Source organism: Polyodon spathula, chromosome 2 (genome assembly GCF_017654505.1).
Source record: "Polyodon spathula isolate WHYD16114869_AA chromosome 2, ASM1765450v1, whole genome shotgun sequence".
NCBI classification, from domain to species: domain Eukaryota; kingdom Metazoa; phylum Chordata; class Actinopteri; order Acipenseriformes; family Polyodontidae; genus Polyodon; species Polyodon spathula.
The window spans coordinates 70,653,656-70,766,906 of NC_054535.1; the positions used below are offsets into that span (position 1 = coordinate 70,653,656).

Sequence of the window (113,251 nt, forward strand, 5' to 3'; positions counted from 1 at the left end):
CCCTGCCAGAGCTGGGAATAAAGGCTGTGAAAAAGCAATTGTACAGAAATGCACTTACTGGTATTGGGTCATAAAAATAAAAGCATTTTTTGTTCTCTGAATGGTGTAATCCATGTACAGTACAACAGGTCCTATACCAAATGACATATCCAATAGCTAAAGTGAAAGTAGAGTGTGCACTGAGCTGTAGTTAAGAACACCATTCTCAACCAATTGCTATCATTTTTTAAAGACTAAAGAAAATGCAAATAAGTAATTGGAGAAACCTTAAGAATTCTGAATACATGTCAAAATCCCAGCTAAAAAAACAATGCAGTACATCCAACATTTCTATAGCCTCTCTTACTAAGTAACACTTTGGCTCAGGGCCCATAACTATTACTACATTGTATTTTCTGTCAGGTAAGGCTACTGGCTTTCTTGCATAATTAGTAAGATGTATTTGCTTTGCAAGTTCACATGGCATTTTCAGAGCATACAAGCTAAAAAAAACAACCCCCACCCACTACCCCAGGGAAATAGCTCATCATTTGAAGGGATGATATGACATGCCAAGCATGTGTTTAGTCATCATGTATGTGTTGCAATTGCTGGTATTGTGTCTGATCAGAATAAGCATCAGGGGGTTTTGACTGGAAAAAGTTTATAGCTAGGTTTAGGTGTGCTTAAAAAACAAGGGCCCCTCTTGCAATAGAGCATATGCACTTCAAAGACCTGCTTCTAAGAGTAGCTACCACAGATACGTGATGAAATCCTAGATAGACAGCCACAGATATGTGATGTGATTACAGACAGACAGGCCAGCATGATGTGTATGTTATAAACAAGTTTTAAAGCGCTAAAGTCCTCTTTATAAGCAATTGAGCAGAAGGAATTGATGAGAACAGTGCTGTTCACAGTGCTCACGATCCTGAGTGCCTGCATAGGCTAATCAATGATATAGGGAGGAGTGCAGTGTGTCCTGTGAATAAAGACACTTTGTAAACAATATCTTACTGTGAGGCGCACAGATGGGAATCATTGATCTTGGGGCACTCTGGTCAGAACTTGTCATCAACAGTGCAGGCTTTATAAAGACAACCCTGATAAACGCTTCCCATAGTAAAGGCACAGCAAAGTGTAATAAAGCAGACAGATAGAATGGTGAAGCAGAGGTGAGCATTGTCAAGAATAGTGCGCTATGGGAAAGCATGTTAATAAACAGGGCAAGCCAGGGTAAACTATGGTAAATGCAGAGTATAAAACTGCAAAAAATGAACGTAGAAAAATAAAGTGGTAAACTTTTACAAGGGAAATAAAAAACAGATAACCTGAACACATTAAAAGCCATGCACATCTATCCTTAAAAAGAACAAATTCATTTTAAAGTGAATGCTGCTGATGATATTCTAAATCTGGTTCTGTCACTTTAATTCAGGGGTATCAAACTCAAGTCCCGCGGACTGAATATGGCCGTGGGAGGTACTTATCCGGCCCCCCCACAAAGTTCATTCATTACAGTGTAATTTGGCCCGGCCCAGTTTGAGTCTATTGGGTTATTAAAAGTAAGAACTCCAAATCCCATCAGCCATCAGAAAAGTAGCGGGAAGCTCAGAGCTAAAGAGAAGACAGCGAGAGACAGCCAATCAAATTTGTGCTTGGTGCTTAAGGCATGTTTTCTGTTAGACACTGTAGCCAAAAAAAATGATAATATAACTCTCAAAATGTCCAAGAAAAGAAAGATCGATAAGGAAGGCAGATTGTTTCAGGAAAGGTGGGAGTTTGAATATTTATTTGTACAGCAGCAAGAAAACCTAATTTGCTTGGTATGTAAGGGAAGTACTGCGGTAATGAAATAATTCAATTTAAGGCGCCACTATGGAACTAAACAAGTATGGCGAGTTTGAGGAAAGCAAAGACAAGAAAAGCTGGCCGACTTGAAAAGAACCCTTGATTTACAGGGATCTCAGTAAATGGGATGCTCATTCTGAACTGCTGTATTTGGGCAGTGCCAGTGAATCCCACTTCTAACACCACATGTGGAAGTGTGTCGGTATTCACTGGCATGGGAGACAGAAAGATGTATTTGGAAACACCCCACAGGTCTCCAGTTTTATTTTTGTTTTGCTTTCTTCATGCTTCGGTGGTTTTCAATAGTTTTCTCTACCAACCTACAGAGTGGAACGACCGCATATCCTCAGTAATGCACTTTCTTACTGTCTTGCAGAGCTCAATGTATTCAATCTTTAACTTCAGAGCTGCAGTTTGTTTCCCTTCTTTTCTTCATGAGGTATTGTGTCTCTTGCATGATCGTCTGGATTAATTTTGTACTCTGTGTTCCAACGATGTTTTTTGCTTTTTCTGCAGTTATCTCGATTGCTTCATCTTTTTGATGATCTTGAAGAGCTCTGAATCTATTCTTCAGTTCCAGTTGAAACATCAGGCTTTGCTTCTGGAGCATTTATACATTAATTGTGTTGGATTTTGTCATCACGAGTTTCATTCTCTCTAGTGCTGTGTTTAGGTGTATTTTGCATCTTACAAGTCTGCCATGTTCAAATTTGCCGACCAATTTCTCATTTCATTGATGGGCTCCTATTTTGGAGTTGAAGTCACCGATGATGAACTTATAGTGGTTCTTCCCAATTTCATGTAGTTCTTCGACTTCTTCATCCGAATAGCTTGTTGTTGGTGCATATACCTGGATGACTTGAAGCACATACTTCTTTGAAATTTTCACTATCAGTCTTGCAGACCTCTGTTTCGCACTGTCAATCTCTATTACGTTAGTCTTGATTCTCTTGTGGACAATGAATCCAATGCCTTCTGTTCATCCATCTTTAGTGCCTCGGTAGAAGAGAAGATGTCCACTCTTGAGTTCTAGTTGTCCATCGTCTTTTCGCCATACTTCGCTTAGTCCTACGACGTCCCACTTTTTCTTCCAACTTTTGCTTCACCTGAAAAAGGTCTACAGTTGTACGTGACCAGGGTCAGTGTTCTAGATCGTGGTCCTACGAAGTACGGATCGATCGGCGACGTAACCAACCGCCGTTAGGTCGGAGGCCCTTTACTCCCAGTACAAAAACCGACAAAAGTATTTGAGATTGGGGGGGGGGGGGGGGGCTGTGGCCATAACTCACCACGCTGGCCAGGCGGGTTGATGAGTGTACCTTCCACTTTGGTAGAGAACCGAATAATTTGACGTGAGTTTGAACTTTAAAGTGTGAAACTGAGGTTGAAACTGTCGGATTAGTGTCAGCTTCATAGAAAGCAGCCTATAACACATTTAAACTGGTACTGTATGTTGATTAATGAATAGAACATTGATTGTTAGGTCTGTGCCTAAAACCCATGTGTACAATCGATGAAAACATTGAACACTGCTGCGTGCATATAGACAGCATACAGGTGCTGTTCTTTGAATGGTATATCATAAATAAAGCTGCAGGAGGCCTGCTTATTGTTGGTATCAATCTTCGTGAAATGCAATGCACATGGGTGTGGAATGCTGAAGCAGCAGTGTCAAATACTTTGTTTATACGAAAAACTGTTTTGGTGGTTCAAAGCAACAGTTTGATTTAACATCAACATTTTAGGTGGGATATTCTGCTTAATGCTGATGCTTCATTTTCTTCAGAAGTCACATTTTTACATAAAAAGATATTTGCTCAGTAAATAATCCAGTCTAGATACCCAGTATATCTCACCTGAAGAGATAAATAAATCAAAGCCACTCAATCACTGAGAAAAGACAACAGTAAAATGGTATCTAGCAATGCTACCAGGGCTCTGTGCTTTGCAATCACTCCCAATCAGAGAGGCATTTCTCACAGATCTCTGACACAGAGGGGAGAGCTGGGTATTATAGTATAGTCTGCACTTCAGATGGAAATGAAGAGTGCTGTTGGGGGGTTGTCACTCATTTTGATATGCAGTACTGAATTTTCGCATGGAGCCTGGGTGACATACACTAATGGCTCAGCTAGTGCAGCTGTGTTTCGAGAGTTGTTCATACTGAAACTGATCCCCACATAGTGTGGGCTGTAGTGTGGCAATGAAAACTGTTGCCAGAAGACGAGGATGACACCAGTTTTTTCCCCCCATGTACATACAATTAGCATTTGACTTGTGAAATAGTGTATCAAGCATGATGCAGTACAGACATATATACACTGCTGTGCAATAGTCTTAGACATTTTTGCATAGTTCTACTCTTTGCATTTTTCGTGTCTCAATCGTGCATTGTTTATCTGACCCTGCAGTGCCTTACATCAGTTTAAAGGATTTGTGATGGTCTTTCTATTGATAAATATATTTAAAAAGTTGCACTTTTTTTATGCTTCTTGTGCTTCTTGTGCCCCCCGTTGAGATGGATTAGCTGCTACATCACTTCATATTAGCTGCTTATGTACAGTTTACTTTGAGTTGTTGTGATTGCACGTTTTTGAAGATTCTGATCAATTTGAATGAAAGATTGCTAAATGACAAGCTTGATTTCTTCTCACCCAAACTAAGCTGTATTAATAACAGTCAAAGTTGTTATAATAGTGGAAAACACTAGTGGAGGCTTTGAGTAAATTGTTGAAGCTCATAACATCAATAGTACAGCAGTGCATATATTACACCGTTCCAAAGGAAGAATTCCAGCAAAACTGCTTGAGTTTGAGTTGTTCTGTGTTTCAGAAGACTTCATTGCTGCTGCTTGTCCTTGGAGTTCCCTTGAACAAATATATACAATTGTAGTTATTGTTGTTATTATTGCCTATTGTTTCTGAATTCTGATATTCAGTCTGTTAAAATTGGTAAAGAGATAAAGTTAACTCCAGATCCTGATCTTCTGAGCGCCCAACCTGCAAACACTATATTATCTGGAATTTAATTCAAGTGTGGCTCTGTTGCCCTCTTTTGGAGAAGGGAGAATTGCACCAAACTCTCTTATAAAAGCATTTAGACAATGTATGGTTGACTGTTTGGGTTTATAGCTGCGATTCTTATTTTCTGACAGCCTCACTCTCATGGTAGTGTTTTTTCTTTATTGTGTATGTCTATGAAATATAGGTCATCAGGTCCTCTCCTCCTCCCATCACTGAGAGAATCAGTCTTAGTGCAACCAAGACAGAGGTGAAAGCATTGCTTTTAGTATAAGGAGCCCCCATAAAGAACTGCTGCAATGGCAGGCAAGCCAGCACTTTCCAGCACACTGTTGTTTATAAATACAGTTCCTGACTTCAGTTAGATCTGAAAATGCTAACCTACGTGTTTGGGGTTCTTGATAAACCAGGCAGCTGGGACTCTCTTTGTAGACTGCTGTACACGAGACTTGTCATTGAAATAGATGGAGTTGGTAAGAAGTGTCCTGTTATTGCCAATAGGTGGCGCTGTGCCTCACAGCCCCTTGGTTTAGATCAGGGGTGGGTAAATCAGGCCTTTCCAGTCCATCCTGTAGAGTAGCTCATTCTTTCAATGTACCTGTTTAATCTGGAGTGTGACTAGGCACCCTTGAATAAGTCAAAATCATATCATAATTTAAATAGATTCAATAATTCCATGCACACAAGTCCTCTAAATTCACAACAACAACAAAAAAAAAACACACAAGCAATTTAAATGGGTGAAAATATGCAAACAAACGAAAATAACTGTCGGCAAATCCTGTAACTGTAATTAAGTACAAAACAGATACCAGACTGTTTTTTAAACTGTAGGTCATCACAGCGTAATGTAGCACATTACAGCTAATTGAATTAATAGGTTCATCTTATTGAAACATTAAATGAGCATTAAGTACATTTGTCAAGCCTACAAAAGCCCCACACAGACTCCAATAGAGAGCAGTGCTTTGGTTTTCTGACCCCCAGGATTGCAGTATTGACTGATTAATCATTCTGCCAATGAACTAACAAATACTGACCTCATGCAGTCGAGAAGCATTTATCCAAAAGTCAGTAATCCACATTGATCATTTAATGGAACATCAAGCCATCGCAAACCAGACAGTTTCATGTCACACAGCAGAGTTCAATGGGGCTTCAACACTTTGACCTTCCAGTAAACCCGGAAAAAAATAACAGGGAAAATACCTTTTAAACATAGAAAATCAACTTTATTGTGCTGTGTTTTGTAATTACAGCCCATTCTCCCACACTGCCTCCTTTTTACATCATTGTATTATGTTTGAAAGTTGTCATATTATGCATTAATCCCTACCAAAAAAAAAAAAAAGAATCATCATCTTATGGAGGGAATGCTGATCACGCCAGCCTCTTTCTCTAAAGACTAAACACTGCTGTCTGTCACATAAAACAAAGCTGTACATTACAGTTAGGAGTATGGATTTCTTGTGTACAGAATGCACCACTGCAATCCACAATATACAAAGAGGCATCCAGGGGAGTGAAAGTCACAATTCTATTTAAAACTTTTTTTTTGTTTTTGTTTCAGTTTAGTGATGTGTCACAAAGATGGCCAGAGTGGGTGACATCCGACCAGAAACAGGAAAAAAAACAGAGAGAGATGTAGAGTTTGGTGAAGCGGAGCAAATGCTTTCACTCAGCATTTAATAAACAAACAGAACAGAAAATAAATGGTGGTAACAAAAAAAAACACAAGGACACGGCACATTCGCCAAAACAAAAGAGATAAACAAAATGGACTATCACTAAACAAAACACGGTGAGCTTCTTTAACGATTATTATTTTATTATTTATTCTCATTACCTCCGTCTCCAATCCCGTTCTCCACTCACCGAACACACAACCCCGAGTATGTGAAAACATGCTGCTTTTATGCAGCTGTACCGCGACTCGACTGCTAATCAATCAATCAATTGGAGTCACGGTACAACTGCACGTGAATTAATAAAGTGCAATTCCCTGTGATCACATATTACATTTTACTTGCATGTGAAGTGCTGTGCAATCCTCGTGCCTAAATACAAATATACATTTTAAACACTTGTGTTACACAGACCCGTTTATATCCCATGTACCAATGACTATACACCAACATTTAACACACCACACGCAACATATAACAGAAAATACACACAGGGGCAGGCACTTTGTCACATGATGCTGTGACGGAAAGATGAGTTCTGGTGATGAATCTTCCTCCCGACCTGTGAGGGCGCTAAAGAACGAGAGGCGAAGTATCTGGAAGGGCTGGTCTGACAGTTCGTTTCCGGGTCAGGGAAGTGGGTCAGCCTGGAGGGAAGCGCGACTCTGTTGTAAGACCGTATTGATTTGAGAGGTAAACGAGAGGCAGCGGCAAGTAATAAGGCAGCTGCAACCGTTTATCTCGATATCATGCGGGATTACATATAGGGGCCAGGGTAACGCTGGTCTTCTCCTTCGTTTGGGTTAAACGCTTGGAGAGAGAAGGATCGAGAGAAGAGCTCTCGTTATAAAGAGGAATTGCGTGTTGTGTTTGTTTTGTAATTGTCTGCGTTTTGCACCACCAGACAGTTAACTCACCTATCCGGAGCTGTCGACCAGGGTCAGCACAATCCGGATCACCACTGCACAGAACAGTCACAAATTACCGTGTCTTCACGCACCACAAGCACGTCTGCACTCACCCAGGACTGGTGACCGTGGGTTCGTTTTTGTTCGGGACTGTGCCCTGCTTTGTTATCCCCGCACTTGACACATCGTTGTGTATAGCCGGGGATTTATTATTTGATGGTCACCAGACCTGGATTACAAATAAAAGCACTTTTTTTTCACTGAATCACTGTTGTCTGTTCATCACTCCTGCACCGCATCACCGCAACATCTGTTCCCCTTACCAACCACTTTGCCACACGTGGTGTCAGATCCGGGATGGACCGCAACGCACTGGCGGAGCTGCTGCAGGCACTGGAGATCAGACGGGATGCAGAGGAGAGACGGAGGGAGGAGCGCTATACGGCGCTCATTGAACGGGTAGGGCTGATCGTTGCTGCAGGAGCGACCCCTACCGGAACATCATTGATGTCGGCCCCGAAGGCACGGGCCATGAAAATGACGGCGGAGGATGATCCGGAGGCATTTTTGGTGGCGTTCGAGCGGCTGGCAACCGCGGCGGGATGGCCTCGGGAGTTCTGGGCAAGCCAGCTAGGACCTTGCCTGATCGGGGAAGCGGGCAGCTTACCAAGCCCTGAGCGACCAGTACGCCACTGACTATGACCTAGTCAAGCAGGCTATCCTCCGTCGTCTCAACATCACCGCGGAGACCCACCGGACGCGGTTCCGCGAATACCGGAGAGCCCCGGAGACACGCCCCAGGGTGGTGGCAGAGCGGTTGTGCGACCACATGGTCCATTGGCTGACCCCAGAGAAGAAGACCGCTCAACAAATGGGGGAAGCCATTGTGGTGGAACAATTCTGCCATGTGGTCGGCGCCGAAACTCAGGCGTGGGTACGGCGCCACAACCCTGACACCCTGGAGGAGGCGGTCAAATTGGCCGAAGATTTTGAGGACTCGGGATCCTGTCAGCCCCTGCCCTGCTCAGGAACCAACCTCTCCCTCCCTCTCCTCCAACACCACCACCATCACCCTCGGTCCCGGCACCCAGACCTCCCAGACCGCCGAACCCATTGGGCCCCCTTGCCTGCCCCCCCATGGAGACAGAGGTTGGCCCCCAGCTGGGGTAGAGGTGTTGCCCCTGCCCCGTTGCCCTACCAGCAGCGGGACAGATATTTAACCTATGCCCCCTCTGTCCCCCCACTCTGTTTTAGGTGTAACCAGCCAGGACATAGGGCCAGGTCATGCCCCGCTGCTATGGAGTGTGACGTGGCTGCATGCAACTGGACACCTGGAACGGGTAAGCAGGGGGAAAACGGTTGGGAGGGGCCCTGTCTGATTGACGTGGTTTTAGGGAATGTGAAAACCCACGCATTAGTGGACACAGGGTGTGAGCAAACCTTGATCAGGACAGCTCTCTTGGGCGGTGTGTCGTGGCGGCCACAAGGTCAGGTGGCCATCTCCTGTATCCATGGAGACACGGCGGCATACCCCACCCTAAAAGTATATTTATCGGTAGGACCGATAAAACGTCACCTTGTAGTCGGGGTGGCGGAAAGGTTGCCGCACCCAGTTATTCTGGGCCGAGACTGGCCAAAATTCAAAGAATTAGTGCAAATAATGGCAGTCTCAGCCACACACGTAAACGTGGCAGAAAAAAAAAAGGAATGGATTGGTGATATGTTTCCTTTTCATACTGAAATGTTTTCCCCTCTTTTCCGTCCTAGAAAAACAAATAAGGAGAGACGGACCGCGAAATGGGAGGGAGCGTCTTTGAGACAAGGCTGGGGTCTGGTGGGAGAGTGCTGTAATGGTAACAAACGCCAGTCGAAGGGAGTGGGAACGCAGTGTGACCGAGAGAGCGAGGTTACTGGGCCGACTAGGGCAGAGGTTATTCCAGCCCCTCTCAATATACCGGACCCGTGGTACTCAAGCGCGGACCTAGTGTGGGGCCAAAAGAACGACCCGTCACTGGTGCACGCTTGGGGGCAGGTCCGGTCCATTGAAGGTAAGGATGTTGATGGCGCTGGGCCGCTAGTATATCCACATTTCAGTATAAAGGGGCAATTACTATATAGGGTAAACCTAGCCACGGGCACAGGACAGCCTGTAACACAATTATTGGTTCCCCCGTCTTGTCGGACCGAGGTCATGAGGCTGGCGCATGATATCCCTTTTGCGGGGCACCTCGGAGCCGAGAAGACGAGGGAACGGATATTGGCTCGATTCTATTGGCTCGGTCTTCATACTGATGTGTCGAGATATGTAGCCACATGCCCAGACTGCCAGCGAGTAGCGCCGGGTCGAGTGCGCCCCGCCCCTTTGATCCCACTGCCGATTATTTCCACTCCGTTCGAGCGCATTGCAATGGACATAATGGGCCCTTTGCTACCTTCTGACTCTGGGTATACGCATATATTAGTAGTGGTGGATTATGCAACGCGATACCCGGAGGCAGTTCCATTGAGGTCCACTAGTGCAGCTGCAATAGCCACCGAGTTAGCGCAGATTATGGCTAGAGTAGGGATCCCCAAGGAGATTTTGACTGATCACGGAACCAATTTTTTGTCCAATACGTTACAGCAGGTGTACAAAATATTAAAAATACGTCCCATCAGGACGTCCGTTTATCATCCACAATCGGACGGTTTGGTTGAACGTTTTAATCAGACCTTAAAGTCGATGCTGAGGCGATTTGTAACACAGGAGCAGAAACATTGGGCATCGCTTCTTCCCTACCTCCTTTTTGCGGTGAGAGAAGTGCCGCAGAGTTCAACGGGGTTCTCCCCCTTTGAGCTCCTGTACGGCCGGCAGCCTCGCGGCATTCTCGACCTGCTGAGAGAGGGGTGGGAGGAGCACAAAGGCTCGTCTAAAAATGTAGTGAAGTATGTGCTCCTACTCAGAGATCACCTGGATTTGGTCGGTCGTTTGGCCCAAGACAACCTCAGATCGGCTCAGCACCGACAACAGCAGCATTACAACAAAAATGCACGGATTCGAACCTTTCGACCAGGGGACAAGGTAATGCTGCTACTTCCCTCATCTGAATCGAAACTGTGTGCTAAATGGCAGGGGCCGTATGAGGTGATTCGGGCTATAGGGAAAGTAAATTATGAAATTAGACAGCCCGATCGCCGAAATGAACGTGAAATTTATCATGTCAATTTGTTAAAGCCCTGGCAGGCAAGGGAGGTCTTATTTATAGCCCCAGGCAATATGGAGGATGATTTAGGTCCCTGTCCAGAGACCCCGAGCACAAGAGCGATTTCTATGGGGGAACAATTGGTTCCGGATCAGCAAAGAGAGCTGCGTAAGCTTATTGAGGAGTTCAGCGATGTTTTTTCTGACGTGCCCGGCAGGACAAACTTAGTTGAATATGACATTATCTCTCCACCAGGTGTCACAGTGCGAGAGAGACCGTACCGGATCCCAGAAAGTCGACGAAGTGGCGTTCGCAAAGAGGTATGGGATATGCTCGAGCTTGGGGTGATTGAACCTTCCAGGAGCGAGTGGTGCAGTCCGATCGTCATAGTGGCTAAGAAAGACGGCACCAACCGCTTCTGTGTGGATTTCAGAAAGGTGAACGCTATTGCAGAAAGGTAAGTTCGATGCATATCCCATGCCTCGGGTCGACGAACTTTTAGACAGACTGGGAAAAGCGAGGTTTATTTCCACTCTGGACCTGACGAAGGGATACTGGCAAATCCCTTTAACCCGCAGCTCCAGAGAGAAAACCGCATTTTCAACACCAGAAGGGCTGTTCCACTTTAAAACCATGCCATTTGGGCTACATGGTGCGCCCGCTGCCTTTCAGAGACTGATGGACCAGGTTTTACGCCCACATCATGAATATGCAGCAGCGTATATTGATGACGTGGTGATTTACAGCTCCACCTGGCGAGAGCATTTGGCTAGGGTTACAGCCGTTCTTCAGTCTCTAAGGGCAGCCCGGCTGACAGCTAACTTGAGGAAATGTGCGTTTGCCAAAACAGAGACTCAATATTTGGGATTTTTAATGGGGAATGGAAGGGTGAGACCTGTAGTCACCAAAATCCAGGCTTTGGTTGATGCAGCGATCCCCAAAACCAAGACTCAGGTGAGGTCACTACTGGGCTTAGCCGGTTATTACCGCCGCTTCATCCCCGAGTACGCCACAGTGGTTAACCCGTTAGTCGACCTCACCAAAAAGAGTGCTCCAAATTTAATTAAATGGTCAGCTGAGTGTCAGGGAGCGTTTGATACTATTAAGCGTACACTTTGCCAGGCCCCCACTCTTATCACACCGGATTTCACCAAGAGATTCATCCTCCACACCGACGCATCGGATGTAGGTTTGGGTGCAGTCTTGTCCCAAAAAGTAGCTGGAGTAGAACACCCGATATTGTACCTGAGTAAAAAAATGTTACCTCGGGAACGCAACTACTCCGTAGTCGAAAAAGAGTGTTTAGCCATTAAATGGGCTACTCACTCTTTACGATACTACCTGCTGGGACACTCATTTGATCTGGTCACAGACCACGCCCCACTCAAGTGGTTAAGCACAATGAAGGACAGCAATGCCCGGATAACTCGGTGGTATCTGGCATTGCAGCCCTTCATGTACCATATGGTACACCGTGCGGGGAAAGACCACCAAAATGCGGATTATTTTTCCCGGGAGGGGGGAGTAATGGGGAAGGTAGATTTAGCCGAGTGTTCCTTCGGCTCCACTCTGAGCGGTGGGATATGTGACGGAAAGATGAGTTCTGGTGATGAATCTTCCTCCCGACCTGTGAGGGCGCTAAAGAATGAGAGGAGAAGTATCTGGAAGGGCTGGCCTGACAGTTCGTTTCTGGGTCAGGGAAGTGGGTCAGCCTGGAAAGAAGCGCGACTCTGTTGTAAGACCGTATTGATTTGAAAGGTAAACGAGAGGCAGCTGCAAGTAATAAGGCAGCTGCAACCGTTTACCTAGATATCATGCGGGATTACATATAGGGGCCAGGGTAACGCTGATCTTTTCCTTCGTTTGGGTAAAAGCTCAGCAGAGAGAAGGACCGAGAGAGGAGCTCTCGTGCAGAAAGAGAAGAACGTATTGTGTATTGTGTTTTGGGTTTTGTCTGTTTTGTAATTGTCTGCGTTTTGCACCACCAGACAGTTAACTCACCTATCCGGAGCTGTCGACCAGGGTCAGCACAATCCGGATCACCACTGCACAGAACAGTCACAACATTCCCGTGTCTTCACGCACCACAAGCACGTCTGCACTCACCCAGGACTGGTGACCGTGGGTTCGTTTTTGTTCGGGACTGTGCCCTGCTTTGTTATCCCCGCACTTGACACATCGTTGTGTATAGCCGGGGATTTATTATTTGATGGTCACCAGACCTGGATTACAAATAAAAGCACTTTTTTTTCACTGAATCACTGTTGTCTGTTCATCACTCCTGCACCGCATCACCGCAACATCTGTTCCCCTTACCAACCACTTTGCCACAGATGCCAACAACATGACACGTACAGTTGCTTGTGGGAAGAAACAGACTGTGTAAAAAATATGACCCACTAGCAGCACAGTAATTTGGGAGTACTGAGCTAAAATGTAAGCTTTATATAGCCAGAACCGGGTGACAGGTTTATTTTTCTGTTAAAAGAAGGGGAAACTGTATCTGCCACACAGTCTACTGGGTTAAACTAGTCATTCTTACTGGTAGCCTGACTGATTTTAAATAACTCAGGCCAGATTCACTTACCAGTGATTTATCTGGTAGTCTTTAGCTGAGTAAGCAAACTGCAGATTGATGAGGGACTGATTAAGCACTGCCATGGGATTCCAGTTGAAATAATCCATAGGGGGCTTTATGTTTGTTTATTAGAAGAAACATGAAGGCAAATTGAAGAATGGGAGGAGACTCTTTAGACCTACAGCCTGGAAAAAGAGGGACTGAGGGATATGCAGAGACCAATACAAAAGAGAAGGATTGAGGGATACGCAGAGACCAGTTAAAAAGAGAGACTGAGGAATACGCAGAGACCAGTACAAAAGAGAAGGACTGAGGGATACGCAGAGACCAGTAAAAAAGGGAAGGACTGAGGGATACGCAGAGACCAGTACAAAAGAGAAGGATTGAAGGATACACAGCAGTTTTTCTTTTTCAAATAAATACTGAGCAGCAAAAGAAATGTATCACTTATATTTGAGCATCAAAAGAAACTTATCACTTACACTACCAGTCAAAAGTTTTAGAACACCTCCATTTATCCAGTTTTTATTGAAATTTACGCAGTTTAATGTCTCAATGTACTCTGAAATTAAAGCATAGAACAAATAAACAATTGGAGATAAAATAAATCATGGAATTGTTTTGTTTAACAAAATTTAATCTAAATTTTTGGCTCATCAAAGTAACCACCTTTTGCAGATATAACAGCTGAACACACTCGTGGCATTCTTTCTACAATGGAAATCAAATATTGTTCGGAAAGTTCTTCCCAACACTGTTGCAGAAGTTCCCTCAAATGTGTTGCACTTGTAGGTTGCACTGCTTTCACCCTTCTGCCAGTTCATCCCAAACCAGCTCAATGGGGTTTAAGTCTGGAGACTGTGCTGGCCATTCCATGATTTGAAGCCTACCGTTTTGTTCTTTTCTTTTAAGGTAGTTCTGACATTGCCTGGAGGTATGTTTTGGGTCATTATCTTACTGTAGGATGAACCCCTGACCAACTAGGCGTATACCAGAGGGTATTGCATGGGCCTGCAAAATGCTGTGGTAGCCGTTTTGTTTCAGGGTGCCACTCACTCTGTGGAAGTCGCCAACTCTGGATCCAGCAAAAGAGCCCCATACCATCACGCTTGTTAGGGTGTAGTAACACAATCTGTTCCAACACTGCTTTTATACAGACAGAGGGTTTGTAAGTAGTCAACAAAAGTTGGGACACCTGTAGGAATTGTTAACATCAACTTTCAAGGCTTAATTTACTTCCATTACATCAGAACACTTGTAAGTTGTTAACCCATTACTTGTTCCCTGAAAAAGGCCTTTTTGTATAACTCTGAAATGTACATTATTTTTCAGTTTTTGGTAACCTAAACCTAAAGCAGGGCTGGTCGGTGACATAATCATATACAATGACATAAGCCTGATATACGCTCCTTGCAAAGGTGCCGGCGCTTTTGTACAGCGGTATCGGTGTTATGCTTTAGTGCAAGAGGTACCGGGTTCACGTCTGCCCTCTGCCTGTGTGTGGATCGCCTTGTCCTGTGTGATGTGCCTGCCTGAGGGAACTGAGATCACTACGATAGATAGATAGAATTTTTGTTCTTCTGTTGTCAAGGTCCTGCAATCAAATCCAATTGCTCATTGTTGTTACCATGGAAACATTGCCTCTACTTGTGGCTCCTCAGTTTGAACTCCTCTGCCAGCTGCAGCAGGTTCTGAATAGATGGGTAATGAAAGATCCACATGAAAGTCAGTGTTTTAACAACTCATACAAATGTACATATCCTACAATGTGCTTTGTGTCCTCTAAAGTGTTCCCTTCATTGGAAAATACTTAAAGCTTTTGGTAAGTTGAAATATGTATTTATTGATTACTGTTTGTATTTTCAATTCAGTGACACTATTTTTCTAACAAATGAGCTAACCCACTTCTGGCATTTAACCATCCCATCAATATGGACAAGGACTCTATGGCAGAGCAGGGCTCTGCCCTTGGAAATACTGGCAGGGATGGAGTTAAATTCTCCTCCCTGCCCAGGTTGATTGCCCCAGGTGGGAGCAATCAACTAATGTAATTAATCAATTATCATTTAGCCACCTGACATAAAAGGAGGCCTCAGCCTCCCAGTAGAGAGGAGGGAGCTGAGGAAGCAGGTTGGTGTTTGTGGGGGTTTGTTGTGATTTGTGACTGCAACATCCAGTGAAGGCATTGCCCAGCCTGGAAACCTTTATTTTTGTAAGTTTGTTTTTTGTATTGGTCTTTTTTTTGTGTTTAAACATCTTTGTTTGGCCCTTGTGCCCTTTTATTTTTGTGTATTTATAATAAAATAATTATTTTTTTGAACTACAGACTGTCTCTGGGCCTCTATCCACTCGCCAGCCTGCCACAGACTCCTTTTCAAATCCCACTTGACATTAATCTCTGTAGCATGTTATGAAGATATTGCCTATACACATCAGAAATAATACTGAAGCTATCACATTGACAAGACATATAATCCTCCCTGTCTGGTCAGTTACCTAACATGCATATTCACTCTCTGCTTACTATCAGTGTTTTTTTTTTTCACTTGCAAAGTTAACCAATACATAGATGCAGTCAGTTCAGAGTTTGCCTAAAATTCCGTTATAAATTCTCAGCAATCTCTTCATTTAACCATTTTAAAATTAATCTGTAACCAATAATAAATGCTGGACAATGCACATAGAAGTATAAACATTTGGCCCCATTAAGACTCTGCTTGTCCTAAAAAGAAAAGTATAAAACATCCCACACAATGTTTTCTAAGGCACTGCTATTTTTGTTTAGCTAAGCTGCAGGCATATATTCAATGGAATTTAGGACAAAAGGACCCAATGCAGGCTTCTCTACTGTGTCCATGACATCTATAAGAGTGTACACCAAAGGATTACAGCTTTTCTCAATGCACATCATATGGATCTTCACTAATGGATTAAGACACAGAACATAATGCATCAACTAGATCCTGGACAGCATACAGTAACTGGATCATAAATTCTAACCCTCCAGCAAAAAACTGTCAAAACGCAGAAAGGCAAGAACCGCTAATGTTTTTCAACCATTTGCCTCCCAGCCAAAAGCCACAAACTGCACCACAGAGAGCTTCCACAACTTTTTACCCTATGGTGAAATGCAGCTACCCATGTTGAAAACCGTTTGCTTTTTAATGAGGCACGGCAATACAATAATCAAGCAACACACAGATTGAGTTCAAACCAGTGACACAAGCCTGAGCCAAAGTGCACAAAGCGCTTCCAGTCAGGGGATTGTCATGAGAGCATTGTGCTTCGGGGGGCGACTTCCGGACAGCACACTGTGCTGCAGCGAGAGGCCACCGCTCAGCTTATTGGTCTTGCTAGTTCAGTAGACTTTACAATTTAGCATCGCTGTCATTTTTCATAAGGCTCTCAGACTTAAAATGAACTATGATGGCTGATATGACCCAACTGCAGGACTAGGTCATTAATATTACATTTACTGGATCCGAGCACAACCCAAGCCCCAGTGCATTATTTGTCAGGAGGTTTTGTCAAACAAAACTCTTAAACGTGAAAAATTGAGACACCATTTATGTTAAACAGAAGAATCAGGAACTTTGCCATCAGCAACCGTCAGTGAACAAAATGACAGCATTCTTTGCTGACCTGGTAGTGAAGATGCAAGCCCAGCAAAGTTTAAGATTAAGTTAGGTATGTTATATAAATACTTTACTTCTTTTACATACAAATGTGTTTCAAAATGTGGTTGTGAAAAAATGTGTGGCAAGTGGTCTGGGAAAAATCCAAACATCAAGGTGGACCATGCATAGAAAAAGGTTGGGAGCCACTGTTCTAACCCTCGGTTCGCAGGTGGTTTGGATTTCAAAGTGACTACCCGGACCTTCCCAGTGAGTGTACAGAAACCATACAAACAGGTAAATAAAAAAAATTAAAAAAAAAGATTTCTTTATTACAGGAAATGATTCAATTGAATATAACTTACTTCATGAGACAATTTACAAAATACCCCCTTCAACACCTTTCAGTATATACCCTTATAAAAGCTATCCTAAAAACACCTAAAACTGCAAGTAAAACCACTAAAACCTTCCATAAAACATTGTTAGCAGGCTACTTGTGACTTCAGGTGGATATTATTTAAATAAAGATAAAATGTGCCTCCATAATGCACAGCCACTGTTGGCTTGCTGCAGTTTGAAGAAAGCTTGCCATTTGGCAGCGTGCCCTCCTGTTCAACAGTGATCATGGAACATTTCTCACAGACCCTGCAGAAACTGTTGTTGAAGGTCCTGTGGTAGTTCATGTATTGACCTGCTTCAGCTGAGCAGCCAGCGAGGATTGCTTTGAGTTTCCTTTTTCCAGTGCAACCGGATCCCTGTGCTGCGCAACAGGGATCGCTTGCAAACTGATCAATGCTGCAGGTGCTCCCGCAGTTTGATGGACTGTCTGAGACATGCTGGCCTGTGGGAGACTGCATCTCAACGTGTCTAATGTACAGTGTAGTAAATATAAAATGAAACACGCTTATCGCAGAATGAGCACATTCATAAAACACACACACCTTTAGTAAATATAAAATGATACATGTTTATCACAGAATGTAATGATTGTAGATGGAAACATCTGTCTGTTTGCAAAAAGTAAGTGTGAAGAATGTGGAATGTGATGTGCTACAGGAACATTTGTTATGTTTGGTATTAAGAAGTATCGTTACAACTAGCATTCTGACTTTGCTTATTTACTATTAATCAAAAGCAGTTTGTACATCAAGATGCATGATCTTCTAATGTTTTCTTTGCAAAAAAACAGTAACACTTTACATTGTGTCTTTAATTACTGTGTAAATCTTTTTGCATGCTATAACCCTATCCCTAACCCTTACCCTAACCTTAATCTCCTATCCCTAACTCTAAACCTAACCCTAACCCCCTACCCCTAACTCTAGCCCTAACCCTAATCATTTTCTGATACAATTGTGAACTTACATATATTGTGTTAAACGATGTACATATTAAGTACATTGTAACTATGCATAATAACATTGTAATTGAGTAAGTACACATTTATTTACTATGTAACTAGTATATGATTATACACAGTAATTAGACAATGTAAAGTGTTACCCAAAACTCTTATAAAAATCACCTGTTTTTCAAAAAGCCACTAGAACAAATATCAAGTTAAATGAAGACATGGGCATAGTATTCTACAGTGCATACACCATGAACAGGGTTAATACACAGTGATGGGAAAGGGCACCATTATTTCCACGAGAATTATTTATTCTGATATTCAGCTGCCTAACGTTCATTATCATGGATTCAAATGGATTTACAGGCACATATCTGGAACAGCAAGCTATGTTTAGCTTGAATCTACTCTACAACCGCTTATCTAAATGTAAAACCTGCAGTTGACTGTACACAGTGCTGCACTGAACAGTAAATATACTTATGGTATGTTTTTTGTAAATGCCTCCAAAGTACTTTGCAATGAGTATCGTGTGGAATTTCCCTAATAGAAACAGGTGCTATTCTTTTTCTCAGACAGCACATTTTGTGTATTGTACTGAGAACACTTAACCAAACCTAAAAGCCATGACTGATTGAAGAACCGAACAAAGCCTTCTGGAGAACAGGAATCCTGGCAGAATCTTCAATCAAGATAAGATTCTCTTCACCTGGCACAACCCATATACAGCATTGTTTGCTTGAATGCAATGGTAGATACTGGAGTCATTGCATCTTTACTTTTAGCAATTCACGACATGCCTAGACATTTTCACTTATGTCATACAGGTACAGTACCAGTACATACAGGTAGTTTGCATTGTGAATTAGGCAACGTTTTCTAAATGTATTTTATTTCATTTTATTAATCAACTGATTGCTATTGGACAGAGAGCACATCAAGATCTGTTCTGTTCATGATGTTTCTGCATTTCTGCACTGTAAATAATTATAGTAATTCTTATTATCAATTGAACAGTAGCTTTTTCATACAGAATGCTAAGAGTTGCATTTTAGTGTCCAGATGATTTATTATCTGGTGCAAATATTTGGAGACAACCATTATTTATATATATTAACTTTGGATTTATTGTGTAAAAAACCATTTCAGAGTAACTTCAAATACTAATGAAGAAACAGTAAAGTGCAAATATATTAGAACATTGAGATGTGTCATTTACATCCTTTATATACCTGCCTGCATGAAAATCGTAAGGTGAGTCATTAGTGATATAGAAACAATAGGCTCTCATGTCTGAAAATGTTAGACCACTTTGTGCTTAATAAGCATCTTAAACAACTTCTAAGAATTTTACCACATGCGGCCAAATTTCCTTTTCTTTGACTATTTTAAATTAATTGCATGTGTGGCTGTGGCAATGTTGTCCCGCTCCTGTGTGTATTTCTGTGTTGTATGTTGCGTGTATTGTGTTAATGCTGGTGTTTAAAATGCATATTTGTGTTTAGGCACAATGATTGCACAGCACTTCATGTGCAGGTAAAATGTAATAATACTGAGCACGGGGAATTGCACTTTTATTAATTCACGTGCAGTTGTACCGAGACTCCAATTGAATGATTGATTAGCAATCGATTCTCGGTACAGCTGCATAAAAGCAGCATGTTTTCACTCACTCGGGGTTGTGTGTTTGGTGAGTGGAGAATGGGTGTGGAGAGGAGAAAGTAAAAAAGTAATGTAAATAATTGATTTCAGCTCACCGTGTTTGTCTGTGTAGTCCATTTTTTTTCTCTCTATTTTGGCTAAAGTGCCGTGTCCTGTGTTTTGTTTGTCTTTCAACCTTTTATTTTCTGTTTGTTTAACCATTAAATGCTGAGCACAACCAAGCGCTCAGCTTCACCAAACTCCACGTCTCTGTGTCTCTTCTGTGTTGGTTCCTGGTTCTGGTCTGACGTTACCCACTACAGCCGTCTTTGTGACACGTGGTGTCATCATAGGATTACCAACACATCCTAGACACAGACCAGAGCAGGAACCTCAGTTTTTTGTTTAACAAAAAAAAAAAATGGCAGAAGACACTGTCAGGCTGTGGGAATGGATCCAGGAGAATGCGGAGCTGGAGGCCATGCCTATAGCCATCTGGGTCCTGTGGCTGATGGACAGGGAGCGATGGGAGGCCTGGGAGCAAGAAAGGTGTGGAGTTGGTCCTCTGCTACCTGGCAGTGATAAAGGGAACTGCAGCTCAAGTAGCAGGGTCTCCAGAGAGAAGTCATGGGCTGGTCTGGAGTCCGATTGAGGGTGACCGTCCATTGACTAATGATGGATCATCCGGGGGTGCCTTCCCACCTCCACCAGCAGAGGAAGAGTGCCATCTGGTTTCGCCTCCAGAGCCAGAGGGAGAGCTGCCACTGCTGTCTCCAGAGGGAGATGGAGAGCCGCACCAGTCCCATGTAAGTGAGGGAGAGCTGCACCAGTCCCCTGCAGCAAGGGGAGACTACCTGCTCTTCCCACCTTTGTCGCCATGCCTTCACGTCACCGCCCGGGAATGCCTTCCTCGCATTGCCCAAGGATGCCTGCCTCGCATTGCCCAAGATTGCCTGTTTCGCTTCGCTCAAGGATGCCTGCCTCGCTTCGCCCAAGGATGCCTGCCTCACTTCGCCCAAGGATGCCTGCCTGGCATCGCCTGGGGTTGCCTGCTGCTCCGCATCGCCTGGGGTTGCCTGCTGCTCCGCATCGCCTGTGGTTGCCTGCTGCACCACATCTCCTGGGGTTGCCTGTTGCTCCTCATCGCCTGGGGCTGCTGGCTCTGCTTCGCCTGGGGTCACCGGAGCTGCTTCACCAGGGGTCGCCATCAGCTCTGCTTGGCCGCAGGGGTCAATGTGGCTAGAGCCTCACCAGAGGTAGCTGCCAGCTATGAAGGGGGGAGAGGTCAGGAGACCACCTTTCCCTGCAGCAATTTCGCTCCAGGAGTTCTGGGGGCTGGAGTCCCACCAGAGGGAGCTGCTGGCTGTGAAGGGGGAGAGGGTCTGGAGACCACCAACCCCAGCAGCTTTTCCACTTCTGGAATTACCCCAGCTGAAAGAATCATTTCCGCAGCCAGTGGTACATTGGGAGCTGACAGCATTGCCCATAGCAGCCTGGCTGCAGGCAACATTGCCGCCCATAAACTCCTTAAAGTCCCTGTTCTTGGTGCGTGTCCTTAAACGAGACTGTTGAGATTTTAAGAGGGGAGGTGGCTATTAGGCCATGTGTGCTATGCACAAGGGGGGGGGGGTATATTTGTATTTAAGCACAAGGATTTCACAGCACTTCATGTGCAAGTAAAATGTAATAATAATTTCTCTTTGTTTAATCATTAAATGCTGAGTGCAACCAAGCACTCAGCTTTACCATTCTATAACAGTCTCTGTCTCTTCTGTGTTGGTCCCTGGTTCTGGTCTGACGTCACCCACTACAGCCGTCTTTGTGACAGTGGCCTATTAAAGTCATCAATTAAATTAGACAATCATGAATTTTCCTATTTTGACAATTTTCCAAGATTTTTCAGTTCCTGTGATTTGATTTCATATGCACAACAAATCTAAACTACAGAAGCAATGGGGTGTTCTACATTTGCACACTACTGTAAGTAAATGATTGAATAAACACTAAAACATGTGTTAACAGATACATTTGTAAGAACTTATAATCTGTTAAGTTATTTGTAATTTGTAAGGAAGTCTAAGATTCTGGCCGGTATATATATATATATATCTATATATATATAATATATATATATATATATATATATATATATGGCTATATAGATATCTATATATATATAATATCTGAAGAAGGTAGCAAGGGGCAGATAAGCACATGTTTGTTTTTTTTTACTCAGAAGAAGAGTGCCATGCCACTGTATAGTGCATTTTAAATATAGGGTTAATGTAACAGACGATTCTGTGATTTCAGAAGCCCTGCAATTTAAAACTGTGATTATACTGCAAGAATTAACTGAGATATAGAATCCTAATTATACACATATTCACGTGAATGTGGTGTTTCTAACATGGACTGTATTCAAACAAACTTTCTCAGTATATTCCGTCATGTTTTAATTGAGGTGATAACCTCCTTGTGCTCCGTTATTCGGGTGAGATGTTTTAAGTGGCTCTGCACCATAGTTCACACACCCTAGTCTCTGTAAGTCAACTGCTAAATAAACAAATAATAATAATGATGACTACAACAAGAGTTTTAATAGCGAATACAATGGCTTTTGTAGAGAAATACTCCCATCTTGTGGTGGAAGCACACACATACAGTACATAATTAACAGAAACATGAATACAACAGCTCCCTTGTGGCAGGTTAGCACTTCGGGCATATCAGATAACATCTGAGATCAGACATGCCGCTATTGGACTCATAAGGATATTGTATGTGTGCAGCATGTTCTTTCCTTCAGGCTGCTTACCCATTGCCTTGCCCTAGTATTGGTGACGTGAGTAGTTTCATTTCCTCTCCCAAGGTTTTTTTTTTTTCTCCCAAACTCTTCATTTTGTTCTAAGCATCCCTGAATTTATAATGTTGAGTTCATAAACATAAAAGTTCATTATTAGGTAATAGACAGAGCTCTCTGCTTGCTTGCCAACTTTTCTTTAAAAAGTACAATGAGCAATAATGCTTTAGTATACCAGGCCATCTGTGCACTTGGCGAAGTGCTGGGCTTAACACCTCTGCCTAACATGCACAAACTTTTGCACCTGTATAGTGCATGCGTGATAGTGAGGAGTTGGAAGAACTGGTGGGAAATCCACTGCAAAGGCTGTATTGTCAACCATCATGAAATATATGTAGCTGTCCACAAGGTGGCAGGCTAGCTGCCAGAAACAGAACATTTAAATCTAGCAGTCTTACAGATGTCCTTGTCACATGAATTGCGAGCTACTATAAAATGACCACACTATTAACCATTAACAAACAGCTTCATTTGGAGAGGTGGAAGCACACATAAACCCATTCATGAGCCACTGTACTGTCAGAAACAACATATACCCTTTCATAAACCATTGTACTGTCAGAAACAGCAGAGCCACTTCATTCCAAGGAATTCATTTTTGTATTGATTGAAAGTTATTTTACTATATTTCTATTTGAAGGAGCACACACTCAATTATTTCAAATATTTCATCAATAGAGATTTTGGGGGTTGTTTGCTCTATTTTAAAGAACATCCAGAAATATGTTGCACTTGGTTTCACTAGGACAGTCAGCATCATGTACAAATAAGACGTCCTTCACCAGTCAAGCTGTTAAAAACGTCTCTTATTTCTGCATTGCTGGTTTCTAACAGACACAAACAAGCAAAACACTCACGAATATATTTTAAACACAGTTTTCTCTGGGTCTCTCACGGTCCTTCCACAAAACACAAAACCAAGCGAACACAAAATCAAGCGAACACAAAACCAAATGAACACGAAACCAAGTGAAGGAGTAGATTGCGATTCTCCGGCCCCTTGTATGCTGTCCCGCATGACCCCTTGGTAAACGAGTGCAGCTGTCTCTACAATCTGCAGCTGCTACATCGTTTCCCTTCCAGGTCAATACATTCTTACAACGGAGCCTCGCCTTCTTCCACACTGAACCACTTCCCGACCCTGGAAAAGAACTGTCAGGCCCGCCTGTCCAAAGGACCCTACTTTTGCTGCTTAACGCCCTCACAGGTCGTGAGGGAGATTTACAACAAAGATTCATTTTATTTTTGTCACACCATTATATAAGTAAATATACCAGTAAACCTGACCAAACAAAATGCACAAACAAGACCAGCCAACAATATCTCCTGACCAAGACAACCTCTCATACTTTGGCAGAAGAGCTGAAAAAACCACTGGAGAAGATATCCTAATAAACGAATAACTTTTTTTGATTTGTTTAAACTTTTCTATCATCCTTGTCTTTCAAACATTAGTTTTTCTATGTGATGAATATGTTGTGGTTCAAATTCAGGTTTAGCATGGTCAGACTTCTCCTGGCACTTAACCTGTTGCTATATAATATATAATACAGAGTAAGATCATGAATGAGAGCCAGTCCTGATTGTATATAATACAGAATAAAATTGCAAGCTGATATATTGCAGAGTATCAAATTTTCATCTTGTCTGATTAATCATTAGAAATCTAATTAAATCCATATGAATCCTAAAATAAAATCTTGTTATTATTGAAACTAACTTCTCTGTCTTGGAAATTCAATTAGCAAGACAGTGGTCCTGGTATCTAGTAAGGTACTTCACAAATAATGTACAGACAGTCTACAGTACAGTTTATCCACTCAGATACTGGTGTTATTGTGTTTCCTGGTGCTGCGATGTTTGGCCTTAACATTGGACAACAAGCGTAACCTGACTAATAAGTTGCCACCAGTTCCATCAAAGCATTACACACAAAAGACAATATTCCTCATTCCAGGAGAGCAACCACCAAGAAAAGGTATTAAAATGATGACATATGTCGGTCAACGGCTTATTTTTCCACCTGAGATTGTTACCACTAAACTTCGACCAGACATTGTTTTGTGGTCTTGAACAGCACAGCACGCCTTGTTCATCTGGTAGAGTTAATAGTGCCATGTGAGGATGCTGTGGATGAGGCGTATGAGAGGAAGAAACCTCACTATACTCAACTAGCTGCTGAAGCGGAACAGCCAGGATGGAGAGTGCAGGTTTACCCAGTGGAGGTGGGTTGTCGAGGATTTGTGGCACACTATACAACCCAGTTTCTCAGAGATGTTGGATTCAGTGGCCAAGAGTTGCGTCGCACAGAGAAGAACTTATCTGAAGCAGCAGAAAGGAGCAGCAACTGGCTGTGGTTGAGACGGAAAAATTCTGGCTGGGGATCACAAGCACAATAGAAAGAAAGCAAAGCTGATGTACGGGTAAGTAAACTGGGCTACGTTGAGTGGGGGATGGAGGGGGATGATGGGACTCCAGAATCAATGTCGAGTCCGCTTGAGGTGTCGTGGGCTAGTCGACGAAACACAGAGGACAGAAGGTGCCCACCTGAAGATCCCAGAGATGTACCTTACTTAGCTCAATCCAGATGGTTGTCATGCTGATGCACTGGGGAGACCGCACTGTGGTTGATCCCCGGAGCCAGCATCGCAGACCATGTGTGTGCTGATGTGCTTGGGTTGCCTGCTGCTCCGCATCACCTGGGTAAGAGGCAAAATAAGCTGATCCCTGGAGCCAGCATTACACTTCAACTATCAACACCAAGCAACATCATCAGATGGAAAGAAACACAAATGGATGGAGCTGCAGATGGATCACATCAGTTTACTGTAAAGCTACATCTACTCTCATGTAATGGAAATCATAATCTGCAAACTATCTCATATTCCCTAGTCTCGATGTCTCTCACTGTATGTTGCATACCTTGTGCTACGATTCACGTAATGTGGCCATACGATTTTACTTGTGATTCATTTCGAAGTGTAGACAACAATGGATTAAATTTAGGCATTTATAGTATACGACTTTAACCGGCATAACAAACTCTTAAATCAGCACGAATCCACAGCGTTGTATGCATCTGTGAGTGCATTCAAATCCACAGTGTTGTGTGTATCTGTGAATGCATTCAAATCCACAGCATTGTGTGTAAATGCATTCAAATCCACAGCGTTGTGTGTTTGCAAATGCATTAAAATCCACAGCATTGTGTGTATCTGCGAATGCATTAAAATCCACAGCGTTGTATGTATCTGCGAATGCATTCAAATCCAGTGTTGTGTGTATGCAAATACTTTTATGTGACTATGCTCATAGGAAACAGGAATGTACTGTAGCTAACAAAAAACAGCTTTTAATTGTCAATTGTTGGTGCAGAGGCTTTAAACCTTCAGATTTAAACTAATTTGTTATATTAGCCTGTCACATTTGTTAATGTTTATAAGCTGTCTTAAGCCAAGAGCAAATTGACAACACTGTCCGTTACACAGGCAAATGATCTTTTTCACCAGTTTTTTTTATTTATTTATTTTCTTTCAGGAGGGTCCTATCATGTATTTTAGCCTGTCTTGCTGTGGAAGGGTAGTGGGTAATTCACTGACACAGGAGACAGACAGGTGGATTTGACAACACCGCACAGGTGCCCAGTTTTATTTTCGGGGTGCTGTTTTTCAGTTTATCCCGCAGATGGCGCTGTGGGTCCGTGGTCTGATTTACCAACGATGGTAAACAGAACCACGGGCATACCAAGCGATGGTACACAATACCGGCGCCTTGCAGGTGCTCAAAGAAATAACAATGAAAACAGAAGGCAAAAATAACAAGGGACAAAATAACACAATAACAAAATTACAAATAAAAGGTGCTGCACTCTGCAGCAATATCCCGGTCGCCGCTGCCCGTGCGACCCGGATCTCCGTCCTACGTTGCCGGCTACCTGGCCTGCTCTGTTATATTTTTAAGGGGTCTGTCTAAGGGTTCCCCGCTCTCACTGTCTCACTGTGACACTTTTGTGTCTTTTTCTCTCCCGGCTGGTTCTCGGTCCATGACCAGCGTTTCCGCACTCTCAGCAAGTCTATAAGGGCCGACCTGAGGAAACAGCAGAGCGTTATTTTATAGGACCAACAATCACCCAAGACTCGCCTCTCAGCCATTCAGAGAGGGGGAAAGTCCACACACCCACTTTCCCACCTCCCCGTGTCACTGCCATGACTCACAGGCGGTTGTTGGGCGACTGCCGCCCTCTTCCTGTAGCCCGTGAACACGCCAGCAGAGTCAGCACAGATCTCTCCCTGCTACGCTTGCATTCTCCCCACTATGAGCAATATTAATCGAAGATGAGGGTTCAGCTTGGCCTTGTCTGGAACTTGAGCAGTGCAGGCTGCATCTCTCTGTGGAGTGCTGACTCAAACCAATCCCAGCTCATTTGCTTTCCCTTTCTTTTTTTAGCTCAATCTCCACTTGGCTCTGTCAGCTGTTGGCTATAAAAGCAGGATTTTAGCTTGACAAAGTCATACAGCAGGATTTCATCTGTTTGAACACATCTGACTTTGCTGCTTTAGTGTCTACAGCTTGTGCCAGCTTCCTTTGAATTACGAATGGACTGGTGTTCTATATCAAAACATTATCCTTTTTAATATATCCAGTGGCTGTACATCATTTCAGTATACTGCTTGAGAATTTGGTAACACCCCCCCCCCCCATGCCCAAGCCTTGTTTTTCACTCATTTTCCATACAACATTGGCATAGAATAGTAAACTGTTAATGCTACAGTATGTTCCCATAATATAGCAGATGTTGGGGCCCATTATGTCAACTTCAAAAAGAAAAAGAAAAAAAAAAACAGTTCTGTGCTATTTTACCTCCCACACACCCTGGGACTGCTGTAATATACAGCACTGGTTCTCAGTTTGCCGAAGCAGAAGCCGTCCCTTTAAGGAGTGGTGTTTGTAACAGGGAAGTGTGTGCATTTGAATTTGGTTAATTGTCCCACGGTCCCATGATTTAATAGACACACATTTTAAGTGAGGACTATAGATACGGTATACTGTGTCTCAAACTGTGACATCCAGGCTTGTCTATATCATGGCTTTTATAGCAACCACAGTATTTTAGAATAATGTATTTACTGGTTACGGTTACTGGTTACCACTAATGGCTCACAGCTTCAAATAATAATTTTTCTTTTTATATAGCGCCTTTCATAGAGGACCACCATCACAAACCGCTTTACAAGATAAGAGACTAGGGAGTGGGAACTATGCATCAGTTGTAGAGTCACTTACAACAACGTCTCACCTGAAAGATGGAACACAAGGAGGTTAAGTGGCTTGCTCAGGGTCACACAATGAGTCAGTGGCTGAGCAGGGATTTGAACCAGGGACCTCCTGGTTACAAGCCTGTTTCTTTAACAACGTCAGCAGAATCACCAACAAAATTAGCAAAAGCACAGAAATGTTAATTACCAAAAATGACAGTGTTGGATTGTGCTGTTGACACTTCTGATGCTTTAGCGGTTCTGTTGATGTGCCTGATTGTGCTGTTGATGCTTCTGTAGCTGTGAACCAAACCAAACACAAAATGCGCTGTTCCATCCGGAAGGACAATCCACCCACAAATCAATGCATCACTTCAAAGTGCAGGCATAAAAACTCTGTTGTGTCGTTTCTTTTTGTTTTGGCCTCTCAATCACTAGGGACACATAGGTGTGCGGACTGGCCAAAATGGGGAAGACGACAATTTTAGAGCCTGGAAGAGCTACCCTCAACCATGTCAGGCTGGAGAGGCTGGGCTCGTCCTTTAGGGCAGTCATGCTTTGGGAGGCAGGCCTTGTGTTCAGTTGCTTTCCTTCATTATCATTTCATATTGGCAATGCGCTCTCAATCGTTGTTTATTTATTAATTTTAATACATTCTACCACTCATGGCTCGGCGGCTTTGTCTTTCGGCCCATAGCCACCCTCTATCTGCGGCACCGTGATTGTGTGATATCATTTGTTTATTCACCTCCAGCCAAATTTATTATCATCATTAAATCATGTTATATTGCATCAATCACTATTCAGTTGCATTCAATCATATCACAGATTCTCCTTACTGAAATTTCTTTTCTATCTGTTGTTCTCTGTTTTGTCTTGTTGCTTTTTAATACCACGCTCTTGACAAAGCATGCTATCCTAATATGATAGAAATGGTAGAAATCAAAGCAAAAACACTTGCCTTTTATGCAATAAAAGAAAATAAGTTTAGTAAGCGGCACAATAAGAAACTTGAACTGGCAACACACTGGTAATTATCAACTATTCGTACCAAATAAAACCCCTGAGCATGTTTCCTTCCTGCCCGTGCTATTGCTTCAATGGACAAAGGTCAAGCATGGTTATCACAACTCATTTACACAGCTGTGCACACTGAGTGTGTGCTGGGATGTTATATGATGCTGTAAGACAGGAACAAAGTTTCTGCTGCATTTAAAAATTCATAAAACATCATACTGTTTTTTAGGTTTCAGTTTCGTATGGTTTTAACTTATATATCAGTCTATGACGCAGACTCCTGCATATTCACATTGTAAATTGATATTTACTGCCCATCCACCACCTGCTGAGATAGTCCAATTGATCATATTTTAATATGCTAGCATTACCATCCAGAGATTATTCAGCAAGAAAATGAGCGCACGCCAGTAATCTCTACTTTCTGTTAATTATCTTGAGATGCATTGCAATTCTTCCAGGCTGTGCTGCTAAATCATGCCCTCAATGATTCTCTTGTTTTCTTGAGATGCATTGCAATTCCTTCAGGCTCTGCTGCTAAATCATGACTTCAATGATTCTTCCGTTTTCTTGAGATGCATTGCAAATCCTATCAGAGTACTGATATGAGATAAAGATTAAACTGGACTTTAAAAGCATTTCTTTTATTCAGGTATGGTTTTGTACAATATTTTAAAACAACAAATGAAGAATAAACTGTAAGGGGTTTAAAGTTTATTTAATTAAACTAAACATTGGCTAATCTAAATACCATCATCATTTATCTAGTTTGGAAAGCAATGTAGATATCTTTCCAGACAGAAATGCTCTATCTGTTCTGCACCCCCACACAACGTGTACAGGAAATAGTTATAATCATAGAAATTTGTAAAAAGAAAGGCTGCTGGGTAGTAGTGGTGATGGCTCCAAATATAAGCCTGGGACTATGATTCAGCTTCCACCAAGGTTTTACAATACCATGCATTGCCTCATATTGGCAATAGCAATATTATTATCACTCTCCCTTTTATTGTGTTGAACATCTTCTGGTTGTTTGATTCTATTGTACAATTAAAGTCACTGTAGCTAACAAAATCATTCCATAAATCTTACTTCATACTATAAAGGACTCAAGACTCAGGACTATAAAGGTCTCAAATGTGCAGTTTGAAAAGAAGCACATATTACGAGACATGTGGTGCGTTCCGCTCTGGGGTGCAATCAGGAAATGACTGTGCTTCGTAAGTAAAGGGTTTAAACCCTTGAGACATGCTATAGTAAATTGAACTGTGACTGGCCATTCTATCATGCCATTGCCAAAGAAACAAGCATGTAATCAGACAGGTCCAGCATTCCCAAGACATTTTTCAAACAGCACCATTAAAGCAATCTGTAAAACTCAATCTCATCCTGTTTCAATATTCTAATAAAATAGCCAGGGGTCCTAATCCTCTCTTAACTAATAAATCTGCTATTGCACCTCTTACCACTGTATTTAAAAGAGGTCAACGAGGGGTCCTAATCCTCTCTTAACTAGTAAACCTGATATTACACCTCTTACCACTGTATTTAAACGAGGGGTTAATAATACGGGCTGCCCATTGGTATTTAGATCTGTCACAGTGGAATAGACCACATGTAACACACTGCTGTATTTATAATACACAGGCCGCCCATAGTTACAATACCTGAAAAATAAAAAAATAAAAACACATAAGCAGAATACACCATACAAATTAATGCAAAAAGTAGAGTTAGATTGCTTATTGACCTGATTGTTTTATACAATTAAACCAGAATGCATGTACACAATAATAAGGAACAGGTGGATATTTCAAAAAGATATATGTTTCATGGTTTTGTGCATTCAACAAAGTTATTATCATTAAAAATGTACAAATTAAGTACATTGTGTGTAAGTACATGTGTATTTACTCAGTAACTATGATGTAAATACACAGTAATAAGAGAGTGTTACCCATTTATCTCATTGATTACTATGTAATTACCCATGACCCAGTGCACTTCAGTGAATAAAGCACTCCAAAAACCCTGTGCATGATATCAGATACTCATGAGAAATATTGAATGCAGCACTGGTATGTGAACAAGTACAGTATGTTGTCAATACTGCAGTTCTTCAAAAGCCCTTGTGTTAGGCTCTCTTGGAGTTGGTTCAACACAGTGTAGCACTTTAACCCAACTATCCATCTGTGTGTTTCCATTAAACAAGAGTAAAGGCATTACCATATAAGAGCAGCAGTTACTGGCTTGCAAGCTTTTTTTTGTTTTTTGTCCACTCCTACTTGACGTCCACAACTGCCTCTGAGTAAAATCAACACTTTGTTCCTGCGAGGGCTCTCTGTATCTGTTTCTCTCTCTCCCCAGACGCTCAATAAACTAGAGCTAAAGAGATACCGTCCTGTATTGAGGGCATCGTCTTTAACTGCTGCTAATTTAATGCTGCTGAAAAGAAGGATATGAAAAGTTAGGGCAGTACTCGTGGCAATTAGGATATTGTGGATGCAGATGTGTTTAAGACAACTACAACAGGAAATGCCTGCTGAATTCCCATAGTTCAAGCACTCCAGTGCTTCTGGAGATATTTATGAGAGTTTAGTTCAACAGAGAGCCTCAGCCTGAAAGAACAGAAGAAGCATATGGGTCCTGTTCTCATGGAGCTCAGCATGTTTCTCAGAGTGGAACATGTTAGCATGTGTATGCTACAAGGTAAGTTCATTTGCTGTCAAATCCTGTTTGCTTAATGACTTGTGAAATCTGAGCCGGCAGCCTTTTTACTATGAAGATGTGCTGTGATAACAGTGTTTAATTAAGTTTCAGTTTAACACATAAGTCTATCACCTGGCTGTCATAGTGAAAGATTGATGTATTAGAGTTTCAAAATTAGTATCGGAGTCAGTTAACAAGTGCAGCCATTACATTTAACAGCACATGTAGGATATTCTCTAGCAGTTCTAGTGTGTTGCAATACGAGTATCCTTTAAAAGTCTCTGTAGAGCAGCTTAAATGTGTCTTTGAGTTTTCTGTTTGCTTTTTCTGATTGACTAACTGCCACCGCTGTACAGTAAGTGTAGAGGAATGGCTGGACCCCTGGGACTGTTTGTCTGTCAGTATTTACGTCTTCCTGACAAGTCAGTTGTACGGCTGATTATAGCCTTTTTAAAGAAACGAATGACAGAAGAATAAATAACAATTTCAATGGAAATTCTAATTTGAAAAGACTACAAACATTATTACTACTTTTAATTAATTAATTTATTTTTTTGCAGTGCATTATGATACTGTATATGGCATCTCCCACAAACAATGTAAATTATTGACTTTGGAAAAATGCATGATTTAAATAACTCTATCTCTAAGTAAGTTTTTTTTTTTTTTTTTTTTTTTTTTTTTTTAAATACTAGCACTTAAAATAAATCTAGTGAATTTAGTTACCTCGGAATGGAATTAATTTTTGTGTTACTTCTAGCAGTGAATGCTGTTGATAAATGACTTATCCTTCTAGCTGGCTTGTCCTTCTAGCCTTACAGTGCATTGTAATAATGCAGACAACACAGAAAATATATGAACACTTCCCAGAAAGATCCAAGCAACTACAATGATCCCAATGACCTTATTGACTGCACTTGCCTTAAAGAAAGTCAGGCATGGCAGTTTGTGTATCTTGTAGATACTGTGGGTCGAGGGGCACGCTAATTGGAGGCATTTCATATTTCACAATGAACCCCATTGGCACCATACAGTAGTCTTGCTGTTAACATGTTTGCCTTGTACTGTGGTTTATAGTCCAGCTTTCAAGTCCAAGCTCGCCCTCCTGTCCTGTTTAACTCCTGGGTGACAGCTACTGACAAAGCCTGCCAGTTCACCTGCTGGGTTCAGATGCACGATGCCAGGGCTGCTTTTATTATAGTGCTGCAAATTGTAGCAGCGATAGGTAACTTTGTTACACTACTTACAGTAAGTATTTGTTTTCGGGATCTGTACTTAAGTACTTTATTTTTGGGATACTTTACTTTTACTTAAGTATGTTTGTTTAGAAAACATGATACTTTTTACTCCACTACATTTCCCAGAAGCATCTCATTACTTGTTCTTTCAGCACACTGACTCTTACGCTGGCCAGGATTCCGATTGGCTATAGCAGAGCCGCAATAGCAAAGTGTCTGCTCGCTTTGATGACATAGCGAGGATGGCGAACCTATGGCACGCGTGGCGTGCAGAGTCGTATTTGTTGGCACGCGAAGTCAGCAGCTGTTTGCTGGTTGTTGTTGTTTTGTCGTCCCCCCCCCCACCTGCAATCAGAGCTGAGTGGCACATCACTTGATTTGCAAGGACGGCCCCGTCCCGAGTAATTGAGCAGTGCTAACTGTATAGTTATTATCTGAATATTTCTGTTCAACTGTTTATGGCTGTTTTATATTGTTGTGCTGCACTCCGGGGCCAGGAGGAAGTAGACAAAAACAATAACTTACTAAGTCTGTCCACATGTAACTGTGGTCAGCTATGGATGTGTCAGCAGGACTTAGTTTCGGGGTCAGGGAGGAAGATTTTTACTTACTCTTCTCCTGTACTACTTGCACTGCACACTCTGACACAATTCAAAATTGTCAGAGTCGGGAAGCCTAAAAAACCTTGAATGACATAATCCGAGCAAAAATATGTTGACGGTCACATACAGTACTATCTCAGATGATGTTTTTTTAACGTAATCTTGACAATATGGGGGAAATGCAGGAGTCAAACTACGTTGAAAAAAACAAATGGCCTATCCACAAATGTACTCATATCAGAGGTATCATTTATTTTGATAGGTTTGTTGTTGTTTTTGTGAGAATTTTTACAATCAATACAGTGTGAAGACAACAACAGCTATCTTTTTACAAAAAAAAAAAAATGCCACAAAGTATATTATCTACTACTAGTTATTTTACAAAATGTAAAAGAGTAAATATGTTTAAGGAAGTAAATATATCACAGTTGAAAAAATTAAGGTACACGGGTAATGGTTGTGTGCAAATGCAAACAAAAAAACTAATCATATGGCCAGTGTTACCGATGCAGCCAAATGAACAAACTTTTTATATGTATTGCATTGTGATTGTTTCTTTTAATGTAGTTTAGCATTAAAATTCTGAAACGTGATGAAATGTGATTCATGCATTTCACTGAAGTGTAGCAATACTGCAATATTAAAACTTTGTTTTGTTGGCATGTGCTCAATAAAAACTTAATTACAAAAAAAAAATGAATGTAAATATTGTTATCATATAATGTTTTACATATATAAATCTGACTCTAGGCACTCCAGCTAAAATGGTTCATCATCCCTGACATAGTATGTTGATGCCCAACCAGAGATCGTTTTGATTTTTAAAATAACCAATCAACAAACACAACGAAACCCCCAACGAAGAAGAGGCTGCTTTTGAGTAATTTGACTCATGTGTGTTTATTGTGGTCCCGCTTGTTAAGCATTTAGTAGTTTAGAAGAATAACGGGAACCTACAAGCCGTTTAAAAACAGGATTTCACATTTTTTACATTTGATCATAGAATTGTTTCATGAATTGGGCTACATGTGATGTGGCTGACAAGAACAGGCCTTGCAACATATCTTTATTTTTTAAAGATATTCCAAGGGTTTGAACATGTTTGGGAGAATTATCTTTTGCATATCAACTCCCTAATTGTTTCCATCAGAGTATGAACATGGAATTTGATCATTTTCTTTCTCTGATTTAAAAGATTGTGTTTAGGAATTGCTTAGAACCTCCTGCCCATGCGTCTCCTTCAGTCCACATTAACAATGTCCTATTTATTATGTTCTTTGATCTATGTACGCTTCTGATTACATTTGAACCACACACGTTTTTTTACTGTGTTGCTTGTAATTGTTTTTTTTTATTGTTTCCCCATGTAAAATCAGGCCCCAGTCTCAATGGGTACATTTCCTGCTTAAATAAACAAATAAATAAATACATAAAATAAAAAATAAATGGTGCTGTGAGTGCAAATAAACATTAAGTTAAAATTGTAAAAAGGTTCAACTATTTTGTGAAAAGCATTAGCCTTTCTTCTCTAGAGACCTGGGTTCAAACCTTGTTAGTTCAAAAGGAACACAAAGAGGTCACAGTTTGACCAGGTTTTACAATGTGGTCACAACGTTCACCAGCAATCTGATTGGAAATACATAATCCTTTCTCGTACTTTGCTGCATCCATTTTGCCCTCTATCTTCACGAGCTTTCCAGGCCCTGACACAGAGAAGCATCCCCATAGCATGATGCTGCCACCACCATGCTTCACGGTAGGGATGGTGTTCTCAGGATGATGTGCGGTGTTAGGCTTGTGCCAAACATAGCGCTTAGTGTTGAGGCCAAAAAACTCTATTTTCGTCTCATCGGACCATAGAATCTTCTTCCACTTGGTCTCAGAGTCTCCCACATGCCTTCTGGCAAACTCTAGTTGAGATTTGACGTGAGTTTTTTTCAACAGTGGTTTTCTTTTTGCCACTCTCCAATAAAGGCCAGTTTTGTGAAGTACCCCGGCTATTGTTTCCATATAGTTGCCTGCCGTCTCCCAGCTCAGCCGTGGAAGACTGTAACTCCTTTAGAGTTGCCATAGGCCTCTTGGTGGCGTCCCTGACTAGTGCCCTTCTCGCCCGGATACTCAGTTTTTGAGGACGGCCTGTACTAGACAGATTCACAGTTGTGCAATATGCTCTCCATTTCTTAGGAATGGACTTTACTGTGCTCTGGGGGATATTCAATGCTTTGGAAATGTTCTTATATCCTACCCTTGATTGGTGCTTTTGACGAACCTTATTTTGGATTTGCTTTGAATTTTTCTTCGTCTTCATGATGTAGTTTTTGTTAGGAAATGTACTAACCAACTGTGGGACCTCCCAGAGACAGGTGTATTTAACCTGAAATCATGTGAAACACCTTAATTGCACACAGGTGGACTCCACTCAACTAATTATGTGACTTATAAAGACAATTGGTTGCACCAGAGCTTATTTAGGTGTGTCATAGCAAAGGGGGTGAATACTTATGCAATCAATTATTTTCTGTTTTATACTTGTAATTAATTTAGAACAATTTGTAGATTTTATTTTTCACTTTGATATTATGGACTTCTTTTGTGTTGATCAGTGACAAAAACTCCTAGTTAAATCCATTTTGATTCCATGTTGTAATACAATAAAATGTGGAAAAGTCCAAGGGGGGTGAATACTTTTGAAAGCCACTGTTACTTACAAGGCCCTGAATAGATTAGCACCTAGTTATTTGCAGGAGTTACTGACACCCTATCGTCCAAACCGCACTGTGATCTCAGAATGTGGGGCTGCTGATTATTCCTTGGGTCAACAAAGGCAACATGGGAGGGCTTTTTTCTAGTAAAGTGCCTAAATTATGAAATGCTCTGCCTTCGTTTGTCAGGGAAGCTGGGACCGTTACAGTTTTCAAGTCAAGACTAAAAATGCACTTTTATAAAATGGCTTTCTTATCTTAGTGGGTTTTAATGTAACTTTAAAATTGCTGCTTGTGTATTATTATTATCCTGTTATTTAAATGTTATTTAAATGGTTGCAGCTGTATGTGTGACATGCTATACAAATGTATTGTGGTTTGATGCTTTTGTATAAAAAGGACTGTATAAATGCAATACATAAATAAATAAATACCATATAAATACACAGTAATTAGAGACACTTCATGTAACGTGTTAACCAAAAAAAAATAAAAAATTTGTTACACGGTGTAATAGATCGAAGGTTAGCTATATTTCTCAAATGATAAAAAGATGATTTAGCAATTTTCCTAATATGGAACTCAAACAATAGAACAGGATCAAAAATGACCCCCAAATGTTTTGCTTCGTGTTTTGGTTCTGAGGAAAGGCTGCTAAGATCTATTTTATATAAATCAACATTGTTTTTATTGGTACTATGAACCCATAGCATTAATCTTCTTATGTTAAACATTGTATTCTGTTTGGCTGTCAAGGGGTAGAGGTGAGTTGAAATGCTGAACATGTGACTCAAATCAGATGTGTGTAACGAGCAGGAGTCACACTGTATGAATGTGAAAGAACATGTGACAGCTTTTTTAAGGAGTATAGCTAATATTACATTGTAATTTCTCTCATAGGTTGGGATTCTGTTTTTGATTTTGTTTTTTAATGTTTTTTGATTCACACATTTTTAAAACTGGTAACCACTTCTGAGCATCTGGTTCAAAAATATAACAAGTTTTACTTTTTAATGACTTCCATTTTATACACAAGTACAATACATATCTTGCCTACTGGTTTGGAAAATGGCCATGATCTATAATATTGTAGCCACACAAGATTAATGAAGGGACTAATAACGCTTTATCTATAAGGGTATAATTGTACTTGCACCTGTAGAATAAATCATACTTATAGTTATTGGAACAAGTTCCTGGAGACCTGCATGTCTGAAATTTAATTTATTTTTCACAAAGCTTTTTGCTTAATATGCTTGCACAGCACAAACACAAACCCACAGGGTACAACAAATGCTATTCGTAAACAAGATTTCCAGTTTCATTTCAGTGAAGACATGTGTTAGTTCTCTATTAGTTCTGCAGTAAGTTGAGGTTGATTAGCAGGGATATTTAGACTGTGACTTTCCACATCATGCTGTTAACATAAACATGTGCACTTTACTCAGACTAGTCTTAATACAGAGAGTCTCATTCCACGGCAATATGAATAGCGTTCATGCTAGCGGTTTTCCTATTCGGGTATCATTGTGAAACATCAATGCTGCGGTACTACAGCCTTATAAGGTTGTTTCCATTCACTCCTCTATAATATAAAACATGATTTTCAACATATGCAGCTGACTGCAGTGCAGATCACTTTCTTCAGCACTCAGGGCTACATCATGTGATGTGGCTGACAAGAACAGGCCTTGCAACATATCTTTATTTTTTAAAGATATTCCAAGGGTTTGAACACGTTTGGGAGAATTATCTTTTGCATATCAACTCCCTAATTGTTTCCATCAGAGTATGAACATGGAATTTGATCTTTTTTCTTTCTCTGATTTAAGATTGTGTTTGGGAATTGCTTAGAACCTCCTGCCCATGCGTCTCCTTCAGTCCACATTAACAATGTCCTATTTATTCTGTTCTTTGATCTATGTACGCTTCTGATTACATTTGAACCACACACGTTTTTTTACTGTGTTGCTTGTAATTGTTTTTTTTTATTGTTTTCCCCATGTAAAATTAGGCCCTGGTCTCAATGGGTACATTTCCTGCTTAAATAAACAAATAAATAAATACATAAAATAAAAAATAAATGGTGCTGTGAGTGCAAATGAACATTAAGTTAAAATTGTAAAAAGGTTCAGCTATTTTGTGAAAAGCATTAGCCTTTCTTCTCTAGAGACCTGGGTTCAAACCTTGTTAGTTCAAAAGGAACACGAAGAGGTCACAGCTTGACCAGGTTTCACAATGTGGTCACAACGTTCACCAGCAATCTGATTTGAAATACATAATCCTTCAACCTTTTTAAAATCGAACCTATATTAAAAACAGCAGCTGCAAAATTAGAACCCATTACATTTCTGTTACTTCCTCGAAGCAGTCCTACAAAGTACTAGTAATACAACGGAAATGCATTTACTACAGGACCTGCATAGCAGGACCCCAGGGGAAGGAAGTGGCAACTAAACATTGAATTTATCTTTTGCACAAGCTCCTAACATTGTAAACTGAAACATAAATCTTCATCTGTGAAGCAGGAGGTCTAGCTGCTATCATAATGCCCTTTTATAGAGGCAGGAAGTGTAGTCTACTTACTAAACTGCAATGCTATACAGCACACTGCTAGTCAGATTGCAGTGCAGTCTACTTAATAAACTGTAAAGCAATACAGCACACTGCTAGTCAAAGTGCAGTGTAGTCTACTGCTGACCAAACTGGAATGGAATACAGCACACTGCTAGTCGGATTGCAGTGCAGTCTACTGGTTACCAAACTGCTATGGAATAAAGCACACTGCTAGTCAGAGTGCAGTTTGTGCCTGAGCTCTTGTTTCTTCAGACAGCTGTAGGAACTAAACTGACTGACTTTGTCAAGTTTGTCCATGAAAATACAAACGCTCACATAATTTGTTTTGGTCAGAACTGAGTTTTGCAAAGAATAAAGAAAACTAAGAAAAATGGTGAAATAAAATATGCCCCAGGATATGAACCTAGCAATAGCCAATCAAATGTTTTTTAAGACATGCAGTGCCGCCTACTGATCTCCTCAGGAGAGAGTGATGAGAAAAGGACAATGTAATTTTAAATTAAAATAATACCATGCTTATTGCCTCTAGACAGGTTATAGTCGTACATGAATTTTTTGATTAGCCACATTGGTGTGTACTTACTAGGTTTCTCTTCATTTGTCCAGTGTGGCAGATAGACTAGTGTGTGAGTGTGATATGTTGCTTTTTTGGTTTGGTGCTGAAAGGATGAAAAGTACAGTTGGTTGTGCATTGCACAATGTTAAAACCTTAGTAGTAGTATTTATTGGTTGTGTGTGTTTCTTTTACTGACAGTCCCGTTTGCTGACAATCGTTGTGTACTGTGTGGGCAATTTATATTAACTATGACGTCACTTATTTACTATTTTGATAATCTCACGCATCGCAGTTTTAAGAATTTGAGATCTCTGTTGATTTGGGTTGGGTCGGATCGGGTCCATATGCTTGCTCGAGATCGGGTCGGTTTCGGGTTGAGTGTGGTCGGGTTGGGCTTAAAATTCAGGCCCAAGCAGACCTCTACTCCTCAGAAAATTGGAAGTAGAATGCATTGGACTGGAAGTGTTGCATTGAAACATTTATTGGACTAATAGCTTCAAAAAAATACCTTAATGTGTCTTTCACAGAGGAAAAATACTTGACTGTGAATTTGCACTGTTATTTAGTAGGATTCCCATGCATTTCCCATTTACAATGCTTTACACTATATTGTATTGCACTATGCAAGTATGAGAAACTTTTGTAGGATATTATGTAAGATTGTTTTTTATATCGCTCTTTGTACTTTAATGAGTAATATTCAGTGGCTCTCAAAAGTATTCACCCCCCTTGGACTTTTCCATGGAATCAAAATGGATTTAATTAGGAAAGTCTGCCACTAATCAACACAAAAAAGTCCATAATGTCAAAGTGAAAAATAAAATTTACAAATTGTTCTAAATTAATTACAAATATAAAACAGAAAATAATTGATTGCATAAGTATTCACCCCCTTTGCTATGACACACCTAAATAAGCTCTGGTGCAACCAATTGTCTTTATAAGTCACATAATTAGTTGAATGGAATCCACCTGTGTGCAGTTAAGGTGTTTTTAAATACACCTGTCTCTGGGAGGTCCCACAGTTGGTTAGTACATTTCCTAACAAAAACTACATCATGAAGACGAAGAAAAATTCAAAGCAAATCCAAAATAAGGTTCGTCAAAAGCACCAATCAAGGGTAGGATATAAGAACATTTCCAAAGCATTGAATATCCCCCGGAGCACAGTAAAGTCCATTATTAAGAAATGGAGAGAATATGACACAACTGTGAATCTGTCTAGAACAGGCCGTCCTCAAAAACTGAGTATCCAGGCGAGAAAGGCACTAGTCAGGAAGGCCACCAAGAGGCCTATGGCAACTCTAAAGGAGTTACAGACGGCTGAGCTGGGAGACAATGTGCAAATGGCAGCAATAGTCGGGGTGCTTCACAAAACTGGCCTTTATGGGAGAGTGGCAAAACGAAAGCCATTGTTGAAAAAAACTCACATCAAATCACGGCTAGTGTTTCCCAGAAGGCGTGTGGGAAACTCTGAGACCAAGTGGAAGAAGATTTTATAGTCTGATGAGACCAAAATAGAGCTTTTTGGCCTCAACTCTAAGCACTATGTTTGGTGCAAGTCTAACACCGCACATCATCCTGAGAACACCATCCCTACCGTGAAGCATGGTGGTGGCAGCATCATGCTATGGGGATGCTTCTCTGCATCAGGGCCTGGAAAGCTTGTGAAGATAGAGGGCAAAATGGATGCAGCAAAGTACAGATAAATCCTGGAGGAAAACCTGCTGAAGTCTGCAAGACACCTGGGACTTGGGAGAAGATTCATCTTCCAGCAGGACAATAACCCCAAACATACAGCCAAAGCCACACTGGAGTGGCTTAAAAACAAAAAGGTCAATGTCCTTTTCGTCAGGTGTAAGTGGTGCAGTGAATAAAAGTAATGTCCACGCTGTATTTCTCCCAAAAACAGTCTGTATTTTAATAATAAATAATAAAAATACTCCACCCCTTTACCAGCAATAGTACTGGGGGGTACACGGCGGGCTTACAGACCCAAAAATAATAATTATTAAACAATAGTCCAATGGTCGGTCCCGCGTCCTCCGTGCACAAAATAGTGCATGCTCCATTCCGGAGACCGTGGTGCAAGACTTGGTTTTGTGCAGTGAAGGTTTCTGGGGTGATTACTGGCTTAGCAACAACATAAATTCTCCTCTGCAACACTGAAAAACACACTTAACACAAAATAACAAACTACAGGCTCTGGCCGTCAGGTTACGTTTTTTCAGTGCAAAGCGGCGTACTAACATTGCTGCTTCCCCTTTGTACCTCCTCCCTGCAATCAACTCGTCGCCATGGTTTCTCCAATAGAGGGCTGTCCCTCAGCTGATCACAATGGAGTCGTTCCGGGTACATGCAACTATGTGCTCCCCCTAATATGGTCACCTTCCAGTTTCCACCTACCATCAAGGCGGTCCATCTAGGGGCCAGCGTACCACTGTCTTTACACAACGCCCTTTCTGATCTGGAGGGAGATTTACAACATTAATCCTTTCTCTCCTTATCAGAGTCCTGGAGAAGCCCAGTCAAAGCCCGGACCTCAATCCAATTGAGAATATGCAGAAAGAATTGAAAATTGCTGTTCACCAAAGGACCCCATCCACCTTGACGGAGCTTGAGCAATTTTGCAAAGAAGAATGGGCAAAAATTGTAGTGTCCAGATGTGCAAAGCTGGTAGAGATTTAAACAAACATAATCATGGCAGTAATTGCTGCCAAAGGTGCCTCTACCAAATATTGACTCAAGGAGGTGAATACTTATGCAATCAATTATTTTCTGTTTTGTATTTGTAATTAATTTAGAACAATTTGTAGATTTTATTTTTCACTTTGACATTATGGACTTTTTTTGGGTTGATCAGTGACAAAAACTCCAAATTTTGATTCCATGTTGTAACACAACAAAATGTGGAAAAGTCCAAGGAGGGGTGAATACTTTTGAGAGCCACTGTAAAAATGTATTTACTACTTTTCCAGGATGGGTGATCTATTTAGTAGTTATTTTACTTTCATTAATCCAGATTCAACTAAAATAAACAGCTCTCCAAAAAGAACAATGCATCCCTTTGTTTTGAGCCAAAAGACACAAGCATGAGGTTTGCACCTGCTTGTCATATTTAATGGGTTTGTTGGGTCTTCATTGGAACTGGAATGGAAATGGTTCTCATTGTTATTATTTAATGGTTGTTGATAAAAAAACGCAATACCATATATGTTTTTTTGTTTTTCTTGAATCAGATTTTAAGACAGCTCTGTTGCTACTTTACCTATAGTAGTGTACATAAAATATGATTCATATATTAGGACATTGTTTTACACATTTAAAAAATAAATACTATCTCTTCAAACACTCTTCAGTGCTGTGATGCATTTGGGTAGACTCCCAGATGGCTCCGTTTATCATGTGCAACACATGCTCAGGAATCTATAAACCATTCCACTATCTGAATGAAAAAATGCAGGGATTCTTTTGGCTCTGTCCTTTTGATGTTTTTTTTTTTTGGAAATGTAATTTTTAGACGTTTAAGTATTTACAAATAAACTGTATGGAGTACTACTGTACGTGTTAATATCCTTAAACAGTTCAATACACAGAGAGTGCTATATTTTATAATTCTTTCACACTTGTTTATACACTGGTATGAATCATATCATTCAGCACATTATAATAAATCTCCTATATTGGCTGATCAGTTAATAATACCAACATCAGCAGAAGACCCGTACTCTCCTCTCGACTGCAAAGCTTGCTCTTTATTTGAACTGTAAGGCGTTTGCCTTTGAACCGTATGGTTTGCTGTTCGGATCCAGCCCTACCTTTCCATTCACTTCAGTGAGCTGACTTAATAATTCTTTACAAGCCATATAGATAGAATTTAGAAACAACAGGAACACGTGAGTGAGGTTTTAAATGTATGTGTGGTTAAGAACGAGAATGCATGTTGGTGTGTTCTGAAAAATAGAAAAGCCAACTAGTAAAAAAAAAACTTGAATTATCAGAGGGTTTTCTGAAGAGATGATGTTCAGTTCTGAACTTATTAGGCTATGCTGAATGGGATGATGTTCAGTTCTTTAGTTATTGAGCTATGCTGAATGAGATGATGTTCAGTTCTTTAGTTATTGGGCTATACAGAATGAGATAATGTTCAGTTCTGAAGTTATTGGGTCTTGCTGAAGAAATACCAAAGACACACATAAAGTTGTACAGTCAATTTAAGTCAATGAGTGCTAGCAGGTACAGCCCATGAAGGAGCAAGATCTGTTTAATTAGTTAAGACTCTGTAGAGAATCACAAGCTCATCTTGTATGCAGATGATACCACTTTCCTGTCCACAGGAACTCATGTAACTATGCACCACGAACATGTATAGCAATAAAGTAACACCTATCCGTTGCTGCTCTAACACATTTATAGCCACAAAAGAAGTGTTATCTGTGACTGTTCTAGCACAGATATAGCAATAAAAGATCTCTTATCTATGACTGTTCTAACACATATATAGCAATAAAAGATCTCTTAGCTGTGACTGTTCTAACACATTTGTAACACTAAGTAAAGCTACACTCACACTGGACTTGAGTGAAGTCGCTGGATATCAATCCACACCAGACTCGACTTGGAAATGACCCAAAAGACTGGAAATAAATACATGACCCCGCCCATGCATTCCTATTGGACATATTAGAGATGGGCTGTCCCATTAGAAAACAGGTCTTGTTTTGATAAAAGGATAACACCCTGACCTCCAGCAACTCCATTGTAAAATAAATGCTGAACTTATAAAATCTGTAGATCAGAGTTATTGAACATCCCTATATATCCAACAGTTTTATTGTTATCATATATTAGTAGTAATTGTACAGTTGTATTCGTTGTATTATTATTTTTTCTTTATTGTACCAGTAATACTACTACTGATTTGAAGCCCGGTACATCTCCAGCTGTCAGCAGAGAGCTGGACAAAAGCAGTATAGTTGAACTGATGTTTTCAACAAAATTATTTTACTGTTATACATTTATATATACAACTTACTGCAATCCTTGATTGATCCTTTTTATTAACTTATTTATTTAAGTGCAACATTATTATTATTATTATTATTATTATTATTTATTATTATTATTATTATTATTATTATTATTTATTTATTATGTTGTTGTTGTTGTTGTTGCTGTTGTTAAGCATACATTATTATTATTATTATTATTATTATTATTATTATTATTATTATTATTATTATTATTATTATTATTATTATTATTATTATTCGTGTTATTATGCGCAAGTCACCAATTACCTTGTATTACTACCACTGTCGTTCTGCAAATCTACTTTTCTACTTTATCATAAACGCTATTGAAGACTGTAACACATCAGGTCATTGTTTTAGAACATATAGAGCGGTAGGACCTTGATAATAAAACTTTTAAACTATTCGCTAGCGTCGCTCGCGTCCAGTGTGGATGCAGCTTAACACTTATCTATGGGTGTTCTAACACATTTTTACCATGTTTTTTTTTTTTTTTTTGCTCAAGAACATCAGTTTAGTTTTTAAACAGTAAATAGAATGATTGTATAACTTCATGTTATGTTGTTTATCCATGTACAATACTGTGCACACCTCTTCAATAGTACTGCTCAACACACCCAAGTCATCTGTAAATTGTCTTACTGACTCATAGTATTCTCATTTGGTATTACTGACAAGAGATTATTTCCTTTGTTGTTGTCAGAGCTGTCAACTGTAGTTCTTCCTTTGAGTAGTTCCATGTCTAGAATCATTCAAATATTTTTCAGGTTTTCTGAGATACCAAATACTGCTTTTGAAAAGTTTTATCAGATAAGATAGAGGCATTATCAAAGCTTGAGACAACAAACTGTAGTTTTATCTTGTTTTGTTATTACAGTCAAATTAAAATGTAAATGCACTATACACATAGCTTTTACAACGACAGCAACACAATATCCAACTGAAGTGAAGCAATATTGTGTGAAATTCCCAGTTCAAAGAGAAATAGCACACTGTGGACAGACTGCCGAATAAAGCCAATGTAAACTCAGACATCGAAGGGTTTGTCAGCTGTCTTTGACTAATGACGATAGAATGGTAATGTGCAGTAAAACCACTGGCTGTATTAGAAGTCAACAGTTTTAAAGTAAAATCAATTAAACAAACAAAAAAAATGTGCATTAAAGTGGGTAGTAATAAGGAAGCACAGGGAGCACAGGTTCACGTGCAGCTGCACCAAGATTCCAGTTGAATGAATGGTTAGCAGTTGAGTCTCAGTACAGCTGAATAAAAGATGCAGTGCTTCACTTACTGGGTTGGGTGTTCAGTGAGTGGAGAACGGGAGTAGAGAGAGGAGGTTGAAAAACAATAACAACTGCTATGCGTGCTGGAGCAGGAGTATGGTACTTGTTTGTTCCGTGTTAATAAGCTACTAACAAACAAATGAGCAAGATAGGCTGAATGGCCTCCTCTCATTTTTAAACTTTCTTATGTTCTTATGTGTCTGTTTGTTTTGTTTGTCTGTTTTGGCTACTGTGCCGTTTTATTTTACAAAGTGTTTTGTGTTTTGTTAAATCTTTTTATTTATGAAATCAGCACATCAGCGCATTCATTACCCCAATCTGCTGTAGATTTACTTTCATTTCACTCGCAGTGATGTGTGTTTCTTCCGGGTATGACTTCACTGCTAAAGCCAGCTTGCCACAATGACACATGAAGAAGCATTAGGTAGTAAACCATATTCTGAAAGGAGCATTGTGTATGGTTATGTGCTGCTGGTATCATTACAAGTGCTTAACATGTAAATCTTTTTGCATGATATGTGTAAGTACACAGCTTTAAGGGTTAGGGTTTAGGGTTAGGTTTAGAGTTAAGGTTATGGATAGGGTTAGGGTTAGGATTACAATTAGGGTTATATAATGCAAAACAAAGTACACATTAAATGTGTTGTAACTGCATAATAATATTGTAATTAATGTAAAGTGCCACTAAATATTCTTCCTTGAGAATGAATTGAAGCCCTGCATTATAGTTCCAATGCAGTAATCATTTCTCTGCCGAACTCTGTGCACCAATATTAATAAGTGACACCTTCCAGCACCTTGTGACCCCAAAGTGCTATAGGTACAGATCCCAGTAAAGAGTCCAGGCAGTGCACATCTACACATCCATGCAGAGAACCAAGTTCCCAGGTTAAACACTGGCACACAGTGTACTGGAATTGTAACTGAAAGCAATATCGGGGGACAAAGAACAATAATCAATGATGTTATTGTCCCAGATAAACACATTGCAGCTTTATAAAGACAGAGATGTTTCTCACAACATTTCTGAATCAAGTTTAAATAATGTATTGCAGTATGTTAATGCAGCTGCATGGCTGTGTTTTATTCGGGTAAATCTGAAAGAAGCTATTCAATTCTGAGAGTACTGTATGAACAAATACAGTGCTATACAGTCTAGGCTCATTGTTACATAATAAATTCAGGGAAAGGGAAACTTCTGTCCCGAGACCTCTCTGAGGAATGCTTCAAATATTTTATAATGAAAAGATCTGTTATGAGAAGGCCTGAATACAAAAGATAGCTTTCCAGTGTTTTGTGTTAAGATGAAACAAGGTTTGCGATAATATATAGTGAAAATGCTTCTGTATTAAAGTTTAATATTTTTTGGAGATACGTAAAAGGTAACTAAATCAAAAGATGAAATGCTAATGTGTAAGCTATGAAGCATGTATGCGAGCAAAACTAAACTAAAATATGAAAAAAGGCCACTGAGCATTTATATAATTTCTTCTAGATAAAGAAATGCAGCTTCAGCAATAAATATTTAAAACATTGGCATCTCAGTTTAGTTCTTCGTTTAAAAACGTGTGGCTATAAAATGAACTTTCATTAGCCCTGTAGTTCTTTCCTATGTGACTCCAATGTGAGCTTTCATTAGCCCTGTAGTGAGAGAATATTGTTGACTTGTCTTCTACTGCATGTTTTTCTTTACCTTTCAAGAAGAGGAGAATGTGTGAGCATGCATAATATGTCTCTCTAATTATCTGTAATTGGATATTGGTGTGCTTAACATTGCTTTCTTTCTTATCTCCCTCAGTTTTGTTTCAACTTGCTTTATCTTTCAATGTGGATGAGAAAAATGCCATGACATTTAGTGGTTCAGTGGAAGACATGTTTGGTTACAGTGTTCAGCAGTTTGAAAATGAAGAAGGGAAATGGTAAGTAGAGTAGGCTTTTACTCATGCTTTACAGTGTTGTTTGCTTTTTCAGAATCCTGCTCTGTATTTGAGTTTTTAATAATGTGACAGAATACAGTTTGGTCACCACAACACAAAATAAACTTGATGCTGTAATGAAACCAATATTGAAATAATATCTCTACCTTTGCTTTTTTTTATTTTTATCTGTAAAGTGATTTATTGTGAAAGGCGCTAGTTGACTGAAGGCACATGAATCCATATGCTGCTTGTAGCTATTTATGGATCATATTTCTACCGGGTTGACTTGGTGTACCGTAGCTCCGCTTCCTTTCTGGATGGCTGACTTCAAACTAACCCTTGGAATGAATTGTCTCACCATCCAGTCCAGGGGACTCTGTTCCCTTTACACAGTGCCCTCACAGGTCGGGAGGGAGATTTATAACCAAGATTCATCTTTCTCTGTCACAGGGGGACTATGTGATGGTCTTCTGTCTAATCTTTTTGTTCACCGGGAGGAACACGTCGCATCAATGTATTATTTTATTGTTTGTTTTTTACCAGGCAGCACCGGGATGCTCAGGCTGTGCTCCAAGTATTTTTATTTTTATTCACCCATTGTTTGGGTCCAGTGTTTTTGGAAATCTGTAAGATTTTGTATTATAATAAAGCTGGTTATTTAATGCAAGACTGTCATGACTGAAATGCCTTTGAGAGTTGCCAAACTGCGTGCATTTTCAGTCGTTCCCTTTTTTGTGTTTCATTTAATGAACAGGGCTCATTACGGAAAAGGAATGTACATTACTACAGCTGTTTACATGATGGCAATTTAATAGTCTTTGCTTTAGCAAGTTGCAATAATATTGTAGCTTCAAGAGTTCAACAGTAAGGTCAATTTTCATATTGTATAATGGAGTCAAAATCAATTATTTTCCTAAGGGAATCAGTATTTGACAAATCAAGCATTTTTCATATCACTAAATCAATTAGTGTATCACTATGCAACACTATTTAGACTTGGCTTGCCAGTTTCTGACATGGCAGCACACAGGTCAAACTTCACAGTGCTGCATATACCTGGACAACCCCTTAGCCACTTGTCATGAAACTTTGTTCAGCAGACCAGTAGGTTATTGAGTAGACCACATTCTGGAGATATGCACATTCACTTTTTTGCATTCATCTGGAGAATTGCTTTTCAAAGTGTGATGAAACATGTCATTGCTGCAGTAATTTGTATTATATACTGTTGTATAATACTGTTGGTACATGTCATGGTATTGTGGGGAGGAGATGTATGTTAATAGCACTTGTGAAAGTTCTTTACAGTGATCAGTCCTGCATTAATACATGTCTCTTTGTATGTAAGATAATGGGAGATCAGTCCTGCGTGAATACAAGTCTCTTCATATGTAAGATATTATGGCCTCTTGTTTCAGGGTCCTAATTGGGTCTCCATTGGTGGGGCAGCCTGTGAAGAGAACTGGGGATGTGTATAAATGCCCTGTAGGCAAGGGCAGACAATCAGGCTGTATCAAACTTGAGCTGCCTGGTAAGTAACAACAGCTAATTTGTTCATTAATTAATTCTGCTTTCTTTAATGTATCAGTCATGTTCTCGGCATGGGCTTGACCCTGTATAACAAGGTCACAGCATCACTGACAGCTGTGTCGTCACACATGTTGAACACAATATTTGCTGGGAAATGTCTACTATTGTGTACTGTAGATTTGTTGATAACCATCCTTTGAAAATCATGTTCTTACTTCTTATTAATGTTAGCAACCTTTTCTCGGGTTACCTTTCATTGTAAAACATTTTTTCTTCATTCATTTTATTTCACTTTAATTCAAGAGATATACATTTTTCAAAAGCAGCGCTACAATAGAATTCACATTTCTATCGTGCCTTTCATTACAAGGTATAATATAACATATATTATGTTACTTTGTTCTTTTTATTTGCTTTCTGTGCTGAACATCAAAAGGTCTGATTGCTGCTTCATTGGATAGAGTTTGATAACGAGTACAGGAAATGAACAGGTGCTTGTGGTGGGATGGAGGCAATCTGCACAGAGAAATGGCTTATTTTTGTATATCTGATGTTTGTGATAAAGAAGTGAGTGAGTTTAAATATATGTCCTTGAACAGAATGTTGTTTCTTAATGACTGCTCTGTCACAGTCCCCAATAGCTCAGCCAGGGTTCATTTTGTGGCCTTCTGCTTAATATATCTACACATGCTGAATTAAAGCGTATAAATAAGGGAATGAGCCTTGTTGCTCCTACTTATCAACATCTTGTAGGTAAATTGTATTTATTTGGTTTTGTTTCTTTAGAAAACACAACAATACCGAATGTTACTGAAGTCAAGGAAAACATGACTCTTGGAACCACTTTAGTAACTAATCCGAATGGAGGTTTTCTGGTAAGAGAATACATTTGGAAAATGCATGTTCACACTTGAATGACTTTTCATTTACTTTTGTCTTCTGGTCAAAGGCTGAGTCAAAATGAAGTTGGAAATGATCATTCAAAACATGCTTTTGTGCCGCAAATGCTCAGGTTCCCTCTAATTTTCTTAAAAAAATCTTTTACTACACACATATTCCATTAGACGCTAACTTTCAAAAATGTAATTGGGGTGTTTTGTGTGTGTGTGTGTGTGTGTCTATATATATATATATATATATATATATATATATATATATATATATATATATATATATATATATATATATATATATATATATATATATATATATATATATATATATATATATATATTGGTCAAGACTCTTCATTATTTCTTCTTTTCAGTTCTAGTGTAGGTTCTCCAGCCAAGTTAAAATGATAAATACATGCATGTAGAGAGGGGATTTAAGTAGTAATTTCTTAGTACATACTGTTCATGTGTATTTACACATAATTACAATGGGGTTATGCATTTCCTGCTGAAGTGTTAACTAGCATCTGATTTGCTGGTCTAATCCTGACTACTAGCGAATCAGTTTTGAAAATGCTTTGTAAGTACGCGCCCTCTGTATTCGATGTAAACAAAAAACGTGCCGCTTTGGATCCAGAGCAGGTCGACACAGGCTTTTATTCCTGGCAAACAACATGTAAATAAATTGTGGAAATTGAATAAAACTTATATAGTTTGTGCTTCTGTTCTACCTGGGAATAATACTGAGTTTTTTTTATTTTTATGATTGTTATTTAGAGGCTTATAACTGAAAGCCCTAAGGCACAGGCTTCCCTTAAGCCAATAGTGGACCCCTCACACAAGTCTAACGCATGCCTATACACAGCACAGGATCATTCAGAGTCTAAATAGCACAGGATCATTTATATTAATGTCCCTGATACTGAAGACACATCACAGTTAAACACTGCCCTGCTTGTCTGAACAAAAACAAGTTCTGCTTCTAGTCTTGAATAATTAATGTTTCTTCAGTCAATGTGTGGAGTTGAATGTCATGTTCAGGTGCAGAATTTCAGACCTGACAGCAATATTCAGTGATGATTGATTCCCCAGTCTTCCTCAAAGAAAGTGTCTGCTTCAGTGCTTTCAGTGCACAGTTAGTTCCCTGAATTAGATGTTGCTTTCTTTTTTAAAGATTTGTGAACACCCATGGGCTGATTTGACTTGGCTTGTTAATGAATGCAATGCAAAACACAAAACTTCTGCTGGGACCGAGGGGGTCAAGCAGCCCAGGCAAGCCAGATACATGACTCTATACAATCTTCCAAAGCATAATTATCCATAGGAATGGAATCTGAGTATTTCCATGTAAAATTATTTATACACTGAAATGAACAGATGCATGCATTGTATTATGTGTGTAGCATCACTGACACACATCTCAGGTGCCAGTTCAACCAGCAAACTGTCTTAATGCAGACTGTGTCTATGAGCCACAGAGCTGTAAATGCGACCCTTGGGAGCACAATAAGATCTGTGTAAACTACAATGGAGATGCCTCCCCATACCCTCCAAAACAGTCATGTCCAACAATGCAGAACTGAGCAAATCATTCTTCTCAGGCTCCATACTCAACACAACAACCATAGATTTTGGTATAGTAAGCAAACTTGTTAAATCAGACGACACAAAAAAGGGAGGAATGGCAAACACATTGCAGCAGCAAAGGTCATTCAAAATGATCTAGACAGCATTCAGAACTGGACATACACATGGCAAATGGCATTTAACAGAGACAAGTATAAGGTACTGCACACATGCAATAAAAATGGGCATTATAAATATCATATGGGAGATACTGAAATTGAAGAAGACCTAGAAGTTTATGTTGACTCAGAAATGTCTTCATCTAGACAATGTGGGGAAGCTATAAAAAGGCCAACAAGATGCTCGGCTATATAGTGAAAAGTGTTGAATTTAAGTCAAGGGAAGTAATGTTAAAACTTTACAATGCATTAGTACGACCTCATCTAAATATTGTGTTCTGTTCTACTCACCTTGCTACAAAAAGAATATTGCTGCTCTAGAAAGAGTACAAAGAAGAGCGACCAGAATTATTCTGGGTTTAAAAGGCATGTCATATGCAGACAGGCTTAAAGAATTAAATCTATTCAGTCTTGAACAAAGAAGACTAAGCGGCAATCTGATTCAAGCATTTCAAATTCTAAAAGGTATTGACAATGTTGACCCAAGGGACTTTTCGACCTGAAAAAAGAAACAAGATCCAGGGGTCACAAATGGAGATTAGATAAAGGGGCATTCAGAACAGAAAATAGGAGGAACTTTTTATACAGAGAATCGTGAGGGTCTGGAACCAACTCCCCAGTAATGTTATTGAAATTGACACAGTGGGATCCTTCAGGAAGATGCCTGATGAAATTCTAGGATCAATAAGCTATAACAACCAAACAAGCAAGATGGGCTGACTGGCCTCCTCTCGTCTGTAAACGTTCTTATGTTCTTATTAGTGGAGCAATGAAATCTTGATTCATCAATGAACGAAACAGGTACCCAATGACAGAGCTTCCAGTTCTTGTGATGAAGTCAGTAAATCAGCAGTTTCTTCAGTGTTGTGCGGTCATGTAAGGAGTCTTCTTGATCTCAAAGCAGACTCATGGAATCTGTTTCTCACCATTTACTTGCTCATGGTGACAGTTTTAATGGAGGGGGGGGGGGGGGGGGGGGGGGGCAGTGCCAAATACACCTCAAAAGCTTTTTTTGTCTGAATGTTCATGTTATTTATTTATGTTTGCCATATTTAATGTTTGCTCTTTAAATTTATTGAGTAGTGTATATAATCCCAGTAGCACCTTTGTAAAGTCGGTTATTGTCACATGGCAACTTGAATTGACACGTCAGGTGTTAAGAAGTGACTATGACCACAGTGCTACAGAATGCAGTTGACCTACTGGCTCTCTCAAATGTGTCTATCTCTTCTATCTATGCTTTGGTGTACAGTTCACTGGAGAACTGTATTATCTGCTATATGACAAAACTCTGCTGATTGTTATTTTAGGCCTGTGGGCCACTATATGCCTATCGATGTGGAAGTCTACATTACACCACCGGTATCTGTTCCAATGTCAGCTCCACTTTCACAGTTGTGAACTCCATTGCTCCAGCTGTGCAGGGTAAGCAGATCACAAGTTTATTTCACTGTGTGTTTTGGAAAAGCACTAAGCCCATCGATGACTAATATATATATAGAGACATACCAAAGAGCTAGAAGCTATGATGCTAAGCTAACCATCATTCCCAATTTAGGGAAATGTTTTCACTTGCTTCCATGTAATGTTTGGATTGCTTTTAAGTAAACATCCTTGCTGGTGTTAAGATTTGGACATAGCTGTTCAGTGATCAAACCAGCATTTCAAACTATATCTCAGCAAAACTATTTGGTGAAAAATGAGAATGATTTAGAAAAATACAATCTAAAAGAATTTGGGTCCTCTTTTGCACCTGCACGTTTGTGTTATTGTTGATAAAGAGCATTCTCACAGTGGCCAGTCTTAGATTTTTACTTAGGCAAAAATTTAACTTTTGTCTAAAAAAAAAAACCCTGCATGTCCTGTTCATGAATCCTGGAGACTATTAATGCAAACTGCAGAGCAATATAAATGCATATTTTAGACACATTTTTTTAAACAAATCTCCCAGCAAAAACAACACCAACCTAAAATGACTCTATCCACACTGTTAGAAATATGTGATATTAAAAGGTCAAGAAGAATAGAACTTGTAAATATGAATAAGTATATGGGTTTATACCTTCATTGAGAAATGCGTTTGGTTCACTGCTACTGAAATTAATGCTCAGACAGGTGATAGTGAATAAAGAAAACAAGAACAAAAAAATGGGATTTATTCCGAATTCACTAGAGTCGGATTACAATCAGATGTTGGGACAATTCTGGAGCTACGCTCGACATAATTAGGGAAGCTGACCAATTAGAACGAGAGCGAATATGTATGTTTGATGAGAAGTTTCAATACAAGTGATGTTTCAATACAATTTATATATACAGTTCTAAGAAAAACCACAATAATGTTTACTGTCACCGTGGCAAATTTTTTATTATTTATTATACTTTTTGTACACTAATATACGGTGTGAATTTTTACATTGGGCCCGTGTAAATTTTTTTTTTTAGCTAAATCGATCTAAAAAAAAATTTTTTTTTCTTCTTCAAAAAAGTACCTACATGGATTTTTACTGAAAAATACTCCACCGGTGGAACCCTCAATGTTACATGTAATGTGGGACTATATATATATATATATATATATATATATATATATATAATATATATATATATATGATATATATATTATATTCCTATCACTCTGCATAGTGTTTGGTTCACTGAATATGTATCTGTTCCCTTGCACATTGCAGAATGCAAGACTCAGCTTGATATAGTGATCGTTCTTGATGGCTCTAACAGCATCTATCCCTGGAGCAGTGTCATCAAATTCTTAGTAAAGCTGCTGAAAAGTATCGATATTGGTCCCAACCAATCACAGGTAAGTTTATGTGCACTATTTAATAAGTTAATATAAGGAAGCATTTTAGTTTAGATGACTGTTAGACCAAGCTAACTTGTTTTGGCCCTTGTTAGGGCATATGATGGCTTCCCATACATTTAACTTGGCTTTTTTTCTGAGTGATATTTAAAGTGTACAGATACTTCTAGGAAGACATTACATCATCTAGTCATGACAATAACCACATCAAAGACAGACAGGAATGAACCGTTCGTATGACTTCCAGAGAAAGACCCAACATTCGTTTTGCAGTAAAGCATTTTGACAGTGACTCCTGTTCCTTGTTCAACGATCCTGGTCTAGGTTGGAATTGTGCAGTATGGGAAGGATGTGGGCCATGTTTTCAACCTGAGCCAGTTCAATAATACTGTGGACATAGTGGCTGCAGCAAACAAGATTCCTCAGAGAGGAGGGGATAACACCATGACAGCTCTGGGGATTGACACAGCTAGGTAAGGGTCTGTTCATAAAAAGACAAGGTTATATTACAGGACAATGTAAAAAAATATATATATATTCAAATGGAAATCCCCAGTTTGATCTGATTTACAATATAGAATCAGTTTCTGGGACTTAAAACATTTAACAGTACTGCAATAAATGACTCTTAGGGCCTGAGTACTTCAAACAAAATGAAAACCATGCTGCAGCTATCAGGAGTTGCCAACCCTACATGTGCCGACTGTTTTCAATTAGCAACCTTCTGATTTATTTGAAGTAATTCATGCTGTGCTTTCAAACAGCTAGTCTCTGCAAAGTGCTGGAACTTTAAAAGTGCTCTATGCCTCTATAAGGAGTTTAATAGTAATTTACCCTTATGTTTTCAATCTGAAATGACTTGCTGTATGATTACAAAGAATCTCCACGAGTGCCTCAGGAAATGGAAAAGCTCTACACTCTAAAGGATATTTTCCGGTTATGGTTGTGAGGTCCAACATCTTTTTATAAAAGCAAGCTCTACTTTTTTATATCGGATGACTGGAGTAGAGGCTTGTTTTTTCTTTCATACTTTACTGGTTGCCTAATTAACACTGGATCATGTGTTATTATTACAGGGCAGACAAAGTTAGTATAGAATGTCTATAAATATTAACAGTAACAATATTCCACCAGCAGTACACAGAAATGTGTACTGCACGGGGTAAAAAATAACGGGCTTGCAGACCTAAACAATAAACAATAAACAATAAGTATTCGTCCCACAATAACACACACATGGTCACAGGTCCTGCGTGAGTGCAGTAGTGCTCGTGGTGGGTGATAGAGCTTATTTTGTTCCAGAAGTGTAGTGCTGTTCCGGCTTAGTGCTGGCCCTTGGCAACAGCTCAGGAATCGTGTTAGCCGTCTAGTGATTTACAAACAAGACGAATTACACACAGACAAACAAACAGAAGGCACTCACAATACTGTTTCACTGGTTATGGGATCTCTCACAGTCCTTCTCAGTTTAATAACACAAAACCAATGCGAAGGGACAGATCATGATTCTCCGTCCCCTTTTATGCTGTCACACATGACCCCTTGATAAACGAGTGCATCCGCCTCTCTAATCTGCGACTGCCAAGTCATTTCCCTTCCGGTCAATGTGTTATTGCAACAGAGTCTCGCCCCCTTCCTAGCTGGCTGACTTCCCTTGAACTCTGGAAAAAAACTGTCAGGCCAGCCTGTCCAGGGAACTCTGTTCTCACTGTTTAGCAACACTACTGGCTACACAACAGGCATTTCACTTGTAACTAACTTGACTTTGGGTTTCTTTCTTAGACATACATTCAGTTTTGATGTGAATAAGACTAATTTATGAGTTTCCTGTTTTAAATTCTAGAAGTAATAGGGTACAGCTGCTGTAGGTCACAAGGGAAGTTTATTACCCATTAAAGTTGTATTGGAATGGAATGGATACAACTTTTTATGACTGTTTTTAAGTATGAACAAATGCCCCAATTAAAATAAATAGTATGCATACAGGGATCTAGGTCTTTCCTCACCAAATGTTTTGTTTTGAAGAAATTAATTCCCACTTTGAAAACTAAAAACTTCGCTGCACGGCGTAGCTTTAAGGTATCTAAAATAAAATGATTGTTAATACAATACCTAAAAAAAGATGAGATCTTCTAACATTAAGAACTTAAGATTCAGCCTGGCTCCTAGTAGCTGATTGACCTCAAAACTTTGTCAAGCTGGGCCAAGTCAAGTGATTCAGCTTCAACAACATGACTAGGAAATTGTTCAATTATAGGAGTAACCACATTCTCACATGTTTTGGCAGGGACAGTAATTAATCCAATCCCTGCCAACCACAACCAAAACACACACAAACACCCATACTATTTACAGGCAGTGTCTTGCTCTGCCACAATACCACTGAGTACATTGTCCCAGCTAGAGGTTGCCCTCTTACAAATTATCTCTGCTTCCCTCCGTTTTAACCAGTTTTGTGTCCACTTGCATGTACTTCCTTGCACATACAAATGGACACATAACTGATTGTTGCTATGGTTGTTAATATGGTTTAAGATTATACAGTCTTTTAATGTTGCACAAATAAGCGTACATTGTAGAAGCTTGCTGAAGTTCAAGCAGGATTGAGCAGACTAACTCTTTTTATTACTGATGGTATGATCCTGACTAACACTCTATGATGTCCAGCAGAGGTTTCCTCCCATGGTGGTGGTTGTTCCACTCCACTCAGCAGTAAGATGTAGATAAAATAAGTATACAGTGCATGCAAGTATACTTTTCTACCACTGTCATAGCGTACTTGTGTAATAAATCTAATATTTCTAGTTGGGTCATGGCATATCCTCAGTGTAAATGTACATGTCCTTTCTTATTCCTACTCACCGTTATCTCTTGCCATGTTTGTTTCTACTCACAGACCTCTTTACCTCGCTTCAACATACTCACACCTACACAAGGTTAATGTCCATTTATTCTTTAACAGTTTGATTAACCTCTCACGAACAAACAAGACTTTTATAAAATGAATGAATCAACCATTCCAAACCTTACTGATCCAGATGAGTCCAATGATGACCTGGAATAAGTTTTTGTTTTCCAAACCCCAAACACATTCCCATCACTCTGCAAAAAAGAGAATCCTGTTTACCTGTCATGTACTAATGAGCGAGGGGTGAAAAGTGTACTTTTAATCAGGTGACTACAATTAAGTTACCGCTCCCTTTGGTTGTGCACAATAGCTTAATACCCAACAATAGAATATGCCATTCTGCCTGGAAACCCAACACATGGTTCCCATCATGGAAAAATAGTGTTGTTAACACTAGAACCGCCACGGTTATGCTCATGCCTAAAACCGCCGCCAGCAGTCATTGTGACGGTTACATTTTAAACAAAATTCATATTAAAATGAAAGACAAGCTATCGGATACTTCAAAAGTTTTATTCAAGCACATCATATCAAACATCAGCACAGCAGAAACACTGTATTTAAATGAACAATTAAACATAAAAGGTTTATTGTTTAACTTATAACATATAAAGCACTACTTCAGAAAATGAAAAACTATAATAAAATAAACATTTCAAAAGAAACTAGTGTGTAACAGGTGTAAACAGGTATATGTACATACAAAACTGTAAAAACTATTGTAAAATGTAAAAAAAAAAATTTTTTAATTTAAAACAAAAATAACATGTTTTCTCTTGCATGTGTCACTCGGTGCAGCACTGAATCCAGGTTGAGCTGCAGCACTGTTGCCGCTTTGTAGTTTTCTGATCAAAATGTTTCTGCTGAAGTACTGTGGCATCAAGATGAAATCTCTCCTACTGATTTTTTCTCCGGTGCATTCCTTGTACAAAACAAAGGAATTGATGGCTGCCAGGTCCAGTAGAGAGGTAACAACGACTCTATATAATTTTGTAGGTTATATTCAAAATAAAAACATGTATTGTAAAAGACAGACAAAATGACTGCATTGGTGCTTCTTGGTGAGCAGGATTATTTAGGAAAAGTCAAGAACCGACAACCGCATAACTTTCAGACACACAAAGTAATTTAAATGTGAAAGATTCAAACCATCAAAATAACTGCTGTGGCAATTCTAGTGTTAAAGTAAATGGCACAGTCTTGGAATGTTTTTCCACAAAGACTTGTTTACATACCAGAATACTGTAGGAAAGTAACAATATTAAACAAAATGCCTTACCTTAAATGTTTCATCTTGATGATTTTAAAAGCTACATTGTTTGTTACAATGGGCCCGATTATAAACTACCCAATCCCTGCATGTTGTGCTGTTGCCCTATTGCAGCACTGTAGCCTGCTTACCCTGATAGCAGACATGTAAACTTCAAGACATTTCTACGCTGCTGTGCCTTTTAAATTCACTTAAATCATGACTTTACTTCAGCAATGTGTTTATGTAGCAGCCATTTCTAAAGAGTAGAAGGGTGATTGACTCTTTTTAAGACCTCTGTTCAGATCAAACTGAATTCCCTAATCAGAGTGTTTGTGCTAGCAGTTACAATACATGCTGAGGGTTTGCAAAATTCCATCCATTTACACCAATTATGCCTGACATTCTGCACAGCAGTCAGCAGAGAATGTGTCTCACAGCTTATTGCTGCAAGGCAACAGTAAACACAGCTGATTATGGCTGCCGGGGGAGATTAAAGTAAGAAGATAAACCTCAAGCCAAACATTTTTGTTAAACTGGTACAGGGTGATTTGGACAGTGATTAAAATCTAGTGATGCGTTCTCTGCCTTTTCTAACCCTTATATGGTACTGTAAGTCAGTGTTGTCTTGCCATAATTTCTATTATAGATGAGCTCCTCTGTTTAAACCCGGATATGAGACTTGTGTCTGTGTTGCTCCTCCTGTATGAAAGCATCAGATACTTTAGATTTTACCTCTTTGAGTGCACTTTCCCACTAGATCAAAATGACTATTCATATTTTTACACACAGTGGAGTTTATTAACATTTTTGTTGACGATGGCGTGTGGTTTGTAGTTTACTTTGACACGGGGACTATTATGGGATTCAGTCACTCCTTGTGAGGTGAAGCCTTGAATCAATTTCACACCACATAACATAGGTAGCAATTAAACGCATCCCTTGCTGTAACCTTTATTTATTTATTTATTTTTTAATTAACATGTCAGACACAACTTACAACATAAAGTTCAAAACTGTTTCCTATCATTACTGCCTTAACCCGCCCACACTCTTTCTCCATCTCAGAACCGAAGCATTCACAGAAGCCAGAGGTGCTCGCCGAGGAGTTAAGAAAGTGATGGTGATAGTAACTGATGGAGAATCACATGACAGCTTCAAGCTGGGGAAAGTCATTGAAGACTGTGAGGAGGAGGGAATTCAGAGATTTTCAATAGCAGTACGTAACAGCATTCCATCACAGTAACTCATTAGCAACATATTATTATTATTATTATTAACCCTAAATCTTTCTTTTTTCCAACAAAAACAGATCAGTCAGTTATTTTTGTGTTGCTGGTAAAATAGTCTTAGTCTAATCAAACCATGTGTAAAACATACCATTATTATTTAAAAATGTTTGTTTTCCATTTTGAGTTGCCATGGGGTATGTTAAAGGTAATTCTGCAGGTGTTAACATGAGCATGTCTGCTGTACTTTAGAGAGTGACATTAGGACGAGATTCCCATGGTACAGGAATACATTTCTCTTTATGTTTGCGGGAAAGGATGGAAACGGAAATGAAACTGGCGAAAATGGGTGGGACTGAGAATAAAGAGTTTTAAATCTCATGGGAATGGATGGGAGCTGCAGTGATGGCTGAGTAAACAGGTGGGAGTAACCAGGTAGGAGACTGAAAGCTGTGGGAAGAGCTGTACCAAACTTTAGTTTGTCAGAGGATCAGGGTTGGGCAAAATGTATTTTCAATAGACAATAGAATTTGAAATTATAAAATACATTTAATATATATATATATATATATATATATATATATATATATATATATATATATATATATATATATATATATATAAAATCGATATTTTAGAAAATAAGGCCTGAACCTGAACATTTTGGAATGCTTTTGAATGGTTGTTATAAGTATAACCCTTCAAAGTTGCTCTTTAGGAAATATGTGGGGTTTTTAGCATTTTCAACACCAGAAAGTTTTAGAACTTTATTTTTTTTTTTTGTAGGGGGAATAATTCTATAGCAAGCAAAAACCTTTGACTATTCAAACAGTATTTATTTATTGTCTAACATTAGTGTAGTTTTCAATACACATTGATGTACTAGACCGATGTGTGGCACTGTATAGTTCTCTATCAGTTCTCCTTCAGCAAAACAAGTTTCTGGAAAACGGTCGTCCGACAGCCTATTTTTTGGGGGCTGAAAATCAAGCCAGCAAAAGAGAACAGACGCTCAACAGGAGCAGAGGAAGGAAGAATGGTATTAAAGTATATAAACAGCATCTTCATGAAAGGGTATTGCTCTAAAGATGCCACATCCTTCCTTGGGTCTTCAAGAAAATGAAGGATCTCCAGCTCAGCTTTGTTGCTTGTTGTTGAATGAGTACTTATCTGGGAAACATCTTTGCTATCCATAAAAACAAAGAAGTGATCTTCTTTCTCTTCAAGGAGTCTCCCACTAGAAGATTCTGATACAAGACCCAGCTCTTCAGCAGCCTGAAGCATTGATTGATGGAATCTTCTGGTGTCTCCAGAAAGACAGTGTGGCAGCCAGCACATCACTGCTGATGTAAAGTTACTCAGGAAATATATTTTCGATACTGCCCAACTATGCAGACGAGCTACAAGAACTTGAATACAAGAATATTAAACCAATCAATATGAGATGTTGTAAAATTGAACTAATCAAATTCTTACTCAGACTTCTGGGCAGGGTTCTCGCCAGCGCTGTTGAACGTAACGGGCCGCTACGTTGATACCTGGAAAAATGATGCTATGTTCAGGCCACTACGCTGTGTTTTCAGTTTGAGTAACTTAACATTTTTTAGCCACACTGGAAAAACTTTAGCCACTTAACAATACTATAAACATATAAACATAGAAGTGGATTTTATCTGAAAACATGCAGATAATTGCCATATAATGCCAGACCCTACCATTTACAATACACATAAATATTATATTTAATTTCCACTATAACTAATTCCCATTTCATAAATGCCAAACTTAGTCCCACGAGAAAAAAAAAAAAACATTACAGATTTCCTAAATTTTGAATAGGTTTGCAGAGATATTCATGTACTATGTAATCCTTTACAATATTTTGACTGTGACTCATTTTTCTTTCCACTACAGAACGGTAAAGCAAAATTGTTGTATGTTAATATTAACGCCTCCATGACCAACCGCAACTCAAGTTACACAAGATTGTACTAATGTGAGTAATAATATTAGTAGGATTGTACAGCCACTACTGTGTTTTTTTTTTTTTTTTACCGTGTTCACAATTACGCATGGAGAGAGAGAGAGAGAGAGAGAGAGAGAGAGAGAGAGAGAGAGAGAGACTTGACTTTTAAGGGTCCTTTATTGAAAACATTTTGAAAAAACAAATAAAATAATTAACAAATCACAGTAACATCCTTTTTTTTTTTTTTTTTTTTAAAAGACAAACAAGGTTATATATAAAACAGATCTAAAATATATATATATATATATATATATATATATATATATATATATATATATATATATATATATATTCCCCCAATTAAATAAATCTGTATATACATGCACATCCAGATTATTTCACACAAAAAACTGTAGCTCTCCCTCCTCCCCCAGCACACACAATCCCTCATTCACACACCAACGCTGCTGAAAACTCTGTAAGTCATGGACTAAAGAAAAATAAACAAAATCAATTTGAATCCTTGTTTTCAACAACAATTTCAACATTAACTCAGCGTTATAAATTCCCGACCCCTGCAGCTTGTTTTTCCTGGTTTTCCAGATCGCTAATTTTCCTTGCCCAAATATAAAATTAATTAAAGCACTTTTAAATCGTGTCTTGTGACTGTAAGGAAAATTAAAAATGAATAATTCTTTAGTAAAAATCACATTTAAAGAAATTAGCAATTCAGCAATAGCATTAAACAAGGGGTCCAGCCTTCTGCAGTAAAAAGATGAAACAGTGTTTCTTCCTCTCCACAAAAAGCACAGTCTTTACTAACCGCAGGGTCAATACGGTGGACGTGGCGCCCAGTGGCTATGATGCCATGAAGAATGCGCCACTGTAGATCTCCTGAACGCTTAGGTAAAGGCGGTTTATATAAAGACCTCCAGGCCGGAGCAGTACTACCTACACAATCCACATGAGCTCTCCACCTGGTATCAGGCAGTGTCTTTAGCGCATTTACACGGCACACCTTAACACAGAGTCTGTACAGCTCCTTTTTTCCAGAAGAGTGTGCAGGAAGCTGTTGCAGCCTCTCAATACTGTACAGACCTTCCCCAAGGTTTTCAGGAACAGCAGGGGACACTAAAAAGGAAGGGCAAGTCAACTCTTGCTCATCATTGCCTCCCAGAGCCTGGTTCAACATCTCTGTAACCCTAGGGGAAAAAGAGTCTCTGAGCTTTTTCAAAAGATTCTCTAGTACTCTGAGTGAGTGAATTCCCAGATGTTTGGCCAGGCTTTCCACCTCTGTCCACCTCCCAATGCTCACCTGCAGTAAATCTTTTAGTTTTGTAATGCCCCCTTTTGCAAAACTAGAGCACAACGCCCCAGATTGGAAACCATCTGCAGGGAACAAGGAGTTAAAAAATAAAGGCTCTTCTAGCAATGCTCCTACGGTCAAATAATCCTCCAGTCTCTCCACCTTCACCATTCGCCAGGCATTGAGCATGTTCTTATAGAAGTCTGGGAGTTCATTGGTGTCTAGCTGAGATAGATTTATTAAAAACAATTGCCAATCCCAGCCCAGTTCCCTCACTCTGTGCAGGAAAGAGAAGGCGATGTTTCTCCAGCTTAGCTCAGGTAAAAACAACAAACGCTGCACTGCTTGCAACCGGAAAGTAGCCACACGACTGCGTACATCCACTAACCCCTGACCCCCTTCACTAGGGGGCAGGTACAAGACAGCTGGCTTTAGCCAATGATGGCCACTCCAAAAAAACTCCAGTAGTACTCTTTGTATGTCATTTATCAGCCCTGGGGGAGGATCCAGGCACACCAGCCTGTGCCACAGCATGGAGGCCACCAGATTGTTGATCACAAGAACTCTTCCCTTGTATGACAACTGAGGTATCAGCCACCGCCAACACTGCAGCCTTCCCTTAACCTTTTCTGCTAAATCCTCCCAGTTCTTGAATTCATACTGTCGTTCTCCCAAATAGACTCCCAGAACTTTGATCCCAATCCCCCCCCAGCGCAATGGCTGAGGTAGCGTCGGGGGGCCGGCTCCACGCCACTCCCCTGACAGGAATGTGCTGCACTTGCCCCAGTTCACCTTGGCCGATGAGGCTTTCTGAAAAATGTCCAAACTGTCTTTCAGTGCTGACACATCAGCATGACTGGTGATAAAGACATTAACGTCATCAGCATAGGCAGACAGTTTCACAGGAGGAGCATTAGGTGTAACAGGTATTCTCAGACCAGCCAGCTTTCTCCTAAGATGACAAAGCAGAGGTTCAATAGAGAGGGCATATAACATGCCTGATAGGGAACATCCCTGGCGAATCCCTCTGTACACCGAAAACGGACAGCTCAAGCTATTATTAATTTTCAAAACACCAAAAACATTTTTATACAACAGGGAAATAAAAGAAATGAAATTAGGACCAAAACCAAAAGATTGTAATGTTTTAACAAGATATTTGTGATCCACCCTATCAAATGCTTTTTCTTGATCTAGAGAAATAATCCCCAAATCAAGATTAAAAAGATTACTAGCAGTTAAAAAGCCTCGGATTAGAAAGATATTATCAAATATTGCCCTTCCAGGAATGCAATATGACTGGTCTTTATGAACCACGGTGTGAATACATTCCCTCAGTCTATTGGCCAAGGCTTTTGAAAATATTTTATAATCCGAACATAAAAGTGAGACGGGGCGCCAATTCTTTAGTTCTTTTAGATCTCCTTTTTTTGGCAACAGTGTAATCACAGCCCGACGACAGCTCAGAGGCAGCTCTCCTTCTCTAATGCACTCTTGCAGAACCCGGAAAAGGTCTTCCCCAATCACTGGCCAGAGCTTTTTATAAAACTCTGCCTGAAGGCCATCAATCCCAGGGGCTTTTCCTGGTGACATCTGAGTGACTGCCTCCGTCAGCTCCTGCATTGTCAAACAGGCTTCTAGGGGGCGCTGTTCTTCTTGAGACAATTTGGGCAGGTCCTGGTGCAGTAAAGCGATTTGCTCCTCATCACAGGGCTCGGCACTAAACAGCTGGGTGTAGAAAAGCACAGCTGCTCTATTAATATCTTCTTTACTGTGCACCTCCTTCCCGCAGGGCAGACGCACACAAAACAGCTGCTTACTCTCCACCACCTTCTTCTCTAAGTTGAAAAAGAATTTGGTGGGTGCATCCATGTCCTTTAGCTGTGTGAAACGAGAGTGGATGAGGGACCCCTTCACTCTTTCCTCCAGTAGGCTGCTCAGAGTTTCTCTTTTCTCTCTCAGAGACTGGAAGATGTTTTCATCACTATCGAGAGTAATTTTTGTTTCTATTCTCAATATCTCTCTCTCAAGCTCTTCAACTGTCTGGTTCAAAACCCTGGTTGTATTTAAAGTATATTGCTGACAGAAAATTTTAATTTGTATTTTTCCAATGTCCCACCACTGTTGTATACTACTATATTTCATACTCTGCTGCCTCCAGGAGACCCAAAATGCTTTAAAAAGATCTAAAAACTGTTTGTCTTCCAATAATTTAGTATTAAAATGCCAGTATGACTTTGAGGGAGCAGCAGAAGGCAGGCAAATAGTAAGTAACACACAGTGGTGATCAGACAGCATAGTGGGAATGATATTGCTCTTAAAAATCTGATTAAGATTTTGTTTAGTGCAGTACAATCTATCTAATCGCGCTTTTGATATCTGATTATTATTATTGATTTTAACCCAAGTGTACTGCTTTACTCTGGGATATAAATTCCTCCAGACATCAACCAGGCTTTGAACTTTTAAAACAGAAGACAATTCTTTTGAAGACTGGGGATGTGGCTCTTCATGATTCCTATCCATGATAAAATGTTCTGTACAATTAAAATCACCCCCCACTAAAATCATATGTGCAGGATTACAATTAGATAAAACCTGATTTAATTTTTTAAAAAATAAAACTTTTTCCCTGCCCTCATTTGGTGCATATAAATTGATAAAAACAATCTCAGTGCCTTTAAAAACCGTTTCTATTTTTAAAAGGCGCCCTTGGATTTCCTCACTAACTGATAAAATATCTATTTGCAGCCCTGGGGAGAACAGCACAGCTACTCCAGCACTGACATTAGAACCGTGACTAAAGATGCCCCGCCCCTTCCATTCGCTCAGCCACTCACTCTCATTCATACTGTCTGTATGCGTTTCCTGTAAAAACATCACATTCACTCTCTTCTGTGTGATAAAATGAAATAAACGTGCTCTTTTATCAACACTTCTACAACCATTTACATTAAAAGTAGCTATTTGAATTTGTTCCATAGGAAATAAAGAAAGCAAAAACAAACTACTAAAAACTATATTATAATGTCTTATTAAATAATCCATTAATATGTCTTCGGTTTGTTATCATTCAATAATTTCCTTGCAGAGACTATTCCTTTTTTTAAACGATACCGTTTCTTTTGGTCTAGCTCCTCTAACGTAGCTTTTCTCATGGCTATTTTTGCAGAGTAGATAAACAGCTGGATATTAGGAAAGAACTGTGTTAAATCAGTTCCCCTTTTCCCTTTGGTTTTATCTAAAAACGCTGATATTGTATCAACTGGATATAGTTTACTCTTACCAGACGGGTTGGGCAGAGCCTCATCGAGCAGCACCGAGGAGTCAGAGAGCTCTCCTCCATCATCCATCTCCGATATCACCGACTCCTCTTCGGATTCTTCAGCGTCATCCACAGCTACACAGCTGTTGCTGTATCCGGCAACAGGTCCTCTGATCTGGAGGCTGTCTCAGCGCTGGACTGAACTGCAGCGCTGCTGTTCCCCTTCTCCCTTGAACGCGGGGTTATCGCAGGTTATTCCAGCTTTACCTTGATCTCCTGTCCCAGAGCTCTGAGCTGCAGCAGCCCCGCTGCCCTGAGAGAGCGTCTCAGAGTCCCAGACAGACTGCCCTTCTTCAGCTACCTTTCCTGGGGTGGCCACACGTCTTTTCCTCTTTTTTTCAACCAGTTGAAAACCTGCGTCATCTGGGGTATTCACTGTTTCAACCCTTGTTTCTTTATTGTTTTCTTTGACCTCCGCACCGATCCCCCGCTTCAGTCGAGGCGCCGGCTCGGGTCTCACTGTCTGCACTGGCGGCTGCATTTGCTGCTCATCCCCCGGTGCTGTCTCAGAGACTCCGTCCTCCCCACTTGCTGGTTCTTTTGCCTTATTGTACTCATTATTATTATTTTTTTGAGGGCAAGCCCTTCTAAGGTGTCCTTGTCCTCCACAATGAAAACATTTCATTGATTCTGTGCTGGCAAATATAACATAATTACTACCGTCAATATTGAAAGTCCACGCAACTTCAATAGACGAGTTGGGGTCATTCAATAATACAAAAACTTGTCTCCTAAAAGACATGACATGCTTAACATCTGGGTTTTTACAACCGAGTAAAATAGGTTTAATTGGGGACATTATTTTACCATATCTTAGTAGCTCATTAATAATCAACTCATCTTTAATGAAAGGCGGGACATTTGAAAGGATAACTTTAGTGACAGGGGAAGCTAAAGGTAAAACGCTGACAAAACTTTCTTTGATATACAAACCTTCTTCAACAATCCTGTTCACTAACAGTTCACTACTAAGAAAAACAACGATGGCTTTATTCATTCTTGCAGCAGAGTTTATATTTCCATACCCTATTTTCTCCCCGACAGCTAACAAACACTCCTCCACTGTGACTGAACTGTCTGGAATACATTTAAAGCCATGCCTACGGGTCAGCGACCCAAAACTTCCCGATTTGGAACCCATGACGGCTCCAAATCAGGAAGGAAAAAATAAATAAATAAATAAATAAATAAATAAAAAAGCTAAACGTGTACAAAATGAATATAACTTCAGTAAAAGTTTTACTCACGCACAGTACACACCACTCGCTCTACACAAGCCCCTCCCACGATCCCACAGTCCTCAGAGAGAGAGAGAGAGAGAGAGAGAGAGAGAATCAAATAGAGAATCAACTTACTCACCTATTGGAGGTACTGCCACACTGATCTGTTGTCCGCTTTTTTGGCATCTACTCCAGTTCTCCACAACGTAGAAAGACGATGGCCTGCCTTAAACCATGACCTCACAAAGGGCCTTGGGTTGAACTGCTCAAGCGAGGGTATGTTGATGTCCAGAGAAAGGAGCACACTTAAGCTTTGTTCCCTTAATAGATTTCGGGCCTTGTTGTCAATAGCACTGAAAGCAGAGAAGCCTCTCTCACATTCTGCTGATGTGGGAAGGAATGTTTTACGTGCAACGATGAGCTTCTTCAGTGTTTCTCCACCATCATTCCCCTGCAATTTCCAGTCGCGGTATTCATCAACGGCTTCTCTTGGTGGCACACCGAGCAGCTTGGCCAGGTTACGAACCTCTTGCTCTCCAAATAACACCAAGTCGCTGCGTGCATCTGGACAGTAGCATTTGTTGAGTGGTCTGAGCATTTCCACTAACTCCGAATCAGGTAGGAGTTTTGACAGGTTGTCAATTACTGCTTGGTGGAAATTTTCCCCCTACCATCCATCAGTTCAACATCTTTAAATGTGCCAGGTGAGATGTGTTGTTCAGCTGTTTGGGTAGATTTTCCACCTTTATCTTTCATGGCCTGTAACACTTCTATAGTTTGCATTATCTGGCGGCTTGACTCTGTCAAGGTAATGTTCCTCCTGTAGCTTTTGGGAGAGGGCCTGGAGCTCCCGCAGGACATCCTTCATGAAGGCCAGGTCACCTACAAAGCCTTTGCTTGCCAGCAGCTTGTGCAGTCCAGCGTGTTGCCTCCTGTCAGCTTCGGAGCAGGCTGGGTCTTCGATGTTTCGCTAATGCTGGGAAGTCATGCCACACTACTAAGACTGTCTTGTAATTACTAGCCACCCAGCGAATGGTGAACACCTGGCCAATTTTAAGGAGTGTCATGCTCAGTTCCTCTGCTGCGCCTCTCAGCAACCTTGCGCTCTTTGGGGACTGGTGGTAGATGGCATAGAGCTTCGAAATGAAAAACTCAAAGCGATGCATCCCATCACGGTCTTCAGGAAGTCGTGCACGGACAGCTCAAGATGATGGTGTACTGCTTGAACAGTGGTGAAGTCGCTCTTGAGCCTGGTAATTAATCCTGTTACTCTCCCAGTGAGGACAGAGGCCCCATCAGTTGTGATACCAATTAGATGTGTTTTCAGCCACTCATCATCCAAACCAACATTTAGTAGGCTTTCTCTCAATGAGCCATAGATAGATGCAGCATCAGTACCACGTTTCAGTTCTACCAAGTCCAAAAACACATTTTCCATGTCACCATTACCACTAATATCACACCTGAGATAGATGATCAGGTAACTAATTCCATGTATTGTACTTTCGTCTATACAGATGCTGATTTGAGAGTTCACCTCTTTAACCTTGGAAATCAAGTTGCGTTTCATTTCATCAGCTATGTGAACTGCAATGGTAGCACATGAGTGGTTGTTCCTATGTACCCGCCCCATTTTTGTGCCATTCTGTTCTTGCAATGTAATCAAGCTGCTCATTTTCGTGAAAGGCAGTCGTTCTTTAGCTATGCAGTAGGCTATGCGAAGTGATGCTTCAGATTCCTCAAACAGATGTGAGCTGGCCTCTGTAACATGTTCGGAAGCACATCTTTTTTTTTCTCCCTGCCATTTCTTGTGCCTGTTTATGAGCGAAACTATCCCTGTGTTTATATATCTTCTTTCTCATGTGTTTTTCCACTACTCATGGTGCCCTTTACTGATTAACGATTTTGCCTCCTTGTAAACCTTGCAACCTACTCTTCCTTCTTTGATGTACAGCCATGGGCTGCGCTCCTTCCATTCATTGCACTGACTAACTGTCCAAATTTTTGGAAGGTCCAGGTCCTCTTTTGCCCTGGCTGGCAATGTTCTTTAGTCGAGTTCATGCTAACGTTCTGCTGTCGTTAGCTTTAGCTGCTGCTGGTCATTTTCAGTCGGCTTCGAAATTTTTGTGAAACCTTTTCCTGTGTGTTTCCTTTTAGTTTTAGACATAGCTAGACCAACTAGCTACGTAGTTACTCTGGAATAAGATACTGTGTGTGTATATATACAGTGCCTTGCAAAAGTATTCAGAATCCTGACCAATTCTCTCATATTACTGAATTACAAAAGGTACACTGAAATTTTGTTCTGTTCGATATTTTATTTTAAAACACTGAAACTCAAAATCAATTATTGTAAGGTGACATTGGTTTTATGTTGGGAAATAAAAATAAAAAAAAATAAAAACTGAAATATCTTGCTTTCATAAGTATTCAACCCCCACACATAAATATTTGGTAGAGCCACCTTTCACTGCAATAACAGCTTTATGTCTTTTGGGGTAAGTATGTACCAGCTTTGCACACAGTGTCGGAGTGATTTTGGCCCATTCTTCTTGACAGATTTGTTCCAGGTTGTTCAGATTGGTTGGACGACGTTTGTGGACCGCAATTTTCAAATAGTGCCACAAATTCTCAATGCGATTGAGATCAGGACTTTGACTGGGCCACTGTAGGACATTCACCTTTTTGTTCTTGAGCCACTCCAATGTTGCTTTGGCCTTGTGCTTGGGATCATTGTCCTGCTGAAAGGTGAATTTCCTCCCAAGCTTCAGTTTTTTAGCTGACTGAAGCAGATTCTTCTGCAGTATTTTCCTGTATTTTGCTCCATCCATTCTTCCTTCAATTGTAAAAAGATGTCCAGTCCCTGATGATGAGAAGCATCCCCACAGCATGATGCTGCCACCACCATATTTCACTGTAGGGATGGTGTGTCTTGAGGCATGGGCAGTATTAGGTTTGCGCCATACATAGCGCTTTGAGTTTTGGCCAAAAACCTCTATCTTGGTCTCATCTGACCATAAAACCTTTTCCCACATCGCAGCTGGGTCACTCTCATGCTTTCTGGCAAACTCCAGACGTGCTTTCAGATGGTACTTTTTGAGTAACGGCTTCTTTCTTGCCACCCTCCCATGCAGGCCAGTATTATGCAGAGCTCTTGATATGGTTGACTGGTGCACCATTACTCCACTCCCAGCCATTGAACTCTATAGCTCCTTCAAAATGATTGTTGGCCTCTCTGTGGCTTCTCTCACGAGTCTCCTTCTTGTTTGAGCGCTGAGTTTTGAGGGATGGCCTTTTCTTGGCAGTGCCTGGGTGGTGTGATGCAGCTTCCACTTCCTGATTATTGCTCCAACTGTGCTCACTGGGATATCCAAACACTTGGATATTATTTTGTAACCTTTCCCTAATCTATGAATTTGTATTACTTTATCTCTAACTACTGTAGAATGCTCTTTGGTCTTCATTTTCCTTCAAATTCACAGCCTTACCAATGATCCTTCAAAAGTGGGGTTTTTATCCAGAAAATGTGACAGCAACTTTAATGGTTCACAGGTGGAGGCCAATGGTAAGGTAATTGTATCCTCTTAGGGCAATTTCTTTCATCGGTACAAACTGGGAGCTTCCACAGCAAAGGGGTTGAATACTTATGCAAGCAAGATATTTCCCAACATAAAACCAATGTCACCTTACAATAATTGAATCTGATTTTCAGTGTTTAAAAATAAAATATCAAACAAAATGAAATTTCAATGTACCATTTGTAATTCGGTAATATGAGAGAATTGGTCAGGGGTCTGAATACTTTTTCAAGGCATATATATTGTTAGCTAGCTTAGCTGGCGGAGTGGAGGCGGATGAGCCTTGATGGGTGGTGCGGAGCAGGCTAGCTAACATTACCAGAGTGGACATTATGCTCCTGTGGGAAAGCCTGGCTGTAGTAGCCTACAGCTCCACTTGCAGTGTGGTTGAAAAAATTACACCCATTAAAATATTAAAATGGCCCATCTGCTCTGATAATACAGATGAAGATGGATATGACTGGGCCCCCCCAGATTTTGATTTCACGTGTATCTAGGGGGGCTGTGGTCGGAACTAGGTGGGCCGAACCCCACCTGAGCCCCCCCGTAATTTGAAATCTAACTATAACCCTTGTATCAACGACACTCCTTTTAATTGACACACCCCATTTAGTGATGTCACTAACCCACCCATTCAATTCAACCTTGCTTACAAAAAAAAAAACTGTGAAAGACCTAAACCAATTTTAAATATGTCAACCTCAGCAAATAATTGGATTAAATAAACTTATTGGGAGTTCAAGTTGGAGTGAAACTGAAAAGTCTGTGACCCTCGAGATTTTTTTTTCTTTTTTTTCTGTTATCAACATGTTATGCATAATAAAACACTTGAAGTAAGTTAGTGTGGTCCTTGTTATTCTTGTAATAGGTAATACGGTAGTAGTGAATGACATTTCAAAAATTCAACTGGGAACAGGATGAGAAGGAAAAACACAAGGAAAAAAGGGTAACCTGAAAAAATATCCTGCCTAAAAGGTCTGTCATACAGTGACAGGTTATCTTAAATATCCTGCCTGAAAAGTCTATCATACAGAGACAGTTTAAGATAAATCTTCTCTTTTTCTTAAATATCACAGGACGGGATGGAAGAGGACATTCTTTAACAAGACCATATGGGACGGGAATAAAAAATTATATGTATTATATATATGGAACAGTACGGGTGGGACAGGATGGGAAAAAAAATAATTCACGGGATGGGATGGGACAGGACATTTTTTTGATGGGACAGGATGGGACTGAACTCAAGTTTCATTCCAATGTCGCTCTCTACTGTACAGTATATCTGACTCACAGAATGATATTTTTGATGGGACAGGGTTAGGGTTAGGGTTAGGGTCACAGAATGATGCACAAGCTAGTCCTGGGTAAGGGGGTTAGAAGATGTTGTATTACTGTAGCTCATTATATTTTGGGAAAGTATAAAAACAATTCATTCATTTCATTATGAAAAGACTCCTCAAATGAGGTGAAGAAGGGTACCCCATAAACATTGCACAGTGCACTGCAGCCCATCAGTGAAGCATTGTGTACTGAAGCCTGTGCAACAACCATATGTATCCCTGCAGTCTGCATTGAGGAGTCTTTTCAGAAGAAGGGTTAGAAAGCACAGCAAATAATGATATGAGCAGAAACAACAATATAGAATATAATATAGGATATATCTATCTATATCTATATCTCTCTCTCTCTCTCTCTCTCTCTCTCTCTCTCTCTCTATATATATATATATATATATATATATATATATATATATATATATATATATATATATAGATAGATAGATAGATAGATAGATAGATAGATAGATAGATAGATAGTATTAAATGTTGACATCCCCTTTTACAATTATATTGTAGGTACTTGGTAGTTACAACAGACAAAACCAGAGCATTGCTAAGTTTATTGAAGAAATCAAGTCAATTGCAAGCAAGCCTACTGAAAAGCATTTCTTCAATGTCTCTGATGAGGTTGCTCTGGTTAGCATCGCCGACGCTCTCGGAGAGAGGATCTTTGCTCTTGAAGGTAAGCGATGCATTTTATTTAAAGATGCTTTTTATATACCGTATAATCCACAGCATGTTCGATATAATTCAGATCATACAAAAACTAAATACCTTAAAATAATATCGATTTTCTATGCATTATAAGACTCAATCGTGTACCTTCCTTATTGCCTTCGGACATGTTTTTAAATGCATCAAGGGAGGGAAACAGAGAGAAAAAACAACAATATCTAATACGTGTGGGTTTGTGAGACTAAAACCAAACACACAAGCCATCAAAGTTTATAATAGGAATATGTTCCTATGATTGCAGCTAACTGGCTGGTCCATCCACAATATTGTATATTAAACCAGGTCCCTTTGCAAGAGAGCCTGCTCTTTGATTACAGTGATTACCCTAGAGTCAGTTATGAGCAAACTGCTTACCCCGGAGTACAATAAAACTGAAAAGTGCCCTTTATTTATGTATATACTGTAGATTTACATTTATTAATGAGTTACGAAACCCCGAAACTGGGCGAATAACAAATCTTTCATTCCGGGTTTTGCCGGTCAATCTTTTTCTAAGCAAAGTGATATCCTGACTAATGTTTGTGGTAATTTCACAGTCTCCCTCAGCCTTGAATCTTGTTCTTCATTGTCAGTCATCTTTTCATTTGATTCAATGGGATTCAGCAACACACTCACATATATTGATGTTTACAGGTGACTTTTTTTAAGTTAACCTTTGCAACCTTATTTTAACTATTGCCTTTTATCATCCAGTGTTTTAGTTTTAAACTGTACTTCCTCTCTGCAAAGCATTCAATGTGAAGAAAAGTTGCTTAGAATAACTCCATTACTGAAGAAGCATTGCCAAGCAGTGGCAAGGCGTTAGCCACTGGCAATGAAAGCAGTTCAAGGCTATCATGTCAGCTCCATGAAGACAGAAAGCTTTTTTTCTTTTACATTGCACACTGTGGCCTTTTATTTCCATGAGCTTTCATTTATTTTATGAACTGGTGTATGGAATGTGATGGGGACCTCGAATATACATTATTAAAAAGTCTTTTACCTTTCCCAGCACATACCAGATACCATTTCATAAATTAAACAAACATATTACAACTATTAAAGAATAAAAGCCTATTATTTAAATATAGTTTTTTTTCTTGAGAGAAAATCACATCCTTTCCAATGTGAAATATTGTAATGGGTAATAACAATACAGATATCTTCTTTACAACGACTCCACCCTGACCTTTACCCTACCCCACTGTGTACTCACAGTGTTAAGGTGGTAGAAGAAGTATTCATTTAGGTGGATTTGTTTGCAAGACAAGACATTTGTGAACTGCCTATAATATGTAATTGGCCTAAGTTTTAGTTTTTACACCTGAATTAACAATTTATCATGTAAAAATATAGTCTACAGAGCCATATTTGTTATTAAGAGCAAGGGGAAGCAATTGATTTTATACTATTTTAGCTGTTTACAGAACTCACATTGCAACCATTACAACAGGATTAATTGGCCCTCTCTACAAAAACAGAAACACTGGTATCTGTTTATCTACCCACCCTTCATTGTGAAAATGCTTGCTTACTTGCGTCGATTACTGGAGCACTCTTCTTCAATGTACAATTTAAAGGGTAAGTAGCAGGTTATTTAAATGTGTTGCTACAGCTGTTTAAATAATGTACCTGTAATTTTTCTTTTCATTGTTAACATCCTGACAACTCTTTACACAACTCTGTTTCAAAGCTCAAGTGCACTGGGGTTTGAGATCTGTCCTCTAACACTGCAGTAAGCGATTTAAAAAATTAATAAATAAATAACAACATGTGCTCTGGTTTTCTGTTCCGTACCACTTCGTGGTTATTGTTGTGTTACCTGTTTGATAATGTGGGCAATAATCCTTACATTATCAGCGCACTAGAGTGGCAATTTTGAAAAGATCTTTGAAACAGAGTTTAAAGTTCTAAGTGTAAAAAGTTCTCAGGATGTTAGCAATGAAAAGAAAAATTATAAGTATGTAATTTAAACCGTTGTAACACCACATGGGGATGTATAATAGTTTCAGGACCCTGCTACTTACTCTTTAAGATCCAGTAATATTGATAAATTGGTCCCCAGGGTATCAGCAGTTTTTGGTCGTCACTCAATTCAGTTTGCAGCAGCCAATGACTGGAATAAGTTTCAACAAAAGTTCAAATTAGAGTGGTTCATATCTGAGGTTGCTTTTAGCCGTAGGGCCGAGTCATTGGTGACTGCTGATTTGGAGCTGAGGTTTATGTTTTATGATTGATTGTGTTGTTTACTCCTTATTCATTGTGTTATGCTGAGTGCTATGATGGTGTGAGCCTCTTTCCAGCTCGTCATTGGAAATTAACATTTCTTCTCAATCGACTCATAAAGGCTAAATAAATAAAGATAAATAAAGGCTTTGATTTATTGGTTGAAGAGGAAACAAAAAAAGATTAGGTCAATTTTTTCTTTTTTTTTTTTCTTTTTTCTTTTTTTTTTTCTTTATCAAATGGCTCCTCATTTCCAGATGATCCTTACATTCATCTTTTTTTTTTTTTTTTTTTTTTTTTTTTTGGTCGGCTAAAACAATATACTCTTCTGTGAACTGTGCTTTTAATTTGTCTGTTTTTTTAGCTACATCTGATCGACTGGCAGCTTCTTTTGAGATGGAAATGTCTCAGGCTGGATTCAGTGCACATTCCTCCAAAGTAAGTCACTGATATATAATCTGTATACCTGTAACCTCACTCTGCAATCGTGGTTCATGGGAGTGGGATTGTCGAAGTTAGAAGAAGCTGTCCTGACAAGATCCCTCCATAATGATTCAGCCAAACCCAATCTCAATGAGCAGGGGGGTGTTATCAGGACTTCCTTCCTTAGTCAGCCTGACCAACAGTCAGCTCTGCAGTAAGATGGCACAGGAAACGAACGCATTGATCAAGTGTGTGGATGATGAATAAACAGCTCTGAATCTGTGGAAATGAATGGGAGACCTAGGTACTGATCCAACCACTGGCACTGTTTACATTTTAACCCTAACCCTAATCCTATCCCTATCCCTAACTCTATCCCTATCCCTATCCCTAACTCTATCCCTATCCCTAACTCTTCCTATTGCTATCCCTATCCCTAACTCTATCCGTGTCTATCTCTAACTCTATCTCTCTATGGCTTTAAACAGTGGTGCTATTTAGATTCACCACTGTTAATATCACATGAATAGAGAGAGCCCCGTTGTGTTTGTACCAGGTAAGGCCTATGGACAGTGAACTGTCACAATTAATATTCTTCATAACAGTGTCTTTGTAATTGTGTTGAACCAAAACCAGACTCATTCTGTAAATGTATTAATGCACCACCTTCTAGTTGAAAGTATTCATCGTGTTAGCAAGGAGAGCTGTAATCACTTTACATACAGTATGTCTACAACAGGCTGACCTTTCCTTGATCTGCCCTTCAGTTAGTAATGGATACCAGACTGTAGCAAAATTCATAAACAAGTTTTGTTTTGGGGTCTATATCACATGGGGCATCAATAATGATGTTCCCTAACCTTCATAAACTTTCGAATCTGATCATTCAGACAACAGCTTATTTGATTAATGCCTGTATTTTTAGTGCGCTGGGGTCATGTGCAGTGAAGGCCTATTCTGAGCCTGAAAATGTTTGTTTGATGTGTTTCCTTTTCTGATTAGAAAAAAACTTTGGAATTTTGTAAACATAATTTTCTTTCTGACACAGAACTATAATTGGAGAAAACAAGCAAAAAAAAAAAAAAAAAAAAAACCCACTTTGTTCTCCTGTACCAAAGCCTCCCACTTAAATCCGGGTTACCACTGACTCACCAGTATCCCAAATACAGCCCAGCTGCTGTCCAGTAACAAAGCTTTGTAAGCACTCTTACTCTCTTCATTTCCACACATTGTGGGGCACAGAGATTCTGAGAGTTGTTTCAATGATGTTATGCACATAAAGTGGTCTGTTTGGAAAATGTGACACTTTACATTGAGTCTCGAATAACTATGTATTTGTATAGTAGGGACTTTACATGTTTACTTACACATAATTACAATGTATAATGCATAGTTACAATGCACTTATTGTGCAAATCTTTTTTATACACTATGTACGTACACATTTGTATTAGAAATATTATAGGGTTAGGATTAGCATTAAGGACAGGGTTAAGGGTTAGGGTTATGTACAGTGTTAAGGGTTAAGGTTAAGGGCTAGGGTTAAGGACAGGGTTAAGGGTTAGGATTAGGATTAAGGGTTAGGGTTAAGGACAGGGTTAAGGTTTAGGGTTAAGGACAGGGTTAAGGGTTAGGGTAGAATGTACACTAAGTACATTGTAACTATGCATAATAACACTGTGATTATGTGTAAGTACACATGTATTTACTAAGTAAGTACTATGCAAATGCACAGTAATTACAGACACAATGTAAAAATGGACTGCAAAATCTTAGTATTATGAGACACATACTTTATACACCTTATGTAAAAACCTCTATGGCTTGGTACCAAACTACGGAAAAAAATGTTAATAAAAGTTTCAATTAAGGTTATGTTTTGGATTCAATATTATGTATCAATGTTCATGAACATTTTGTTTGTGACCTTATTTGATGGGTAAGATCTTTAAAGGCTATTGCGTGTGGTTTGTGATTTTCTCTCACAATATTGTGGTTTGTGATTTTCTCTCACAATATTCCATTTGGAACGAGACTAAAGGATGCAATCAAATGTAATAACTGTTACTGTGTGCTATTTATTATCAACAGGAAGGGATTATGCTGGGAGCTGTTGGAGCTTTCGACTGGAATGGAACAGTGGTTATGCAAAATGGCGCTGATTTTCTAGTGCCAAACCGAAGTGCATTTCACAATCCTTTTGTTGATAAATACGAAGCTCTTGCTGGATATGTTGGTAAGGAAATAAAAACAATAAAGAATAAATTCGCACACAAGAAGCTGGCTATACAGGCTTAAGTACATTGTAGGACAGGAAATAGACGTGGTTTGCTGTCTTCTAACACTTTCTACGGTCAGTCTGGGTTTGCATGCTATTAATAGAGAGAACTGGAAGATATGTGTTAGAATGTCTGGATGAACATTGTGGTGTAGCTCAGCACAAATAACCCACCAGACTATTGGCAGAGTTTCAGAAACCAAACATTTCCCACAGCCCATAGCATCCTGGATAGTGTAGTCCCAGTGTTACTGTCCTCTCCAAGATACAGAAGTCAGACAGGGAGATCTGGGTAACACAGGAAACAGACCACATGAGTAGAAGATTTTCTTTTATGTCTTATTAACTGCTTTGCATTTAACATTGCGTTTGATTATTATTTTGAACTTATTTTTCCAATGTGTGTCATCAGCTGTTAAAGAGCAAAGTACAGGAAATTTATACCTTTTTATGGTGTTTGCAATTTGAGTCTTTAGTTTTAAGCTGCTCAGCACCATCTAGTGAACACCTCTTTGTTACAAGCAATATATAAGGAGATTTGTTCCACAGTTGGGTACAGTATTTCCTAGATTGGGCTGCTGCTGACATACTGGATAAAGTCAGGGAATATATGCATATGGCTGGCAACTGGAACTGAACTGATATTCTAGCATATATTTGGCTCTATCCCCACCCATATAGTAGCTGTCACTGAAAAATGGATTTTGGATTGGAAAACCTGATATGGGAACAGCCTTTTGATAGAGTTCTGGCTAGTCATTCAAGACAGAATTTGCATGTGTGTTTTCTGAACAGCCACTGGTCAAGAGACAGCAGATTGCGGACCAATCTAAGTCTGTAGATTACCTCTACAAGATAGGAGTGATAGTGATGTCACAGGAGGTTCCCCTGGCTTGCCGTCTACTTCAAAAAATTTTGGTGCATCAAGGCCTTTGCTCTTTGGCTGTGGATAAGAAGCCTGTCAGGAGTATTCTCTGATGCTGATAGACAGACAGAGTTATTTTATTGGTAACACTTTACATTAAGTGTCTCTAATTACTGTGTATTTACATAGTAGTTATATTGTAAATACATGTGCACTTACACATAATTACAATGTTACAATGTACTTAACGTGTACATCTTTTTGCACAATATACACTGCTGTGCAAAAGTCTTAGACATTTTGCATTTTGCTACTCTGATACATTATGAGCATCAACAATTTAATAATTTTCTACTATTATAACAACCTTGACTTGCACAAAGAAGGAAAAACGTCGAGTGAAATAGCTTGCATCACTTGATTTTCAAGGTGTGGTATCCAAAGCATAATCAACATGTACAGAGAAACATCTGTAATTGACAAACCCAGGACTGAAAAACCCAAAAAGCTGTCTAACAAGGGTGTGCAATACTTGAAGATAATATCCTTAAGGAATAGAAAGAAGACAAGCTTTGAACTGAGAACAGAACTGGCAAAAGGAACAGGTGTCATTGCCCATCCATCAACAGTCCAAAGCATCTTTGACCATTGTCTCATAGTCCGATTTCTGTATTGTTGTGCATATTTTAGCCTTTTAGTCTTGTTCCCCTTTCTTAACAGAGGTAGTCTTATTGCAACACCTCCTTTAAGTCATGATTTCAAGAGTGACCTTCGTACAGTTGATTTGATGGACAACGACACCTGTGCCTTCTAAAAAGATAGAAACATGTTGTTATGCTTAGTTATAATGTAGTTAACTTGTACATCTTTTTGCACAATATATGTATGTACACAATTGTATCAGAAAAGGGTTAGGGTTATATGATGACTCAATAAATACATTATAACTATGCATTAACATTGTAGCTATACAATATGTCAATACTCAATAATTAGAGACACTTAATGGATAATATTACCATATTAATCTCTCTAGTTTTCCTCACTGGTGTTTCTAGGTTACGATGTCCAATCAGCATCACTGGAAGATGGCGTGTTGTACATTGCTGGAGCCCCTCGATACAATCACACTGGGAGAGTTTTCATTTACACCCTCAATGGAACGGATATCAAAATCATTCAGATACTGAATGGAGAGCAGGTAAGGATGCCTAAGAAGCAGCCGGTGTCTTCTACATGCATGTTCATACACATAAAGGCAGCTTAGGCAATTCAATAGTTATCTTATGAGATAGAATAATACCTTTAATAAGTTTAAATTCATACAGACTCCTAGCACATGTCACTGACTTTGTTTCGAGACAAAAAGGGGATTGACTTTCAAAACCAGTTTACTTTGTGGTGGAAATAACAAAATCCACAATTTTGTTTTGTTCTGTTTTTGTTTTTGTTTTTATTTCATCTAACAAATCTGTTACCTTCAGTTTTATTCTCTGGTGGATGGCCTTTGATACATGGATGTAAATTAATATTTAATTGGAGGATTATCCACAACTTGTTCGGTCAAAACAATAAAAAAAAATAATAATAAAAAAAAAATACCCGTTCGATAGAGCCAAAGCAGCTCAATAAAAAATGGAATACCACTTCACAGAAAAACATGATCAATAGTGCTGTATTACTTCATTGCTTTCATAAATAACACCCATAATGTATTGTGTTTGTAGATTGGCTCATACTTTGGAAGCGTTTTGACAACAGTCGATGTTGATCGCGATTCTGTGACAGATATCCTCCTGGTCGGTGCTCCCATGTTTATGGGAGCAGAAAGAGAAGAGCAAGGCCAGGTTAATGTGTACACACTGGATAAGGTACTGGAATCCATAGATCCCCCTGAGGGGAGGGGGTTGCACGAACAGGAAAGGACCAGCAATTAACTCACACTGGAAGCAGCATTCTCATTTGTGTTCACCTTTATAAGGGTACAAGCCACATATAGGCATACTGTATCTTTATAGCAGCGCAACCTTGTTTTTACCAGAGCCTCTAGAGGGAGAATACCTGTGCTGAACTGATGTTTATGTGCTGCTCTGAGACAGTTCTCAGCTTTCCTAACTTGCTCTTGTTAATGTCACATTTAAACAGAACACATTTCAATACCAGATGAGCCTGAAGCCCATAAACCAGACGTGCTGCACCCTGCATTCGACCAGCTCCTGCACAACGCTCAATAAGAACGAGCCCTGTGGTTCCCGATTTGGGACTTCCATTGCAGCGGTGACGGATCTCAATCTGGATGGCTTCAATGACGTGGTGATTGGAGCCCCTTTTGAGGATGACCACCGGGGGGCAGTCTATGTCTATCATGGGACAGGCAAGACCATCAGGAAGGAATATGTGCAGGTAAGGACTCACACGCCATTAACAAGGTCTCACCTATACTGATATATGTGCAGGTAAGGGCTCACACACCATATTAACAAGGTCTCACCTGTACAGATATATGTGCAGGTAAGGACTCACACACCTTTACAGATGGTAAAAGATTTTAGATTTTTGATATTTTGAAAAGGATGTAATTTTGTCCTATTTAGTTTATTGAAAAAATGTATATGTTTTTGCACCAGTTAGTATTATTCCTATTATGCACAATTATTTTGTGCATACTAATATGAAAGAATGTTATGCGTTCACCACACTGCACTGAGGGTGGGAATGTGTTTTGCCAGCGGATTGCATCAGGTGGAGATGGAGAGAAGCTGAAGTTCTTTGGACAATCCATACACGGAGTACTGGACTTGAATGACGATGGGATCACTGATGTTACCATTGGGGGTCTGGGGGGGGCTTCCCTCTTCTGGTCAGTGCTGTTTGTTTTTATAGCATAACGTATAATAACTCCCCCTGTCCTAAAGCATGGGCGTTGTCTGTTTAATTACTTTTATACTCAACCTCATATTTTACATTAAAGAACGACTTCTCTGATTAGTTCTTATGGGTTTCTCCGTAACTTCTGTGAAATGCTGTTCCACCCCCCCTAATCGTATTGAGAGGTGCTTTGTGAATATTACAGCTTGTGGATTTTAAAATGCAAAAGGATCTGATATGCTGCTTGTGAAAACTGCCATGTGTAAAGCCTGCTGAAGCCAGATTTATTATATACTGGGTATTCTTTCTCTGTCCTGTATGCCAGGTCTCGTGATGTAGCAGAAGTACGTGTTAATATGACTTTGGACCCCAAAAAGATCAACATTCAATATAAACATTGTGAAGCAAAGGGAAAACCTACAGTGTGTGTAAAAACCACAATCTGTTTCAATTACAACCTGAAATCTGATCAAGCAAGCAAAGCCGCCATTGGTAAGAATGCTTCCCTTTCCTTTACCTTGTCATTTGTAAGAGATATAGTCGTGTGTACATTTATCAAGGTATTGCTCACATGGTTGAGATCACTGGTGACAACAGAATTTCATTGTTTTTTGTAGGTATTGATTATAATTTAACAATCGATTTTCAAAGGCTGATATCAAGAGGTTTCTTTCAAAACACAACTGAAAGAAAACTTCAGAAAAATATCACCATCATGGACCCTTTCTGCACAGAGCACACCTTTAACATGCTGGCAAGTAAACCAGACCATATCTCTTTCTGACACTGAACAACTTAAAATGGTTATCTTACTACAGCATAGCATATATCTGCAACGAGAGAGGTTTCAAAACACTCTGACAGTGGCAGTATGACAGCTACTTGTATCAGCTGAGGCACTTCTGAACATCATCTTGACAAAATCTGTGCTGATCTGATGTATGTGTAATATTACTACATTGAATACGTTGTATCTATTGCAGAAATTTTATATCAAGGTTTATACCAGCGATAAGAAATCTAGCATGCATGTATTTTTTTTTCTACTGGATCTCATTTGGGTTCTATCTAACACTCATTCAAATCCATCCACACAATGGCAGGGCAAATTGCACTCTCCCGCATCAAGCTGTGTTTAAGCAGATGGACAGAAGTCTTCCTCTCAATTCAGCTGTTTAGTCGAGTTTTAAAATACTTTCTATGACATGTGGTGCATCATACCTGTTATACAAACAGAATACTCCTTGATTCACATGGCTGGCCATCCTCGTACTCTACTCCAGCAATGTGCATTGCGTTTCCTCTGTTTATCTTATCCTGGGACCTCTGAGCTGGGACTATCCAAGGAAAACCAGAAAAGACGGATTGAACCAAAACTAGTTTTACATGAAAGGGAAAAAAAGGCCTCTCTGTATTGTTACTGGTCTGTGTTTCTCTCCTGGATAAGCCTGACTCCGTATTATAGAATTAATTTACTGGTCTGTGTTTCTTTCCAGGATAAGTCTGCCTCTCCATATTGCAGAATGAATTTACTGGTCTATGTTTCCCTCCAGGATAAGCCTGATTTTAAGGATTCTGTGAAGGTTATGCTGGAATTTAGACTCTCCGATGAGGAAAAAGGTCCAGTTCTAGACAGCCAGCTTCCAAACTCAATAACTGAATCAGTAAGTGAAGTATTGTATTATTTAACTGCCAGTGATTTTAAATTTACATTTTCAATAAACACGACACAGGTATCAGAGGCAATGAAAGAAATTACCTAATTGACTGCTCTTAAGACTGCTATAGAGGTTATAGAATCATTGTATTGTCCACATTGGATACAAAAACAAAATGGTAAGTAATAATTTGCGTTTGCATGTACACTTGAGCACACAAACCACTAGCCTATCCCAATGCACATGTACACAATGATTTCATTCTTACCATTACTTTACCAAGTTGATAATAAATACATCATGAAGGACACGCTGGATACCAATTCATAACACACACAGGATGTGGGTGTCATTTGTTTTACTAGTATATCAAAGTGGAAAACAATTAGACACAGGACTCATGTATTCAGTTAACGTGTTGTTTAAAATGAGATTTTGGATTGTTTTAGATTCCCTTCACGATGAACTGTGGAAAGAATGAGAAGTGCATCACGAATCTGCATCTTCATTCTGAAGCCAATATAAAGGGAGACAGGTACTGGTGTTCGGCAGACTGGTTTGTTTTACAGGCCATGACTATCAGTTAGTAAAAGCCAATTGGCCCACTGTATTAGGGGTCATGCAAAATTATCGACATTTTCTGATAGCACTATGTACGCTTGCTATGATTGATGGACATTTTGGACAACCCCTTATACAACATAAAGGTGCAAGGACGAGATTGAAAAGGTAAAATATATTTTTGCTTCCAAATTCACTATGTACCGGGAGCCACCTACTAGCTGGTGTGTGTATTACAATACAGTTAGTTACATCCCACTCACACTTGTGGTTTAGGCCGGCCCATGGTCGAAAAATGAAAAGGTGGCCTGGGCCGGGTGAAATTTAGACCAGCTTTTTGATGCAGCCTAAAGTATCCAATGCCGCCTCAGGGCTGGCCTATCGGTATATGTGAACCCAACGCAGGCCCTGGGCTGGCCTTAACGCATCAGTGTGGTGACGTACCTGAAACCACTCCCCTACTAGGTTGAGCGTAGTAGATCAAACAATGTCGGTTTTAAGCGGTAGCAGCTGGGACGATGCAGAAATTAACCCTAAGCGGTCCATTTATTCAGCGCTTGTTAGGCGCGTCAGGTCCAATTTATTTTCACACGCGCTGTTTTAATTTTTTTTTTTTTCAGAGTAAAGCAGGTTTAAAAGGTATTGATGAAAAAATGGCTCATTGATGAAAGAGGCCAAAGGAGTCTGTCACGAATTGTGCAGAGCAATTGCCAGTCCAGTAGAACATTGGTGCCAAAAGACCCATAAAAGAATGCACAACACGTCGTACCTTGACACGAATGGAATATGGCAGCCTACGACCTAACAGATTTCCACTTCTTTCAGCAAAACACAAGAAACTGAGTTTGCAGTGGGTTAAGGAATGAAAACACTGGACACTGGAGGATTAGAAAAACATTGCCTGGTCTGATAAAACCCGGTTCCTGCTGTTTCACGCTAATGGGAGGACTAGGGTATGGAGAAAACCACATGAGTACATGCATCCATCATGCCACATATCAACATTGCAGGCTGGTGGTGGTGGTGTGGTGGTGTGGGGTGTATTTTCATAGCACACATTGGGCCCCTTGATAAAAGTGGAGCAATGTTTGAATGCCACAGGATATCTGAACATCATTGCCAATCAGGTGCATCCCTTCATGGAAGCAGTGTATCCATCTGCTAATGGATTTTTTCAGCAGGATAATGCCCCATGCCACAAGGCTAGGATTGTCCAGGAATGGTTCCACGAACATGACAGTGAATTCAGCTTACTGCAGTGGCCTGCCCAGTCACCAGATCTCAATCCAATTGAGCATCTGTGGGATGAGATGGAACGAGCTATTAGGAGTAAAGATCCACAACCAGCCAACTTGACACAAATGTGGGAAGCTGTGGCAGAGCAAAGCTCTGCCCTTTTTAAATTGGCAGGGATGGAGTTGATTTCCCCTACCTGCCTGGGTTTATTATGTTCAGGTGGCTGGGGTTGATTAGTTGATTAGGTTAATTAACAATCAATCAGCGCCCAGCCACCTGACATAAAAGGAGGCACCTGCTTCTCATTTAGGAGGAGGGAGCTGAGGAAGCAGGTTGGTGTTTTGTTGGTTGTGATTTTTCAATTTTCTAAATCCAGTGAAGGCATTGCTCAGCCTGGAAACCTTTATTTTGTACATTTTGCTTTTTGTCTTTCTTTTTGTGTTTCAATCCCTTTGTTTTGGCCCTTTTTATTTTTGTATCTATTTATAATAAAATAGTTATTTTTTTGAACTGCAGTCTGTCTCTGGGCCTCTATCCACTCGCCAGCCTGCCACATTTGGTGTCAGAAGCTGTATTTTTTTATTTATTTATTTTTTTTAATTTTTGGGATAAAAAAAAAATAGGAAAGAAGAGCAGACAGCGGCAAAGGCAGGACAAGCAGCAGCTGAAGAAATGTAAGCTGCTGCAGCCACCGCTGGAGGACCCGGCCAGCCTCTTCCCTTGGTGTTCCTGGTGCGGGAAGGAGGACCATCGTTGGCGGTCCTGCCCAGATGTACCACCGGCAAACTGGTGTGGCCGGTGTGAGGAGGACGGCCACAACTGGGCAGGATGCCCCTACAACCAGGCCCAGGAAGAGATGCAGTGTTCACCCCGGGCATCAGGGGCCACCCCACTACCTCCAGCACCACCACCATCCCAGGAGATCTGGGACTGGTTGATGCATCCTGAGGCAGACCTCATCCACGATCTCCCCATAGTTATCAACACGCTGTGGCATCGAGATGGGTAGAGGTGGGAACAATGGGAGGAACAACACCACCCAGCGTCCTTCCCAGAGGTTGCCATCATAGTGGTTAATTACCTGACGGTAGACATGGGAGATGCCCCGGTCACTCCAATAAAGAAGGGTGAGCTGCCGCTCCCAGAGCCAGAGAGGGAGGAGCCGCCACTCCCAGAGCCAGAGAGGGAGGAGCCGCCGCTCCCAGAGCCAGAGAGGGAGGAGCCGCCGCCCCCAGAGCCAGAGAGGGAGGAGCCGCCGCTCCCAGAGCCAGAGAGGGAGGAGGAGGAGCCGCCGCTCCCAGAGCCAGAGAGGGAGGAGCCGCCGCTCCCAGAGCCAGAGAGGGAGGAGCCGCCGCTCCCAGAGCCAGAGAGGGAGGAGCCGCCGCTCTCAGAGCCCAGAGGGGAGGAGCTATGGCCCAAGGATGCCTGCCTTGCACCGCCCAAGGATGCCTGCCTTGCACCGCCCAGGGATGCCACGCCCGCTCCGCTCAGGGATGACACATTTGGATCGCCTGGAGTTGCCTGCTGCTTCGCATCGCCTGGGGTTGCCTGCTGCTCCGCATCACTTGGGACTGCTGGTGTCTCCTTTTTGTTTTCTAGGGTTGCTGAGGGTCCACCGCCATCGCCGCCTCCACCACTAGAGGGAGCCGGGCCGCCGTCGTCATACTACCTTGGAGATCCGGGGCCCCCTCAACCAAAGAAGGCTTGGGGGCTCCGACATCAACCCCGCCCACCACCATCCACCATAACAGCCCACCCAAGGGACATAATTGGACTCTTGGGGGGAGGGGGGTGGGGTGGAAGGGGGGAGTTGGCCGATTGCGGCCGGTGTACGTTGTACATGGGGGGAGGTGTGTGGCAGAGCAAAGCTCTGCCCTTTTTAAATTGGCAGGGATGGGGTTCATTTCCCCTACCTGCCTGGGTTTATTATGTTCAGGTGGCTGGGGTTGATTAGTTGATTAGGTTAATTAACAATCAATCAGCGCCCAGCCACCTGACATAAAAGGAGGCATCTGCTTCTCATTTAGGAGGAGGGAGCTGAGGAAGCAGGTTGGTGTTTTGTTGGTTGTGATTTTTCAATTTTCTAAATCCAGTGAAGGCATTGCCCAGCCTGGAAACCTTTATTTTGTACATTTTGCTTTTTGTCTTTCTTTTTGTGTTTTAATCCCTTTGTTTTGGCCCTTTTTATTTTTGTATCTATTTATAATAAAAATAGGATTTTTTGAACTGCAGTCTGTCTCTGGGCCTCTATCCACTCGCCAGCCTGCCACAGAAGCAGTGAAGAGTCAACATGGGCCAGCATCCCTGTGGAATGCTTTTGACACCTTGTACAGTCCATACCCCGACGAATTAAGGCTGTTCTGAAGGCAAAAGGGGGTGCAACTCAATATTAGGAAGGTGTTCCTAATGTTTTGTACACTCAATGTATATATATATATAGGAATCGTGTTAGCCGTCTAGTGATTTACAAACAAGATGAATTGCATACAGACAAACAAACAGAAGGTACTCACAATACTGTTTCACTGGTTATGGGGTCTCTCACAGTCCTTCTCAGTTTAATAACATAAAACCAATGCGAAGGGACAGATTACGATTCTCCGTCCTCTTTTATGCTGTCACACATGACCCTTTGGTAAACGAGTGCATCCACCTCTCCAATCTGTGACTACCAAGTCATTTCCCTTCCGGGTCAATGTGTTATTGCAACAGAGTCTCACCCCCTTCCCAGCTGGCTGACTTCCCTTGAACCCTGGGAAAGAACTGTCAGGCCAGCCTGTCCAGGGAACTCTGTTCTCAGTGTTTAGCACCGTCATAGGTCATGACGGAGATTTACAACCAAGAATCGTTGTATTTCTGTCATGATATAGCTTTCTGTCACTATATTATATATATATATATATATATATATATATATATATATATATATATATATATATATATATACACACACACACATAAACATTTTAGATTGTAGCTAAGATTGTAAATCTCCATATTGATAAATAATGCATACGACGTTGCATATTCAATCACCATTAACATAATAATCTGTATTGTGACTAATGTAATGTACATGTCCTTGTTTGCTGCATTTTCACATGATCCAACACGATCGCTTTTTTCCACAGAAACCGACTGCTAGTGTCAACACATGCCTTTATCGTATCTTATGCAAGAAGTACAATACCAACAGTGTTGCAAAAAATAAGATGGCTATATTTACGTCTGCAAATTTCCGAGCTCAATCTCTTATGTTGCCTTCCCGGGAATGTGGTGTTTACGTTACTGTTTACATTCCCGACAAGCACATCGCCACAATTTAGGCTTCTTTTGTGAACGCACTTAGGCCCCCTAAAACCTCAACTGTGAATGGAAATTTTGAGGCGGCCCAGAGTTGGCCCAAGGCCGACTCAGTAAGTGTGAACGGGGTATTAGACTTCAAATTAAAATTCGTAACACATGCATTACCTGCCTCTTATTTGAAAAGAAGTATCTTATAATAGTTTATCTTTAAAGCTGAGACTAGTAACGTATGCATTCAAGCTGTTTGAATCATGAAATAAAGCTTAAACCAAAAAAGGAAATTATTCAGTGTGGATGCTTTTAATGCATTGAACATGTCCTTTAACTGTTGCTCAGTGAAATGACTATTTTTTTTTGCATTCATCCCTTCACAGGTCTTCCCCTTTCATCATTAAACCCGGTTGGGAGAAGTTCAGAGTAGCAGTAACCATTAAAAACAACAAGGACAGTGCATACAACACTAGAATACTGATTAGCTACTCCAGAAACATCCATTACGTCAGAACTGAGGTAAGGGGTTAAATGTAGATCAATTATTTGCCTCCCTGTTTCTGTCTTCATTAATACCCCCCCCCCCCCCCAACATGCATAAAACCAAAGCGTTGAATTCCTGATCGCCTTCATGCCAAATCGAGAGCACTGTATGCGATGCCCTGGCACTGTTTCCACTGTGCTGGAATGAGAAGGCGTGATTTATTTCATTTAATGAGGTCCAAAATAAATGATGCTGTCAATATTTTAATTAAAGTTTCTAAAAAAGAAAAATTAAAATCATATTTTTTCTTTTTTAATAAATTACTTGTATTTTTTATATACAGTAGCATGTCTCTTAACGTTATCAAAGGCTTTGAAGCCATCAAGCCTTTATACAAATTACTGTATATAAGGAGAAGCCCTGGAAAGTGTCCAATAAAGAGCAACCAGACTCATCAACGGGTTTAAAGGAATGAGCTGTGAAGAACTGACATAATTCAAGGCTTTAAAATCTTAAAAGGAACTCCGTAGTTAACTTCTTCACACAGAGAGTGGTGAGGGGATGGAATGGGATATCTAGTCATGTTGCTGAAGAAGACACTTCTTCACACAGAGAGTGGTGAGGGGTTGGAATGGGTAATTTAGTCATGTTGCTGAAGGAGACACTTCACACAGAGAGTGGTGAGGGAATGGAATGGGTAATTTAGTCATGTTGCTGAAGGAGACCCTTCACACAGAGAGTGGTGAGGGGATGGAATGGGCTATCTAGTCATGTTGCTGAAGGAGACACTTCTTCATACAGAGAGTGGTGAGGGAATGGAATGGGTTATCTTGTCACGTTTTTGATGCTGAAAATCTTGGATCCTTTAAGACCCGACTTGATGAAGTTTTGAGATCAATCAACTACTTGGAATTGGACAAGCTTAAATAGAGCACATGGCCTCCTTTCATTTCTACTGTTTTTAGATTTCCTTAGGAATGTCAACTGCAATCTGGACCTCTGAGCACACTGTTGTATTGCTGCTTTGGAAAGTGAACTGCAGTCTGTACCTCTGAGCATACTGTTGTATTGCTTTGGCCCCCATACAGGACGTTGCCCTAAACATATTCTGTGTTTTCTTCCTCATTCTAGCCTAGAGAAAAAGACTGTGAATCTAATCATAACATCACGTGTGCAGTGGGATATCCATTCCTGAGTAAGGGAGACAAGGTGAGACTACAGCTTGTTCTACAATTATTGTCAGTACTGCCCATCATATACTGTAGAATACAATGCACATGTACAATATCCGACTTTATGCAGTATGAAAATAATACTTTTCCTCATGTTTGTGGTGGGAAATGTTGTTTCTACAGGAGACATCTGTGAGGTCATGTTTCAAATCAAGTAAAGGCATTATAATGAATCATATCTCCTCTAGATTTGACCATCCATCTGTTTGTTTCCTTTTGGATATGGTTAGATTTACTTGACAGAACAGCAGTTATGTACAGTAATGCATGTTTAAAAAACATTCATGATTGAAATAGATCTATCCTAATAATTACATGCACTTTCTTCATTTAGGATTCCTTTAACATCATATTTCAATTCAATATCTCATATTTCCTGGAGAATATTACTATCCATTTATACGCAACAAGGTAAGACTCATGTCATTTGTATGACTCTTTCATGTCATTTGTATGACTCTTTCATGTCATTTGTATGACTTCATGTTTTTGTTATTGCTCCTTATCCTTTCTATAAGAATAATGGCATGGGCTCTTGTAGCACTTCCCCTAAGATATAGTCATCCTGCACCTGTCTGAGCCACATTACCTTTCCCCTGATGTTGTCCTGCAGACATTTAAACAGCATTCCGGGCTTGTGACTTTCATATTGGTTCGCTGTCATGGGTCAGAGTTTTCAAACAATGTGATGGAGTGTTCTCAGTAGAACAGGAACAGTGCAAGGGAATTCCAAGAAGTGCTTTCGCTGGAACTGGAATCTCCAGATACAGGGATTCCTTGGAAGGAAATACATTAACAATGCACATCCCAATTCATTCTGGTCTATTCTGGCTGCTGTTGCTTTTGATGCTTTTTGTCCTAAGCTTTGTTGTATAAATTATTGTTACTGCAGTGACAGTGAAGAGCCAGATGCCACTCTTTATGACAACTTTAACACCATTATGATTCCAGTAAAATATGAAGCTGGTGTGCGTTTTTCAAGGTAAGTACTGTAATAACTACTGTGGTTTTGTTTGGCATGTTTTCGGTTTTCTTCATTTCTGGAAAGTGAGCTGCAATTATGTTTTTAACCACTAGGCTACCAAATTCTTCGAATGCCATGTTTTGCAATAAAACAGCTGTACACATACAGCACTGATGCTGGTGTGAGACACTATAATAATGTATTTATGGGCACAGGAGAAACAAGTTCATGGACAACATAAGGAAAAAAATACCTAGCACAGACTTCCACCTGCCATTCAAATAATGTGACAAAGAGACCTTTCAATTCCCCATGTACTCTCTCTATATGTACTATATGGATTACTCTTTTTATGAAGTGTCTATAATTACTGTGTAATTGCAGTGTAAATACATGTATACTTACACATAATAGCAATGCTCTTATGCATTGTTACAATGTACTTAATGTGGAATTTTTTGCACCCAAACCCAACCCTAGCCCCAACCCTAATACTTTTCTGATACACTTGTGAACTTACATATATCATGCCAAAAGATTTCCACATTAAGTACATTGTATCTATGCATAATAACATTGTAATGATGTGTAAGTACACTTGTATTTACTCAGTATCTACTTGGTAAATACACAGTAATCAGAGACACCTGCTATATGAAGAGTAAATGGGGCAGCAGACACATGAGAGGCCTCCACCTTTGTCCCGTGCGTCAAAGTTAATTTCAGTCTAATTTAAACATCATTTGTACTCCCACTTTGTCAGGTGAAGTAGTTCAGTTGCATGCAGTGACACACACTTTGTCAGGTGAAGTAGTTCAGCTGCATGCAGTGACTCCCACTTTGTCAGATGAAGTAGTACAGTTGCATGCAGTGACACACACACTTTGTCTGGTGAAGTAGTTGAGTTGCATGCAGTGACACACACTTTGTCAGGTGAGTAACTTTAATTATTAGAAAAGTCATTCTAAAGACGACCTGCCACTCAGGGGTGGTTCTGCCACTTGTTTTTAACCCCATCACGTGGATTGTGTAGGTAGCTGGTGGCACAACCCATGTGTCAATCATATAACTTGTTTTTGACAAGTCTGCAGTATTTTTCTCTCTCTCCCTAGTCATTTGTAGCAATTATAAATGTTCTAACATCATCACTAGTAACCGACGAGAGAGAACTCAGAATTATGCGACAGGTGTCACGTCCTAATGCCCACCCCCGACTAACTTCACCCCCCTGAATTTTGGCCGAGGCTTATTCTCAATCCGTAGTTAGAATTAGCCTTGAGTGAGAATTAGCCTAGGCTAAAAATGACAGGGGTGAAAATTAGGCAGGGGAAAGCATTAGGCTGTGACACAGGCGTGAAAAAACTTTTAAATTCCATGCTTTTTATTTCAGCGTGCAAGAGTGCGATAGTTTGTAAATCAAACCCTCAGTATAAAATGATACAGTTCTACAACACAAACATTTTCTTGGATTTTTCTCCATAAATAAACCAAAGGTTACATTTATTATTCAATTCAGTCTGTGTTCAGTTGTCACTTGTAACATGTGCTTCTGTTCTAGTTCCATCAGAGAGTATCATTCAGTAATAAAGGAGGAAGAAAGTATACCAAGTGTATTAAACACTACTGAGTCGATTGGGGATGAAGTGAATATCAGCTATGTGGTAAGAAGGAGGAACTCATCTTACAGATATGCATGACTGTATCCTCTTCGGTCACCATTTCTTATTTACAGTTTTGGAAATGTTTGTATGAACTTCATGGGGTTCAAGAAGGTTCCCAGCCAAAACTTTGAAAAAACACGAATGCATTAAAATAGATTCCTAGTTACAATTAAACACCCAGTGACTGAAGGGGGTATAGCCTTGTCCCCATTATATTGTTCATTACACACCCCTGCCTTACCTGTAACTTCCACAGTCATAACATACCTACAGCTATGGACACAAGTTTTGCACTACCTATAATTTTAAGATTGAGACATAATTAAAAAAATAACAGAACTACTTCAGATATTTTATTTAACATCATGTAATCAAAGAAACTACAAAATTATATCACAAAAATCTACCGGAAGCCATAGTTGTACAGGATTTCGTCGTGTCAGATTTTGAAATGTCACATTTTATCATGTCATCATTTATGTCAGTTTTTCATTATGTATATGGAAAACTACAAAGCGGTATGTAATTAAATATCTTAATGAAACATTATTCGGCAAGTTTCATTTGACTTTATGAAGCAGAATTGGTTAACTCCATTGGGTGATGCGAAATGTTTGACCATAGCTGTATGCATTTGATTACAGTATCTTTGCCCTGCTAAATAAAGCATTTGTTTGAGTCATGCTGGGTGTTTTGCAGCAGGTTATGGTCTCCCTATTTGTAAGTTGACGTTGTCAAGGTGTATAATTAAACCTGGCAGAAACCAGGTTGTCAGTGCTCTGGAACACTTTTTGTTTAGTCTGTCAAATGTATTATTGATAGAATATGCTTTGAGCTCTGAGCTCTGAGTATTTCTGATGTGCTTTTGGTTTTGTGTTTTTCCACTGTACCCATTATATATATATATTATATATTATATATATATATATATATATATATATATATATATATATATATAGCAGATCTATATATTAGTTGTTGCTTTTAGTGATGAAGTCTTGAGCAGGCTACCAGGAGTTGTTGAAGCTGACACCCTGGGATCCTTCAAGAAGCTGCTTGATGAGATTTTGGGATCAATAAGCTACTAACAACCAAACGAGCAAGATGGGCCGAATGGCCTCCTCTCGTTTGTAAACTTTCTTATGTTCTTATGTTCTAACTGCAGATCAGTTTTTACCTGTTGTTCACCTCATCAGTTTTACACACACTTGCTTTCCCTATCACCTTAACAGATTGAGAGAGAAGCACATCGGCCAATGCCTCCTCTCACACTGGAGATCCTGTTTCCCTACCAGTCTCCACGAAAGAATACCCTATTATACTTGACCGCTGTGGACACTTCAATGGTAAGACTGTTCTCTCTGCACACTGCAACATGGGTATATAAATGAGTGAGAGTTAATGTGTTTCAGAGAAGTTGCCTAATGCACTTGTGTGTCTGTATAGATTCTATGCTTTTCAATTGCACACATGTTATTAATGGCTGAATTGGGTGGTTGATTACCAATTCAGGCTGGCTGCATGAATACAGTAGGATCTGTGAGATATCACTTCATCTGTTATCATATAATGGTACAGTCTCTGAAGAATGGCCAGTAGATTTTATTTTAATTTTTTTTTTTGGGGGGGGGGGGGGGGGGGGTGGTGAGCTGAACACAGAATCGATAAATAAAACAATTAAAAAAAAAAAAACATTTATTAGAATTAAGAACAGAACCTAGATTGAGTTTCACTGACAGTATCAGTATGTACTGTTTCATTTGCTTAGAACTTTAGAATTCTGGTGTACTATTCTGTGAGCAGCCGTGGCTGTGTTCCACAAACTTGCAATCAATTCCTTTTTTGATTTATTTATTTATTTATTTTTTTTGCTCATTGGCTAACCTATTGGATCAGCGAACAATTGCTTAGTGGCAGCAGTCCTGTACGCAGTGTGCAGTCCATGAGAAGTGTAATAAATCTATAGCACAATCACATTTAACCTATGACTAAAAGTACTTTTTTTTTTAAAATATATACAGAATGTGAAATGTAAGGCACACCATCTGGTCAACCCATTCAATATAAACCCTGCAAAGCCCTATGTGTCATCCCCACTGAAGGAGACGCTCAATAGCTATGTTGTGGTAAGTTCCTATTGTCAATTTAGCACAGCAGATACACTTTAATTGAGTCCTCTATTGTTGAAGACTAAGTATGAAATGAAAAAAATAAAAAATAATTCTGACCCCTTACCTTTCTATGATGTCTGGCATAGAGCTGGTCATACAGTGTGTTCACATGATGTTTCATGTAGCCTGGGTGAGTAAGGTACTTCCAGCTGTTCTGAATGTTTAGCTCCAAGTTGAAGGAATGGGCCGCCTCTTTCAGCTTCCTCTCTATGGTACGAGACCTACGAGACTGTCTGAATGTACACCTGAAGAGAAGCACTGAGACTGTCTGTATGCACACCTGAAGCATTGAGACTGTCTGTATGCACACCTGAAGCATTGAGACTGTCTCTATGCACACCTGAAGCATTGAGACTGTCTCTATGTACACCTGAAGCATTGAGACTGTCTCTATGTACATCTGAAGCATTGAGACTGTCTGTATATAGACAGTAAATTGCAGAAAGGGAAGGGAAAAATATCAGTTCTTTGCAATGTATGCTGTTCTTTTGCTAAGTTGCCTCTCACTTTTAATATTTTTCCACAGGGGTGTAATAACTCTAGATGTGAATCCCTCCTGTGTGCTATAGATCCTTCACAAACAACTCAAGTAAATATTACACTGCGAGTCTGGAGACCAGCCTTCAAAAAAGTAAGTGTGACCTGGACTTAGTTAACTTATTTTACATGTTAATATAGTGGTTTACAATGACCTATCTGTACCACTTGATAGCACTGTTGACAATGCTGTTGTGCTTTTTCTTTCAGGCTGATTTTTCAAGTTTAAATTTGCTTGTTCATGCAATGCTGAAAATTACTGACCCTTCTTCAGTTATCCTTCTAAACACAGACAGTGAAACCAGAATGGTGAGTACTATTAGATACTGTTACATTTTAAATAGTCCTAATAATTGTCAACAATGAAACCCACATTTTAATAGTAGTAATCATAGTAGAAGAAAATTTAATTAAAAAATGTTGCAGCTTTACATTCCCGTTTTTTTTTGTTTTTTTTTTTTTTTTTTTTTTGTTTGTTTTTTTTTTTTTTTTTATTTTTTTGTTTTGTTTTGTTTTGTTTTGTTTGTTTTGTTTCTTTCTGACCGGCATTGAATAGCTGCACTTCATTATCCTGCCACCAGGTGGCAAAATAAATCAGAAAATGCATTGCGCTGTGGATTTATTCGTGCGCATGGTTTGGCGTAGAAGTCGGCACAGGTAGAAAATATGGAATTTGGTACTCGCCGTGAAAAATTAATGGGGAGGCTGATCTTTTTCTGGTAATGATTTAAAAAAAAAAAAAGAAAAGAAAAAATCACATCTATTAATGAATTATGAGTTAACCATATTGCTCTACATGTGTTCCACACCAAAAACCGCCTTCAGAAAGTGTGGATCATTATCTTCAATTAGGTGCTCCCAAGCGGGATAAATATAAAGCCAGTTTCTTGCATGTGCAAAGAACACATTTATGGCGCACACAAAATATTTATATTAAGTAGTTTATTTATTTATTTATTTATTTTAGTTTTTCTAAAAAATACATAGCGATCTACTGGTTTTGGCACAAATGTGCCTTCATCAAGATAGCACATGAAATGAATTCTTAGAAGACTGGCTAAATTGGCCAGATTCTACACAGAATCTTCCAGAATTATCTCCGCGAACTCACCCAGTTTTTCAAACCGCAATAACCACATTAACTTAACTAATGCATCTAGAAACATTTATCAATCATTTATAATTAATCACAAATGATCAACTACTGGTTATTAATACAATTTAATAATTAAACCACTGAAGTTCTAAAGTGCTAAAATGCATAAAGGGAAGAACTCTGCTAGGGTAAAGGGCTGTAGTCCAATTCATTGTTCAAACCAGAAAAGTAGAAAGTATTTAATATATAAATGTTTAAGTGATCGCCACGTTGCTTTGGACAATTAACCTTCTCTATCCCCAAGAAGCGAAATGTAGACGGTGAGCCGTGTCCGGCTTGTATGTAATGCCTCGCCATAGCGTAATCATTATTTTTAGTTCTAATGGCAGCTTTATGTTTTTTGATTCTCTGTTTTAATGTTTTTGTCCTCCTCAGGTAAGATTTTCCACATGGGCACACTAGCATATATACAACAAACGTTGTATTGCAATTAATACATTGTTTTATTTGATACTGTTTTCCCAGCAGTTCTGATTCAGTTTAGTCGATTGAATGGGACGTTATCAAGCACAAATCATCACATAGAAATGGGCCAGCAGGTACCTACTGGCCTCCTTACCCCTAAATCTACCCCCTACACCTAAACCTAATGTATACCACTAACGTAATCTCTACCCCTAACCCTAACTGTGTTTCTATTAAAGACCTTTTTACTATTATTGCAACACCGCTTTTTAGCGCCGTCTAGCGGCTAGTACATCCCACGTCCATTAAAGCGCTTTATTCGAACCTGCTCTACCTGTTGGGAGGCTACTAGGTACCTACTGGCCCATCCCTATAGTGTGATTTTTGCTTGATAATGTCCCATTCAATCGACTGATCTCAGTTAGATTGGGTGGTTTTCCACTGTCGGGGATGACAAAATGAATCAGTTAACAGTGCTGCCACACATGGCACAATTGCCACATTTATAATTCCCTTTGGGCTGACCGCCAAGCCATGTACTTTGTTTTTAAATCACTATGAACCAATTTATCTCTTCGATTACAAGCTTGTCTAAATATTATTCTTGGGGGAGTCTCCACAAACTGTTTTAAAGTGTAATCACTCTGTAATACATTCCAATGGGTTAAAATAATTCTCCTCACATTTTGAGCTTGTGTTGAAAAATCAGTCATAAAAATTGGTGTCTTGTCAATTTGTTTAGCATTTAAATCAGAATTAAATAATTCAGATCTTGGTTTAATAGCTGCATGATTAATAATAATAATAATAATAATAATAATAATAATAATAATAATAATAATAATAATAATAATAATAGGCTTCCCAGCCATTCTGGCATGGAAGCCTAATAATCAATTATAATAATAATAATAATAATAATAATAATAATAATAATAATAATAATAATAATAATAATAATAATAATAAAACAATTTCAGAAAACAGGAAATAAATATTGTGACGGTGAGGTCAGACTGTGGCAGCCCATTCATTATCATAATAAGAAGGACAAAGAGATGTATTTTCTCATATGCAGGTAACAATAAAGGTGTCGAAGGAGTCCCCTAGTGGAATATCTCTCTGGATCATTATAATGAGTGTGCTCATTGGCCTCTTGATACTGGCACTGGTGATTATTGGATTATGGAAGGTGAGTGAGCGCTACTGCTAATACACTGCTCTGAAACCCAGAGGTCTCATCAACACCCAGCCAGCCAGGGAGGGAGAGGCTGAGAAGGACCCCAATTCTCTATATTAAATAGAAAGAACTCGCAATGCTCTATATGAAATAGAAAGAACCTCAGAATGCTCTAGATGCAATAGAAAGAACCTCCCAGTGCCCTATATGGAATAGAACGAATATCCCAATGTTTTATATGGAATAGAAAGCACACCCCAATGCCTTATCTTAGAGTTGTATGTTAGCACATGTCGTCGGAAATCAAGTTGGAACCTCACGGGAAGAATGGTTTCCTTTTCTCATGTATACTCAGTAATGGAGATTTTTCTTCAGGACTGGAAGGGTTAAAGGAAATCAGAAACTCTTCCTGAGTGGCCTTTGTTTCCGATGTGTCTTTGATGTTAGAACACAAACTGAAGGGTATTGTTATTGTTGTCTTTAATAACAGGCTGGCTTTTTCAAGAGGCCATTGAAAGACGCAACAAAAGAAGAGGAGTGATAGAAATGTCTGCACACAAATCTTCCATCTGCTATCCTCAGGACTGTGTTTTAGTTTAAGCATTACACTTTTTACAAAATGTCTATGCAGTGTCTTGCATTTCACTTGTTTGTTTTTTGCCTGCTGAGTTTGTATTCTTTTTGTCACCACAGGGGGGCGCTATCACCACAGTTAAGCAAAGTTTTTTTTTTTTTTTTTTTTTTTTTAATTAGAAAGTATTTACAAAAGTACATAAGTACATCCCACAAATACGACATACCTTGGATAACATTTTAATGACAGTGTGGCTCTCTGGCCTTATATTATAGTGACTTATTAAAAGTGCCAAATAACAAGCAATGCCTGCGATAATGATAACTGATTGTTTCTGCCGTTTAATGGAATGGAAGCATTGAATAATTACTCACAGGAGAGAGAGAGAGAGAGAGAGAGAGAGAGAGAGAGAGAGAGAGAGAGAGAGTGCCATAATTCAAATGTAATCCTAAAGATAATATACAGCTTCTTCAAATGAGCAGAAATATCTGTAGTATAACTATAAGGGGATCAGTTATAATGTTATGCTAAACAGAAGCACAGTACATCTATTTTAAAGTTGGTCAGCACTCCTTTTACTTGTAACATTATATAAAAATGTAGAAATAACTATATAAATATATGCGTGGAAAATAATGTAAGACAATCCTAATTTGACACCTGTAGCATTGGAAATTAATAATTTAGCATTATATTGTTGGTCATCTGCACTGTATAACTGAAAAAAAAAATGTTTTAAATGCAAAGCACTGGTTTAAATTCTGTACCTTCAATAGCACATATAAAAAGAAATACTATCTCTGAAATATCTTTTTTAATAAAAACTAATGTACAGACATGTGCAGTGTGTTTCCTCCTGTCTTCAAACACATAACCTAATACTGCATCTCTATGTGGTGTGTGGTATTTAGTGTCTGGAACTCAGATAAAAACATTGTGTTCCTTTGTTGACTAACTCACTGTGTGGCCCTGAGCAAGTCACTTAAGCTCCATGTGCTCCATCCTGCGGATGAGATGTTAAGTCACTGTCCTATTGTAAGTGACTCTGCATATAATGCACAGTTCACAGCCTACCTCTGTAAAGTGCTTTGTGATGGTGGTCCACTATGAAAGGTGCTATATAAAAATAAATAAATAATAAAGAATGCAGACGAGCCCGGCTCATCAAAGTGTATTAAACACATATCTTCACCATTACCAGAAGCAGACTAGAGACCTATTTCCTCTCATCTACCCCGAGTCCTGCATTATATTCCCTCTCATTCCTTCTCATCTCATCAGGATTGCTCCACTTGGCTGCTACAGCCTCAAGCTGCATTCTACCTATGGACTATTGAAGCAGACTTGGACAATCAGGACAAGGATTGAACCGCCCCTCCCTGCCAATCAGCTACAGTGTTTACACCCTGCTACACCAAGTCTTTATGTTTCTGAAGTGTCAGCAATCTCTTTCCCTGCAGTGTCTGAACTTACAGTGCTGTACTTTGAGAATGGTGTCATTGTTACAAGCCACTTTGAATCCTGAAATTATGAAAACAAAACTCATGTGTTTTTAATGAAGGTCTGTGGCAATGTTGCCCTCCCCTGTGTGTATTTCAGTGTTATATGTTGGGTGTTGTGTGTTAATGTTACACGGGATATAAATGGGTCTGTGGAACACAAGTTGTTTAAAATGTATATTTGTATTTAGGCATGAGGATTGCACAGCACAAATTTTTTTACACATGGCACCCCATAGAAATCATCTTGTTCAGGAAAAATAGTAAAACTGCTCATTCTATTCCTGAAAGCTCTCCAGAACACCCCACTGGAAAAAGAAAGAATGGTTTTACACTTCAGTCTGCCCCGCATGATACTTTTGCTATACTGTGCTATGCCTCACAGTACCACAGATTTGCCGTGGTGTGGTAAAAGTTTTCCATAGGACCCACTGTATGTTCAGATTTATAATAATCAAGGTGGCATTTGGTCAGATAGGGGGGCCCAGTAAAATCAGGAGTCCCCGGACCCATAGAGCCCCAATGCAGAAGCACAAGTTAATTTATTTTAACAAAAATGTGCATTCCCTAAAACAAGTTTAGACAACATTTCTCTATGATTGTCTAAACATGTCTTCTTCAATTGATCTCACAGGTTTTATAATTATAACATCACAACAAGTTTGTTGTGATGTTATAATGGTCGCCAATTAGCCTGTGGCTATTAGGGGCTGTCTCTCTCTCTTTACACTCATAATGATGTCTACCTGTGAATAACAAACGCATCTGTATTTAAAACATTGCTCCATGCAAAAGGTCTACACTCAGCAAGAAGTCTGTACATGAGGTGACATGTTAAGTTGCTTTATTACCCATTGGCCAGCAAACTACAAGCACAGCAGCTGTTTGTCACAATTCACACTGAAGAAGAAGAGGCTTCATTATCAACACCCTGCTTCCAGTCACCACCTCATTTTACATGAATGCAAGACATTGTGCCCTCTGAATTCTATTTCCATGGGGTGTCTGAAAAGCTGTTTTAAGGGTGTCCATGTATATTTAAGTATAGCCTAAACTGGAGTTGTTTTTGAACATCGTCTGGCAAGGTTATCAATTATGTGATGAACAATAATTATTACAATTATGTGATGAACAATAATTATTACAATTATGTGATGAACAGCAATGACTTGAACTTGGGTGATGAACAATAATTATTACAATTATGTGATGAACAGCAATGACTTGAACTTGGGCCGTTAATGTTACCATTATTTTAAGCAGTACTAGCTAGACAACACAACTTTTTAAAACCTATTGTATGGGTTCTTTTGTGTTTAAGGTATTTTGAAAAACTTTTAAATAGTATTATATTATTATGATTGCTTACACACAACCACATAACAAAACATATAGAGGCCCTGAGCATTAACTTACGGCTTGCATAATGTTTGCAAACTGAGAGAAATCCAACATTCTCCACTGAATGTATCATATCCTATACGCCCACTCCATTAATATACACTAGCTTATGATTAATTTGTGACTGTTCTTTTCCAGATAAACCTTTTGTAAACAGGTGATTAATACAAACGTTACTTTCTCTAATGATGTAATGGTGTATAATGTAGTAGGGTTCCATTGAGAGTCTTTCTGTGATGATGTCATGGTGTATACTGTAGTAGGGTTCTACTGAGAGCCTTTCTGTAATGATGCAATGGTGTATACTGTAGTAGGGTTCTATTGATAGTCTTTCTGTAATGATGTAATGGTGTATACTGTAGTAGGGTTCTATTGATAGTCTTTCTGTAATGATGTAATGGTGTATAATATAGTAGGGTTCTATTGAGTCTTTCTGTGATGATGTAGTAGTGTATACTGTAGGAGGGCTTTTAATCTTAATCTGGACTGTTATAGCATGCAAACTAACAGTGCAATTCAGGAATTTTTTTCTCACCTGGGTGTCATTAGTATATTTACCGGCCTCCACAACTTATTATTATTATTATTATTATTATTATTATTATTATTATTATTATTATAATCATTATTAATTTCTTAGCAGATGTTCTTATCCACGATTCATAATTTAAACATGATCAATCTTTCAAACCCTTAGCATTGCATTAGAGAAGTCTGGTGTCAGCCTCACTGGGTGCCTGCCTCCCTCAATGGGATTCATCTGTGCACAGTTCACTTTCCCTCAGCCTCACTGGGTGCCTGACTCCCTCAACAGGACTCATCTGTGCACAGTTCACTTTCCCTCAGCCTCACTGGGTGCCTGACTCCCTCAACAGGACTCAGCTGTGCACAGTTCACTTTCCCTCAGCCTCATTGGGTGCCTGCCCCCTTCAATGGGACTCGACTCAAGGGCAAAGGCAAGCCCAACCTGATATTAGGAAGAGGTCCTAACAGAGTCCCAGGGAAGAGTGTGAGTCCTATTGATGGATACAGGGTTTGTTTTATAACTCCAACCGCAAGAAGCAATTAGTTATTTGGATTTTGCTTCATTGTCTCTTTATTGACTGCCGGGAACCAGCATGTTTCAAGCACGGAAGCAAGATAATGAGTCAGTGTAAAGATCTCTACAGATAACTGCTGTAAGTGCAAGTGCTGTTAGTCTGCACAATCCAGATGTATTTTAAGCATGACCAAGCAGGTCTACAGTTGTCTGTAAAATAATGTTATCAGCAACGGTTTGATTTACAGGGATCTTCTTTCAAATAATTTGCAAAATACTTCCCGTCTGCATTTGAATGTGGAGCCTAACTGTTTATGTATATCTGTGTGTGATAGGACGCACTGGGCATATTATCTTCAAGTGTGTTGTTTTCAACATTTCTGTTGGTTTCAATTGTATAAGTTGTAATGTCCATACCCATATTTTATTTGACATACATTGCATGGAAATGTGTTACAAGCAAGATCATAGTAAACACTTCTACTGATGATGTTTTGGCAAAACTGTTAAAGTTTCTATATGATTACAATTTCAGATTTTTTATTTCTCTGTACAGCGCTTTGGAATTTTTTTTTAACTTTATCTTCATGTTCATGTCCTAAGTTATGTGGTACAAATATGATTTTACTTCCCAACTTTTATTTACCAAATTAAGCAATACACTGTCATTTTTGATACCATGTTGTGTAGCAAAGTGTGTTTTTTTGGTGTTTGTTTTTAGTTTTTTTTTTTTTTCATTGAGTTGTGCTGCAACCTTGAAACATTTTGTTTTATTGTAACAGCAATGCACTGTACTTATCCAATGTCTGGAACTATTTTGTCAACAAACACATTTTGGTCAGTGAATGCATCTTGCAAAGCAATTGTTGTTTTAAATGGTCTTGTCATTACCAGTCATAGTTATTGGCCTTTGGATTCATATATTTAGTACAAAACATAAGTTTACTTGAGTGACAGTGATGGAGTTAACTAATTGGCACTAGGTGTAACAGCATCATATATCATATACAAGGCTATGTCATCTGAGTCTTTCATACATTGTGGTAATGAGTTTCAGACAGTAGTTTTCAAGCTGGGGGGTGGGGGCAGGTCAAGGTAACCTATTTCTGAACATGATTCAGTGTTAGGGATAAGAAATTGTATTGCTTTATTAGAGGTAATGAAGCAACACAGCAAACAGGGTGTGTTGTGAGGCAAGACGGCGTGCAGTGTGGGATATCTCTGTACCTCGGGTGCATTGTGGGATATCTCTGTACCTCGGGTGTGTTGTGAGGCAGTATGTGCAGTGCTGCCCACTGAACAATATGTGTCACTCCCAGTGTCACATTATGTTAGGCTGGGAGGCTGGATGCAGGTAAAGCAGCTCCTATTAGTGATACTGGGGGCAAGTTCCACTTACAAATTACAAATACAAATAAATTGTAGCTGACAGGACAAGATAAATAGGGTTGCTGCTCTTAGTTAGTGACCCCCAACCCAGGGCACTGTTGAGGACTTCCCATAAGAAGAATGTGGAAACATGTGTGGAGTTTACCAGGGGAAAAAAAAACAACCCCACCCCTTCAGCACACCTTTTTTATAATTTTCAGCCTGTCTGCTAATCTTATCTTCTGCCCACAGAGTAATCAAGATTGTACGCTAACTAGTCCTAAAACACGCAATGCTTGTTTTGCTGTTTCTCCTTACGGAATCTGAAGTTAATAGATTTATTGTCATATTTATAACATACTGGAACGTTAGCTGTGCGCTGCAGCTGAACTAGAAGAACGTGCTTTCTTTGATATAGCAGCCATTCATTTATTGGCACAGTTTTTAGTGCCAAAAGCAGAAATGCATATACTGTAATACACATGATTGTATGCATGTCTGGGAAGTAACTTACCATTATATGATAATCTAAAAATACATACAGTAAGCATTTTTACATATCTACATGTTCTACCACGATGTTGTATTGATCCGTACAGAACTGTATAGCACCGTGTGTGACATGTTCTACCATGCTGTCGTATTGGTCTGTACAGTACTACTGTATAGCACTGTGTGTGACATGTTCTACCACACTGTTGTATTGATCTATACTTTACTGTATAGTACTGCGTGTGACGAGGCAATGTTGCATTGGAACTGCACTATATGCTGCTAGAATGTCATTATTGCTTAGTGGTGCTAATGCTACAGGTGGAGGTTCAGTGTGAACTAGCTATCTTACAGTTCCCAAGAGTGTGTCTCTACCACTTTAAAAAACGATCACACCTAACACAGCATGACCTGTTACAATAATAACATACACTCACATAAATTATATATTGCCATAGGCCCATGACATATGTTGTTATACGCTTATGGTATGTAAATATTTATTTTGAAATAAACATAACATTATGTGAAACAGCAGATATTTGGACTCATAGCCAGGATTTATTACACAAATAAGCATTCAAGGCTATCATTCTATTAAATTTGGTATTCCACTGAGTAAGCATCATGGTCTGAGGTACTGGATTTTTATTTTCCACTTATCTGCACACCATACTCCACACTGGTAAGGGGAGAAAAGTTTTTATTGAGAAAAAAATTATATATTAAAAATACAAAACTGAAAGATCATAATTGGTGGAAGCACCTTTGGCAGCAATTACAGCTGTGAGTCTGTTGGGACAGGTCTCTACTAACTTTGCACACCTAGATTTGGCAATATTTGACCATTCTTCTTTACAACACTGTTCAAGCTCTGTCAAGTTCCTTGGGGAGCGTTGATGGACAGCTGTCTTCAATTTATGCCACAAATTCGATTGGATTTAGGTCGGGGCTCTGACAGGGCCACTGAAGGACATTTACCTTTTTGCTCCTTAGCCACTCCAGTGTAGCTTTGGCTGTGTGCTTTGCGTCGTTGTCATGCTGAAAGGTGAACTTCCGTCACAGTTTCAGCTTTCTTGCAGAGGGCAGCAGGTTTTCCTCAAGGTCTTCTCTGTAGTTTGCTCCATTCATTTTTCCTTCTATCCTGACAAGTGCCTCAGTCCCTGTCGATGAGAAACATCCCCATAACATGATTCTGCCACCACCATGCTTCACAGTAGGGATGGTGTTCTTTTGGTGATGCGCTGTGTTGGGTTTGCGCCAAACATAACGCTTTGCATTTAGGCCAAAAAGTTCCATTTTAGTTTCGTCAGACCACAAAACTTTTTGCCACATGGCTACAGAATCTTCTGAGTGGTTTTTTTGCATACATTAAACAGGATTCAAGGTGGGCTTTCTTTTATAATGGCTTCCTTCTTGCCACCCTACCATACAGGCCAGATTTGTGGAGTGCTTGGGATATTGTTGTCACATGCACACCTTGACCATTCTTGACCATAAAAGCCTGTAGCTCTTGTAAAGTTGCCATTGGCCCCTTGATAGCCGTTCTGATCAGTCGCCTTCTTGCTCGGTCATCTAGTTTGGAGGGACGGCCTTATTTTGGTGGTCATACACCTTTAGCTTCTTAATAATCATCTTGACCATGGCCCAAGGGATATTCAAGGACTTTGATATTTTTTATGCTGATCTGATCTGTGCCTTTCAACAACTTTGTCCTGGAGTTCTTTTGAAAGCGCTTTGGTGCTCATAGTTGAGCACCAAGGCGCTTTCAAAAGAAATGCACTACGCAGGGGAGGGAACCTACAGGAACTGCTGAATTTATACTGAAATAATGTGTATTACTACAATGTAACACAGGTGGAGTCCACTTAACTTGATGTGTGATTTTGAAGGCGATTGGTTACACCTGAGCTAATTTAAGATTGCTAGTACAAGGGTGGTGGATACTTATCCAACCAAGCTATTTCAGTTTATATTTTTAATGAATTGTCTACAAATTTCTACAGTATTTTTTCATTTGGAAGTTGTGGAGTAGGATATGTAGGTTTACAGTATTTACAGTATAATCGTAAATCTCGAAAAACTACTCACTTCTAAATCTTTTGTAGTCATTTTTGTATCACTTTAGTATAAATACATGTTAATTTGGATTCATGTGTTATTTTTTTCTGACTTTATGTGAATGAAAAGATACACATTTGCCCCTTTTCCCATTGGAAATAGTGATATTTTGAAATATCACTGTCCTGGTCACAAAAGCAAAGTTTGTGGGGAATAATAGCCATTTTCTATACTTTTGAGGCATAAGCAATTAGGAAATAACACACTACCCAGGAACAAAAATTGTGTTACATAGTGGGAACTCAGCCTGCAATCTTTGACTACTTCTAGCAAGAAGAAGCAATAGCAGGGTTTATTGTGAATCGCTATCTTTGTTACAGTAAGTCTATTGAGACATGTCAAACTTGTAACAAATATTAAATCATGTGGCATCCAGGAATGCACACAGAAAAAAACTAAATAAATCTAAACTCAAAAAACATCTTCAGTATAAGAAAATTCAGACATAGTGGCTGTTTGTACCTGTTACATTAACATTTAAGTCAACTGTTACTATGTTTTGATGTCTCAAGGCTATGTTTTTGTTTCTAATAGAGTTAGACTGTGCTATTGCTAACTTTGAAATAACGGCTCCAGCTATAATTAGTTTTGGCTAAGAAGCCTATAACCTAAAGGTCTAATTTGAAAAGAACAATTACGGTGTCAGGGTGAATATTCAGCACCTAGAATGGGAGTAGCATGGAATAGCAAAACAATAGTTTTGCGTGTGTTTTTGTTCTTCTAGTTAGAAAGATGCTTATTATAAAGAGGCAGAGATGTTGTTCCCCATTGGCTCACCTAGTGAAGGCCCTGTGCAGGGCAAGTGAGTCATGACATCAGGGGCTTGCACTTTCAAATCCTGGTCATGTTGAGTTGCTGATCTTGGCCCACAGTAAGTGCTGCATTGAATGTTGCGCTTCCATAGTCTGTAGATCGATAAAAGGCTGAGGCTGGTGCACCATACCACAGCAACTCCAAGCTGGCGAAGCGCTACATGCTGGCTGGTAGGCAGATACAAGAGAAAGACATACTTTTATACCTTCCAACAAGTATTGGGATAGATAAATGTTGTAGGGAAGTGTCAGACAGGCAGATACTTTGTCTTTTGTTATGTGTTTTTAAGTCATGAACTAGTGAGTAAAAAGATTGTCGCTTGTGAAATCCAGTTAAAACCATTTTCATGTGAAAATGATTCATATAGTTGTTGTTAATGTTTAAGAGAAGTCTAAAAGCCCCATGCTTAAGTAAACAGGAGAGTATCTGTGGATTTACTACCCTGCACAATGAGCCACGCCCTGTCAGTCAGTTCTGTTGCAATGCCAGTCATAAACTGCTAATAAATTATTTGTCTTACAAAAGGAAAACCGGCTTTGCCAAACATTTGCAATAGATACCAGAATGGCCTATTTTCTACGCACACGCATGTTGACATAGTGCACGTGTATTGGCTTGGAGTTTTGCACTAACACCAGACAATAAAGCCATAAGAAAGAGGGCACTATTGCTATTAGAAATAATTAATCACACGCTTTCCAGACCTCAAAGGTCTCTTCTTTAGATGAAAGTAGGAAAGAGTTTTGTTAATTAGTGTTCAGTTATTCCAATAAAAGGGATCACATCTTCTCTTTGTCTATCAAAGATACAGCTAGTGTTTCATCTATCAACGACAATTGTTTAGGAAGCATATGAAAAATAACTAAATATCAGAATGCAAAGAATTTGACCTTCTTGTCATCAATAATACCATTCAAAATGTATGCTCCATTAAGGCAATTGTATATTTATTGTCAACAGTATTTCCACATTCACCAGTCATATGGATAAAATAAATACAACTGATCAATTCATTATACAGTAATCTGATTACAATCCCATTACTGTCACCTATTTTATTATTAATCCTTTTCCCTACCCAGGTATGGTTCTGTTCTGTCACCAGATTTGAATTAGACTGTATATTTAGCAGTAACCTAAACCTAAAATATAGAATTAAAAAAAAAAATACGGCACCCATCCTCTCAGACAAATCAATTTTATTGAATTGAAATTTAAAATGCTGTGAAAACAAACATTACAAAAAAACATGCCAGTAATCATTTATTGTAACACCTAATTCCTCATTATTATATTGCTCAATAAAAAATGTTTGTGCAATGCTGTTTGCCAGCTTTTATTTCAGAAGACCTTTTAACAGGATGGCTGTCCTACATACAGTGCCGAGAAAAAGTTTGTGAACCTCAATGATAATTATGGAAATTCCATAGTTTTAACATAATAGCCTTCTTGAATCAAAACTTTTCTTAAAAATATTTTCTTAAATATCCAATAGGGTTTATATTAACCAATTCCATGTCTTTTGAAACAAAATGATGTATGAATTAGACAAATAATGAGTAATTAAGATTCAGGGTATGTGAACAAGTAAGTGAACCTCTGGTTTTATCAGCTCAGTTAAGGGAATAATTAGAATCAGGTGTTGCAATAATTAGGCAGATCTTCAGGGGTGAGTTTGGGAGGCCCCACCCTATATAAAGATCAGAAACTTTGTGAGTTTCATCTTCACCATAGAGGTTTGTGGAAACACATCATGCCATGATCAAAATAAATTTCTGAGGACCTCAGAAAAACAATTATTGATGCTCATCAGTCTATAAAGGGTTACAAAACCATTTCTAAGGATTTGGGGCTCCACCAATCCTCGGTCAGACAGATAGTCTACAAATGTAGAAAGTTCAAGACCACAGTCACTCTACCCAGGAGCAGTCGTCCTACCAAAATCTCTCCAAGAACAAACCGGAAAATCATCAAGGAAATCATAAAGAACCCCAGAGTAACATCCAAAGATCTGCAGGCCACTCTTGTCTTAGCTAATGTGAGTGTTCATGACTCAACTATCAGAAAAAGACTGAACAACAATGGTGTTCATGGACGAATAGCCAGGAGGAAACCACTGCTCTCTAAAAAGAACATTGCTGCCCATTTGAAGTTCGCCAAAGAGCACATGGATGGTCAACAAGACTTCTGGAACAATGTTCTCGGGACAGACAAGTCAAAGGTAGAACTGTTTGGCCTCAATGAGAAACGTTGTTTGGCGAAAACCAAACATTGTGTTCGAACAGAAGAACCTCATCCCAACCGTCAAGCATGGTGGTGGGAGTGTGATGGTTTGGGGCTGCTTTGCTGCCCCAGGACCTGGACGGCTTGCCGTTATTGACACAACCATGAATTCTGCAATGCATCAGAAGACTCTTGAGGAGATTGTCAGGCCATCCGTCCATGAGCTGAAGTTGAACTGAAAGTGCGTCATGCAGCAAGACAATAATCCTAAACATACAAGCAGAGCTACAAAAGAATAGATGCAGAAGAAGAAATTCCACATTTTAGAATGGCCTAGTTTCAAAGTCTGGGCCTAAACCCCATCGAAACGCTGTGGCAGGACCTGAAGCGAGCAGTCAATGCAAGGAAGCCCTTAAATGTCATTGAGTTGAAGCAGTTCTGTAAGGAGGAATGGGCGAAAATTCCTCAAAACTGAAGTGAGAGACTGACCAACAGTTACAGGAAATGCTTAGTTGAAGTCATTGCTGCTCAAGGGGGTGCCATCAGTTACTGAATCTAAAGGTTCACATACTTTTTCACACATGGATATTGAATGTTGAATCATTTGTGGATTAATAAATGCTGAAAAAGTATCATGTTTTTGTGTCATTTGTTTAATCAGGTTATCTTTATCTATTAGTAGGACTTAGATTAAGATCTTATAACATTTTAGGTTTGAAATAGGTGAACATCCTAAGGGGTTCACAAACTTTTTCTTGGCATTGTATACCATGAATGTATTGCTCTGGGACAACGGCGCCAGAGCCTTTCCAACACCATTGGGGGGGGACACCCTGTCTCTTCTGTGATGTCAGGCTGAGAGCTGCTAGAGCAGACAAGCTTTTCTGAAAAAGGTTTAGGATAATTAAGACTTCCACAATGAGGAAATGAAACATTTACAGCCGAGACGAGTTCACACTGCTTGCCTGTAGTTACTGCCCATCTTGCTCGGCCCATCTTGCTCGGTCCATCTTGCTCATTTGCTTGTTAGTAGTTTATTGATTCCAGAATCTCATAGAGCAGCTTCTTGAAGGATTCCAGGGTGTCAGCTTCAACAACATCACTGGGGAGTTGGTTCCAGACCCTCACAATTCTCTATGTAAAAAAGTGCTTCCTATTTTCTGTTCTGAATGCCCCTTTGTCTATTTTCCATTTGTGACCTTATTTCTTTTTTCAGGTCGAAAAAGTCCCTTGGGTCGACATTGTCAATACCTTTTAGAATTCTGAATGCTTGAATCAGGTTTCCACGTAATCTTCTTTGATCAAGACTGAATAGATTCAATTATTTTAGCCTTTCTGCATATGACGCGCCTTTTAAACCCAGAATAATTTTGGTTACTCTTCTTTGCACTCTTTCTGGAGCAGCAATATCCTTTTTATAGCGAGGTGACCAGAACTGAACGCAATATTCTAGATGAGGTCTTACTAATGCATTGTCCAGTTTTAACATTACTTCCCTAGATTTTAATTCAACACTTTTCATAATATATCCAAGCATCTTGTTGGCCTTTTATACCTTCTCCACATTGTCTAAATGAAGACATTTCTGAATCAACATAAACTCCTAGGTCTTTTTCATAGATTTCTTCTTCAATTTCAGTATCTCCCATATGATATTTATAATGCACGTTTTCATTGCCTGCGTACAGTACACTTTTCTCTATTAAATATAATTTGCCATGTTTCTGCCCAGTTCTGAATCTTGTCTAGATCATTTTGAATGACCTTTGTGGCTGCAATAATGTTTGCCACTCCTCCTATTTTTGTGTCATCTGCAAATTTAATAAGTTTGCTTACTATACCAGAATCTAAGTCATTAATGTAGATTAGGAATAGCAGAGGACCTCATACTAATCCATGAAGTGCTCCATTTTGAGGTTTCTCCTCGAATCAGTACTTTCTGTTTTCTACATGTTAGCCACTCCCTAATCCATGTGCATGCATTTTCTTGAATCCCTACTGAGTTCAGTTTGAGAATTAATCTTTTATGCGGGACTTTGCCAAAAGCTTTCTGGAAATCTAAATAAACCATGTCATATGCTTTGCAATTATCCAATGTTGATGTTGCATCCTCATCTCAGGATACTGTTACCATATAGGTAATTTTCCATGTTGGATCTTATAGTTTACATATAATAAAAGTCAGGTTTATTGGTCTGTAGTTACTTCGTTCAGTTTTGTTTCCCTTTTTGTGGATCGGTATAATGTTTGCAATTTTCAAGTCTGTCAGTACAACCCCTGTGTCAAGAGACTGTTGCATGATCTTGGTTAGCGGTTTGTAAATAACTTCTTTCATTTCTTTGAGTACTATTGGGAGGATCTCATCCAGCCCAGCGGATTTGTTTTTTTTTAAGAGCTCCTAGGCCCTTTAACACATCTGCCTTGGTTATGCTAAAGTTATTTAAAACTGGAAAGGAACAGGTTGGCATGTGGGTCATGTTGTCCATATCCTTCTTTGTAAAAACTTGTGAAAAGTAATCATTTAATATATTTGCTGTTTTTTTCTTCATCTATGCTTTTGCCATTTATATCTCTTAGACATATAACCTCCTCCTTGAATGTTCTCTTGCTGTTATAGTATTGGAAAAACATTTTGGATTTGGTTTTAGCCCCTTTAGCAATGTTCATTTTTATCTCTCTCTTGGCCTTTCTAACTTCCTTTTTGACTTGTGTTTGCAGTTCCAAGTACTCTTTCTGTGTACTTTGTTTTTGGGCGAAACGTTAACAAAAACATTAAGTGGCAGCCATACTACGTTTTATTTTATTGTTCAGAGGGATACAAGGGAGCAATGGAAGTTTAAATCAAAATACAAAATAAAAACCAATGGGAGTATTATTCTTTTACAATTTCTTATAGGTCCTGAAGCACCCTGTAAAAATAATGCTAGCAACTACAAGAGGTAAGTGACCACTGCCCAATCCCATTTATTCCTACAGGCCCCCAGTGGCATTGGAACGATTTTTAAAGTGAGGGTGCTGAGAGCACTAAAATTAAGGACTAGTATAGATCCCCTAATAGAACAATTACAACACAAACACTAAAAGACAAGGTAAGTAGTTAAAATACATAAAACCAATTACAAGAAATAAAGG

The 113,251-nt window shown here is 39.5% G+C and overlaps 1 protein-coding gene across 1 annotated transcript; it reads left to right on the forward strand.

Annotated features, from left to right (window-relative positions):
* Positions 1–31,261: 31,261 nt before the first annotated feature.
* LOC121299814 (integrin alpha-1-like) lies at positions 31,262–99,334 on the forward strand. The gene is made up of 30 exons (XM_041227913.1): positions 31,262–31,653; positions 47,443–47,563; positions 48,982–49,094; positions 49,880–49,968; positions 53,042–53,156; positions 54,422–54,549; positions 54,874–55,022; positions 59,775–59,925; positions 73,190–73,355; positions 75,978–76,051; positions 78,128–78,272; positions 80,238–80,380; positions 80,907–81,050; positions 81,325–81,582; positions 81,909–82,039; positions 82,373–82,539; positions 82,665–82,801; positions 83,601–83,711; positions 84,155–84,240; positions 89,183–89,318; positions 90,415–90,492; positions 90,850–90,926; positions 91,408–91,497; positions 93,038–93,140; positions 94,373–94,486; positions 95,162–95,266; positions 95,838–95,942; positions 96,059–96,157; positions 98,488–98,601; positions 99,080–99,334. The coding sequence occupies exons 1-30, from the start codon at positions 31,584–31,586 to the stop codon at positions 99,128–99,130; spliced, it is 3,570 nt and encodes a 1,189-aa protein (XP_041083847.1). The 5' UTR covers positions 31,262–31,583; the 3' UTR covers positions 99,131–99,334.
* Positions 99,335–113,251: the final 13,917 nt, after the last annotated feature.

Excerpts from the sequence above, each read along its gene's own strand:
- LOC121299814 (XM_041227913.1), top strand. The coding sequence starts at position 31,584 with ATGGGTCCTGTTCTCATGGAGCTCAGCATGTTTCTCAGAGTGGAACAT. Across the intron at positions 94,487-95,161 it reads CCGCTGTGGACACTTCAATG|AATGTGAAATGTAAGGCACA; the intron begins GTAAGACTGTTC and ends AAATATATACAG. Across the intron at positions 95,943-96,058 it reads GGAGACCAGCCTTCAAAAAA|GCTGATTTTTCAAGTTTAAA; the intron begins GTAAGTGTGACC and ends TTTTTCTTTCAG.